Raw genomic sequence first — 144,179 nt, forward strand, 5'->3', positions numbered from 1 at the left:
TTAAAAGCTGGAGGTTACGCCATAATCTTGGTTCTTCATAAATAGTTCAATCTTATTTAATAAATTAGTAAAATTCATTCTGATTTAAAAATAAACGAACAAACACATTCATCGTCATGTACAAAAACGATGACAAGTCCAAATGTCAAAACTATAGTCATATAAGTTTGTTGAAGCGTGTTTATAAACTCCTTATGACTATTGTTAGTAACAGAATCAATTGACCTTTACTACTGTCTCCCTGATTCCCAAGCAGCTCACTAATTTGGAAGGGTCACAGTCGAACAATTAAACCAATTGGAAAATCAACCGAGTTTAACAAACCATTATACATTATTTCAATCCATTTTACAAAAGCCTTCGATAATATAAAATGATACAAACTTTGGTCAATTTTCAACAAAACCTCATTGAAGAAAAGCAGTGTTAATCTTCTAAAATCATTTTGCAACGCATCACAGATTTTATAAAAACTTACATTGAGTTTACCATCTCCGTAAACATCAGAATTGGCGTCAAGCAAGGGGATATGCTTCCGCAATCCTGGTCTGTGTTGCACTAGTTGCTATTACGCTTAAGATGGAAGAGACTTGCCAAAGCGTTTTTTCATAGAAACCTTCTCCAATCTACGCTAGTTGAACACATCAACTTATAGGTTTGTCAATACATCAGTAAAGAATGCGATTGAGATAGGATTAGAAAAAAATAGAGAAAACAGAATGTACGATTACAGCTAAATCACAACTTAACCTAAACATGACTATTCACCGTAAACCCTTCAATAGGTCATCCAATTTATTTATTTACGGCATTTATTGTGTTGCAATTTAAAACATTATCTTTCATCTAGCAATCAATGATATAGATATAAAATTTTCAATTATTTTGTAAGTGCAACAGAATGTACATTACATAAAATAAATGCAAGGTAATTTTTTGATTCAATCTAAATTAAATTTTTATACCTTACTTTGTAAAATTTATAAAGGTGCACTTTGAAGATAAATAAATTTCAAATTGAATCTTGTACCTTTATTTTTAAAGCCTATAGTACAAACATTTTGTTTAACAATCTCAATGCTTTGGGTGAAATGCTTTTCTAACTTGTATATATATATATATATACATATATATATATATATATATATATATGTATATATATACATATATATATACATCCAGTTGAACGAAGCTTCGAAGTCTGAGAAATGCCCACACATATGTACGGGTGAAATCGCGTTAAAACCAGACGTATTTTGGATGTATGTTATTTTTTTACTTTTACTTATTTGTGGTTTTGTCAATCTCCATTTCTCCGGGTTTCGCGACTTTATTTTATGTTGTTATCAAAGCAGCTTGATACTTGAATTCTTTTCCTGAATTTTCTTTTCTTTTAATTTATTTATAATTGTGTTTGGTTAGGCTCTGGGAGTCAGATTGGTGAGACATGACGCTTTTCACTGATAGATTCAGCCGCCCGAAAAAATCTTTTTGGGGGCATTTTTACATTGTTCCCCATATTTAATTTTGTTTTCGTAATATGCTCGATTGGTTTTTATTTCTGTTGACAATGATTTTTTTTAATTTTCTTCATGTGTGTTCAATTTTATTAACTTTTCCATGAGTGTTTTATAGTTATCTATTTTAGTGATGTCCTAAGGTTTTTAATTAGTTTTTGTCCAGTATTGCTAAATGTTTTTGTTCCCATATAACTTTCAACAATATTTCCAGATTTTGCTAATTCTAAATCCTCGATGTGTTTTGCATACATTATATTCATTTTCTTTCATTTATACATTGCAGATCCTTAAGAAGGAGAAGTGTTAATGGCAGTTTGCACATTTGATATTTTTTTACTTACTGTGTTATTTGCGTCACATTCACCACATTGCCCAAACACTTGGCGTCCCTTGAAATGTATTTGTGATGACCAAATTTTCAACATAAAAAACGTCGTGGGGGAGTTAGTATTAATAGCTCCACTATTATTGTGGAGTCAATCCGGATTTTTTCTGGTATTTATGGCTTATTAAAGGTGAGTATATACGTGTGTGTCTGATAGTATTTTTCTTATATTCCTTAAACCTTGATTTTTAATGATGTTATAATTTCTTTTGGTATTTCTGATAAAGCGCCCTGCTTCTTATAACGCCTTTTCATGTATTTAATCTAGACTATAAATACGTTTTGCATTTGAGCTCGTTGAATGTATTCATTCCTAGCAGGTTTTCTAAGTTTTTCTTCTTTTAAACTACCACGAGCAGATTTCCATTTTGAAGTTTTTTAAAAACATTTTTTGGTTTGATCCACTTAATCACTTTCTAATCAAAAAGGGGGATATTTTATTCACTTTAATTTCATCCGGTGACTCAATAAAAATAAAAAATTTTGGGAAGGCTAAATCGATTTTAGAATATGAATCAGATTAATATCTTTTGGAAGAGAAATTCATGATTGAGTTTTTGTTTTCATTGGTCCTATGCTGCATCGATCACCACTTATTCCAACTACGGTTGGGAATAAAAGAAGGAGGGTAATATGTTAGCTTTGACTGAGACATGGATAAATAGCAATATCCTTGTGCCATGAAAAATACCCGATCCTGCTAAATTCTGGGTCTTGTTTTGTTCATTAATCTCATAAGAGTTATAATGTTCCTAAAAAAAACAACAAAAAAATTGACACTCAATCCTCGTCTTCTAGCTAATATAATATAAAAGGTTGAAAAGTATTCCACAAGAGCAGATCCGGTAATAGTTTTGGGAGAAAAATAACAATATATGAGCTAGGGCATTCGGGACCAGCTCATTAATCGGATCGGGTCCCACCAGATCGCCCGTCTTACGAAATAACGGCCAAGGTTGTGTGTTGCAAACCTATGACTACGCTGTTGCAGGATCAATGTCTGCTCAACAACTTGAGTTCTGACCTGATGCCTACGGCTTGCCACCCGCGGCCAACAGCCAAAATGGAGGGAGGGCTTACTCTTGTACAGACGTGCAGTCTACGTATTCTTCAGCTCATGCAAACAGAGCGACAATAACGTATAACAAAATTATAAAATGCGTGAACGATAACTAAATTATTTTGTATAATAATAGCTCCCTTGAATTCCAAACATATTTACATTGTGATAATGTGAGGATAGAATTTGATTCCTTTACGTGGAGTTGAGAAAATCATTTATGTCAAAACACTTAAGGCAAACAATGGGTTGGAGTTTCATATAAATGTGTGAATGTCCAAGATTTTTTCGTTTTGATGCTGCTGCTGCTGTTGCTAATAATAATAATAATAATAATAATAATAATAATAATAATAATAATAATTAGAAGAAGAAGAAGAAGAAGGCACAAAAAAGTTTTCCTGTCTTTTTCTCTCTTACTTTCCCTCTCTGTACTACTCTAACCAAGTATGCCGACCTATTCCACAAATCCCCAAACCTCAACATGAAATATCTCCAGAATAAAAACTCGATTAAACCTAGAACCCCATCTTCCAACGTAGACCCCTACTACCAGGTCTCCTTCTCCAACATCAGAGGTCTACGTTCCAACCTTCCAGAGGTTGAAACCCAATTACAGGAGACGAAACCGGACATATTCTTTCTAAGTTAAACTGGAATAGGGCCGACCACTTCCCTAATGAGTTCATAATTAACGGATACTCAAATTTAACAGCTAAATCTGACCCCCAAGATCGCCATGGGCATGGAATATGTGCCTACATTAAGGATGGCTTCCCGTGTGACAGGGATATCTCTAGAGTAAATCCTAATTTACCCTATATGTGCTTCAGGGTTGCACTTGCTAACACCACTGCATTTATATTTGCCCTCTATAGGCCCCACAACAGCGGAGTTACTATCTTTAAGAGCATATCTGAGAAAATAGACCACATACTGTCTTCACATCCCTCGGCTAACATCCACATATGTGGTGACTTCAACGTCCATAACGTGGAATGACTGACCCATTCAAATAAGACAGATGATGAGGGGAGGTTTTGTCATGATTTTGCCATTGCTTATGATCTCACTCAGATTGTTCGCGAACCCACCCGTATGCCCGATACACCCGGTCAATATGCAAGGCTCTTAGACCTTTTTCTCTCAACTTCCCCTGAGCTATGTTCATATTCCGTTCATTCTCCTCTAGGATCCTCCGACCACTCCGACGTATCAGTTAAGATAAAAACGAAATGTAATAAGTCCTCAGACGTACCCCTCCACCGTACTGTATACCGATACTGTATGGCTGACTGGGATAGCTTCCGTACATTCATATCTGATTTACCTCTGCACTCCATGTTTAAAAAGGATGTGTCCTCTATAGTATCAGATCTGACCGAATGGTTAATTGCAGGCATAGACCAATTAATACCATCTAAAAATTCCAACAAAAACCTAACAGCCAGCCATGGTTCTCCCCAGAATGTGCTGCTGCTATCGCGCACAGAAATCACTTTTTCCATAGCTACCAACGTAATAGATGCACTGAGACTAAAGCTGCTTTTAGGTCTGCCAGCAACCACTGTAAAAGAGTAATAAAAATGCAAGAGAGATATATGCCCAGTCTGTTAAATCCAAGGTAGCTGATCAGCGGCTTGGATCCCACCAGTTTTGGCAAATAACAAATAGGATCCTGAACAGAAGTGTGCGTTCTATCCCAACCATTATCAATGGACCAGAGGTCATCTCGTCAACATCAGACAAGGCCAAACTATTTGCAAAGAACTTTGCAGCTAATTTTACCCTATGCGACGAAGGCCATCACCTCCCCATATTTCCTCCTATAACACAGAACAAGCTAGGTAACATACAAATATCCGTGCATGAGGTCGCAAAGCTAATAAAGAACCTAGATTCCAGTAAAGCAACTGGCCCTGATGGCATCCCAATTATAGTGTTAAAAAAGCTTCAACCAGAACTTGCTCCCATACTTACGAAACTATTTAAGCGCTGCCTTAAGGAGAAGTGCTTTCCGACTCCCTGGAAGACCTCATCAGTTTGCCCTTTATTTAAGAAGTCAGATGATAAGTCATCTCCCTCTCAATACAGACCTATAAGTCTCCTGTGTGTTATGAGTAAGTTGCTGGAATCCATATTAAATAGAGAAATAGTCAACCACCTCAGCAGGAATAACCTTCTTAGTGACACACAATATGGTTTCCGCTCTGCAAGATCTACCGCAGATGTGCTGACGGTTATATCCCACAGGATTAGTGAATCTCTGTTCATTATCCTAAAATGGATTTAATTGAAAGCAATTCATTTTATTGTAATATGTGATAATATAGACGGAAAGGTGCGACAAAAAACGAATCTTTTAATTAAAATATATATAAATTCATACATTATGTGGAATATGGAAGAGTTTACTGCCTTTTATAACTTTTTTCTTATTCTAATTGTGCTGCTCTTGTGTTCATTACGTCGTTTACTACTTTAAGTAATCCCTAAAATGCAAATTTCTTACTGTTTAAGCAAGGGTGAATAAGATTGCAAATTTCTCGGGGCATCATAAACGTGGAGTTGTGTGTCTGTTCGGATTACACTTAAATTTCTGCGTGTTCGTAAAGTGAGAGAAACTAGATAGGAACAATTAGATAATTTCTTAGTCAATCGATTCAAGGAAGACAATTGAAGAGTAGGAAACATTTTAAGGGATATGTAAAGTGAACTATTTGGATTTGTTTCGTGTTGGATTTCTCGGATCTTTTTATGTTCATGAGAAATAAGTGCAACAGATACATTTTGTTTAATTATTTGTAAAACAAACACAGAGAGGCAAAAATGCGACAATGGAACAAAGACATAGGTTTGACATATAGTGTTACACATAAAATCCATGTAAGCTATATGTACCTTCTTTAAGCAGTATGGAGTAATGCTTTGTGGTTGAGACAAAATGCGACAGCATTATTCATTTAATATTTCGTACCAGTATTTTAAACTGCAACAATTTATTTGTTTTGATCTTTGTGCTATGTCAGCATTTTACGGATTACGTTGAAAGAATAATATTATCATTTAGAAACACATTTTTTTACATGGCGGCTATGCATACGATTCTGTATTTCGATAATAAGTACATAAAACCAGACGCCATGAAAAATTAATTTTACATTGCAATTCTCTCTAAATAAAAATATGGTCCGTTAACAGCATAATTATTATTGTTGGTTTAAGGTTAGTATTTGTCATTTTATCATTAATTTTGTCTGGATTTCATTGCTTTATATGCATATATTAAGAAGTATGCCGATATGGATCACTACATTAAAGAATATTCTGGTTTGCTTTCACAATGATTATTGATTCTGCAACAAAATATGATATTACAGCAGTATTTTGTTTTATTTTGAAAAGTAATATACTACGTAAATGCAAATAAGAATCGTTCGCATTTCTATCATAGATATATACTTATTTCTGGGCATATCAACTCAGAAATGAACAAAACATTTTATACTTAAAAATGTACAAGTGAAAACTGTTACTTAAGAGTTTACATATATATATATAAATATAAATATATATATATATATATATATATGTATATATAGATATAGATATAGATATATATATATATATATATATGTATATATATAGATATATTAATTTGATACATGTGCCGACTTTCAACAAAAACATCTTTATTGACAGAAATTGTTTGGTTTAATCTTAAGTCGTGAATTTCCCATTGATAATATATTCAGAAGATGGTGATAGAGAAGAATAAATAAACTTTTTCCTCAAATAAAATTTTCCTAAAAAGACATAAAACGTATTAAACCACCTCTTTTCTTTTGTATACTATAACATCCTCTAATTACAGTTTTGTTTATGAATGAAACACATAATTGAACGTTAGAAAAGAATAAAATGAACTGTAACATTTTCCCTCATAATATAATACATAGTCCTTCTTTTAGAATAAGTCACTTAAAAAGCTTTACTTGAATGACAACTCCATGCAAAAATTTAATGTCCTATATACTCTAAATGTATTATTGGATTCTAACATTATATTAATCATAATATAAGAGTATATTATAGTTCTGTTCACGTAACTATAAGTAGCAATTGGAATTGTGAAAGTAAAAATATTCTGGAAACATGGTAAAAAAGACTCCTATTGGATTTGACTGAATGGGGTAAAACTGATTAGAAATAGAAACAGAGATAAATTTTCCATATTGAAAGAATGGAGATGATAGGGTGAGGTTATATTCTGTATAGGGTCTTAAACCAATTAATATGTGATCACCAGGTTATTTGTTATATTCTGTATAGGGTCTTAAAATAATAAATATGTGATCACCAGGTTATTTGTTAATGTTTAATAATGTTTGAAATGTACATTTGGCTTAACACGCAAACAACATTATTCAAATCTTAAAATAATACATTTATACATGAGTTTTCGTCTAGTTTTTTTCTATCCGTACACAACGTGTGAATGGAAAGAAACTTCCGGTTATTTTAGCTGTTAAAAATTATTTTAATGTGAAATGAAAAAGACAGACTGTTTTATATCAATAGCATAAACTTATATATTTTACCAACCCATGCCAGTGTTTTATAATTGAATACTATGATTATTATGTTAATATTTACTTTTTGTCTTGGTTGCGTAAATGCCCCAACTCTACGAGGTTTTTAATGGTTTCCTATAATGGTATATTCTAAATAGTAACTAAAGTGTATGTATTTCAACGTAAACGGGAAAATAGTTTCAAGCTAAGTATAGTATAGTACTGTATGTAGTATACGAATATATGTATATATATATATATATATCTTCTTTCTTCTATCTTCTATCTTCTATCTACCTTCTATCTATCTTCTTCTATCTATCTATCTTCTATCTTCTTTAATCTTCTATCTATCTATCAATCTTCTTCTATATTCTCTCTCTCTATCTCTTTATATATATATATATATATATATATATATATATATATGCAGTCCTGGTCAAAATCATAACACCACTTAAGAAAGTAAGCGTTTATTATCGAATTTTTTTATCAAACACATGGTTAAAACCATTTGCAAAAGGGAAAATATGATAGAAAAAAATGAAACCTGCTTCATTCGAAACCTTAACCCTGATCTAATAATTATTTAAAAAAAAAACATTTTCACCTAGTCAGAATCATAAGACCACTGATAATTTATCTAACAAAAGGCAATTATAAATTACTAAAAAGGATCTCAGTATTTAGTATAGCCTCCATTATTACGAATTATTTCAAAAATTCTGTTCGGTATGCTTGCTACTAAGTTTTGTATCAGTTGCGAAGGCATTTTATCCCATGTACTAAAAACTGAACACGAAAGTTCCTTTATCGAAACATACTGGGTTCCATCCATGAACACTTCTTTTGCCATACACCCCCAAAGATTTTCAATGAGATGGAGGTCCGCAGAACATGCTGGAGGATCTAAAAATTCTATATTATTTGAACAAAAGTATTCTCGTGCTTGTCGAGAAGTGTGTATCGCAGCGTTGTCTTGCTGGAAAATCCAATTTCTTCCGCACAGACGTAGACCTTCAGTCCTGATGGAAGCATTTTCAAGCATTGAAATGTACTTCAATGATGTTTGCCGGCCTTTCACTACTTGTAACTTTAGGGTCCCAGCTGACAAGAAAGCACCCCAGATCATTAAAGACCCTCCTCCACTATGCAAAATTGAAAAAGTCTCTTTGGGCAAATTTTTTATCATTCTAAGAGTGTTGAAATCCATCTGGACCATATAGATTAAACTTTTTCTCATCGGTGAAAATTACATTTTCCCACTTCTCTTCATCCCAAGTCTGGTATTTGGCGGCATATTTAAGTCGGTTAGTCTTGTGCTGTTCAAGAAGACGTGGTTTCTGCAGTCGCTTTAAATGATTGAAACCCTTCATTTTCAAATGCCTTTTGATGGTTTTAGGACTACATTCTGCTGTTGTTTGGTTTTTCAATCGACTTGAGCTCATACTGAATTTTTTAAAAACTTCTGATACATCGATCCAGTGATGGGGTTATTTTTTTTTGTCGACCTTGACACTTTTTGCGCCCATATTGATATGGATTTTTTTTAATTTGTTTTGACCGTTTTGCTACGATTCAACTCGTTTGCTATTGATCTATGGCAGAGTCCACCCTTATTAAGCTCAAAGATCCTTCCTCTCTCAAACTCTGATAATGGTTTCCCTTTTGCCATTTATAATTTAGTAAGATGTTTTTAGCCACCAACAAGTTGCTTTTAGTAACAGAAAGCTTTTCGTGTTCATTTTTTTCAAAACTAGCCGATTTTATTAAAGTGGTCTTATCATTTTGACCAGGTGAAAATGTTTGTTTTTTAAAAAAATAATTATTACAGCAGGGTTAAGGATTCGAATAGAACAGATTTCATTTTTTTCCCATCATATTTTCTCTTTTGGCAATAGTTTCAACCATTTGTTTGATTACAAATTCGATATTATGCGTAAACGCTTACTTTCTTAAGTGGTCTTATGATTTTGAACAGGACTGTATATATATATATATATATATATATATATATATATATATATATAATGAACTCATTTTTTCCACTCCGACTTTGACCTTAATAGGATTAAAAATAATGACATTACATGCAAATGTAATGCGTACAGACTGTAGCATATTATCTGAGGTTTGCTATAGGCCTTTAACCTGTACAGTTTCTCGACAATGGAACATTCCGATATTTTTCCGGTGATAGTCCACTGCCAAAATCGCTTAGTTTCAATGGAAGTTGCAACATCTTTTCTCTCTATTAGATTCCTCATTTCCCCTGTCCCCATTTTTTTACAAGGTGGTCACCACTTATCAATGCCGGGAAGCCACTCAGGGATAAGTGTCATTGCATGTACAGTACATTAGTGTGGAGATTTAATAAAGTATCTACTAAAGAGGGCGGTGCATAAGGAATTTGTTTGCGTTGGGCTTGAATACATCCAGGTTGTAGTCCGGAGGGAAGCAGGCAGACGGAACAGAGTTCCACAGGCGTACAGTTCTAAGAAAGAAGCTTTATTCATGGAATCTACGTTTTGATTTAGGCACAGATAAAGAGTGGGTAAAAATGTTGACAGTAGTTTCAGTTAGACGGGTGTTTTTTTTGTAAAGATTGACGGGGGGGGCGGACCAGAAAATTGTGCTCAGACGAGCACCTGCCATGGAAATAACGATAAAACAAAGCTCGCAATGTCTCTTCTGTGGGCGAGAGGTTGCAGGGACGAGAAAAGGGCATCCCCCACTAAGCCACAAAGTATTTTGTACTCTGTCAAGGCAGGATAGGCTGTTTTTAGCAGCTCCTGCCTAAATATGGCAGCAGTATTCCATCCTTGGACGTACTCGGCTTTTATATAAATAGAGAATTGCATCAGTAATGATATATCTTATGGGGTGGTAGAAGGATCCCACCATCTTTCCAGCAACCTTGGCAACAGACTTGATGTACGTATCCATTTCAGATCAGGAGTAAAGGTCAAGTCCAGAAGCTTGTCAAAAGCTTCTCTTAGACGAGAGGCATCCATTACAATTGATGCCCTATCGGGATCAGAGCATTTATGATGTAAAGATAGGAGTTTGGTTTAAGATGCATTAAAGGTAACCAGCCACGTCTATCCCCACTGAATCACCCGCTCGAGATCAGAGGAGAGAGAATCATAGAGCACTTTGTCATTTACAGCCTTTGATGTGTTGCCGTAGATAGTCGTGTCATCAGTATAGATCTCAACGAATGATTAAAGTATGTGTTTATGGATATCATTGATGTAGATCAGGAAGAGAGTTGGGCCCAGGATGGACCATTTACACCGCAGCGGATACGTTCACAACACTACGAGGAAACACACCGGTTTGGAATCGTACAAGGTTACTTATGCCGTTTCCTTTTTTAAATCTTTTTTCCCTGATTTATGCTTTCTGTTTTTTCCATAATAACATAGAAATATTTTTATTTAAATACGCGAAAACGCGATTACTATTATTGTTTTCTTTTTGCTTTTTTTTTCGTTAGTGTAAGACGCAATCTGCGGGACTAACCGGATTTTACTTTCGGCTTTAACAACTCCAGCCCTGAAATCTAACTATGACCTTTATTTATTAGTACTTTCAACTCAAGATTTATTTTTACACAAAGATTACAACGCAACAATATCGTGATTTTAATGGCATTACACTTAAATTAAAATTTAAACAAATAAATTCATTTAGAATTTGAGTGTGATGTGACTACTGAAACTAAACCAAAACAATCTTTACTGCGGAATTAATATTTGACCTAATTCACTTTTTAGCTTATTCATCTGGATTTGGGGGGGGGTACTTTCGCCTCAATTATTCGAGTTCGAACCCCCCTTAATACTTTTGGGGGATTTTTCAAACACACGTATTGCATCACGTTCATTTACAAAAAAATTACACGATTTTTTTAAATAGTTTTAACATTGTTTTTAATAATATTTAAACAGGGTTTTTACTTCGCTTTGTTCTAATTCTACCATCCCCCAACCACACACGCTTCTAAAACCAGGAAAACGCCGGGTACCCCCCGCTAGTATATATATATATATATATATATATGTATATATATATATATATATATATATAATTAGTAGTAAGGCACCTACAATGTGGGGCTAATGATACCCCTTAAGACAATTTGCGCTGAAAGCAGCATTTGCACTAAAGCACTTTAAATTATTCTAAGCAAAAAGTGAAACGAAAGAATATATGTGTGGTAATAAAAAAGACATAAAGAACAGAAAAAATAAAATAAAATAAGAATAAATGAGACATCGAATAAAAAAGAAAAGCGAAAAAGTTAAAGAAGATAATCAAGAATATAAGACAGAAAAGTGTCATATTAAAGAATGGTGGGGGAGATTAAGAGTAAATAAGTTTCCAACACACATTTTAACCGACCACATATGTGTTTGTCAATAGCATTAATACTTAAATACATGAAATTCAAGAGACAATTGTAAAAATAATAAAGAATTAAGTATCAGTGTTTTTATTTGTTCAAACGTCATTATAGGTTTTCAAGCATTCGACATTCTAGACGACTTTTCGTCTAGACGATAATCATGAGTACATAAGATGTATTTTCTTTCATCTGTCAGACAAAAAAGACAAAACTACAAATACTCGACATAAAAGTTGTTAAATTTTTTCTCATCTTATTCACTCGAAATAAATGTAAATTTTACAGAAGAAATGTAGATCTTGAAGTTGCGTCGATTGCAACTGCGCGTTTTAGAATAGAATAGCTTACTTCAAACTGAAACATTACCAAAACGCAAAGAAGTTAAAATCTAAATTACTGTTTATATACAAAGTAAAATAAACACCCCACAATGTTCTTTCAACCTTTAGCAAGATAGACCGACCTAAATACTATTTCAAATGTATCCATGACAGGGCGACCCTTGCAAATTTAAGCACTGTGTATTTCAAAATTTAACATGAGAGAAACTTTCTATAAAAGTATAACGAAAATATTATTTCAAATTTAAGCATAGGCTACTCTTATAGGGACTTACCCCCTTTCCCATAATTCACTCTTGTAACTATTATAAAAAAAATCAACAGTAAATACTCTGGGGAGGATATTAGGACCTAATGTGAAAATACTGGCTGTCTTAGTTTACAGTGGAACATATTGACAAGCTTTCTTTGTTTTCATTTTTTCGTACAATATATGCTTTATACCTAAACCTGTTCGTCGCGTTTTCGTTTATGACAATTATCCAGTGCAATAACAGATATCAAGAGAAACGCTCTTTAAAACTTAAGAATGGAAAATGTTACTTTACACTTAAACATAAGAGACGAAATGAATTGTAACTTAAAACGTAAGCATAAAATTGCGACGATATTACTGCTTAAGTTTTACAATTATCGACCAAAAATGTTATTTAAAAGTTAATGCCAGCCACAAAAATGATATTTAAAACGTAAGCGAGAAACAACAAAGAAATAACAAAATTAAACAAGTAAGACAGGCAGACTACTGGCAAGACTGCGGAGAAATTATCTCTAAAATATGTGGCGATGCGTCTAAATATATCGAAGACATAAGTAATTTTTAAATGGTCTCGAATAATTAGCTTAGATTGTGTTTAGATTTTAAGACTTTTAGTCTGTTTAAAATTATTAATGTTTGTCGGGTAAAATTAATTTTTCTCCATAGTGTTAATCTGTTTTTCCAAAACATATTGTAACAAAGGTATCTGATAAAGTACTATATTCTTAGCAGCTAAATCATATTTTTATTTATTTTGCTATATTAAATTTAGTAAATAATGGCAGTATTACCGTGTTTCTGAGATAAAATTTTAAATGCGAAAATAATATCTAGCATTATTTTTCAGGAAGAAATATATAGAGTCCATCCCATTAAATCAAAGAGAGGTAGGCAAAAGAAAGAATAGGCCTTTGCAAGGATACTAATTTTTATATCTGTAAATGTTTACATTTAGGCACAACTCTATTTAATATTTCCACAGAATAGGTGAATAATTGAACTTGTTCTAAGACCTTTCCTAAAATGGGAAATTGATTAAACAAATTCAAATTCAGTTTTTAAGATTTTTCCAGCTTTATAATTTTTCTTTATTAGTCGAACCGAATTCGTGAACTAAAACGGTGTATTTTTGTAAAAACGAACTATGCGATTTATTGAACATAAATAATCAAGGAATTGTAAATAAGCTGGGAGAATTAGTTATGATTCTGCTTAGTCTTACTTACATCCATGCTAACTTCTTAAATACATAGTGTTTAAGATGCTCAGTTCAATCTATAAAAAATCCGTCAAGATGCTGTACGCATCTTTCCCATTTTCTCTTCATTACAACCACTTTCTCAAAGAGGAAACATTGCGAGCCGATCTGATTTATCGTTATTTGCATGGTAACAGCTCGTCTGAGTTTTAATCTATGATCCTACCTTGTCAAACTTTTACAACACTCATCTAGCTACAACCATCATCGACAAGCCCCCCACTCAATATCTGAGATTAAATCTGTACGCAAATTCTACGAACTAAATTGCTTTCCTATAACTGGTAGTCTGTCGAACTCCGTTCTGCTGGCCTGCTTTCCAACTGACTAAAACGTGGTAGTTTTCAAGTCCAATGTGGACAATTTCTGTTGAGCCGATCCTTTGATAATATAGTTATATTGATTTTCCATTCCTTTCGATATGTACGCCGCTGTCTCTGACTTCTGTACACCCATTAACGTTTATCCTCGAGTGGGGCCCGGCCTTGATATATAGTGACTACCGAATAAGATTAAAAAGTAACTTCACAGCTTCTGGCGACGAGAATTCCAAGGTAATTTGTAAGCAGCTTCAGTGGTTTACATCTTGTGCGTTAGTCTAGTCTCGCCAGCTTCCGACCGGATGCAACATCTTCCTGCGGTTAGACGGAATACATTTCCCAATCTCTTATTTATATTATTAATACTCTCTATACTCCATGTTCTCAATGTAATATTCTCAATCATTATCCTCTGTCTATATGATTTGCTTTTAAATCCTCTTAATTTTATATCCCTCCATTTTTCCATGTTCATTTGACTAATTTACTGAATTCTATGTACTTAGCCAGTAGACGATCCACTTTTGCGTCGACAGATAGACGACGCTAAATCGATTAGGCGATCAGCTGTCAGAAAATGAGTTCAATCAAAAAATAACATTTATTAAATAAAGAAAAATAAATAAAACCGAAAATAACTATCAACACTCTACATCAACGTGACCCGCTTTATTTATATGAAGAAATACTTTCTAAATAGAAACCTATTTTAAACATGATGAAGGAAGACATCGATGTTTAATTAATCGTCTAGCAGTTTTTGCTTATGCATCTTCCGGCTGCTTACGTAACCCATCGTAAGATGGCGAAGATTTGATCATAAACAGGAAAAGTGCCCATTTCCCTTCATCCTGTTCTCTCCCCTGATGCTAGTCCATCGGTTTACTCTTCATTTTTAATAGTCATCTGCTTTCCATTTTCCGCTTTCTTGCTGTTTTTCTCTTAAGACGACGCTTCTCTAACCAATTATATCTATTCTTCCTCTCCTCTTGCTTTCTTTCTATTTCTCTTTATTCGTCTCACCTTCTATTTTCCTTTCATGATATGCCCTTTTCGCTCTATATCCATATTAGTTCTATTGCTTATCCTCTTTAATAGTGATATCGTCTCGGTCTCTTCCTCTATGTTTAGATGTATTTCTTTTCTATGCTACCTTTCCATTCTCTCTCTATATATATATATATATCATTCTATACGTCTACATCAAGTCACTTTATTCTATAATCTTCCTCTTGCGCTCAATGATGCTTTGCCATATTTCTTTTTCGTTTTCTATCAAGTATTTGCACCCACACCTTCGATTTTCCTGATTTCCTTGATAGTTTAATATGAAGAATCAAAATCAATAATCACAAAAATGGATCGCCATTCGTAGCGTTATCAATTGACATGCTACACTGCTTTTCAGAATATTTTTCTTCACTGATAAAATCAATGTCTCTTAGATTGTTTTAAATTCAGTAAACCACACGAAATATTTTTCTTATTTAATACGATTATATTTCAAGACTAGAAGTATACCCGTCCCAGGACGAGCAAAGCAATCCCCCTCCAAGCATAACATTTTCGCGCACTGTTATGTCTCATTACGAATGATAAAATCAATTGTAATTATACAGAACTTCATGTCTATAAGACTTAATCATATTTTCATAAAAACCCATTACACTCTTTTTATTCTAATAACAGGAGGCTTAAATTACTTCAGATAAAGTATTCAATTCAAATTCGAAATACTTAATTTTTTCAATCAAAATTCTTTCTAAATTATTCCTGATAAACCTGTAAACAAGTTATAGTAATATAAATACTCGACACGTTCCCACTGTACGTCTTCTTAGTATTGTTGAGTTGGCACAAAAAACGGAGAAATCTAAATTTTTATTAAGAATTCTACAACCTGTTATAAAAATTCTATTTAATTAATCATCTTACACATTCGAACGCATTACTCTTATTAGATGTGTTCCAAAATAGATAATCGTTTAATTAGTTATAGTCGAATCTTGTACATGTAAACAACTATATAGTCATACTTAATCAATATACACGTACATATAAAGTTTGTTTTTTATCGCTCTGACATTCTCATTAAAAGCACATTTATTGTTATTTAAAAATCATTTAAAAAACCCTTTTTAACATACGATTGCATAAGGTTCACAATCTGCATATTCATTTGAAAAACTCGCATTAATTATTCATTTTGATTGTTTTCTCATTGGATAATTGGTTTCAATGCACTATTACGCTGAGTTTTACAATGTATATTTTACAGTCTGCATAATTGCATAGACTTTAAGATGAAAACGCTCTAGCATGCATAAATATCTATCTAATATTGTATTTAGACCCGCAGCACACATTCTGTTTAGATCTAGCCAGTAAAATAGCAGCTAAGGAATCAAAATTCCAAAAAAAAAAAAAATGAACGTTGACTCTGGCCTGTCGTAAATCGAATATACACGTTTTTTTTCTGTGCATGCGCTAACTGAAAATTATAAGTTAAACAACCTTATGTTTGCGGTTTTTGTATACGTATGAGTTTAGGTCATACATGAAAGGATAAGACTAGAGACGTGTGCTTCGATTTTTATTCTAGTTGATAGAACGCAAACATTTTTTATATTTTTAAAATCACTTAAATATTTTAGGTACAATATAATGCCCTACAGAGCATTGCCTCTATAATAAATACCAAGTTCTCATGGATCAAAATATATTATTTAAGCGTATTTTGCGAGGATAGGCGACTTGCTAATTTTATATGAATACAAATGTTAATTGATCTAGCATGAATTTTTAAATACATTTGTAATACACTTTTGTAATACATTTTAAATGCATATTGATATCGGTATTTGTTGTCAAGATAGGTGCCGTATTGAACAGTTTATGGTAATGTCAAGAGGTTCCTGGAAGTGTATGATATTCCGAGTTTGGATTCGCCTGCAAAATTTCCAGACCTCAATTCTATCGAAAACGTATGGCATTAAATCAAGCATCAGCTACACAATGATAAAATTTCAAATTTGAAAGAACTTTGGACAAAAATTAAAGAAAAGTGGGATGCCCTTTCCCCGGAGTATTGCTGCAGTCTGATTCAAGGAATTCCCAAAATATTGCAGGCTGTCAAATTGCAGAAGAGCTATGCCAATAAATATTAACTAGTTCATTGTGTGCCATGTTGTATCTGTGTTGCATTAATGTCCTAAAGTAACATTTAAATAACAATTTTCCATTGTGCGGACTTTCTTTTTGCCTCCTCAATTTGAAGTTATTTTTTTAATTGACCTGAACACTAGAATATTTCAATCAAAAGTCAAATATAGACAGGTAAAATTATAGAGGAATAAATGCTATTCAAATTAGGTATATATTGATTAAACAGTTACATTAAATTGAGCTTAAATTTGCAGTTTTTGAAAAAATTATAAGTGCGGACTGTCTTTTTGCTGGCACTGTATGTGCAGAAAACCATGACAGTAATTCTCATCCTTGCCCAAGTTTATATAATATACGCTTTACTGTATTCCACTCTTGAAATTCAACGGTTTTAAGATGAGGTATAATACATGATGATTTTTTAAATATATTTGTTTGTTTGTTTTTTTGTTGTTGTTGTTTTTTTTTACAAAGGAATCTATACCATCCTCAACCATTGATAATGTGAAACAAGGCGTCGATCGAGACTGGACGATTTTAAATTTTATTCTGACCCAAAATAGTCTTTTTATTCATACATAACTTGTCTAACTTTAAATTCCTATTATGAGGTATACGAACATACTTCCGACTGATTTCACGCCATAATTATGTAGTGGAAACCTAGAATAGGATCAACTATATATATATAATATTATGTAAGAATGCATTGCTGATATTTTAAAATAATTATCTACATTTTACCTTAAACCTGAGGAATATTTTAACTTCTTACCCATATTTATTCTTAACTTAATTAGTAATTTCACGTTGCCCGGGGTCAGGGACCACAAAATAGAAACATTAGAAAGTAAGTACAATATGTTTTTTTCTCTCTCTGGATTTTTTCTATCCGCTCCCTTTTTTTCCTACTTCCTCCCAAAGTCGTCCGATCCCTTCCCTCTCTCTCTCCCTCTCTCTCTCTCTCTCTCTCTCCTATCTACACTGGTTAACTATTCACCTCTCTTGTTTACCCTTTATATCTACCGCCTCCATTCTCTATCATGCCACTACTTGTTTTCTCTAACTGCAGCAGACCAGAAACGGATGACTACGCAATAATAATCTAAATCCTTAATGATGTTGGTTTATTCTTTGAATAGTTCTGTTGCTAATGACCCACACACGAATGCATATTATATAAGAAATGATTATATTTTTCCCCGAATGAAATGCTGGAAAAAATGCATCAGCTTTGTGAAGTGAATTACTTTAAGACAAACAAAAACAGACACGCAAACGAACAACTATCTTTTATAAAATAGTTTAGGACTACCCGAAGTTCCCGGGACACAAAACAAGTAGATAATGTTAAAAAGCTTGTGTAAGATCTTTATATTAAAACTTTTTTTTACGCTAGCCGTTTCTTTATGATTTTTTTCTATTTCCCACTCCACTTCTAGCTTCGTCCGTATCCCCAACCCTATCTTTCATCTCCGTCCAACCCATTCTCTCTTTTTACATTATAAAAAAGTAACGTAATTCATCTACGATAGGTATCGCCTTTAATTGCAACACTATAATATTACCTTTAGTGCTCCTGGACGAGAAAGAGTATAACAAATTGCAATGACATTGTCCAGTCAATGAGGATGTCCAGTTTCTTCCATTACCCCGTTTTAATAGAAAGAATGTCTGCAATAAAAAAAAACGTCCCAAGAGATTTAAATGCAACAGCGTTTTTTATTTCTCGTGGAAAACATGAACTAGAACAACAGTTTTGATTACACCACAATACACCAAAACATAACACAGGTGTGTTAAATGTGACAATTGTACTGTACAATGCCGAGCAAAACAAAGGTTTTTGTTACCTCTACCCTCGTCTCACTGATGAAATATAATACTGCAATGTTTATTAGGAGGCCTTCACAGCGCTGCAAAAAAAAATAACGGTTTTACATATGCGGGAAATATATATGAGCTTAGTGAATTTGTTTCTTTTAGCATAACAAACACACAGAAACACTCAGACAGCTGTAGAATAAATGGATCACTGTGCTCTATTCTTGAAAAAAGGTCAATGTCAGATATTTATGTTTAAATTATATATTTGCATTGAACCATCGATTTGAACTATTTATGTAACATCATGTTTGTACAAATCATCGAAGACGTTTTCATGGATTTCTGTAAATAAGGTCAACATTAGATTAAATGTCAGAAGACATTGATAAATTTATACATTATTATTATACTTTATTTAAAACCACAAAGCCGACCGAATTTTTTTGAACTCCAGTTGATGTAAATTATCTACGACATGGTAATCTGTATGCTGGGAATAGCAACAATCAACGATTAAATGGAAGACATCAGTGATGTTTTAAAAACCTATTTATTAATCAGAAACCTTACAACTGACCGAGTATTTAATCTTTTACTTCCGGTTTCCTCTATATCAGGCAAATTTTCGTTTCAGCAAATAAAAAAGTAAAATGCTATGTTTAATTCGGAATTAATGTATACATACATTAATACAATCTTTATTTTATTTTAGCAGCGAATGAACTCAAAACGCGAGTTCTTCTGCAATAGTTGCTAATAATAAGGGCAGGAATTAATGGCATTAATAGATATCATGAAAATACTAAATATGTAAATTAGGTCCCATATAAAACTGATTGTTTATTGTGTTTTTCAAACTAATGATTAACTTTTAAAAAATCTAATATTTTAAAACTGATACATTTGTTTGAAAATATTATTAGAGCAAAATTCCTTCAACTATTTGTATTAATAAAGATTCATGTTTGACTACTGTCTTTTTAACGATGAACAACGCCATAGAAGATTAAAACAATGGATAAAAAGGCCTGAATTTGATTATCTAAAGGGATCGCTTCATAAGTATTTGTTAAGCTTGGATATGTAAACAGTCGCATTGGAGTGATTTGGGAAGCATACTTTGTCATATAGATGGCATGATCAAGGAAATAGAATTTGTTGGTGTCTACGAATTTTAATCGGAAATTTGAATTCCACGCAACATAATAATACATGTTTATTAGAACATTATTTGTTGCTGTTGATGTGATTGTGATTGCTATCGTCATCTAAATATTAGTTTATTGTCCGACATTCATAATATGTCACAAAAAAACATCATCATTGCAAACATTAATTAATGAGAACGAATTACCCCTTTATAGTCGCCTTTTATCAGTTGAAAATCATTAAAAATCATTTCTAATCCCAAACTTTCAAAACAAATACACATGTTTAAACACCCCTTAAAGAGAAAATGAAATATGCCATATTGTCTCGACCGTTACAATGCTGAAATCTCTTAGGATAAAAATGGAATATTCCAAAAATTGGTAATAAACAATTGTTTTACATTGGGTAAGTTAGTGATCTCCAGCTGTTGATTGGCCGGTTCAGATAACTACCACAACCTACACACCACCACTACCATAGCCGACAGCGCTACAACAACCATCACTACTACAAACTGTAAATAACATAAAATTAACGCATTTCGGATGAGAATATTATTTCATACTTATGCTTCATGTCGTAATTAGTATAGACTCCAACGCATTTAAGATGATAAAATTATTACATCTTTAAGTGCATTGTGAAAATAAGTAAATTCATAGGTTGTTGGTACATATCATGGATCTTTGAAACCAACACATTTCAGTTGAAAACATCATTACATACTGACCACAACCACATTACCTTAACTACTACACCAGATCCACTTTTCAACGCATTTGATTTGATAACATTATTACCTACTTAAATGCAATGTCAAAACAAGTCAAATAATAGGGTGCTGGTGTAGATAAAGGATATTTTATACCAACACATTTCAGATGAAAACATTATTACGTATGCATGATATTAAAATTATTACAAATTCCAACGCATTTCAGTTGATAACATTATTACCTTCTAAAGTGTAATATGGAAACAAGTAAAATGATAGGGTGCTGGTGTAGATTATGGATCTTTTATACCAACACATTTCAGACAAAAACATTATTACGTACTTACGCATGATATTAAAATTATTACAAATTCCAACGCATTTCAGTTGATAACATTATTACCTTCTAAAGTGTAATATGGAAACAAGTAAAATGAGAGAGTTTTTGTGTAGGATATCGGTCTTTCAAACAAACGCATTTCATGTGAATACATTGTTACGTACTAACGTATTAGGTTGAAATTAGTACAAATTCTAAAAATGATTGAAAATGAATCATTAGATAACATTTATAGGAAAGACATAAAGTGCTCACTCGCGATGATTACGGCCCATGTCGTCTCTTAACTGCTTGACTTCCTTTTGGCGAGATTATTCTTGACACTTCCGGTTGATATATAACCCAAGGGATCAGCAGCATTACTCCTGCTTCCACGTAATCGGATTTCAATTTATTACGCAACAGTTATTGTATTTTCACTTTTTGTCACAATATTAACGTTAACGTTCCATACCCGAAAAATTTGATTCGTTGTATAAATTCTATTGGAAGCTTTTGGATTGTCTACACAGAAATAGTCTTCATAATGTATATTATTCATTTTTAAATCAGGGAATTCTAAATACCTTAAATATTTAGAGGATATATATCCTTCTACCACACCGGTAACGCATTTCCTACCGATTTATTCTATTTTTTCCACTATGAAAAAGTGGCAAAAAGTTCACATGTAATATGTTTCTATCAAATCTTATTACTTAGATCAGATTATTTACAAAAGATATGACATAATACTGACGGATTTATAAGTCGTTTTGATTAAAGTAAATCGCTAGAAAAATGTAATGTCTCATTATAGTTCTATTTCTTGTATCTTAAGTAGTTCTCCATATTTATCTACAAAACAAATATTTTTTAATTCACTGTCTGACCGAAACTAATATTGCACTTATTATTCTATTGAAAAACCATTCTATTGTTTGATTATGTGACGATGTTTTAAAGTACCGTTGAATTTTCACCAGTTCTGATATTTATTATTATTATTATTATTATTATTATTATTATTATTATTATTATTAGTCAAATTAATTAATAATAATATTAATAATAATGCGCCTTACAAATAATAATAATAATAATAATAATAATAATAATAATAATAATAATAATAATAATAATAATAATATCCAAATAGAATTTGGAATGGTAAAGTGCGCACTACTAGTTTTAAGAAAGTGAAAACTGGAAAGGACAGAAGGCATGGAAGTACCAAACTAAACGGAGATGAAGACACTAGAGGAACCAGACGACTATATATACTTGAGAATTCTGGAAGCGGACACAATCAAAGCAACAGAAATGAAATAGAGAATTGAAAAGGAATATCTCAGGAGAATAAGAAAACGAAACCTAATAAAAGATATAAATGCATGGGCAGTATCATTAGTAAGATACTCTGGACTGTTTAAAGGGATGACAAAAGATGAACTGAGACAGCTCGATCAGAAGACCAGGAAACTCATGCGCATGCACAATGCACTGCACCCAAAAGATGGTATTGACAGACTCTACGTGAAAAGGAAATACGGTAGGTGGTAGGGCATAGAAGACTCTGTGAATGACACAAAAAAGAACTAGAAAAATACATAATACAAAATACTGAAAAGATAATTATGGCGGCGAGAGACACCGACAAAATAATAAAAAAAACAGACAGACAAATGACAAAACAATAAAAGGGAAAAAGATGAGAATAACCAAAACACTTGGACATGGATGCGAAAAGGATATGTAAACTGAGAAACTGAATCCCTAACTGAAGCACAAGATAACTCGCTAAAAAAAAACAACCATATCAAAGCAAAAATCGATAAAACACAAGAGAACAGCAAATGCAAACTCTGTGGACAAAGAGACGAAAATTATGTAGGAGTCAAGTATGGCATCGATTTGGGAATGTAAATATTATTGAATATTATTTAATGGTTGATTTGGATTTGTCAAGCTATTATACTACTTCTATAAGGTGAAACGATAAGAGTGTCCACCTCGGAAAGACGAAATGATTCCATTTTCATTTGATGAAAACCGGTTTCTTTTGTGTTGCAGACCATCTACTAGTTGGTCAGATGTGTACAAATGTAAAGAGCGATAGGAGCCTTCTATCTTCTTTAAAAGTGACATAATGTTCAGCGAGCGAGATTGGAGATGCGCCGTCGTACAACTAATACTCTTTACCGATCCAAATTATGACCATTGCCAACACGCTTAAATGCATCGCTGGATTGTCATAACGTGTCTGAGGTTATGGTTTTTGGTATGGTTTCAAGTGAGGGCCACATAATTCCACCCCACATCTTCGAAGACAGCTTGAAATTGAACACTAAAGTATACCTGAAAGTGCTGCAGAATATGGGGATACTTTGCCGCAATTAAGTGGTCGCTGACAAACCCTGAGTACTGGATTATGCAGGTCATTCCCAATAATCGTAGGAATTCAAGTTACCTGAGCGTTTTTCAATATTTAGGTTAAATGTGCAGCTCTAAACTTTGCGAATCACGATACTTTTACATTGATTTTTAATTACTTATTGTCGTTATTTTCACGCTTCTTTTCTGTGTTTATTAATGATTTTATCATTTGGTTTAATTTTAGTGGATGCGAAATAAAGTTAACACTATAATGTATATAATATATAATTTATATAATCATCTTTAATAAATTTTGAATATTGATATAGTTTATTATATATATATATATATACATATATATATACATATATATATATGCATAGATCATCGTATAACGATTAGATCACTCCCTGACTGACGTAAATGAACATTTAAAATTAACATGTTTAAATTCGACGTTATTTCACGCGGTTAATGGCAGCCAAATTGATTAGGTCTTCGCTAAATCGAGCCAGAGATGTCTCGTGATGCGGGGTTCGAATCGTTCGACTGGTGTTAATCGTGACACCCTGCACTGAAGATTCCCGAAAGGATGACACACTAGTGTCTGTAGGTATTTAATAATTATCATAGTAAAAAATAATTATGTATATATATATATATATATATATATATATATACAGATGTACACATATATAATAATGTTATATTTTTAATTGGATTTTGATTTATATATTACTAGCGGTGGTACACGGCGTTGCCCGTGTGTTTAGAGGTGTGTGTGCTCGGGCGGGGGTTAGGGGTGTTAATCAAAACATAACAATAAGCGCAGTAAATATATCGAAAGAAAATACAAAAAATCTAACGTAAGGCAAACAAACGATGTTAAATGTAAAAATTGGAAAAACTAAAAAAGAAAACGCGAAACAGAAAAACGAACGTTAAAACTTCGTAAAAAAATCTGAAAAATACCCCCCCCCAAAAAAAAGTACGTGAAAAATAGCTTAAATAACACTGTTTCAATATTAAAATTTAAAAAAAAAGACCACGATTCGAACCCAGAATCTTTAGATAATGAGGCCCCGCACTAAGCAACTGAGCTAAGACAACGTTCACGAAATTAGATCGTTTTTCTTAAATTTAAACTAAATCATGTTCCGACGTCGTATGACGCATGCGTAGAAGCGAACTTGTCATGAGAGGACGGTTTTTGCTGACCCCTCCCTGTTGAAAACTGATCATTTTAGGGTGAAGAAATTAATGCTTTTAGCCAATTTTTCGATATCTGTCGGGGTAAGGTTCGAGCTTTAAAATGATACTGATCTCGAGAAAATCCGTGACTCGTGTCGAAAGTTTTTTCGTGACATACAAACACACATACATACAAACATACATACATACATTTTCGCTTTTATATATATAGATTAATTTTTTATTCTTTGTCGTGTATTTTTTATTTTATATTGATTTGTTTCTTTAGATTTCATTTTTTTACTTACGCATTTTATATAATGCTAAGAGCAGTTGTACTTTTTTATTAATCGTTTCTAATATTACGTTAGTTATTTGTGGTCTTAGCTCATATTTTATTTTATTTTAATATGAAAAGCATATTTATATTGTATCAAATATTGTAATATTTTTTAGTTAATTCATATATTTTTATACTAGTCTGGGTGGCCGGTGTTTCCCGGGTGTTTGGAGGTGTGTGTTGAGCGAAAATAAAGTGGTAGTAGGCAAGCAGGCTCGAATCCTTACCGCAAATGGTGAAAGAACGTAAAAGAAAAAACGTGACCTCTTTTCCGTTGCATTCATCGCCAAATCGGAAGCGGCGAAGGTTTAAACTAAGGCTAGTCAATCGAAAAGTGGCGAGTACTTTCGAAAATATCGGCGAAAAATACAGCCCTCCCTGTAGATAAGTGCCCAGTTGAGGTTGAAGGAATTACATTTTTTAGCATATTGTTCGATATTTGTTGTCCGAAGGATCGAGCATCAAAACGGTACCAATCTAGTGAAAATCTGTCGCCTCTGTCGAAAGTTTTAGGCAGACATACAAACATACTTACTTTCATACATGCATACATACATTTAAACGTACATGTGAGATTTATATTATAGCTGGTAATTCTATGCATTAAAAAAATTAATTGAATTATTGACTTTATTAATGTTCTCATTATATTGGATTGGAATCTAATAAATATTGTCATAATATGCCAATGTTACATTTATTGTTTTTCGTGCAAATCTCTCTCTCTTCCTTTCTCTCGCTCTCTATACACGCATACACAATACACAATCACACACACAAGCACACACACACACCCATATATATATATATATATATATATATATATATATATATACAGTATAACTCCTATAATTTAAACATCCGCTTCGTTCAAATTAGAGGCTGATGTTCAAGTTTCGTAATAAAAATATGTGCAGCAGTCATCTTTAATTTTCTAAGAATTAAGAAATATTAAATTATATTCATTGCTATATGATACTTCAAGTATATATTAAGTTGAGTTTACGATCTATTTCAAGTAAGAATTTTTAAATATCATTACCAGGAACAAAAACATTGAAGACAAATTAAATCTACTCTTACTTTTTAGGTATTTATTACCTAAGTTATCATCTACAGAAATCATACATTCACGTAAAATACAGTTTTTTTTTAATTTATTCATCGAATGAGTCTCATTGCTGTTTCGATATTCATCGAGTGAGCTCTCGGACACTGCCAGTGTATTCCGTAAGCGATCACGAAAATCTACAATTTCTTGGTTCTGTAGCTTCTTTATGACTACATCTCTTCGGAGTGACATTGCTTTCAAAACATAGTTTCCACTAAAGTAAGGACTTTTTTCTAGAAATTTTATAACCGTCTCCATAGACTTTTCTGCATCATCCCATGATATTGCTTCATCAGAGTGTTCTTGGTTATTTACATTAGGGTTAAGAGAATGGGAGCTGTCGCTATTTTTATCATTATTACTGCCTTCATGTAGTTTCCTCATCTTTTTGCACCCACATTTCAACATAAGAACAGCGTGGTTGGTCGGTAACCGTTTGGTTTCAAGATTTTTTTCTAGACCAGTTGCAAGCCATTGTGGTGGGTTGTTTTACACTATTTTAAATACAACGATGTAAAAAAAATCACAGTTAGTGTAAATTAATTATTAATAGCTACTCTACATTAATTACATAGTACAAATATTAATATTTCTGCGCAATATCTGACTAAACCATATAAACAGTTTTACTGTAACGCCGCATCAAATATGCTAATACAATTTCAATGACGAGACAGTTCAAGTTTAGAGAAAGTCCAGGTTTAGCAGAAGTCCAAATGAGAGGAATCTAACTTTAGAGGAATTTCAAATTAAAGGAGTTTTACTGTATATATAATCTTTACTATGTATTACGTCCTGGTACACTTACTATTATAGCTATTATGCATACATTCGAAACCATAGATTTACATTAAGAAATATATCATGATGAGTTTTACATATGTAATACGTTTTGAAAAAGAGACTGGATTGCGTAGCTATAATATAAGGGACTAGGGAGAGGTAGTGTAAAGAATGTAGGTTTAAGGAGTGATTAAAGGCACATGTATATAATTAAATAATAACACGTTTTGGAGGTCATGAGGAAATGATTATATAATGAAAATGCGATAAGTGTAAGTTACTAAGAGACTAGATTATCAGATTAGATTACGTCAGCGACAATACAATTTATGGAAAAGGAGTAAATAATCATATAAAAATTAGTAAGATTGGTATATGTATACACTATACAATATAAAATATACACTCTTATTGAAAAAATGAGTATACCTATATAATAAATGCATTAAAAATAATAAAAAATCAAAATTATATATAAACAAGGATCAATTACATACGAAAATATAAAAAGACGATTAATGATGAAAATACTAACCCTGTTTGTATTATATACATTACATACACAAAAGTAAAATAAAATCAAATTAAATAATGGAATATAAAATATTAAGAAAAACAAGAAAGGAAAAAATACAAAAAAAGACAAAATAATAAAATATATACCACAAAACTTAATAAAAAGATGTATATAATTAAACATCAGTTTTCATAAACAAACTATATAAATCAACACTATTTTAAAGTAAATGATATAAAGTATGTAGCGATCTTGCATAAAAACGCCTTTGCTAATTAGACTCATTCGCATTGTTTTCGGAAAGATACGTGAGGTATTTTCATGATTAAATTAATAAAAGGAAAATATAAATAAATATAAATAAATTAAAATTAGTTAAATAAGGTAATATATATATATATATATGTATATATATATATATATATATATATATATATATAATCAGATGTAATTTGCAACACACAGACAAACACTGAATACAAAGATCGGAATAAATTTCATATGAGATTTGAATTTTACACTTTTACCGCTGTTTCCACGACGACACAGGTAGATTTAACAAGCGCCGTGCACGTTGCAAGGTTCCGCTGAAATTAAAATACTAATTGATGTTCTTATTCACTAAAATTAAACCTATTAATAAATTTATACATAAACAGATAATTTTTATTTATAAATTTATAAATAAAAAGAGAAGTGAAAACAGCGATAATAATATTGATAATAATAAATGAGAAAACATTGTGCATCAATATATAGAAATAACAATAATTATAATACCAAAATAATTAGGCTTTTGAAATAAGTTCTATTTATTCTCTGATTGACTGCTCAAATAATTCCACTTCCTGTTTAGGTTTTCAAATATTTTCATATTTACGAAATTTATGTGTTGTTCGTTTTAATAGATATTATACTAGAAATATTTACGACTTCCATCATCCAAATTATTTCTAACAGTAAGTCCAGATTTACTTATTAATATTTGAGATAGTTTTTAAAACATAAATAGCTATACGGAGATACAAAAATACGGAAATCCTTCAATTGTTTGTTTATTTTTGTCCACAAGTCACCTCACTTAAACATCAGTTTTTCTGCATTGATTTAGCCTTCTTACACTCTTCAATATTTTTCAGCAATACTTCTAGCTAATTAGCATTACTTTGTATATATATATATATATATATATATATATATATATATATATATATATATACACTAAGCTTAATGCGTTAGAGGAAAAGAGATACTTAAATTCCACAAGAAGAGACTTATCTGGATAATGTCAAGCTCAACAATTATCATTGGAGCTTATACAATAGAACAACAGGAGTATAAAATGAAGTCACAAAACTATATCGGTGGGTATAGATTGGTTCATTTATTGAGTAATGGAATACAAGCAATTATTTTGGGTATATATATATATATATATATATATATATATATATATATATATATATATATATGGGTGGCTTGTAAAGAATGTTAAACATTGTGTTTAGTAGGAATGTGTAGTAAACCGTGTTTGACAGGTGTGACAATGCTGCTCAGTAGAAGAGACATCGTTAGATACTGGATAAATAAAAGCATAATAAATTGGAATGTTTGAAGATTTCAATGTTTTCAGGAAATCATTCAAATCCTTCAACATTCTCATTTATTCTGTTTTATTTGTTTCGTATCCTGTGGTGTCTTTCTTTAAAAGTGCACTGTTACAGTTATAACCCCAACATATATATATATAAATACACACACACAGGCACACACACACACACACACACACACACACATATATATATATATATATATATATATATATATATATATATAGAGAGAGAGAGAGAGAGAGAGAGAGAGAGATATGACAAATACAGTTCCGATGAAATCACTGTTAGATACGAAGCAAGGTAAACATAACAAAGTATCATGTTAAAGTTTTAAATTTTTTATCGAGAATTATTGAAATCTTTTTATATTGGCAAACATTTTTTCTATTTCGTATATACACACACACAATATAAATGAAATAATGAAGTATCGACGGATTACAGATACTATAAATTTAAAGTTTAAATAGTTATTATTATCAATATTTTTAAGACAATCCAGAGTAGATAAAGAAAGCTCAATATGCGGCATAGCGCAATAAATGAAAATTCTAAATTAAGTTATGTTGAATTACAATACAATTTATTGTTTGACAAAGGAGTACAATTAATTTTTCAAGTTCCTTCTTTACTCCATGGATTTTTAATGAATATCTTATTGTATATAAGGAAATGTACTGTTCTAAATACATATGGATAATTATAAATGTTATCTTATTATCACATAACTTGTGAATTAAATTTGAAAAAAATCGAGTAAAATGATACTCTCGTGTATATTCCAAAATAAATTGCGGGTTTTTAAAGCATATTCCACGCTCGAATATAGAATTCATTAAGATCCTGGACATGCAGATGTGGTTATCAGTTATTCTTCACTAACAATTCAGCCCGGATTTACTCGGACCCTATGTACAGTTCATAACCTTATGTGCATATGCATATATATATATATATATATATTAAAAAATTGACTCAAAGCCAGATAACGAATATCTAAGATTTCTAGTGTTTAGACCCAAAATGTGCGAAGGAGTTTTGTAGAGTCTACAAAGGTCAACTCTTTCAACCTTGGCCTTTTCTAAGCGAGAGTTTCGCCCCAAAACTGATCATAAAACTTGTTGCATGTCTGAGTTCCCTTTATGTAAAATTTCAAATGTCTGGATCTAAAATTAGCTGAATAGTTTGCTAGAGACCGCAATGGTAAACTACTTTTTACTTTGATCGCTTGGCTACCAAATTGTCGGTGAAAACCAGATTAAAAATCTTGCTCTAAGTCTGAATACACTTTATATAACATTTCAAAGGTTTATACCAAAAGTTGGCTGAGTAATTTGATATAGACTGCAGATGTAAATCTTTTGTTTACTTTGACCCCCAACTTTCTACCCTTTAACTTATATACTTTAATCTACATCTAAAATTTCAAGTGTTTAGATCAAATGTGGCGGAGGAGTTTGATAGAGTTTTCAAAAGGCAAATCGTTGAACGTTGATCTCTTGGCAGCAACATTTCTGGCCGAAAACTGATTAAAAGGATTTTTCCAAATCTCAATACCCCTTATGGCAAATCTCAACTCTGTAAACTGCAAATTGACATAGTAGGTTCGTAGGGAAATATACATACACACATACAATTTCACTTTTATAGATAAATCGATGTGCTAGAATGCTTTGAAAAGTCCTTTAAATAACCTGATATTAATCCATGCGACATATGAAATAATGAAGTAAATGAAAACCTGTTTGTATTTTCATGAGGAATGTCTTCTATATCATTTTTTAAATAATATATGTTTTCTCTTATATTAAAGTTGTTAAAAGTGTTTAAAGTATAATATAATGTCGAATAAAATACAACAGAGGAAGAAATGCTCATATGCTTTCACTCGGCGATTCATTTACAAATGTAATCTAATTTTCTCAAAGTAAATCAACTTGAAGTTAGGGTTTGCATTGAAGTGGGAGATATGAAGATAAGAACAGAGGATGGGAAGGTTAACACTTTCTTGTACAGGAGTTAGAAGCTGAAGCGGAAAATTAGCATTTGCTATGATTAAAGGAGGATATAAATCAGATGAATTAAAGTGGTGGGTACGTATATAGTCGTATAGACTGAAGTTTGGAAAAGCTTATGGAGGGACTGCGTATGCGCGTCTAAATAGTATTGGCATTTACAAGTTCTAAACTTCGTAAACAGATATGTGGAATTTTTCATTAGAGATGTTCGCATTAAAAATAATTTAAAATGCTCAAGCATGTTGTTCATTTAACCTACGCTGTTTAATTTAAATTTTGATGTCTCAAAATTAAATAACTAACGCTTATATTAAAATAGCATTACTAATTTTAATTATCGTATTTTAAATTAAATTACAAATTGGATTTAATGATTTTAATTAAGATCGAATATTGTTTGGCTTACATATGTTTATACATAGGCTATATTTTATAATAATATTTAGATTCAAAAGTGTTATTGGTATGGAATGACAATTTAATTGGATTATTTCTACATATCTAGTCTTAAATATGATAAGTATGATGTTTTATAGCCATCCGCGGGTTTTAAGTTATTTATTGTTTAGATAAATCAATAGAAAAAAAAATGACGCGCAGAAAAATATTACAATATTAATGACGGTAATAATAATGAAATCATGCATGGTGTTGATGCTGTTAAATTACAAGTATATTATAAAAGATGATAGTATCTGAAACCCAATTCGTAGGACTCGGAATTTACTACGACGTTTTTTTTTACACAGTAATCACCACTTATCAAGGCCCGGAAGCCACTCAGGGATAAGGGTTATTGCAAGTACATTACGTTAGTGTGGAGATTTGATGAAGTGTTTACTTAAGGGCGCGGTTCATTAGGAATTGGTTAACGTTGGACTTGAAGACATCCAAGTTGTAGTCCGGTGGGAAGCAGACAGACGGAACATAGTTCCACAGGCGTGCAGTTCTAAGAAAGAAGCTTTGTTCATGGAATCCGCGTTTTGATTTCGGCACAGATATAGAGTGGGGGAAATTTTTCACAGTGGATTCAGCTAGACGGGTGTTCTTCGTGAAAGATTGGCGAAGGGGGAACCAGAGATTGGAGTTCAGACGAGCACCTGCCATGGAAATAACGATAAAACAAGGATAGGCTCGCAACGTCTCTTCTGTGGGAGAGAGGTTGCAGGGTAGAGAAAAGGGCATCCCCCACTAAGCCACGAAGTCTATTTTGTACTCTGTCAAGGCAGGATAGGCTGTTTTTAGCAGCTCCTGCCCAGATATGGCAACAATATTCCATCCTTGGACGTACTGTGCTTTTATATATCAGTTATTATATACCATATTAATTAGTGCATTAATGGGGTTCTATGACAGGGGTTTGAAAGAATAAACACATATCGAGAGAGTTTCGAGATCCAACCGGATATTGTTAATATTACAGTAATAAGTGTGACACTAATCAACATTACAGTATGTGAGGGGTTGGTGAAAAATAATTTTACAATGGTAAAAATCATCTGAAAAGCTATTGATGTTGGTATTTTAAATGGAAGAAAGGGGATGAAAACAGATCAGTATTTAAAATGCAAGGTTTAAGAACCTATAACATTTGGATAATGAAATAGTTTTATTCAATTTTAAATCAGAAGAACAAGAGATATATGGAACATATTATTATACATATAATTATATCGTACGAATAATTATAATGCGAATTAGACCTAAGTTATTTCAAGTTAGCTGTATTTTAATTTCCTCACATATCTGCACCAGAAAAGTATTTCATCTTTGAATTCATTACATTTTCACCTCGAAACGTCGGGTGATTATAACTTTTTCAGAGATGCAAAGATTACGGGGTTTTGAGTCTGGGTTGTACGACTTTGATATTTTTTCCGTATAGCCTATTTTATTGAGAAAGATACAATTTTGGAATTTAGTTTTCTGATTAAGATTCTAAGAGAAAAAATATTATTAGTGTTTTTATTATTAGAAGATTGGATATGGGTAGAGAGTTTTACTTTTATTAATGTAGATGTAGCGCCAGTATGTGTGGGATTTGAATGCGCCTGAGCCTTATTGATATGTTGGGAAGCTTTATCAAGGTTAGAAGAGGAATGGCTATGTTAGATTTTGATTGGTATTTTCTAAAGTACTATGTCTAAACCTACACAGATAGGGGTTGGATGTATGCCATCGCAAATCACCGTTATTAGACTTATTAGATCAATTAGTAATATTGTTAGTTGAATTATTTGGTTGATTTCGTGTAGGTAAGTTATTAATGTTACGAGTGTTATGATCATTGTACAGGAATATGTAACATCTTAAAGGATGCAATGATTTTTAGTGGACAGTATGCCTATTTTAGCAGTTACAATTTGTTTTTAGAGGTAAATTAACTAAAGATGCTTGAGCAGCTTTGATGTTTTATTATTCTATGTAATAATTGCCTGTGCACAATTAAACATGGTTGAATAGGATATTTAAATCTAATTTTTATTTAGAGAAGTGCTATATTTAAGTAGATATTTGAAAATGTTTACCACAATCTAAAAAAATTCTTTAGGTGTGTTAGTTTTAGCATTAAACCTAATGATTATGAGTGATGAATATCTTTCAGTTAACGTGGTTACATGCTTTTGATATACTTGAATAACCTTGAAGTTTTGGTTTATGTTGTTTTGGATGCGAATAATTTTTGTTCTATCAATGGTAGTTGCATATTTAATTTATTTTTAGTCATATTGTGATTAATTGCAGATTTTAATTTATTTATATTAGATTTTCTCTTTCTGTATTCTATTTCTACTGTATATCCTTAGTTTCTTAAGGCATCATTATAGTTGTGATCAACGATCTAATTGTTTCTTGATTAAGTAAAGTTTTGCTCAGTTTTGCATTCAATATAAATCTTTATTTTCCCATGGCCGTGCACCAAACTCATACGATAAGACTTAGTTCGTTATATGCAATTTTAATAAAGGTATTCATAAAATTACAGTTATACTTGCTTGGGAGTTGACGAGAAAATATGGAACTTAAATATTTATCAATACTAATCCTCCATATATTTCCAAACTCAGCATCAGATGTATACCAAAAGGCTTTGTCTGCAGTAACAACTTATAATAACAAATGTCCATACAAAATTTCACATATATTTCACTTGTAGTTTCCGATATTAAGTGTACGGAGCAGACAGACAAACAACATAAAAAGAAAGAATAATATAGACATAATTATTTGGTATATTTTATTTTCTTTACCCACATTCATAAATTTTCATTTTTTTTTACATAGGAGTCGCCACTTACTAAGGCCCGGATGCCACTCCAGGATAAAGGTTAATGAGTATACGTTAGTCAATAGGAGATATTGTAGTAATCGTACGTAGTGGAGAGGCAGGCAAATGGAAAAGTTCCCCCGACGTGCAGTTCTAAGAAAGAAGATTTGTTTATGGAATCTACGTTTTGGTTTAGGCAATGAAAGAACGTTACTAACAATGGTTTCAGAAAAATGTGTGTTTTTCTGTGAAAGTTTAGCAAGGGGGTCATATATTGAAGTTCATACGAGAACTTGCCATGTAAAGACCGATAGAGAAGCGACAGGGTCGCAACGTCTTTTCTGTGGAAAAAAAAGATTGAAGAGAAAAGAAACGGGCATCCCTTCTATACTACGAATTCTATTTGAAACCCTGTCAAGGCAGCATATAGTCTTTCCAACAGCTACTTCCCAGCTGTGGCAACAGTACTCCATCTTTGGACTATCCGGCTCTTATATAGGTGGAGAATTGCATCAGCAGTAATATGTCTACTGGAGTAGTAAGATAATCTCACCATTTTCCAGCGACCTCATCAACGGGTTAGATGTATGTGTTCCATTTCAGATCAGGAGTAAAGGTCACACCAAGAAGCTTGTCAAAACATGGAGCCTCCCCAAGACGAGAGACATTCATTTCAATTGATGTCAGACGGGGAGCGGAGCGTTGGTGATATAAAGAGATAAGCTTGGTTTTAGATACCTTAAAATTAACCAGCTAGCTCACTCCACATTGTACCATGTGCTAAAAGTCTGAGGCGATAGAATCAGAGAGAATGCGGTCATTTACGGCCTTTGATGTGTTACCATAGATGGTAGCATCGTGAGCATAAATGTTTACGAATGATCTTGAGATACCTTAAAACAGTTGTTGTTTTTACGACGTTTCGACTAATTAATCCTCTCGCCTTCGTGATGTTAACTGCGACGGTGTAGGAATGTCGAATCCGCCACCTACATCCAACGCAATTACTGCTTTCAGTAGTTGTTGTTATCTCACGACACTTTGGTCAACCTATTATCTGACCGAACCGTCGTAAAAAACAACAACTAGAAGACTAGGATAATAGTCCAAATAATTACATAAAACATTATACAAATTTAGTCATCTCCAGAATAATTCCAAATTAATTCAATAACCCTTAAACAGCCTTGTAAATATGAGAGTTAATTCTGGTTGCACCTTTTTCAGCACTATAATAGGAATGCGGTCAGGGGCAGTTGTTTCATTGGAATCAAGATTTTGATTAGCTTTGCAACATTACGCACAGATATTTGTATGTCATATGACGTGTTTTTAGATACAGGATGAAATACGGGGGGTGGCGGCCTTGATCGCATAGAATTAGCTGCAATATTCTTGGCAAAGTGTTTGGCTTATTCTGATACTGCTACGATTACCTCATATCCTTTGGTGATGGTTTGAATAAACACACAATTCTATCTAGGGACCTATTTGATATCTTCTAAAATTGGTGGGAATCAAGCAGCTGCTCAACTACTTAGGACGACCAACTTAGCATACGACTTTTTTGCGTTCATTATTGCTCTTTTACATTTAGTGCTGGCAGTCTTCAAAGCGGATTAAGTCTCAGTACATCTATTACGCTGTAAGCAATGGAAAAAGTAATTTCTGTGCATAATGGCAGCAACACATTCTGGAGATAACTATGACTGGCTGTTGAATTTTAGCTGAGATTTTAAAGATAGAATGAAGTGGTCTGTACATACAAGTAGCCATTCCTAAGGTCTGATACTATAGAGGACACATCCATTTAAAACTTGGAACGTAAAGGTAAATATTATAAAATGTACGGAAGCTATCCTAGTCAGCCATAAAATGTACAATGCAGAGGTATGTCCAAGGACTTATATTTCGTTTTCATCTTAACTAACACAATTCAGTGGCCGAATGATCCCAGTGGTAAAAGATGAACATAGCACAGGGCATGTTGTTAGAAAAAAGATCTATGAGACGTGCATACTGACCATCAGCGTCAGGCACATAAGTGGGTTCGTGAACAATCTGTTAGGTCATAAGCAATTGAGAAATCTCGATAGAACCCCCCCTCATAATTTGTCTTGTTTGAATAGGCTAATCATTCCACATTGTAAACATTAGAGTCACCACTGACGTGAATCTTAACTGAAGGATGAACAGACAAGATGTAGTCGATTTTCTCAGATATGCTCTTAAAGATATTAACTCTGCTGTTGTGGGGGTGATAGAGAACAAATAGAAACCTAGTAGTGTGAGCAAGTGCAACCCGGATACACGCATAGAGCAATTTAGGGTCTTCTTTGGAGATGTCCTTATCACATGGAAAGCCATCTCTACTCTAACGTAGACTAATTTTCCATGCCACTGGCGATCTTGGGGGTCTGATTTGAATGTTATGTTAGAGTACACTTGACTTACGACCTTATCTAGGGAAACAGTCGGTCCAATTCAAATTTTGCTTAGGAATGGTAGGGCTGATTTAGTCTCTTGTAATTGGGTTTTAACCTCTGGAAGGTTGGAACGTAAACCTCTTATATTGGGGAAGAGGACATTGTAGTAGAGGTCTACGTTGGTAGTTGGAGTTTTAGGTTTAATCGCGTATGTTTTAGGACTTTTCATGATGGAGTTTTGCGGTTTGTGGAATAGGTTAGAGCTGGACACTGAGGGGCAGTTAGAGAGAAAATGAACCGAAAAATATTTTTGTACCATATGATAAAGTAAAGCAGTAATAGTTACCCACTAATATGGCAGCGAGAAGCCCCCCCCCCCGAAGCTACTGCATGGTCCACAATCCTTCAACAAATGGAAATATAACTGCTCTAGTACTTTGCATATGCTGCTAGACAAGCGTCTTTTGTGGCTAAATCAAGGTTCGGGTACCTAACTATCACGCAAATAACGTTAGCCCAGTTTAAACCTTTGCATCTACCACGCTTATTAATGACTTGGTAACAAAAAATTCCCGACATCTAGGCGAATGTTCATGCAGAGATATTCCTGACCTTAAATGCAGCTTTTTCTTTTCTTTTTGTCAGAAAAATTACTCATTCGAAATGCGGACTAAGGGACAAATTAGAACCGAAAGTTACGAGGGTTGCCGATAACGCATCCACAATGCATTGCTTACTCTCTATTAAATAATAATAATAATAATAATAATAATAATAATAATAATAATAATAATAATAATTATTATTATTATTATTATTATTATTATTATTATTACTATTATTGTTACTTTATATAAGTTTAATTGGTATATTTATGGGAAATATGGCGATAGGCTCCCCTCTCACTAACTGAAATATATAAAGTTTACGTATATTATTCTTGCGGTAACTCGGTCGTTTTCCTCAAGTCATTCCGACTTGAAGTGACATTTTCTACTCTTTTCGCACTCATACTAGATGGCGCTTTATTAGTAAGACTATTTAAATAATTGATTAAAGAATAACATGGACCGTTTTTCTTTTTTACAAAATTTGAGAATGCGTTTATTTTTAGGAAACTAACAAGCGAATCACAAACCGCAAATTAACAATAAATTCCAATAATAAATTTTAACAGTAGTATTATACATTTTAAATACAATGAAATAATAATATAACTTAATAAGTTAAATACATATAATTAATATAAACATTTTAATCTAATAAAACACATAGATATATCGCAAATGTACGAATTATCTGCTAAAAGCGTCCATCCTCAATGCATAACTATTAAAGCTTGTTTTACTTAAATAAAGCTCTGCGTTAAAAAAAAAAACGATTACAAAAACGTCGTAAGGTGGCATTATTCGGCAGTTGGACTAGTGTGTCGTTTTAAGGGATACACGTTTCAGGATGAGAAGAAAATAGAATTATCAGGTCTACTTATACTATATTTAAAAGCAACTTGCCAGAAAAAAGAGTACATTCTTAGACCAGAAAAAAATTTTACATTTAGAAAAACAATCAATTAAAAAATATGACTTAAAAACTGAAATAAATTTGCTTAATATTAACACTTGCGTCTAACAGAAAAATTTGCTTAATATTAACACTTGCGTCTAACAGAATATATATATATATATATATATATATGTATATATATATGATTTTCAGAATGTGATAGATTGTATATAATAAATTCCACAGCAAAACAGGGTCACAACCCACAAGAGCAATGACAGTAAACGAATAAAATGTTTTTTTGTGCGGAGCGTTTGCTCAGTTGGTAGAGTGCTTGCCTCGCATGCAAGAGGCTCGGTTTCGAATCCTGACTTCGTTGATTGTCATGGTTCTTGTGGGCTGCGACGTTGTTTGGCTATATATATATATCACAACTTCACAAATACTATGATATAAGTAAATTTTATGCCTCATTTTATAATAAACTCTCAGTTCTTTTAAAACGGTGCATGATTTTGTATCAAATGAGCAAGATACTGTTCCCTTCTACTCCAAACGAATATTCTTAACCATTCACACGACTGATTTATTTATGGTCGCGTCTGAATCAGAAATGCAGCGCTTCTATAAATAGACCAGAATGCGAATCCAGTGAAGCCAATCGCATTATCGATTTGTCGACATGATTTTGAACGATATATCGGCGATTGTATCACCCGATACATTATTCAGAATGAGGAGCGAGAGGAGGCGACATATTTGGATATAAGTTGCTTGTTGCTAGTTTTTGATAAAACTCTTGATACCTTAGAAGTTAGATCGAAACAACTACAGGAAATAAATAAATAGAAACAATGGATATATTTCCCAATTCGAATTACGTAAATGAGACAATTTCCTCGTATTATATTTGTATTTATTTTTAATTATACACACTAAGCATTACAATATTCTCACTGCATTTTTTTAAATAACAAGCTTATAAATCATAATTAACATGATGACTATTGACAACATGCCTACGATGCAGATTACGCCACAATACGCTGAATTATTTTGGGGTTTTATATTGGCTTTATTCATTTTGTAAATTTCGTATTTTGTTTTATTTTGTAATATCTGCTTAATATCTTTATATTAATCCGTAATGTTAATGGCATGCGAATCTATATACTAATATAAAATAAAAATGATTATGATAAAAATTAGATACTCATTGGATAATTTTTATATAATAAAGATTTTTAAAAAGTTTTGATAGAAAAAAACGCTTATTATTATTATTATTATTATTATTATTATTATTATTATTATTATTATTATTATTATTATTATTAAGTATTTTCTTTAAATAAATTAGTAAATTTGGCAATTCAAAACAGAAATTTCTATTACTATATTGGCAAAAATGTTTATGTATAACGTATTTTACGTTACGTAACATTTATTTTTAAATCATATTTACATTATGTAAAAGTAAAAAAACATTAAAACATGAATTAAAATAATAAGGTAATGTTGTTTGCTTGATAAATTATTTTAAAATGTATATAAAGTACTTTAATGAGACTATCGCAATGAAAGCAATAGAAATAAGTCGATCCTAAGAGAAAAGCAACACCAAAATCTGGTGCGAGTTTTAGTTGATTTGAACGACTTCCGAGTTTATGAAGACATCGTTTCAGCAAATATATCATCAGATACTGAAACACATACTAGATTATAATGTAAAAGTTAAGTTTACATCACGTACGTTTTACTAGGACAGTTATTTTTAATTATTTCATTTTTACTTTCTTTTTTACTTTTGAATTATGATAACCTTATATTACCTTTGAATATACTGGTATGTTATTCTAAGGCAACATCGGTTGGCATTGCTGATAGTCGATTTAGAACCTCGACCATTATTTTTACAAACGTAAGATGACGAACATTATTATTGTTTTGTTAATGTTATGTAAAAAATATGCAGAGAAAATGTTATTAAAACAGATGAATGTTTAGTAAAATATTCGGGTTAGTAAAGAGAGAATGTGGTGGACATAAGTAGCGTGAGTTTCCAAACGTAGAAATAAAAATAATAAAATTGGTCAGGAAACTGGTACTTCGTGTGGTCGGGTATTAAACACAAAGGAATTGTTAAATATATACAATAAAGTTGAAAGTTTGATTGACACAGACCTAGAGATAGATATATATATATATATATCTATACTGATGAAGAGTGTTGGAGACAGAGACTGTACTTACCTTAAACGAAGGTGTAGCAGAGGCTAAAACCAGCGTGCAATCTTTCAGCAAGGAAACAGTGAAATAAACGCTGTTTGATATATAATCGGAGATTCCTAGTTGTGTTTTGGAAGAAATGTTAATTTATGCTTTTGGAAGATTTATCAACCAAGACCCTAGATAAATTAAGGGAATGTTTTCCTGTTTCGCAAGATATAATTCACACAGATGTTCCGTCCCGTTGTTGCTAAGAAAGTGTTTTTATTAGGTGTTATATGCCTTGTGGAACTGTATATATATATATATATATATATATATATATATATATATATATATATATATATATATACTAGCAAAAGTACCCGTCGTCTACTGGGTTCAAAAACAGTCTACAGAAAATGGGCTCTGATTTATTAAAGTATGATAGGTTATGAAAAGGATGGGTTGTAAACAGATAGCTTCGAATTTGGGGGTATCAAAACCAAAGCAAAATATGATAAAAGTAAAAATAAAATAGATAAACCCCATAGATTTATTATGCCATACCTGTTCACAATGAAACACTTATCACAATATTCTGTGGATATATTAAAAAACCTTGTTAAACTTTGTGACATATATCCATTCTATGGAGTTCAGGCGCGAACGAAAACCCCATAAATTTATTTTACCATATCTCTTCAAACTGAAACATAATTATCAAAGTATACTAACCAGATAGATATGAAAAGTCTTTATTAAAGTTCGTGCTTATTTCCATTCTATGGCGACCAGGCGCGAACGCAGACTCCACAATTTTATTATACCATCCCTACTTAATTTAAAACATACATATCAAAGTATTCTTATGTACATCTATATCGAAAACACTTGTAAACGTCTTCTTTTTTTTTTTATTTCTATACTTTGTGGACCAGGCGCGTACGCAAGATCCCACAGTTTTAATGACTAATCATTATGCCAGATCAAACATACCCATTCCTGTGTCTCGATGCATCTTCTATCATTATATGTGATCTGTTTTCTATAATAGTCAACCATTTAGGAGCCTATTCGTGACTAGACACACACATACGTTCAGCTTTATTATATATATATATATATATATATATATATATATCTATATATATATATATATATACAATTATTTTTTTACTATAATAATGAAATACCTACAAACACTAGTGTTTCATCCTTTCGGGAAACTTCAGTGCAGGGTGTTACGATTAACACCAGTCGAACGATTCGAACCCAGCAACACGAACCATCTGGCTCGATTAGCAGTGACCATTAACCGCGTGAAAATATCGTTGAATTTAAACATTTTAATTTTAACTGTGCTTTACGTCAGTCAGACAGTGATATAATCGTTATACGATGATCTATGCATGAGAGCTAAATTGACCGACTTTAATTCAACTGAAAGTGCTCAACGATAGGAAACGAGTTTCTTAAAGGGGCTGCCATATATATATATATATATATACATATATATATATATATATATGTGTGTGTGTGTGTGTGTGTGTGTGTGTGTGTGTGTGTGTGTGTGTGTGTGTGTGTGTGTGTGTATATATTGTTGACGATAGACGATGAAGAACTGCGCCTGAAGTTTGTTATGTTTCGTGGTGGCAGCTGTTGGAGCGGCAGATTTTGTTGTACTTCCCGCAGGGGTAGCCATCGTCAGGCTCTGCCGATGCTGCCCTCTTTTGAGTGCTTCTCCTCTCTCCCACTATTCATTTCTTCTTGACTCGCTCAACCAGACACACTTCTTCATTTTCACCCTGCAGGAGTCGGTGTGTTGTGAAAGCCGAGAGAAGAATAGGATAAGGGCCGTAGAAAACTGTATGGACATTTTTGATAAATGCTTATATTTAAAAAAAAAAAAGTGAATGGTAGGAATGTTATGTTATGCTGTGACAGCACTGGGTGACTTTACTGATAGTCAATTTAAACATCGACCATTATTATTACAAAAGTAAAGCGTTGGATAATGAACAATATTATTGTTTTATAACTGTTCTGTATTAAAACATTATGCGTAGAAAATATTATTGAAACAGGGGAATGTCTAGTAAAGCATTCAGGTTAACTTAAAAACAAAAACTTGGAAATAATGCAATGGCCATATGTAAAGTGTTTCTAAAGATAAAAAAATCAACAATAAAATTAGTCAGAAAACGTGTCCGAAGTCACGTGCTAAGTCTTCATATTGTCGAGTGACGTAAGTACAAAAACTTATTACATATATACTATAGATTAATATATAGAGCTAGATTTAGACAGAGTTCGGGAGAGGTCTAAGGGGACGACGAGTGTTGGAGGCAGACGATAAATTGTATGAATTACTAAATTCTATATTATTTGGAATTTTTCGGATTACTGTTTTTAGGTTTTAACCTCATACCTGAAAGGAGATACGTAGTAGCCTATCGTTTGTAACTCAATCTCAAATGATTTAAGATTGTAAAGAGTTACTATGATTGTATTTTTATTTATAGAGGACATGTTATGTGTTGATTAAGTAGAATGGTGTTTGTTTACCTTTCTGCATTTTAGTAAAATCTTGAAATCTAGGGCCAGGGGAAATTCTTAAAGGCAAGATCGAGTAAATGAACTATTATAATATAACTGTTTAGGCCTTCAAAAACGTTAATAATGAATTGGTAGAATGTTTGTGCTAGCCGGGGTTTTTTTTTCAAAGATATTTATGCTGTAGGTTCATCAGTAAATCAATAACGAACAGTTCCTTAGAGCAAGACATAAAAAATAGTAATCGAACGTAGCGACGATGGCGTCTGATAGACAGTTGGGGACATATTTGTTAAGAAAATCTTTTTTTATCATGTCTAAAAGTGGTTGCCCACCGATTAGAGCTGCCAACGCTTGCATGTGCTAATAGTGGCTTTATAGATTGATATGGTCCTCTCAAGAGTAAAAATTCTACTAGCCGATAAAGGAAGCCTCATTTCCATTGTAGCAGACTTGGTAGTATTTTTTTTTATTACATATAGGAATTCTTGTTCCCAGTGAACTTATGTTTTATTTTTTAGTTCTCGGAAAGTACACTATAAGTCCTTGCAATCATTGGTTTTAAATGTTTATTATAATTGTTGAATTAAAGAAATGATGGCTTTTTAGCAATATATGTAATAATTTAGTATTCGTGCTAGTTTATTTTCTTTGATATCCATGTGTTCGCTTTGAATAGAGCGTGATATCAAATACACATATTTCACATGTGATTGAGCAAGGCATGTGGTTCATGAAGTAAATGTCTTAGGACCAACTCCTACGCAGCACTCTCATTACCTTGATGCAGTTAAAAACACTGCTATCGACAAAGGTCTGTATCTATTTTTTCATCTAAGAAATATCTGATTATAATACGTATCAATAAGGTAAAATGGTACAATATAAGAACATATTCATATAATACGTTGGCAAAAACCTTGAACATACAAAGTGCTACCGCTATAGCTTAATCTGTTTTATAAAGTGTGTTCTCTATGCACTTTGAGATGAACGTTATGATATCCGCATTAGAATGAGATTGCCTAAATCCATATTATTTGTCAATAATTTAGCATTTCCATGCGTGAGATTATTGTTTCATTGATTAATAATGCTAATATATGAGCGAAGAAGAGACTTATGAGAAAATAATATCAGGATTCAAGTTGAATTAATTGTATCGGTTTATCCCATATTTTTTTTACATGTCGGTCACCACTTACCAAGGCCAAGAGGCAACTCCAGGACAAGGGTTATTGCGTGTACAGAAATCAATGAGATAGTATTGTAGTAATCATAAGTATTGGAGATTTTATAGAGTGTCTTACTTAAAGGGGCGGTTTGTCAGGAATTTTTTTATGTTGGACTTGAAAACATCCAAGTTGTAGTAAGGTGGGAAACAGGCGAACGGAAGAGAGTTCCACAATCGTGCACTTCTGAGAAAGAAGCTCTGCTCATGGAATCTACGTTTGGATTTTGGCACAGATAAAGAGTGGGGAAAATTATTGACAGTAGTTTCAGCCAGACGGGTGTTTCTTGTGAAAGATTGGCGAGGGGGGGACGAGAGATTGTAGCTCAGACGAGTACTTGCCATGGAAATAACAATAAAACAAAGACAGGCTCGCACATCTCTTCTGTGGGAGAGAGGCTGCAGGAAAAAGGACATCCCCCACTAAACCACGAAGTCTATTTTGTACTCTGTCAAGGCAGGATAGGCTGTTTTTAGCAGCTCCTGCCCAGATGTGGCAGCAGTACTCCATCCTTGGACGTACTTGGATTTTATACAGATAGAGAATTGCATCAGTAGTGAGATATCTTCTGGAGCGGTAGAAAGATCTCACAATTTTTCCAGCGTCCCTGGCAACAGATTTGATGTACGTGTTCCATTTCAGATCAGGAGCGAAGGTCAAACCCGGAAGTTGTCAAAACATGGAGCCTCCCCAAGACAAAAGCCATCCATTTCAATTGATGCCAGATGGGGATCAGAGCGTTGATGATGTTGAGATAAAAGCTTGGTTTTGCATGCATAAAAAGTGGCCAGCCACCTCTTCCTCCATTGTACCACACGCTCAAGATCAGAGGAGAGAAAATTAGAGAGAACATTGTCATTTACGGCCTTTGATGTGTTGCCATAGATGGTCGTGTCATCAGCATAGATGTCAACGACGGACTTAAGTCTGGGTTTTGGTCGATCATTGATCTAGATCAGGAAGAGAGTTGGTCCCAGGATGGACCCCTGGGGGACTCCAGCATAATACTGTGGGCCTCTGATTTCTGTCCATCAACCACTACTCTTATGAACCTATCAGAGAGAAATGAGTTAATGGTGGAGAAAACATTACCAGTAATACCGTAGCTGGAAATCTTGTGAAATAGGCCCTTATTCCATACCTTATCGAAGGCCTTCGATATGTCAAGAGCAATTGCCCTGGAAAGAAAACCTTTGTCGAGAGATTCACCAATCCTATGAGATATAACCGTTAGCACATCTACTGTAGATCTTGCAGAGCGGAAATCATATTGCATGTCACTAAGAAGGTTGTTTCTGTTGAGGTGGTTGACTACTTCTTTATTTAATATGGATTCTAACAACTTACTCATGGCACACTGGAGACTCATGACACACAGGAGAATTTATGGAATTGTGTAACTTTTTTCTGATTCTTATATTACTGTGACGTAATTCCCCATTAGGGAGCTTTAGAACAACGCTGAGGTAGCTAAGTATTCCCGAGTGACGCCAGATAAGCCGATGATTTAAAAATGGATAATATAAATATATATTTTTTATTTCATGTCAAAATAGATATTGTTTGAAACCAGAGAAATATATTTTGCAGTTAAGTTGATGACAGAAACTTGAAGCATAGCATTGTCTAGCATTGGGGAACTCAACGTCGGATGTCAGAACTGACATCTGACCTTGAAGGTCCTGAGAATTAGTAATTCAGATCCCAGATTCGTGAATTGCACACACACAAAACCTGGTGCCTTTCGATTTCGTGGCGAAATCTTATTGGCTGGGAAAATTTCCACCCCATCCACATACCTTATTATATATACGAATGTCGTTCGAAAATTAGTCAGAAGAAGAGAAGAACTGACCGTATGGGGACGTGACCCCTCTACATTCTCATCCACCCGTCTGTCGCTGTCTGTGAAGAGATTTGAGACTTTGAAAAAACTTACTAAGAACTGAATGATATCTGTAAAAACGATTGTACTGATCAAGGGAGCACCCATCAGTACAAACCAAATGGTAAGCCTAGATGTGGTTATCCTGTTCACTAACGTCCCAACTAGTGAGGCACTAGCAGTAATTCAAGACAAACTAGCTGCGGACCTCTCCATAGAAGAGCTCACATGTGTACAATTGCCAAACTTAATGGAAATGCTGACATTCTGCATAGAAACAACCTACTTCAGAATGGGTACTGGCCTATATCGACAAGAGGAGGGACTAGCTATGGGCTCGCCATTATCACCAGTGATGGCGAACATATACATGGAATTCTTCGAAGACATGGTCTTAGGTTCAGCTCCCTTAAAGCCCACCATGTGGCTAAGATGCGTTGATGACACCTTCATACTCTGGCCCCATCAGGAAGACATCCAGGCTCTCCTAGACCATGTGAACTCAATAAGACCATCGATACAGTTCACAATGGAGAAAGAAAAAGATAACCAACTGGCCTTCCTTGACATACTCATATCACGCTGAGAGCATGGGTTTAAGACATCCGTATGTCGCAAGCCTACCTTCACCGGGCAATACCGTAACTTCAACTCCCATCACCCATACAGTACCAAACATGGAATCGCACGCTGCTTACAACATCGAGCAGAGACAATAAGTAGCGACACCATTACATACCACCAAGAAATGGTCAGGTTGAAGAATACCCTCCGTCGTAACAACTACCCCGATAGCATACTATCCACCAGCCGTGTTAATAGTATAAGAGAAAAGAATGAAACCCAAACACCGCCACCGGTCTGCCTACCATACATAAGAGGCGTCTCCGAAAAGATTCAGACAATATGTGCCCCCTACAACATCAGGACGGTATTCAAGAGCGAGTCAACACTTAGACGACACCTGGTACGAGTAAAGCCCAGCATGGAGGAGAACATGACCAAAAACTGCATATACTCCATCCCATGCAGTTGCAGAAAGGTTTACAAGGGTGAAACATGCAGCCCCCTATAAGTAAGGGTGGAAGAACACCGAAAAGCGGTAACTAAAGGGGAGACGGAAAAATCGGGTATAGCCAACCATGTCTGGATAGAGAGGGGGGACCATCACCCCCTATGAGATAAAGTAAAAATAATAAATAGAGAGACCCACTGGAAAGTGAGAAAACTTAAAGAAACAGCTCACATGCTCGGACATAACAACCTACTGAGCAAACCAAGTATAGAGCTGAATGCAATTTGGACACCTCTGATAGAGAGAGAAAACCTTGAATAACAGCATAGGTTTAACATTAACAAAAAAACAATTAAGAGTTGTCCAAGTGGAATATGGCCGAGTGGTCCTAGACGTTGTATCAAAGTTTACAGTTACCCAAAGGTGCTGAGTTCAATCCTGAACGAAGGCAGTTAAAAAGTAAGATTCAAAACAGAGAATCAGCAACTATGTCCCAGAGCCAAGCTGGAGTCCGAACACGGTACCCCCGTAATAATAATAAAGGGTTGGGTTCGAGACTTCTAACAAACGGTTCCCCAGTTCGATACAAAACACCTGATGAAGGCCGGAGGGCAAAACGGCCGAGACGTTGTGACGTTAACAAACAAGATGAGGAAGTCAGTCCGACAATCTCAATCAATGAAAACACCTCATCTCAAAAATACAGAAATTACGAACACTTAGTTATTCACAAAATCCAACCTACTAAATTATCATTGCTGTATTAATTTAACCTCCTTCTCTAAGATTATAAAATATGCTATAAATTGAAAGGAAGATTTTATTTAAGTATTAAATTAAGTTTATTAAAGTATAAGCCTATGGTAAGGATGAAATCAGTCAGGTGTATAGTTATTTCTCCACCAGGAACATGTTTAAATATCACTAAACCATGTGAACTCAAACAATCCTTCTATAGGGTTTAGGCTGGCAAGAACTCACAACAAATTATCGTTTCAGGATGTGCTGATCGACTTGGTGATGGATCTATGTCATCTGTATATCAAAGCCAACTTTCATTGGACAGTACCGAAACTTCAAGTCCTACCATCCATATAATATAAAGAAAAAAAGTGACAATTGTCTAAAACACTGTGCAAAAGCAACATGTAGTAAAACAACGGATATGAAGAGAAGACCGAAACAACCCGGATTGCACTAGTTCACACTACCGCATTTATATTTACTCTCTAAGTTCTATCAGTTTATCCTTCAGCTAAAATTCATGTATGTGGAGATTTCCAATGTTCATAATGTGGAATGGTTGCCCCACTCAAACAAGACCGATGATGAGGGAGGGTTCTGTCATGATTTATCCATTGCTTATGCCCTCACTCAGATTGTTCAGGAACCCACCCGTGTGCCCGTCAATGACGGCCAGTATGCGAGTCTTCTAGACATTTTTCTCACAACGTGCCCTTAACTATGTTCAGTTTACGTTCTGTCTCCTCTTGGATCTTCCGACCACTCCTTTGTATCAATTAAGTTAAAAATGGAATGTAATATGTCCCAAGACGTACCTCTCCATCGTACAGTATATCGATACACTAAGGGTGACTGGGATAGCTTCCGTACATTTATATCGGATCTTCCTCTGCGTTCCATGTTTAAAAAGAATGTGTCGTCTAGAGTATCAGACCTGACGGAATGGTTAATTGTAGGTATAGAACATTTCATACCCTCGAAATTTCCAGCAAAAACTTAACAGCCAGCCATGTTTTTCTCCAGAATATGCAGCTGCTATTGCGTACAGAAATGACTTTTTCCACTGCTTCCAACGTAATAGATGTATGGAAACTAAAGTCGCTTTCAGGACTGCCAGCAACCATTGTAAGAAAGTAATAAAGAATGCAAGAGAGTAATATGCTCAGTCCATCAAGTCCAAAGTAGCCGAGCAGCGGATCGGTTCCCACCAGTTTTGGCAAATAGCAAACAATCCTGAACAGAAGCGTGTGCTCTATCCCAACTATCAATTATGGACCTGAGTTAATCTCGTCAACATCAGACAAAGCGAAACTCTTTTCCAAGAACTTTGCAGCTAATTCTACCCTTTGCGACCAAGGCCGCCAACACCCAATATTTCCTCCTGTATCAGAAAACACGCTATGTGATATACAAATATGTGTACGTGATGTTGCCAAGCTAATCGAAAACCTTGATTCCAGTAAAGCAACCGTCCATGACGGTATTCAAATTACAGTACTCAAAAAACTTCAACCAGAACTAGCGCCCATACTTACAAAACTGTTTAAAGGTTTTCTTAAGGAGAATTGCTTCTCATCACCCTGGGAAATCTCATCAGTATGCCCTGTATTTAAGAATTCAGATGATCGTTCATGCCCCTCTCAGTACAGGCCAATAAGTCTCCTGTCCGTTATGAGTAAGTTGCTGGAATGTGTGTTAAATAGAGAAGTAGTCAACCATCTTAACAAAAATAACCTTCTTAGTGACACAATATGGTTTCCGTTTTGCTAGATCTACAGCAGATGTTCTTACAGTTATATCTCATAGGATCAGCGAATAGCTCGACAGAGGCAACCTTTCTAAGGAAATTGCTCTTGACATATCTAAGGCCTTTGATAGGGTATGGCATAAAGGTTTACTTCACAAGATCTACAGCAATGATAAAGCTGGAAATATTTTCTCAGTTATTAAATAATTTCTCTCTGATAGGTTCATAAGAGTAATAGTTGAGGGGCAGAAATCAGAAGCTCACAGTATTAATGCTGGAGTCCCTCAGGGGTCCATCCTGGACCCAACTCTTTTCCTGATCTACATTAATGATCTTCCAAATCACATCCTTACATCATTTGTAGACATTTTTGCTGACGACACTATCATCTCTGGTAGCACATCTAAGACAGTGAACGACCAAGTTCTCTCCGATTCCCTCTCCTCTGATCTTGATCACGTTGTACAATAGGGAAAGGAGTGGCTGGTTACTTTTAATGCATCTAAAACCAAGCTTCTATCTTTACATCATCGACGTTCTGATCCCCATCTGGCATCAATTAAAATGAATGGCTCTCGTCTTGGGGAGGCCTCAAGTATTGGCAGGCTTCTGGGCTTGACCTTTACTCCTGATCTTAAATGGAATACGTACATGAAATCTGTTGCCAAGACCGCTGGAAAAATGGTCGGATCCTTCTATCGATCCAGTAGATATCTCACTGCTGATGTAATTCTCTCTCTATATATAAGAGACAGATACGTCCAATGATGGAATACTGTTGCCACATATGGGCAGGAGCTGCTAGAAAAGACTTGCCCTGCCTTGATAGGGTTCAAAATAGACTTCGTTGCCTGGTGGGAGATATCCTTTTCTCTTTGCTACAACCTCTATCTCACAGAAGAGATGTTGCGAGTTTGTCTCTGCTTTATCGTTATTTTCATGGAAAGTGTTCGATTGAGCTTCAATCTATAGTCCCCCTCGCCAAACTTTCACAAGAAACACTCGTCTAGCTCAAAACACTATCAATAATTCCCCCCACTCTTTATCTGTGTCTACACCTTAAACATAGATTCCATGATCAAAGCTTCTTTCTTAGAACTGCACGCTTGTGGAATTTTCTTCTGTGTTTCTGCTTTCCAGCTGTTTATAATATGGTTGTCTTCAAGTCCAACGTGAACAAGTTTTTGATGAGCTGTTCCACTTAAGTTAACAAATTTACCGAACTTCTATTACAATCGATTACTATATTGTCCTTTTGACTACTGTACACTCTTTAACCATTATCCTTGACTGGCCTATCGGCCTTGATAAGCGGTGACGCCTTTGTAAAAAAACAATAAAAAAACATGACATCAGCTCAAAGTACCTTGACAAGACCCCAAATGATACTAGCTGAAAACTCAGCACAGTTTGAATAACGTACAAGAAAGGTTTGACGAAAAATTCAAAAGCTATGTAATTCATTAAAGAAGGATTCGACTCTCTAGCAACATATTATGAAAGTCAGCCTGAGACTACCGAAATATAAGCATTGTTAACTGAAAAATTACGTCAATCAACGAAGACCGTTAAAAAAAAAGTAACCCAAGTTGATTAATGCTGAAACTGAACTTTATGAAATATAAAATAAAAATGATATCTATATAAAATTACGTAAGTTTGAATGAAGATACTGATAAGAGTGAATTATGAATTGAGGGAACAAATAAACAATAAAAAAAAATTATTACACACAATAAATACTAATCGAAATGAAACCAAACGATAACTAATTTTAAAATGAAAAGAAACAGTCAATTATTTTAAAAATGATTACACACAATAAATAATTTTAAAAATAAAAACGAACAATGATTTTAAATGAAAACGACCAATAAATAGTTTCGAAAATCAAAACAAAAAATAAAATACAATAATTGAAAATGTAACAAATCAAGCAAACAAGGTAAATACAAGCAAACAACAAAAGTGCTGACTTATTCTTTTTAAATCGGATTTATAGAAAATAATTTTGATAATGGAACTATATATAATGTTTCGAAATTTTTGCAATATTCAGAATAATGTCATACAACGAAATTATATTATAGTGAATCATCTTATAAATGTTCTTTCGTGCTTATTTACTTAGCTTTCAGTCAAATATTGCTTCAAAGTGATCTATTTGAAACTTGCTAGATAATATATTAATAGCCTGTTCAATTCTTTAATGAACTATTTATTTTGATTTTATTATATTTTATTTGCTTATCAGTTTGTTCAAGTTTGAGATACCGGATGCCAAACATTCACCCGCTAACTCAGATATTAAGATTTTTGAAGATTCTAACTGACCCTTAAAGTTCAATAGTTTGACTATCTTTTGTACTTGGTTCACCATATATATTTGCTATGCAATTTTGGAAGTTGTATTTCCTGAGTCACGTTGCTTTTATAATAACTGGAATTATAGAGATCTTATTATGATGCTAGTTTCTATTCATATCATACAGAAGGCTTTGATATTTTTTTAATCTTTTTCCTCTCAGTTCTGTTTTATCCGGCAGCATTGGAGATACAGACTTTTATTAGGGTCGATTCTATCTATTTTTTGTCTCTTACCACTATGTCAGCTTTTACAGTCTCATTTTCTAGGTACGTAACTGTAGGAATGAGATAACCATAGTTGATAATGTATGACTTATTTCCGATTGGCCTTTCTTGTATATGTCCACAGTATTTGCTGCTGTGTTTGATATTCAACTTTTTACAGCCCCCCTGCGTGGGGTCGTACAGAACCCCCCAAAAGAACTTTACAACGAGATGTCAGGTTGCCCACACTCTTTACTTCTGTGTAGTAGAAACTGCACTTGCTGTCATTGCTTAGACCACTCATTTATTAAAATTATTGGTCTTGACCTTGGACAATTATTCTAATTCTTTCCTGAGAGTAGTGAAGTGTCTCATTTTTTTAACCAGTCTTATCCATATAGTCCTGCGTGAAACCATTCAGGAAATTTTGCCACGCTGTTAGTTGGTCCATTCTTTCAGATTTTTGCAGTAAAAGTTTCTTGTCTATTTTTAGGGCTCTTTTCTGCTATTTCATTAGCACACCTGTTTTCTGATTTTGTCTCATGTGTAAGACAGTCTTGTCCAAAACTTTTGGCCAGTTTCCTTATGGACGTATTTTTTGCAGGCTCTTTTTTATTGTGTTTCTGCATCATTTTGATGTTTTGGGTTTTGGGATAAGATATTGTCCGGTGCTCACGATAGTTGCACTATGTTGATGGCCAATCTCTGAGAGACCCCAACTCCTTGCTCATTTGAGCTAATACGGACAAGGTTGACACTAGTTTCACAGTCATTGCTAGTTGGTTAATGGCAGTGATCTTGTTTTTGTTTGTAAGTTCACTTTTATAAATGTTACTTACACGACGTGTTTATTCTCTGCTAATGGGGCATTTCAATTATTATCACTGCATGATCATCGTTCCCGAGTGGGCTGTGGGCCTTCCTTATGCAGTCATCGGGAACTATGGTCAAAAACAGATCTAGAAGTGATGCGTGTTGTTCTTCCTGGTCAGGGAAACGATTGGAAACGTAACAATTTGTGATAGGGAGTGAGATATAGAGAAGCTATGAGCTGCGCTGCCCGCTGCATCTGTGTCAGTAGAGAATCCAAGCCAGTTTTTGTGGAGGACATTAAATCACCAAATACATGTATTTGTGCGCTAGTGTCGAGGGACAGTGCCGTGTCTATGCTGTCAGAGACTTTGTTTATTATGGTGCAGTCCTGAGTCGAGGGAGAGCGTTAGAGAAAATAAAAGTAGCTAATATTGTGTTGCATGATTAGTCTAAAGCACATAAAGGCTTGATCATCTGTTTCTAGGTTTGTTTCTCTAGTCAGGAGGAGGGTATTACGAATGTAAACTCCAAGTCCGTACATGTGTCTGTCAGAGTCCTTACGGTAGAGTGGGAGATATCCAGGCATGTTAAAGTGGTTAGAGGGGATGGAGGAGTGTAGGTTAGTCTCACTTAGTACTAAGATATCCGGGGTATTTGTTAAGAGAAATGTTTCCACATCAGCTAAATTAGTTCTAAGCCCACGGATATCTGTGAATGCAAGCCTCAAGGGAAGAAGCAAGTTGAATTTGTTTGTCCCTAAGCCTGGATAAACTTATTTTAAGATTGTACATGGTTACGCTCGCTGGCACATACAATGTATGTATGTATGTGTGCATGTATGTATGCATGCATGCATGTATGTATGTATGTATGTAAAACCTTCGACAGATGCGACGGATTTTCATGAGATTGGTATCATTTTGAAGTCCGAGCCTTCGGACAACAAATATCGAAAAATTGGCTAAAAAAATATTAATATCTTCACCTTCATTTTGTACAAGGGGGTGACGATATTTTCGCTGATAATTTCGAAATTCATCCCCTCTTTTCTAGCCTTAATTTAAACTTTGCCACTTCCGGTTTGGGGATGGACGAAACGGCGAGGCGTCATAGTGTTTACACATTCTTTTTCTCCTTCACGGTACGAGCCTGCTTGCCTACTACCACCATTTTGATTCATTTATTATTAGGTTTTTGCTTAAAACACAAGTCCAAACACCCGAGAATTTGCCGGAACCCTAGGCTCGTTTATAATATACATCCTATCTGTCTGTTTAAATGTATATATGTATGTATGTATGTTTATATGTCTGACTAAACATTCGAGAGAGGCGACGAATTTCCACGAGATCGGTATCGCTAAAAACATTAATACCTTTACACAGAACTAGGCACTTTTTTCAGGGAAGGAGTCGCTTTTTTGCCAATATTTTCGAAAGTAATCCCCTTTCGATTGACTAGCCTTAATTTAAACCAACGCCACTTCCAGTTTGGCGATGGACGCAGCGGCAAATACGTCAAATTTTTTCTCACGTTCTTTTCCTCCTTCACGGTACGGCTTCAAACCTGCCTTCCTACTACAACCTTTTTATTTATATATTTTCTTTCATTTTTTGCTCAACACACACCTCAAAACACCCGGGACAACGCCGGACACCCAGGCTAGTTGATTATAAAATACAAAGTAGCTTCGATTTTAACGTACATTATGAACTGAACTATTATTGTTTTATGAAGTGTCTACAAATGAAATTGTTCATCCTTATTGCTCTTAATTTATGTCGAAGCTGACAGTGCATTGCTTAATTTTATTCAAAAAGAACAATTTGTGAATCAGAAGTAATTTCTGAAACATAAAAATATAATAAATACTTCCACCAAGTGTGGCGTTGTATATACCGACGTTAATTACATAAATAACATCGAAATATTTCAATTTCTCGTCAAATGCATATCGAATAATGTGTTCTTAATTGAATTAACTTCACGCATAATGTAAATTGACTATTGCATCATTTACCTGAAGATTTAAACTAATAATTAAGTGCATCGTCTCTAGTTAATATCTTCCAGAGGTAAAGCAGCGTTAAAAGAAGAAAATAGTTTGTAGTAATGTATTGTTTTTTTTTTATCAGAGAATATGAATGACATCAGAATACAACAGTGTAGTCATTTTGGAAAAAATTGTCATGCACAATAACCTTCTCATAGAGTGAATTAATTTACAAACATTCTTGAGGTTCCGTTCGCGACAGATATCTTAAAAAAACAAAATATGTGTAAATTCGATACGCACTCGTACCAGCGCGTGTATAACATTATTTTATGCAAGCCCGTTCACCATCTTATTGGTAATATCGTTATCATCAGAATCACTTGGGACAGAGTTCCAGCTAGGAACACAAGTTAATTTTTGTCCATCAATACAAAAATCCCGATATTTGCCGTTTATAAAAGGTTTATTAAAAGACAACAAGTATTGCTGGAGGTGAAATAAGCGTAATCATATTTTCTAAATACTGTATATACATATACACATTGATAAAATTTAATACAAGGTTTTAGAACATTTTTTTGTAAATTTTTACACAAATCTTAAAATAATTGTGAAAAATTTTTGTCTTCTTTTTTTCAATTCTTTTTCTTGAAACTGACATCAATAAATGGTTTACTCATATTAACGCCTTGCAGCTGTGTTCTTCAATTTATAATTACCAGTTAAGTAAATTATGATAGAATCATTTGCATATAATATATAAAAATGTATACTGCCAACTTCATATAAGCAGATACAAGAGAATTATACAAACGCTACAGATTGAATCCATATAAATAGTTCCGTGTGAGTGTATCCTAGTTGCAAGCGCACTCATTATTTATCTGCTTAAAATGCTAACACGAACGTATGCTAACATGAAAGAGATTGCGATCGATATCTTGAGTATACAAGATGGCGAATAAATCGAAGCAACGTGCGATCAATCGTTAGAACAAAGGAAGAACTTTGACCTGCAGAATTCTTTGAACAAGAGTGAAACCTATATATAGACATTGATTACATATATCTCATAAGAAATCAATAATACAATATGTGCATATTGGCTTGTCTACCTGGTGATAAGAACTTGGGTGCGTACAGTGTGTACAGAAAATTCTTATTGTTTTCACCTAGACTAGGTGATTGATCTACCATTTATTCGCTCATTATCATTATATACGATTGCCGTTCTGTGATATTATGTAACTCGATAAATATTAATATAGTGCATGACTTGATTGGATGTAGGGGCAAGTTTCCATAGGATCTTAAACATAAGAAGTGGTTTAGCAAGAAAAAATGTATGCATATTCAATGCACTCGTTTGCCCTTAATTAATATTTGGTGTGGAAAGGCGTAATTACCTGAATATTGCCATAGAATTTTTGAGACATTTTATAAATCATAATTGCGCGGGTTTCTCACAAATATTATATCTTCTAGCATTTATCTGCGTTTGCCAGTCCTTTTTTATTAGATAAATTGTCATGGAAAAGACAATTCTGTTGCTTGTCATCTACTTATTTGCATAACTTCTTTACGACAATTATAGTTTAGTTTTAATCAGTTTAAATAATCTTACAATTTGAGAATTAGGTTTTGCTAGTATTACGTATTTGTGATAATTATGCTTTTATCCAAACGAACTCTGATTGATTTATTTAATGGACAAAACGTATTATTATGTTTTTACTATGATTTATTTAATTATTTGATTAGATTTAAGTTAGTCCTTTTATTCATTTAGTCATGTGTATGAGCGTAAACTATATTTAGTAATGAATCACAGTTTTGTTGTTTCGATGAATGTGAATTGTGGAGTGACAATGCCACTGATTTGATTGAAATGCCGTTTCATTTTTGCTAATGTGGGCATTTAATCGGAATAGTCAATAAGTTAAGGAAAAGGACTAACGAAAAAATGTTAAAAATTATGTAGTAGAATATAATAATTGGTATGTAATCTGGAGTTTTTGTGGGCAACAACTTAAGCCATATATGACAGCATCAATAAAGTAATTATTAAATCGAAACCCTTCTCCAATATAAACTAACAGTAGTTATGAATCCAATACTTTGAAAAGTAATGTACAACTTCCACGTGTTTGTAAATGTTACGAATAAATTAATGTCGAAACGAAAGCGCATCCAAATGTAATCCATCTTCCTGTGTCGAATATATGAATCTTTAATGTAATGAGGATTTCAGTGAAAATAGTATCGATTGAAATGAATAAACCAGAGAAAGTTAACATGAGGACCATGATTTAAAAGAATATTTTACATATAGACAAATAATTTGTTTTAGTAAAAAACACATTTCCATATTAATTAAGCTAGTACTGACCTTCCATAAAGTTTTCGTACCCAACGATCCAAATTCGTTTAAATCTAGATAATTATGAGTGTTAGAGAATGGAGAGAGAGAGAGAGAGAGAGAGAGAAAGAGAGAGAGAGGGGGGATGTGTGAGTTGTATTGAAACACGTTGATCGGAAGTCAAGACCAGCTGATTGGATTGCGTGTGAGTCATGTGATCAGGTTAATGTTTACTTTTTTAATTTCAATGACATTATTTCATATTTCAGAAAAGTATATAAATAATTAAATTAGCAGGAAATTTAAAAACATGATTTCTTGTTGTAATTTTACGTAATTTCCAGCAAGCATTTTTATATACGTTTTTGTGCTCATGTTAGAGAGTAAACGTTTTGCTCGGAATAAGATCTGTTTGCATACTATCATGTTGGCAAGAACATTCTTGCAGATTTTAACTTTCAAATTCAGATGAACATATCTCAGTTCAAACAAATGTTATTGATCGTAATAAGCACCAACAAACTCAAAACAAGTGTATTTATGTCGATAACCTGCAAATCTTGCTAAAAAATTCCTGAAAACGTTTTTGATATAGCTTAGGTTTTGAAGCATTTCTCACACAGAAAGTTGACGAGATGCTTAAAAAATGATAGCCAGTAGTTGAGACGTCCGTAAATATGACGGATTAAGCAGAGTTTCATAGCTTGCTAATTCAACTTCTGCAGAGTCGGTTTAGCAAAGTGCGGTCAACCCTTGTCGTAGAGAAGAATTGGACCTTTTGTGTTGATTAATGCTTGGTTTTTTAGTCGAAGTTTCTAGTGAATTTCATCCATTTGTTGACAGTACTTCGCCGCAATGGGTTTGCCTGCATTCCAAAAATAATAATAGTGACAGTTTCAGACTCTTAAACAGTCAGTATGGCCTACTTTTGATGCAACTCTAGCTTCGGTAAGTGTTCTGGAGCTTCGTCGGCATTTAACCACTGAGCTGGGCGTCGCCATTTGTCAGAAAATCCATTTTCATCGCAAGTTACAAGCTGGTCGAGAAACAAGTATATTCTTGTTACATAAAAGACGGGAAGATGACACTTCATAACGGTGCTTCTTTTTGTCGTCGTTATATTCGTGAGACATCCATTTATCATTTTTTTTTTTACTTTCGAATCTCTCGCAACTAATTACGTTTAATTTAGAAACAAGTTCTTGAAGGTGTGCGTGGATTGGCTTCGACTAAGGTTCTTAATTGATCGTTGTCAACATCCGATGCAAGAGCACTACGCTCATCATCTCCAAGACTCTCGTCGCCGCCACGAAATTTCTTAAACTGCCATTGTGTTCAGTAGTGGTTACTGAGCCAAATACTTCGTGGATATTGCGAACTGTTTTAGCATTTTTCGGATTAGCTTGAATTGAAATTAGAATATTGTGAGACTTTTTTTGTATGGTGTACTCACTGTTCTAAAAAGCAGCTATAATTATTGCAAAATGATTGCAAATCAAACAGTTAAACGCTCTATAAAATAATGTATAAAGTAAAGGTATTATAATGAAAACTTATTTGAAAATTCATTATTAAAAATCAAAAGTAAAAAAAAAAATCCGCAAAAACGTTCTAATTAACCTAACAGTAAATGTAACTCTTATAAAAATAGACGCTTTCAAGGTACCGTCTTTTGTATTAGCTCATTCTTGTTTTTCAATTTAAAAGAGTTTACTGAAAAGGATTTTAACTGAAAACAATTGTTGGTGTTCTCTGTTGTTTAGGTGACAAAAATTCTCCACAATTCTTTCATACTCTCAACCGCTTTCGGTAATTTGTGAAAATAAATTTGCATGATCGTAACACTTGCTTGCAGTTGATATCTGGCTGGCAATGGCCATTGAGCATCACTTGAACTTTTGTGGTAATAAGCAACCCCAAGTCATATTCCTTTTTTGTGGTTATGCGGTGGAGGTCCAGTGAGTAATTTCCACCATCAGACTTTTCATACTCGTCGATTCAGCTATTTGGTGTTGTACAGTGGGTGCGGATATTAAAATTTCTTGGATGGGGGTTTACTTATAATTTGCAAGTTTCATATTTCACATTCACATGTAGTGTTCCTCCATTTTTTCATCTAATGCTGTTGCGATTCCACATGGCTGGCCCTAGTTTGCAGCTCATGTTAGCTAGTTCCGACATTCAAAGGTTGACCGTTTTCATTATTGCTATTTCTTGTATCTTCTCTATATTCATCTATCCCAAATTTCTCTCATTTTTATTTTGAAGTTTTTTTTTCAAAATCGTTATTAGTACTCCTACGATTATTAGTCTAATCTTCAATGTTGTCATGATCCATATCCCTTTCAGTCCTCTCCCTTCCCTAAATAGTCCTATCTATTTTGATATTAATTGTTTTTGCTGTGTTGATGTATTCAATAATTATGTGGTTTATCTTTACGTCTCTTTGTCTCAGCGTCCTCATTTGTTGTTTTCTTGTTCGTGTCGAGTTTAGCTTTGATTTCGTTGGTTCTAATCACATATTGTGTGATTGTTTAAATATTCTTTTTGTAGCTATTTCCATGTATTTTCTGTAAATCTCATCTCTTATCCTTATGGATCGCCAGTAACGCTGTTTCTGTTGGCATTTTTCTTTTCTCACTCTATACATTGCTTTTCTGCTCCCTCTTGTTTATTTGTACGGTTTATTTAGTTGTGGTGATTAGTCTTCCCGTGTTTTGCTTTCTGCAAAAATCCAATTAGATCTCTGAGCCATTCACGGTTTTTATATAACCAACTCTCTTCCTTCTTCTGACCATTTTACGATGAATCGGTTAGCATTGTTCTTTTAGTGTATTGCATTGTGCATGGCCATAAGTCTTCATAGTATATTGTCAAAGTCATATCGATAATAACGAATAATAGGGGTGATAAAGAATCCTCTTGGTACAAGTCACTTTGTATTTTCATCTCAGTTATATATTATATTCTAGCTGTCAGTTCAAGTCTCCATAATTTCCTTACCTTTCCAACTAAACCGATGATCTTATCTAGTATTTTGTACATTTTTAAGTAATCGGGCTTGACAGATTCTCTCGTGCACATTTTAGTAGTTGGTCTATGCCATACCTATATTCTACTTTTTTACTTCCGAATTTTCGTCTATGTATATCGTTCATGAATGCCTCTTTTCGGTTTTCAGCATGCTTTCAGTTTAGAGAAGTATCCACGATTATTTAGGGATAGTAGGTCTGTTCTCGCAAATGTGAGTTTAATATTATTCACAGGGGTTATAAGCAAGTTATTGGCCTCTACTCGCTTAGGATGGGTTAAAATTTCGCTATTTTCATTAATGTATTTCTAAATTTGACTATCTATTCCGGCACATTTAGAAGACACATTTCTTCAGATTTTGAATTATCCTTACATGTAGTGTAATGAATTTTTAAAACTAGTATATGTGTATTCCATCTTTACTCAAGGCTTTTCTTTTTGTCACTTTGTTTCTCGAGTAATATTGAGTATTTCTTTGCCAATTTAGTTTTCTGCCTTTCTTTGAAATGCTGTAATTCTTCTCTCATGTCTTTCATCCATTATGCATTTTTATTATGTTCTTGTCGCTCTTCCCATATCTTGCCCCAGTATAGTAGTATTTCTCTTACGTTTGGTTGTTCTATTTTTGTTCGTCAACCGTTTACATTTTGTTAAAATTAACCGCTATTGTTTTTTAACGTCCTGTGTAGCTTTTGCAGTTCATATTTGAGCTCTGTAATCAGAATCTTTTTTTTTGCTACTATATTTTTTCTTTCATCTCCGATGTTGCTTGTTTAGCCGCACTTGTTTTGTTATATTTCACATTTTTGTATTTTTTCCTTCTCGTTGATTGTTTACCGTTTTAGCTTCTTTATAAGCTGATTAATGTTTCTATCCTGAGTTCCCATAAATGCCAGTCCATTTTTCCTGCTTTGTTTCCCTTTTAATTGTCGTACTTACAGGCTCACGTGTATAAACTGAATTGTTTACTTTAGTGATACTCTCTCTTGAGATGTAAGCGAGGTATTCGTTAATCTCTTCTGCTCTTTTTTAACTTAGGAGTTTTGCCATATTTTCTTCATAATCTTCTGCGGTTTTCTATTACAGCTTTTTCATTCTAATTTATGTTGCTTCATAGTTCTCATTCTCAACATGTACAGTGTTTATGTTTTGCAGATCTTCTACACATGTTGCTTCTGCATGTATGGTTCCACTGAGACGTTTTTCCTAGTCTATTCTATAATTGTTTCTCCGTTTTATTTTAATTAGTTTTAGATTTGAAAGCAAGCTTTTCTTGATAATAAGTTTCACTTGTTCTACAATTTTGTTCAATTTGATTATTTTATAACTCTTTCATGCGTTTATTTTTCGGGCGACCTCTGTTAATAATACTTCATAAAAATACTTTCTATTTTGTTGTTCCTTTTCTACTCCCTGTTTTTCGCTTGTTAAATTAAATAGTTTTACTATCCTATGTTTGATCTGTATTATTGTGGTTTATGTTTGGTGTTTGGGATATACATTTTTTCTGAAATACAGGCAGTCTATATTCAACGGATGACAATTGCCATTCACTTTTAAGTAGCATCTGGGCCAAGTTGTTCGTCCTTTGATTTTTACATTTGCTCAGCTGAGGCAAGACTAAAAAGGAGAGTTTTAGTAGTGCGTAGAAGAAATATAACAAAACAAAATAAGTACATAAAATAATACATGGATTAAAAAATAAATGAAGGTACTTGAATAAAATGTTAAGAAATTATATTTTAACAGATGAATACGTAACAATACTTTTTCACATATAACATCCGAATTCATTTGTTTAACAGCGACTGATGGGATTGGAAAAAGTTCAGATGTCCATTTACTGCCATAAAAACATGTTGATAAATTTATATGCAAATAGAAAAAATTAAAATTTTCAAAAAATTAAAATATCTTGCTTCAAACAGCAGACGAATTTGAGACTAAAATTAATTCCCGACACGAATGATATTATTATTATTATTAATTCACTAAGTGTTTTCACGCTGGCTATCATCATATAATTATCTCTGAGAACAACTTGTGGTGTTCTCTGGAGTATGAGTGACAAAAAGTCTTCCCCGATTCCCAATATGCTCAACCTCTAATAATAAAATAAATTTGCGCTATCGCAACAGCTGTTTACTATTGATTTCTCGTTGCTAGCAGCCGTAAGTCTTGGCGTGGCAATAAGTCTACCTAAGGTCTCAATCCTCTTCGCACTGATCCAGTGGAAGTATGTGTTTTCTTTCCTCAGTCTTTCCACATTTTTAGTACTTTCTCTCCTCTGTCCTTCAGTATTTCATGAGTTCTCTGACTATTCGATGCTATGTCCGTCGTGCTGACGCCAGCTTTTGTTGGAGGAAGGAAATGGAGAACGGGAAAAGGAAAGGAAACTGACGGGAGAGGAAGTAAAAGAGGAAAGGAATATGCACCAGTGCTCTTGGTTTCACCTTTTTGTTTCACATTTTTTGCAGATTATATATGCCCGGTTAGAATTTGTCGCTAATGTGGACTAGATTCCGCACTCAAGGGGTTTCACTTGGGATATCAGCTGGCTTCAGCATTACCGTTCGTTGCATAATCTCGATTTCTCCGTCAATTCCGATTTCTATTTTCCAAGGTTTGGGGGATTTTCCTAATGCTCATACAATTATTAGTATTATGATTTTCTTCAAGTTCCATATTCATTTAATTTCTCTTTCAAGTTCCGCATATTTATTTCGATTTTATGTCTTAGCTAACATTTCGCAGTTTCTTTCCTGCTTGTTAATTATCATTTAATTTTTTACAGTAGTCTAAACTTTTCGATGTGTTAATTGAATATTTTCCTTGAATATCTACTTTAAAAATGTCGCATTTCCTAACAGGCAAACATTTTGCAAAATTGAGAAGAATTGTCTTGTAGATTTGATAAAATATATGTTGTATTATTATTATTATTATTGTTATTATTATTATTATTATTATTATTATTATTATATAATAATAATAATAATAATAATAATAATAATAATAATAATAATAATAATAATAATAGTTGCTGCAGAATACCGGATTTGTGGTATGACCTCAGAGTCAATTGTGAACCTTGCAGCAGGGAACTGGCCCCGAGAGAGTGCCGCAAAAGACACGATCGAATGGGACTCCGGATATATTGGGATGTGTGTAAGAAGGTTGGAGTTTAGTGTGCTGGAAAATTGTTTGAGGAGGTGGCTGATGAAGTGAGAACAAGTGAGGATGGCAAGGTAGAGGTATGGTCGGACAAAAGTGTTATAACGACCAAGAAACTGGAACATAATCCTCCGGATTTGGTTGTCATAGACAAAGTTTAAAAAAAACTGGCAGATTGTAGACTTTTCAGTACCCTGGGACAGGAATGTGAGAGAGAAGGAGAATGAGAAGTGGAACAATTATGCTCCATTGGCCTTGGAGATAAGGCGTATACACGGGGTTAAAACACAAATAATCTCGGTCGTAGTTGGTACACTAAGAGTAGTATCAAGTCGTCTGGAAGGACAAATGAAAAAAACTACAAATCCCCGATGTTTTGGGTGGCCTTCAGATCTCTGCTATTGTAGGTACCACCAACATCCATAGAAAAATCCTTGATCTTTGAAGCTCCTGGTTTGGAGCCGGAATTGAGGGAAATCCTCTGGAAATTAATCCCATCCCTTTCCAGAGGGATGTTGATTCAGAATTATTATTATTATTATTATTATTATTATTATTATTATTATTATTATTATTATTATTATTATCGACTCACAAAGAGCTTTCATACATGGCATCATAGATTTCTCCTTGAATACAACCTGTGGTATTCCCTGGAAGTTGAGTGACAACTAGTTTCCACAGGTTTCCAGTACTCGCCACACCTTTCGATAACATTTGCAAAGAAATTTGCATTATAGCAACAGCTGCTTGTCATTGATTTTTCATTGGCAGCGGCTATTGGTCTTCACTGGAATTTGAGTAGCAATAAGCCTCCTCAAGGTCCCTAGTCCTCTTCGCACTTATACGGCGGAGGTCTTGTCAGTTACTCGGTATTTCCTTCCTACTCGACTCTACTTGATTATTTAGTCTCAATCTTTTTATTTTTGGAAGGGGGCAGTGATGTGCAAAGGGAGGTTTGGGGTGGGGTTGGTTGGGCTTAAAGAACTTATAGATAAAAGTCGCTGATGAATTTGCGCTGACTCTATCCAACCTCTTATGGTTGACTCAACGCAATGAAACCACTGGTGTGCCTTTAAAATATGTATATGTAGTGTTGAAATAAATATTGTATGTATATATATATATATATATATATATATATATATATATATATATATGTGTGTGTGTGTGTGTGTGTGTGTGTGGATAGAGTCAGCGCAAATTCACCTGCGACTTTGAAAATAAGTCACTTTTTCAAAGTCGCTGATGACTTAGCGCTGACTCTATCCAACCTCTTATAGTTTATTCAACGCAAGGAAACCATTGGTATGCTTTTGAAATATGTATATATGGTGTTTAAATAAATATTGTATTCTTCTGCTCTCACATCCATGATCGAGCACTTTATTGGATGTTTTCATCGCCTTCTGATACGCTATATATATATATATATATATATATATATATATATATATATATATATGCATAGATATATATTTAACAAGTCGTATCTATGTGTCATGTGTGTTGATTTTATCTTCATATGTTTCTATGTTTCATATTAATGTAAGTTTTTCAAATGTATAATTCATTGTGCTTATTTTAATCGATGATATTTCTTTTTAAAACTGGTTTCTCTAGGTTGTTTGTAACATTAAATCAACTTTTAGGTGATATTTAATGTCTAAATACATCGCATTTCATTATAGATTAACTGTTCATGAGTAATTCACTAAAATTCGTCAGTATAACAATAACAACCAGTACATTGTTGCATCTATCAATAATTTACATGTATATATTAGAAGTATTATTATATCAAAAAAGATTAACACATTCCAAAATGATATTAATAAGCAGGTATAGCACCTTCACTTGGGAAAATATTTTACTTTTTTTTATACTAAAATTTGAGCGGTATTTAGTCCCTCGTTAATGTTTTTCTTTTGGTTTTTCCGTTATACATTTATCCTAATAATCAGTGTTTGTGTTTATGTTCAATTTACATTACACATATGATGTTATTAATGTAAAAATGTGTCACTGAAATCTTTTCGTTAAAACATTAGAGACATAATATTTCTAAGTTGGATAAGTTTGTCATCATCTTCGTTCACATAAAAATCTAAGACGATTGTAGAGTTCGAAAATATGCCAGGCTCGTCTCTTTGAATAGAGATTTCTGCACAGGTGGCTAAGGAAATACGACGTCTCGTCCCGAAGACGTGGAAGTCCGTACCGTTCATAAATCGCCAGAAAAATCTGGGTCGAAATTTTTCTGACAAACAATATATCAAGGACTACCCTAATGCGAATATACGTGAAAAATTAAATAGATCGAAATTATTCTATAGCAAGAGGGTACTTTGATTTATCAATTAAATAATATACCGATCACGTTTTAAATTTTAAAACAGAAATATTTAATTGTATATGCTTAGTGGAAGATTAATCACTTATCTATATCATGGAGGTGACCGTGGATATATTTCCTAATGGCATTAGAGCATAATTAAATACGGCATGCACTCAGTATGAAAACGCCCGTATTTTCCGACAGTATCTATTACGCTTATTGCAAATTAATAAAAACAGAGAAAAATATAAAAATAAATAAAATATCTAGTCAGAATACAAGTTAAAATATCGATCTTACATGGTAAAATAATTGCAAAATTATAGTTCACTACTCTTCTCCCATTCATTATTAACAACTCGAGAGCTAACGTCATTAACGCCCCGTAGATTTACTCTCTGAATATATATATATATATATATATATATGCATTCATTTAGATGCATGAAGAGGTGGTATGACGCCCACGTGTTGCGCAGGTGAAGCTCGGATATGTCGAAATATCTGAGTTTCTCAAGAGTGGGCGTCTCCAATTCGTGAGCAGAAAAACAAACGACAGAAGATAGAAAATACGAAAGGAATATTGATGAGAAAATTATATAAAACGATACAGAAAAACGAAAAGTACAGCCATGCTTGTTTATTGCTGGATAACGTAGCTAGTAGAGGATAGAAACAACCGTTAGAGAGAGCGTCGCTATGTGTCTAAGATAAAATGCCAATGAGAGCAGGTAATATATATATATATATATATATATTTCTCTCGTTCTAACACTCTTGATTGTCTAATGTCTGCACTCAAATGAAGTTATTCCTTCCTTCATTCTCGTATCACTTGTTTACTGACCCGAAGTTAAAGGCTTAGTAAATAGTATCAAAAGTTGCTTCGTAGCTGCTTTCGAATCTCCCAACGAGTAGAAATTATCATCGTACATGTTTGTTGCATAAGCATAACATACTAATATCTATAGTTATAAACAGAATAGTTATCATTTACTTATAATTACATATAAAGAAAGAAAGATATAAAGAGAAAAAATATTTATATTAAACGGAAATGGTACTATAATGCTGTTTTGTTATATATGCTATAATTTACGCAAGTATTATGAATAAACGATTAATTTAGAAGGGGCGGATAAATAAAGCGTCATGAAAACATTTTAAAAAATTCACTTTGACTGATCCAGATATTTAAATATCAATGACGCAATCATTATCTAAGTACGTGGTGTTACAACACACAAACACACACACACACACACACACACATATATATATATATATATATATATATATATATTACATTAACAAGAAGGTGCTTGCAGACTTTTTTAGTTTTGATTTCAAATAATATATTTTTAAATAAGTTTTCGTTATAATACCTTTATTTTATATATAATTTTAAAAGGCATTTTTCGCACTATCTAACTGCGTAAATTACAATCATTGTAACCACTTAATTTTTCTTTTTAGAACATTGAATACAAGATAAAACAAGCAATTCGGACAATTTTCTTATTTTAATTCAAGCTAGGGTGAAAAGCTACTGAATTAGTTCGCGATATTAACGAAGCGTTTGGCCCAGGTACCATTACTGAACAAATTAGTTGTTTAAAAAATTCATGGTACCTAAAACCGCCTTGAAGATGATAAGCGTAGTGGTCTGCTATCGGATTTTAACAACGATTATTTAAAAGCATTGGTGGAAGCCAATCCAAGCACAACTGTTCGAGAATTTGCTACTTAATTACACTAACGTATACGACGATTTTTAACCATTTGAGAGTGATTGGAAAGAAAAAAAAACTTTTAAATGGGTGTCTCGCGTATTGAACAAAAAAAAAAACGCCGTTATGAAGTGTCGTCTTCCCTTCTTTTACACAACGAGAACGCCCTGTTTCTCAACTGGCTTGTAACTTGCGCTGAATACTGTTTTTTCCGGCAAATAGCGACGATTACTTCAGTCGCTAGACGCCGACGAAGTTGCACAACATTTCCCGAAGCCAGAGTTGCACAAGTAGAAGGTCATGCTGACTATTTGGGCATCTGCAACTGGTCTCATCCATTAGAGTATTTTGAATTCAGTCGAAACCATTACGACGGAGACGTATTGTCAACAAATGTACCAAACGCATATTTCGACAACAACATCAGCATTAGTCAACAGAAGAGGCCCGCTTTTCCGCCACGACAATGTCCGACCGCACGTTGCTTAACCGACCCTAAACAAATTGTGCTACGAAAATCCGATTCATCCACCATACTCGCCAGACCTCTCACCTACTGACTACGATTTCAAGCATCTGAAAATTTTCTGCGTGAGAAATGCTTCAAAAACTTAGGCGATATCAAAAACGCTTACAGCGATATCATCGCCACTAATACGCAAAATTTGATTACTATCATAAATACACTTGTTTTGCGTTCGCAAAAGTATGTTGACTCTGGTGATGCTTGATTTGATCAATACATTTTTATTTGAGCTGAGATATGTTTATCTGAATTTAAAAGTTAATGTTCTTTCCCACCTGATATATATACAAGAATAAAAAAGCATTGGAAATGCAAAAGGATATAGGGATGGTATGCCAAAAAGTATACAAACGAGATAGCTATGAATGGCTAGGCACATGGAAATAGAATTGCATCCAAAGTATAGCCCTATAGCTTTTCTCCAATCTTCATTCCGTGCCATAATTACGGTTGTAAAAAGCTATAGGGCTACACTTTGGATGCAGTTCTATTTACATGTGCCTAGCCATTCATAGCTATCTTATTTGTATACTTTTTGGCATACCATCCCTATATCCTTTTGCATTTCCAATGCTTTTTTATTCTTGTTAATTAGTATTTTTACTTACAGTCTTATTTTTAAACTTACATTCATGATAGTATTGTCTTTTTTAGGAGGCGGCTCATTGCCGCCTCCATAAGTAGCAGCTTCCTGCTGGGTTTTAGGTCTTTTTATAATAGTTTGTGCATGAGGCAGCTTTTTCCCCCTTGGGATCCCTGTTATACCGTGCTTTTGAGTCAGCACGTGAGGCAGCCTTCTTTTTTCTGGTTCTTTGTTATAAAGAGCACGTGAGGCAGTCTTCTTTTTTTCTGGTTCTTTGTTATAAAGAGCACGTGAGACAGTTTTTTTCCCCTCGGGATCCCTGTTATACCGTGCTTTTGAGTCAGCACGTGAGGCAGCCTTCTTTGCCTCAGGATTTGCATGATACTTAATTTTTATTATTTCAGCATTTTTCTGATAGTATTCTTTTTGCTCAGAATAATACCTTGACTTTGTTTTTTCATAGTCTATATTTCTCTGAGCTTTTTTACTACGTGCTGACTTTGGCATTTTTTATTAAATGTAAACATATAACACTTATGTGTATCTTACTATAATATCACTTATCTTATAGCAAGACAACTCTCGTAGAATTGAGATACTGCCCCGTCACCAATAGTTAAAGTGTGGAACGGTATATACACCAATAGTGTAGTTGTTATCTTTATATGAAGTCCTAATCAGTGACAGTGTGAGGTTACTTGGTTAATTTATTGTAGTTTATTTTAGAAAACTTACTTGTTTTTATTAGTAGATTGTGTATAGTAGCCACAATATCTAGTTATTTTTGTGGCTAGGGCTTGGATTTTGATTCTTTTTGGTCAACTTCCAGTGAGTTCTTAGAAGATGACTTTCTTGCAGTTTCTTTTGCGGTTAATTTAACTTATTTCCTTTGGCGTTTGGTGAGTTCTTAGAAGAACTGGTCTGATCTACTTTTCTTAGCGAGCGAAGAGATTCAGCTGCATTTAACAATGGTTGCTATAGTGTATTTTTGCGCATGCGCGAGAATTTCAAGTTTCCTCCTTATTTTTCAATAGTTTGACAGTAGTCATGTGTCTTTCTGCCAAGAGCGACAGACGTCAGTGTTAGCCGTGATCGTCTAGAGGTTAGGACCCCCACGTTGTGGCCGTGCTAACCTAGGTTCGAATCCTGGTCACAGCATTGACATTTTGTACATATTTTACAGTCCAAAATCTGAAGAATTATTTGTTTTTATAACATTGTTTTTTGACGTCGTACTTGCTGATAGGTTACTCTTATAACAAGTTTGATCAACTGAGATAAAGATGTTGTGGTTTCATTAACGCTGGTGGGCTACTGTTTAAAGAAAAAACCTTAACGTTCACCTCAAATATTCAGCGTCCAAGAAATATAGGCCACTGGCAAAATGGAACGTCTGTGAGCATCCGGTGTATTATTTGGAGCTGTCCCTTTTGAGAGAAGTTCCGTGTTCGAAGTGGTCTGTCTACATTGGGTATATAGTGTTTAAAACTTGTTATTACACGTAATCTTATTTAATTATGGAGTTAGCTAAAAAGCGATGGGTCACTGCACTTCTCCGTGTAAAGAGCAGTCGATTGATGCTTGAACTGTTGTCAGAGACCGCTCGTACACCGAGATACATCGTCTCAAAAGAAAGAAGAAAGAAGAAGAAAGAAGAAAGAAGAACAATTGGCCATTTCTGTACCCTTTATTTTTGCTCTCTTTTGACATTTTAACCGACGTTCTGACACTCGCTGGATTCGTAAGACGCTTTTCTGTAAGAATGTGTGCTTTTTGAAACTTATAAGTTGATTTTAGTTGAGATTTGGATAGTTTTGTTTTGTAGGCATATATAGGCGTGTACGGGCCATCCCTATATAGAGAGTGCTACCACCTCTCTGATATATATATATATATATATATATATATATATATATATATATATATATATATATATATATATATTGATACGAACCAGTGTTTGTCTTCTAGTATTGTAACATACTGGCATATCACGAAAAATGTCAATATCAGCATTCAACAGGCACTGCACTTATATGCATAAGTAAGACGAGGAAGGCGAAAATGTTATATGCTAGAAATTTTGCTCTGTAAAACGATATTCACTGCTATTTGGAATCAATAAATAATAAACAAAATCGTATATAATTAACAATATGCCAATCTGCCTTGCTCATTCATACAATAAACGATAAATATGTGTTACGTCTGTAATTGACCGTACTTGAACAAGTATCGTTTACAGGACTTAATATTATGTCCTTGAAACTATATTATTTATATTACAATGGTGCCTAACTATTATTAACTGATCTTAGAATCAATACTTAAGTCTGATACAAAACATTATTTCTTTAATGAAAAATATTTTTATTTTATTCAAGAAATTTAGTATTTAAATCGCATAGGAAATCGTATACTGTATGCTGCATGCTGTTTACATTGTTTTCTCGAAAGGTTTCTGATCTTCATGTGAAATAACGACTAAAATTTAAGGTTTTGTTTGGTACTAACATTGAAGTAAAAAAAATTTGATCAAACTATTTTATTTATTGCAGAAGTAAATTTGTGTTCCGTATTAAGTTATGCCTTCCATCTTATTTGCATCTTTCACAGATCAGGGGTTTATATTTTTCACGGATCGTTTTCTCTGAAAGTTCGTATATGTAATTAATATAACAACGACACTTTAACGGTTTATGTAATGGCAGGTTTTAGGTCATTAATCACTTAATCTACATGTTTACGGTTGTATTGACATAAGTACACGTTTCAAATAAATATATGGATTGTATCTTATCGTTTTTATCTATCTTAATGTCTGTATAAGGTGTTTATATACTCTCCAGATTGATGAAAAAGGCACATAATATGAATAAATTAATTACTGTATGGTGGATTGATAAATTTGCAGCAGATATCTTAATAAATTTTTTGTAATAGACTCTTAGAAAATCCAGTATGTAAGTTTAATACATGTCATGAAATGACTGGTCCATGTTTTTATGATTTCAAATTCAAATGACCAGCTACAGAAGGAATTTGAATACCCCCTACTAAAGCCTGATTGTCACAGCTAACGAATTTCCAAAATACAATCTGAATGTGAAGATACTTCAGATAAACGATTTGCAATTACATTTTTCTAAATTTGGAAATATGCCGCAGAAATGCATGGAATGCTTCACACCGCTTTTTGACCCTGATGCCTGAATAGAGCATAATCTTTTGAGTTGCATGAGAGATTCAAAGAAGACAGGAGGACTGTGAGAGGCGTGGGAGGAGTACGAAAGAACACTAGAGTTGATTGACCGAATAAAGAATACATGGATAAGGACAACCGTGTATCTATAGACACAATAAGTGCACAAGCTAATGTCAGTGTTGAAACTGTACACACTTTTTTGCGACGTATTGTAGATGCTAAAGATTTGCATGAAGATTTTCCCAAAGGCGCTCAGGGAAAATCAGTAAGAAAGATGTTGTCATGACAGCAGGGAGATATTCGAGCTGATCAATTCAGAACCCGTGGTCCTTGATGCTCTGGTAAAATACACTGAAAACTGTATCCACTGTTATAACCTAGAGATCAAAAAAAGTTCCCAGTGAAGCATGCTTGCTCTCCCAAATCCAAGAAGATCATACTAAGAGAATCTACCCAGAAACCTATGATGATCCATTTTTTGACACCACAAGCATGACTTACATGCACTGGGTTCGCACTACGCAGACAGTTTACAAATATTAATTTGTTAAGGTTTGAAAAGATTCAGCAAGAGATTGCGTTAGAAAAGGCCAGTACTCTTCAAATCGGCTCAGTGCAATTCCACCGGGACAATGCACTAATCCACAAATTCATTCTTGTCACAGAATATTTGACAAAGATGAGTATCAAGATAGTTCCGCACTCTCATAATAATTCAGACCTGGCCCCTGTAACGTTTTGTTATTTCCTAAGCTCATATAAACCCTTAGAGGTTGTCGTTATGATGAGACTATTGACGGGATGAAAGACGATGTAATGAGGGTCTTTGCCACACTCACACAAGAAAACATCCATGGGGTCCTACAGATGTTGTTGGAACAGTATAACAAATGTATTGCATCCGGAGTAGATTACTTTGAAGGGGAATAGAGTTTCATGTGTGTACTATCAATAAATATGCTTACAGGAAAAATATCTGTAAACGTATGTAAGGCGATTCGTACCAAACCAGAATTAATTGTTTAGCTTCTTAGTGTGTTTTATTGTAGATTGTAGTTTTATTTATATTGGCTATTTAAGTGCAATATATTCCACCTATTTGTTTTTTGTCTGATAAATTATTACTGTATTTAAATATCAATTTCAAATAAAAACGAGATTGAGTTTTGGATAAAAAATATGTTATTATAAGCTCTTCACTCAGGTGATGAATATTTATAATTGCGTTGTTGAACTTTATTTAATAATCTTTAGTTCAATAATAAACTTTAAATTCTATCGATCCTGGATATGACCGTAAACTATACACGATGGTGTGACTCTAACTTGTGGGCTTTGGGGATTATGGATTCACCCTTTAATTGCCATTTCTCTCAGGTCCACTCTGACCCAGAGTGGTAGTACATGTTACGGTCACAACTATGGGTTAAATAGAAACCGACTTGGAAAAAAATTCTATTAAAAAGATTTTCTTCAAAATAACTGGATTCGGTAGTAAATAACCTGAAACAAAAACAACCAACCAACTTAAAACAAAAACAACCAACCAACTTAAATTCTATCATCTTAATTGTTAGACTGAACATTTCCTAATCGGATTAATACAAATACGTGTATAATATGTAATACTGTCAAAAGGAAATATCTAATGTGAATCAGAGAATATACATCACACTGTTCAAGAGACGTATTAGTAACGAAGTGCAGAGACGAAATAAATAGTTAAAATGTTTGTGCATAATTTCTTCATTAGGCTATCGGCTTAAATAGTACCACCTAACGCACGGTACAGACAAGCTATTCAATCTATATTAACACGCCACCGTCCTGATGTTTATGCTAAATTTAATACATCTTGCCTTTCAGTGACAAATATATGGCGCTTTAGTTTTCATTGTAATTTATTTGAATAGAATTAGAAAAATCATCCAAGAATGAATTTGAAAGCTATTGTTAAACGTTGTTTTTTAGCTGCAAAATATTAAATAATCTGATATGTTAGAATTCACCAGATTATTTTTATTAGTTTATTATGACCATTATGCTAACTGATGAAGCGGCATTATTCACATCTATGGGGTAACATGATAACATTAATGGATCAACTGAATTAGAATTCGGAAATTGTTTAACGACACGGAGTATGTGGTCTTTTGCCTCACAGATCTTGATGTTAATAAATGCAGAAATCAGTGTTCGCCCCAAAACTCTAATTGTGATTAGAACAATCAATAAATGCGATAGTTTAAGCATTATATCTGCAAATGTCATCTCTTCCCCTGTATTCCTCCTGCTCGTAGTCGAGTGAATATATATTTTACATGTATAACTCCTCTATTTCATTAACTGCCGTATAACTTGCAGCTCGTACTAATATTATCTAATGCGACAGTGTATAATGTATTTTGCATGCACAGTAGACAAGCTAGTATGTTGCATTGTCAGCTCTATACAGTAATTACTGTGTGCGATTCAGTGATCTGGTTGTGATTCTAACCGGAATCCGCGTATGAAGAGACGTTATCTCTTTTGCTATGCATAATAGCTGCAAGCTGGTTTGGCACTAACTATAATACACAGTTACGCTTAATATGAACAACGTTTCTTTATTCATGTAGCAAACAAATACTTCCTGAGAAAGCAGTAATTTGCATAATATGTTAGGCACTTTCCATTAACATATCAATTTCTAGAATGAGCAAGTTTAATCCCAACATCAATCATTACTTCTCAGCATGAACACGTCTGGCAGCGTATCTGTTTAGTATGCTGTATTATTTATTAAATTGTGTCATGCCGGATTAGGCTATTACGGACTTCGAATGGTTTTGATTAAAAGGACGAGGAACATATCAAACAGGAATTTCTCTCAAGCGTTGGGTAACCTTATCCATAAAACTTACAAAATGAAAGAACAGCAAACAAGAAAACAAGAACATATGGATATATCGCAAATTTAGCGGGAGCAATTAAATAACATGTGAATTTAACTTTCTATTCAATTGGCATGAAAATTATTCTTCCGAGAACAAAATTAGCAACAATATATACAAAGCAAAACTCCAATCATTGAAGATGTATAATATTTGTTGTTTTGTGTTTAGTTTTTTCAAGAAATACCGACAACATTCATATTTATCATTTAAAGTCATTGAAAATAAATAAAACTAGACAGAAGTGAAGCAAGACTACGATATAGGCGGCTTTACGTTCTATTTTATCCTTGAGTACGGTATGATATACGATACCCGTTATACAATGACATTTGCAATAGTAAAATAATAATTTTAGTTTATGACTATAAATAGAGTGCCATCATTTTATTATAGAGAATATGTTTACAAAACATTTGTATAAACTTTGTGTAGAATCAGAATACACGGACAATAAGTTTTCGCCACATGCCTATTTTATTTTTTTCATTACTTGTTTGTTTCTGGTAGTTTTAAATAGATTACTTTACTGGTATTCTTTTTATAGAGGTAATTTGGTGTTTAACCGACGACTTACTACTAAAGCGTCACATTTAGAAAATTAATACGAGTATTAGATACAGAAATTAAAGACGCATTTGTGCTTCTTGTGCTCCAAAATAGAATACTCTCTATTACATTCAGATCTATTGAAGAATTTGTAAATAAGAATACTTTATTCTAGACATATGGCACTTCTAAAGACAAACATCCGACTACAGTTTTTCGACTAAATGTTTAATAAATAATAGCATTTACTAAATGCTAAATGTAATGAATATATCGTCAAATGCAAAATATAAAAATAATGTGATCATTATTTAATTTTAATCGTTTGTAATATATAGGAAAATGTATACAGGATACTTTGGAACTACTCACAGATCTCAAATAAATATAAAGCAATTATGTGTATGTGGTATAATCTGTCTAAAGTAGCTTATTTTATAAATGATCATCTTAGTTTCATCGGGTTCATTTCATTTAGATGTACTTTTGTAATTTCAAGTAGAAAGTTCAAGAAATCAGTAGATTTATTATTAGTGCAATAATTGAATCCGATTCAATATGACTATTTATTGAATGCCATAGTAAATTTACACGTAACGTTTATCGTCTTTTTTGTTTTATTATCAAGTATATAATACCATGTGTATTTAATTTTCATTGCCATACATACAAATCTTGCCGGATAGGAAAAAGAATGCAGCACATATAATTATGAAAACCGTGCCGTCCAATCCCTCTGCAGTAAAACCCGTGATAATCATGTATGTATATATATATATATATATATATATATAATTTAAAGGAGATTAGAATAATAGTCTAAAGAGCTAAGTGTATTTTAATGTAATAGTGAAATTACTAGTTTAATTAAAATACAGGAAATGCTCGTTGTAATTTAGATATATAATAAGCTCGATAGTTAAATGTCCTAGAGCTAATTCAATATTAAGTAATGTGATTTATAATTTAAAAATTTAAAACATTTTTTAAATTTAAAAATCAAAATTTAATTAAATTAAAAATCAGTTTCATAAGAAGGAACAACAACAAAGTCAATTATCTGTACGATCGTTTCGGAAATCCGTGCTTTTTATTTGTGGTATACATGAAGTCACGTAGAACAATTATACATAGTTTTTTTTGGTAAGCACTGTCTCCTCATCAGCAAATTTAGGACGATTTCTATTGAATTGAAAAGACACCAAAAATAAACCTAGCATTAAAAGTAAGGCAGATGAATCTGAAAAATTGAAGTAAAAGGTTTGGATTTAAAATTTATAAGAAAATTAATAAGAAAATTGGTATAGGTTAGAGATAGAAATGAGTAGAAAAAAATATATTTTTTTTGAATTTACATAATAAATTTGATTTAAAAATATATAGATATATAGTTACCTTTTAGTTTTTCTTTTTTTGAAATCAGGAACTGTATTTAAAGTAGTCATTTAGATGTTTGCTATAGCTTTTTATTTTATTGAAGGATGAATTTTAAAAGGGCGACGCTCGTGCAGTAAATTGTTTCCGTTAGCGTATTTTGATTTAAAGACGCTACAGTTAATATCTATAGAGAGAGAGTATTTATTTTGCAAGTTTTTAAGGGGAGATAATTGTCATGGCTTTATTTATTATTTGATTTACGAGTCTAAGGGCGGTAATTGGTTTAACTTAATTTATTAAAAAAAAAAAGTAATCTATTTTTATTAATGAGTAATTTTTAATGATTTAAGGTGGTTTATATTTACTAAATTTAAACCAACGTTTATGATTACATGATAGAAGTTCGTGTCTTGAATTTATTAGTTTGGCTGTGCTTTTTATATCTTCATATTTTAAAATTTTTAGGGTTTCTTTTGTACATAATGTACAAAATTTATCTCCTGGTTTATATGATTTGCAAGTCTCAATTATTTGCCATTTTAAGTTGAAAGAAATATTGCTATTTTTTAGTTGCCAAATATAGTTGGATAGAGTAGTTTGGTTTGATAGAGAGTTATTTTTAAAAGGTAACTATATATCTATATATTTTTAAATCAAATTTATTATGTAAATTCAAAAAAAATATATATTTTTTCTACTCATTTCTATCTCTAACCTATACCAATTTTCTTATTAATTTTCTTATAAATTTTAAATCCAAACCTTTTACTTCAATTTTTCAGATTCATCTGCCTTACTTTTAATGCTAGGTTTATTTTTGGTGTCTTTTCAATTCAATAGAAATCGTCCTAAATTTGCTGATGAGGAGACCGTGCTTACCAAAAAAAAACTATGTATAATTGTTCTACGTGACTTCATGTATACCACAAATAAAAAGCACGGATTTCCGAAACGATCGTACAGATAATTGACTTTGTTGTTGTTCCTTCTTATGAAACTGATTTTTAATTTAATTAAATTTTGATTTTTAAATTTTAAAAATTTAAAAAAATTTTAAATTATAAATCACATTACTTATATATATATATATATATATATATATATATATATATATATATATATATATATATTTAGGCAGACTGTGTTCATTTAGACATTTAGACAGATATTTAATATTGTGGTTAAAACGTGCTAGTTCTTAGATATCGCGCAGGGGTCCACAAGAATGGGAATAACAAGCACACATAATTTTTTTTTTAATCAGCTATTCGGCCTTTTGTTTTGTGTTTTTTTTTGTTTGGCCCAAACGTTTTCATCGTAAGAACCTTTCTTTCCTACTTGTTTGTTAGAATCATAGGCTATTAGGTGTGTTGTCAAAAAACTAAATAAATAAAAATTAAAATTAAAAAATAAATAATAAAAATAAATAAAAAATAACAAAATTAAAATATAAAAAATGGAATACATTCCTTTTTATATGTTCGTACCAATTATTATTGTCGTAAACCTTCTCACTCATTTGTTTATCCTATATTTTTTTCTTTCATTCACTCGTCTTGGCTTCGGAGTGTCTTACCATTTCTACTTCTTTCGTCTCTTTGCTTTTAGCAGCGATTTTGTTTAAATACTGTAGTCATTTTTTGGTTCACCCTAGAACATTACAACAGTTAATTTAATTTAATTTTTTATTCTAATTTTATTTACTTGTATGTTTGCACTTCGTTTTTAATTTTTATTCGCACATTACATATAATTGTCACTTATATATAGTTATTTTATTCTTTAATTAACTTCGTCATTCAGCTGTAATTATTTATTAAATGTAAACCTTTTCATTTATTTGTTCATCCGATAATTTTATTCTTATCTCATTCGTTCGCTTTAGTCCAAGAGTTTTTACCAGTTCTACCTTTTTCGTCCTTTTACTTTTCGCAGCGTTTTTGTTTAAATATTTTAAAGATTTTTTGTAGTTTACTCTAGAATATTTTGATAGTTAATTCATTTTTTTTTGTTTTTTATTCTACTTGTATTTAGTCGCATATTTACACTTCGCTTTTTACCTTTATTCGCGCATTATATATATTTTTCAGTTGTATATAGTTTTTTTATTTTTTAAATTGACTTTAATTATTTATAAAATTATCATTCATGTGGTAAAGTTCCAAGGTTTAGCTTAAAGACATTTAAAAAAAAATGATTTGCATATGTTTGTCTGTGCATGTGTGGTTGGTTCTATGCATGCATATATCCACATCTATTATTATTGCGAAGGATTCGGTTTATTTGTGATTAATTCTTCTTCTTGGGTGATCTTAAGGTTTTTATTCCGTTTTTTTATTGCTATCATATTATTCGTATACTAAAACACGCGCCATTAGTATTCAGCCAATCCGAGAATCAGGATGATTTTGTGTGGAGTGTAGCTGCAATTTAAACAGTGTCTGAAAACGCACTCATGGAGAGAGGACTAGAGACCGATAACTTCTGGTCGGGTCTGCGCGGGAAGGAATGTCTGATGTTGAAAGACCCAAAACATTCTCTGATCCGCGCCGAAACATCACTGACGACACTCTCCAGCGTTTCATTATGGAACATATAATTGAACAATATATATATATATATATATATATATATATATATATATATATATATATATATATATATTTATATACTACAGCAAAATATATAAAAACTACAGCATAAAGAAGGAATACATTCTCTGTATAAAACGACTATTGCAACTACTTGCTGTATCTTAAACTTATAAAGTTTATGTCCATACCGATAGAAAACCGGAATTATGAAACACCTTATTAACCGAGCCAAATTGATCTCCTCAGATAAAAATATTCTACAGTGAATTAAAGAAATATAAAACAGGTTTTAATTAATTACGAATTTCCGAAGTTCTTAGTCGATAAACAAATTACACCAATAGTTAAAATCCTAGATCAAACTAATAATAACCAAGTTAACAATCTCCACATCATTACTTTATTCTATCTAAACCAGCTACACAACAACTTTAAATAAGATAGAAAGGTACTAAGCAATAAAATACTTCGATATATATCCCCAGTCAATTATAATAAGATCAAATTTATTATATACTACCACAAATTAACAACTGCTAGCCTTATAATTAAAAACAACAGAATCAGTCGACGAAACCAATGTGCCCGATTTTAATGCCCTTTGGGAGAATACATCCCCAACATTAGAAACACAAATACCTACATTGGACACACTCCCAACACATTGTCCAGACGATTAAACCTACACACTTCAGACACAAGCTCGATTTGCCAACACCTAAAACAACATGTTTGCCCTTATTATTAATTTAGAAAAATCATAGTTGAAAACATAAAAATCATTCATATGGATCCAAACGTAAAACGATTAAAATACTGGAAGCACTCTATATAAGAGCTAAATAGCCAAAAATTAACAATATAAATTTGGGAAATAGTAATAACATCTGAAAGTGTTGGAACGTAACCATGCAGTGTGTGCATATATATATATATATATATATATATATATATATATATATATATATATATATATATATATATATGGTGTAATGGAAATTTATAAATTAATTAAATTAAAAAAACTGTTGTTTATATAACATTATGTAAATCACACATTTAAACCATTGTTTCTTTATATATTAAAACATACTTTTTTACACTTTTACTTTTCATACTCTCCTAAACAGGACCGGGTACGTCTATACATATTATTACTATATTGACCTGACACGAATATTTGCTGAATTGCACACTCATACATTTAGAACTACCAGTACACTTCGCTATTCAGAAATACTGATTTCTCCCCCATAACACTCTGGCTATTGTCATTGGCTGTAACGATGGCATTTTATTATTCTTGATTATACACAAACATACAAAAAACGAACACCGCAGCCCTAATTCACTATGGCTGTTCCATCGCCACACATTGTTATACAACATTTATTCCATTTAAAATTACACATGCTATCACGCATTGCTGTAAATCATTTTATCACTTTTAAGTTACACATTCCATTAACCATTACTTGCATTACCATTATTTTTATATTGTTAGATTTAAAACAATTACGCCGCAACTCTCTATGCATTATATCTGGTTTCGTGTTCTATATTTAGCTCAATTACCTTTAAACCAACTAGAATACATAAAAAAATAATTAACGGCATATAATATTCTTCACATTTCTTGTATTTTCAGCTTTATTATGTATTTTTTCTTACATCTGAGAGGGAGAGTGGAAGGTGGGGTTCAATATTTATTAATGTACGCTAACGTGTTTTCTTCTTTTTTGTTCATAAAGTTTCGAATTCTGATTAAAACAGTTACATTTGTTTTGTTTTTTTATTTGGGCTTTTTATTTGTCTTTTTTGGGGGGAATATCACAGAGTTCTTTACATTATATCAGGTTTTACCGTCCTACATTTAACTCAAACATTTAAACCAACTAGAAAACTTTTAAAATATACTTTACAACACAAATTATATTATCCAGATTTCTTGTATATTTCGTTTTTTTTTCTGGGGGTGGGGGTCAATATTTATAAATGTTCGCTATATTCTGTTTTTAAAAACACACCGAATTCAGCAAGGGTCACAAAAATCGTTCTTTCGCTAACCACGCAAACACATCTTACGTTCTTTCTTGATTTAGTTTTAATAAATAAAAAAAAACGTTATTTTAATTTCGCCACTATGGACCAGTAGATAAAGAGCAGAGTCGAAATATAGGTGTTTCAGCTTCACGCCTATGTGACGTATTTTATTGTGGTGGAGGAGTTTTTTACTGGAAAACGTTTATTTATGTTTTTTTGCTTTTTTTTTTTACATTTTGCTATTTTTATTTTTCAAAATGAAACGAAAAAACTTCATTTGGTTTTCGGTTGTTTTCTTTGCCCACCCATTCTGGACATTCCATAAGGAGTTGGAGATGTCTATTCCAAAAGCCGCTCGTAACATGAGGAGGTTAGAAATAGGGCTGGAACAACAAAAAAACAACAACAACAACAACAGCAGCAGCAGCAACAACAGCAGCCGTACTTTAACTTTTAGAAGCGAGGGCGCACGCTTCCACCGAGCAACGCCGGTTAACGGTTACTGCTAGCATAAAATAACTTTTAAATAATTTCCGATTACATATTTCACAATACTGTATATTTAAATTCCATATCAATATATAAGTATCACTACTCATAAAACAATCCCAACCAAATAAAAAGATGTCAATATAAGAGGTAGAGCAAAAGTATAACTAAACATTTCGAATTAAATTCGCCAGATTAATAACTGTAAAAAACTTATTATTTGACAAGTAATTAAAAGATTTACAGTGTTTTTCATATTCCATGGAGTTCCAAGAAAGCCGCATAAAATCAGAGGGAATATAGTTAGCAAAATAATAGGTAAAAGTTTTATATATATATATATATATATATATATATATATGTCAACAAACATGTATATATATATATATATATATATATATATATATATATATATATATATATATATATATATATATATGATATCAACGTTATGCTACTGACGAAATTTGGAATGATATATAAAATGTAGCATTTATATATGTGCGCCATTGATCTTAGCCCCGGATCCACTGTATAGCAATGGTTATTCTAAAACTCGGATGAGGATTCTAGCATTACTAAGGAATTCATCGATTTTGACAGAATTGACTCCAACGCCCTATCTCTCGCATGTTAGAAAGAAACTATGAAATATTATTATGCAAAATGCAATGAACACCATTTCCAAATTGTTAATTTCAGCTACTAAACGTTTTTCATTCGTAATCCTTCACACACACGTTCGTCATGTTATGTAATATTTTTACTTTTAACTAAAAGCGGATCGAATTTTAGATTTGAACGATTTGGCTTTGTATGGTCTAATTTTTCAGTTTGTAGGAATTGGATTAATTAAAGTTCACATTTAAATGCTTTATATTAAGAAACGACTTCAAACAAGGCGGCATTCACACTCGGAAGATCGAGTTGGTTTTCTCCGATGTAGCATTTTTCTAGGGAATATCGACATCATGACGACCCCCGTAGGGTGTTTATCTTGGTAAGTTGAGGTTACAATGTTAGGGGTTTGCAATTCTTGTAGAGAAATGTCGAATTCCCTCTACATACAACGCCTGCTATTTCCAAATATTAACCCGCCGGAACCTGAACAGGCTCAACGTTGCTTAACTTTGATGATCTAATAAAAATCGGTGCGTGACCAGGATTACGTCGTATAGCCACGACTTCAACACAAAATCATGCGTAAAAATCGCACAACTACGCTAATATTATATAGTGTTTTTCATTGTTTCTTAAGCATTGGAGAATACAATTGTTTGAAAATATGTAAGAAACAGATATTGAATATTACATGAATCGATTCCACAGCTTTATTTCAAACAATTTATGTTCGGAATCATTTCAATTTTTTTTTATTTCTCTTTCTTAGACAAGCCATGCGAGCTGTATTCGTTTTTCTGCGCCGATAAGTCCGATACGAATCTACTGCACAGCTCGATTCAACCGATCAACCATTGGATATAAAAAAAATTTCCAAGTCGATGTGCTTATCTATAATCGATTATCAAGAGTGGCGACCGATTTCTTATTTCGCGTTATTTTCACTGACGTCGAAACGAAAAGATTGCTCGCTCTCTTCCCTTTATTATAAACAGATATCAATAGTCAGCAAAATGGAGAAACGACATTTTGTGCGCCGATTCCATTTAATGAACATAATCTTTATTCTGTGCAATTACATTGTAGAAAATGCTAATCAGACCTTAAAAGCGTCATTGTACTACATAGTATGCTATCATATACAATTAAATATGGAGAAATCAAGAGATTATCAAAATGTTAAACAATATAATTTATCATTCCATAGTCGATATACATATGTATATTTGATCAGTTCATTTGTGTGCTAAGAAGTTTGGAGACTTGATCAGCAGTGTCAAAAAAGTTTCTATGAGGATACACGTTCTTATATCTCTCCATGTAGCAGAATAGCTATCCTTACCTAAGAAATAATGTAGTTCATATAAGTTAATAAGTAAGGAAATTATATTTAAGTATGTTTTAGTATGAAAGTATAAAATGAAAACATGTATCTTTAAGTATGATTTCATGAAGAGAACAGAAAATGGAATATGTGTATGCTTTCAACTACCTCCAAAATATACTTCCATTATTTTGTATGTATCTGTTTCGGAATCTAAAACGTATCTTAGGATAATATTTGAGTTGGAAGTACTATTTATAAGTTACTATCCTACAGCAGCTACATGATTTGTCCTTAGCGATTTCCATAAATAAGAAAGTGTCGTAGAAGATTCTTTACTCGTACATTATTATAATTCAGACTCTTGCCCAGACTAAGTATTTAAGCACCAGCGTGATTGGACAATATAATTTTCTTTCATTCTATCTTACGAATTTTGCAGTATGAACACATTTAGTTCTGTAATTTATAAAATCATAATTATTATTATTGTTATACCGGCCTTCCTTGAACAGAGGAGTTTACAGCGATTACCACTATAAATAGCGCTAGTAATTCCAACACCGGTGAGAAAGATGCGACTGCACTTCAACTGCTAGCCGAGTGCCCAGCAGATACACCCCCTTTCCTATTTTGCAGATTAACATTAATACACTTGTTCCTTAACCGAACCTTGACTTGATTGTTCTTATTTTCACTGTTGTTCCACGACACAACAATTATTATTATTATTATTATTATTATTATTATTATTATTATTATTATTATTATTATTATTATTGGCTCATATTGAGCTTTCACAAAAGTCAACAAACGATCTGATTGGGAACCTGAGATCTTCTCTGGAGGTTGAGTGACAACAAGTCTCCCCAGACGTCCAGTTCTCTCCACCTCCTTCTATAGCATTTGCAAATGAATTTGTATCATCGCAACAGCCACTTACCATTGATTGTCGCCGACAGTGGCCATTGGTTTATACTGGAATTTGAATGGGACTAAGTCTCCCAAAGTCCCAGTTCTCTTTGCGCTTGTTCAACCGAGGCCTGGCTGGCGCCTCTCATCGGTGTTTCAGTCCTTCTTGACCCTTCTTGGCTCTTTGGTGTTAATTCTTTATTGGGAGGAGCGGTGGTGAAACTATGGGGGTGATGCATGATAGGGGTGTAGAACTTGTAGTTATACAGTTTTGGTGTTCTTCATTCCCTGTAACGCTTATTCGTTATATTGTTCTTGTATTATTCTCCGCGTTCAAGGGTTTTCCTTAATATTTCAGTCGTTTTCATTATCGTTAGTTGTTGTACTTTTGCGGTTATTCCTCTGATTCAAACTTCTGACATTCTTTTTTCGAAGTTTTTCGGAATTGTTCCTAGTGCTGCTACTATTATCGTAACTATTTTGATTTTCTTCATCATCCAAATCCCTTTTAACTCTCTGGCTAGCTCAGTGTATTTGCTTCGTTCTCCTTTTCTGTTATACTCACCCTGTGGTCAGCTGGGACAGCAAAGTCTACGATTTGACAGGATTTTTCTTTCTTATTAATTATTACGACATCTAGTCTTCTTGCTTGGATGGGTTTGTCCGTCTGTATGTCCATGTTCCATAGGATTTTGTGGTTCTCGTTTTCGAGTGCTGTTGCGGGTTTATGCTTGTACCATTTGTCTGTACGCTCAAAATGCAAATGTTTGCACAATTCTCAGTGCACCGCCCTCACCACTTGGCCAGTCCTGTTTTTGTATTCTTTTGGGCAAGTTTGCTACATTCACTTACTATATGGATTATCGTTTCGTCGCTTTGTCCACATTGACTGAATTTGCTGTTTTCTTGTGTTTTATCGATTCTTGCTTTGATATGGTTGGTTCTGATCGAGTTATCTTGCGCTGCAATAATTAGAGATTCAGTTTCTCGGTTTATATATCCTTTTCGCATGCCCAGGTGTTTTCGTTATTCTCATCTTTTGTCATTCTTATGAATCTTCCATGGAGTTGTTTCTCTTCCCACTTTTCTTTTCTCGTTTTGGCATTTGTCTCTCTGTTTTCTGTTTTGTTGTTTTTTTCTCTGTCTCTTGCTGCCATAATTATCCTTTCAGTGTTTTGCATTATGTATTTTTCTAGTTCTTTTTTCGTGTCCTTCACACAGTCTTCTATACAGATCAGTCCTCTCCCGCCGCCTTTCCTTTTCACGTAGAGACTGTCAATATCGTCCTTTGGGTGTAGTTCATTATGCATAATCATGATGTTCCTGGTTTTCTGGTCGAGTTGTGTCAGTTCTTCTTTAGTCCACCCTATAAACGATTCAGAGTATCTTACTAGTGATACTGCCCATGCATTTATACCTTTTATTAGGTTCATGCTATATAATTTCATTTCCAGGAGTTTTCTTGTTCTCCTGAGGTATTCATTTCCAATTTTCTCTTTCATTTCTGTTGCTCTGATGGTGTCCGCTTCCAGAATTCCCAAGTATTTATAGTCGTCTTCTTCCCCTAGTGCCGTCATTTCTGTTTGGTTGGGTAGTTTCATGTCTTCTGTCTTCCAGTTTTCCCTTTCGTACAACTGGTTGTGCGCACTTTTCCATTCCAAATTCCATTTGGATATCTTAGCCGAAGACCCTGGTAGTGTTGATTAGTGTCTCTAGCTCCTTTTCGGTCTTTGTAAAACGTTTCAGATCGTCCATGTACATCAGGTGGTTCATTTATCCCTCTGTATTGGAGAACTTGTATCCCGCTTGGCACGTTCTCAGAATACAGTTCAAGGGCATCATGGCTATGATGAATAGTAGTGGTGATAGTGAGTCTCCTATGAAGAATCCTCTTTGTGTGTTAATTTCTGTTATGTATTATTATTATTATTATTATTATTATTATTATTATTATTATTATTATTATTATTATTATTATTATTATTATTAATGTTCCTCATGAGGAGTTTTCACACAGGCAATTATTTTTCTTCGGGATATATATATATATATATATATATATACATATTCATATACATATATATATATATGTGTGTGTGTGTGTGTGTGTGCATTTAGAATTCATGTGCAAGTTATGAATCGGTATATAGTGTTACACATTTAATGTTTAAAGCCATATTATGATGATTTTAGATTTTACCCAATAATATTAACTAATAATCCATTGTATTTTGGTTAGATAACATTACTAAGTTAAAAAATAAAAACATAAAAATTCCACTGTTAGTTATTGAAACATTTCCTACGTTGATACCTTTAATGTCATATAACTTCTGAAACGTATGTAATCACAGAATATTAACAGATTATGAACAGTTTTGTCAAATTTCTAAAAGAATTTATAAAAGAAAACCTTACGTTTTTTAAAATAAAATTTGAACGGAAATGTTGCAATCTTTTCAAATTTATTGCCAAAATACGAATTCCTATTCAATAATACTTTGCAGCTTATTATAAACATCTGATGTTAGATTTGTAAGTACTAGTAAGTACATTTCAGCAACTCTATATGTCTTCAACAGATCACAACTTCTAGTAAATGTCTTTAAATCGAATAAATATCTCTATTTAAAATACTCTCAAAATTATACAAACCATAGCTTATTGAAGGTGAGTCTATGAGAAAATCTTCTACAAAACTGTGTTTTTTCAACCTGGATATAGTAAAGTCAATGCTTGACTTGGTGCGTTGTGTTACACATACACACAGTCACACGTGTGTGTGTATGTTTATATGCATATATATGTATATATTTATGTATATATATGCATATATGTATATATATATATATATCTTATTTATAGTATTCCGAATTTTATTGGGTATAAATAATTGAAAATTCAGTAATCGTTCACATACCAATAATTTTAAGCCAAAAAGAGATTACCTGAACTGTAAGCCACAAAATTATATTTCATAATTCAGCATTCATATATTGTTTTAACAAAAACGAATACATCAAGGAATGGATTGAAAGCAACAAATAGTGTATTTAATCGTTAGTTACAATTGTTTCAAGACTATTCGAACAAATTCAAACATTATGTCATCTGAAAATTTTCACAAAAACAGCCTTTCGTCAGATGTATTGAATAAAAAAACAGTTTAACCATAAAATATTATGAAAATCATTTCCCTTAAAAGGAAAAGAAAACAAGCGAAAATATTTTACCTATATCTCATCCTTGCAAAACGATCCTTTAAAGATCTTTAACAATACTTTGCATGATGAGGTATAGGTAAAATAGTTTCGCATTTTTCCTTATAAGGGCAATGGTTTCCATAATGTTTTATTGTTTTCGATTTTACTAATATATATATCTATATATATATATATATATATATATATATATATATATATATATATATATATTAGATCTACGCTTGGCTAAAACTGGTTATCAAGTTATTCAAAGAAATATTGAACTAGAAAATGGCAGTAACTTCTACAATTTATTTAAACTTCGTATTTCACCTAAACTGAATTCACGAGCACATTTATTATAATACTAGCGTTTATCATAATCTTACCGCTGTTTGGTTGGCGTTTAAACAACTTTTGGAATTTGTTACTCGCTAACCCTATCCTCAAACGCATCGAAGGTGATTCCTGAATAATCTATAAATAGCACTTAAGTGATCTCTGTTTTCACATATATGTTTGCGCACTGCATTATTCTTTTCTCGTGTTATTTGTTTTGTTTTATGGGTTTTTACTCAAAATCCTATATCAACACACTTGATACCATATGATCTCCAACACCCACAAATAGGAACGCACTTAACGCATTTGCGTTTCATATTAATTATCGTTGGATAGATGATAAATCTCACTTTGTTAAATTCATGAATTCAATCGGATATTTTTTCATTGGTTAACTTCTAATTTGATTGTTCGAGTATTCATGTCTAAATCTATCGAAATCTGAAGCGAAAATTTTCCTTTGATAATTTCTTTAATTATATAGTTCTTTTTCATTCATTGTTATTTTTCTCAGCTTTGATATAAAATTATAGTTTTTCGTAAATAATCTATTGGCACTACAAATTGCTATAATTACAAAAAATACTATACATCAACCTGAAATTATATATTAACATTAACTGCTTTAATACTTAATCGCAATATATAATAGTACACATTCTGTCATACAATAACACATATCTGTGAATTTTACATAAAACATCAAACAAAACATCATTTGCATATAATCTCTAGACACAGTTTGCACGTATAAGTGTGTAGAAAAATGTGTATATATGAAATCTGATTATTCATTTCTATATAATTAAATGTATTTTTACACAGATACGTCCTTCAAAGAAAACGTTGCAAAAATATGCATCGAGGTATTTGTCACGTTTGCTGTATATGTAGAAATAATATTTACGGTAATAAGATGGCTAAGATGTTTTCTATATATATATTTCGATGACATACGGCATAGAAAAGTGCTCAGATTACCAACGGTATCCTCAGTATAATGAGATAACTTCAAATTTATATGCCCATTTACGTACATATATAAATATATATTTATATACATATACACACATGCACATGTAGGTGTGTTCATATCTATATGTTGTGTTCGTGTTTATACGCGCAGTTACATTTGTTCAAATAGGTAGAGCTGAAGGGCAAATATGTTTTCGTAGCATATTTGCAATAGGACACTTTCTATACTACTATTACATCCATCTTATCGTATTCCCCATCTGAAATTCAATATTGAACGGACGTACACACATACACTATATATATATATATATATATATATATATATATATGAATATTATCAGATAAAAATATGTGAATAATATCATAAAATCATCTAAGAATGAAATAACACCAAAAACCGAAATGCACGATCAAACCAGACAACCATTTTAAGAAAAACCAATTAGGCTCCTCTCCATAGGTTTGCATTCACAAATATCCATGGGCTTAGGAATAAACTAGGTGACGTAGAATCTCATCTCTTATTAAACTCCCCGGATATCTTTAACATTAAGTGAAAGTAACCTATACAACCACCTTAAGCTTATTTACTATGACAGGATAACTCTCTCTCTCCCTTTCTATCGCGAGGACTCGGACTGATATATGCACAAACTTAGAGCCTATATTCGTAGCAGCCTCCTCTATACAAAAGTGCAACGTCTGAGATCAAATATCCATGTGCTGTTTACTAGCCTATCCGCACTTGTTATCCCTATCTATATTTTCTCTACCGTTCTCCTTCAAGTCAGAACTGTACCCGAATTGACGATGTTTCTGATGGTATAGATGCAACACTTTCTTTATATACTAACACACATGCGTATGTGTTTGGAGACTTTAATATCTACCTAAACATTTGATTTGTTCCTCAAGTTACACACACGCAAATGGGCAAAGTACTCATAGTTTCTTTATAGCTCATTCCCTTACACTGATAGCCATGTTCCCAACCGGCATTTCAGACCGTGAAGACGAGCTAGCATTACATCTAGACGTATTCCTTATAACAGTACCCGAGGATTGTGTGACTAATGCAAATAGTCCACGGAGAAACGCAGACAACCATGTGGTATTGTAGACCCTTTAATCCCAACAATAAGATGATGAGCCGTTCCTGAAAGCGACAAAGTATTATAAAAAGAATGATCTGATTACATCAGATATACCCCATTCTTCAGTATATGTTCTATTCCTGCTGAACAATGTTCGAATGAGACAAACGAGTTGTGCAAATCGGGCAATTAAACACATGTTCCGACACAGCCACTATAGTAAGCTCCCATTATTGCAAGCTCCTACTATAGCAAGCTCTACTCTCCCCTATAGTACACTTCAAATCGTGCAGCTGCCATTTTCCAAAGACAGCATGCATTCTGTCGGCCTGTCTGTAATAAGCCAAGTGCAAATAAGAAAAAAAATTATAGGTGCCAAAAATCATTGTAAGATTCAAATAGCCATAGCCAAATGTAGGTATCTTGAAATAACCAGAAAACGTAGCCAATCGCAGAAGATAGGAACTTGTGAATTCCAGAAGGTTTATAATAGAGTAGTGAATAAGAGAAAATCAGTAATTCCTTCACTATCAAACAACAGAATATTGCATGCGCTAGCCCCGAGAAGATGATCTGCATATAACTCTACCTGAGACAAAATAAACAACTGCCTCCCAAATTTCCTTATACAGATTAAAGCCACAGGTGATGATTGGAAAATAATCCTTTCTCATGTCTAAGATAGCATAAAAATTCTAGTGCGTGTTGAGCTGCTATATTTATTGAAACATTTCCAGCTAAATAACTGAATAATAGCCTATATGGTACAAGAATTCAGAGGACAGAACTGCCCCTTTCAGTACACTTCAACTTCCTCCGTCTCGTCGCTAAAATCATTAAAAGTCATTAATCAATCAAGCATTAGCCCAGATCCTCTCAAAAGCTAATCTTCTTCTTGACCGACAGTATGTATTTAGGCAATGCTGCTGTACTGCAGATATTTTAACGATTATCTTTGAACTCATATACCGTGTGCTGGATAAGGCGAAGGAAACCACATCTAATGGATTTGACAAAGTTTTGGCTTGATAGACTCATGATGTAAATTTAATCATACATTATAAATAGACGAATATTAAATATAATTATATCCTTTTTAGATAAAAGAACAATATAGGTTCTACTTGACTGACGTACATCCAAACAGCATAATATTAATGGGAGAGAGGTATAACCTGAAAAGATGGTTATTCCAAAAAAAGTTATATCAAGTCTGGTGCTATTAACTGAGGTTAATCCCGGCATATGAGTTCAACTGTTATTCTATTCACTCAGAAAAACTTTCCCAACATGTCAGTTTGGTCTAATTATCAACAAGGGGAGAGAGTTTCACGAAAAATTCTGTTTATTCTATTTCAACAATTAAAGGCCACCGATCCAGGGAGACAGGTGCGGCCCAGGCCACGTTGTGATTATTACCAATGTTTATCCGCAAGCCACAGCCTTCTTTTTGGCGTCGAGGTAGGCACTCCTCTCCTGATTGATGGTTCCTGAAAAATAACTCTTTGACGTCTTGTCGGGTAGCAATGCAAACTCCTTCGCAAAAGCAATAATGATATGCCCGGTTCTTGTTTTTTTTTTTTTATTAAAAAAATATATTAAAATAAATTATATAACTAAGAAGTTTTAATATAATACCACTCTGTAAAAGTAAAGTTATGGGTAGTTGAAATTAAATTACTTCAGAGTCCGCAGTCAACACATTTCCCATTCTGCGACTGATCACACTTGTTCTAATATAGTACAACTCTGAAAGATAATTTTATAGGTAGTTCAAATTAAATAACTGCAGAGTCAACAGTTCAGCAGGTGTCGGTCCTCTGCAACCGACAGCACTTTCACCCGAAATTCCGAATTCATTTCCGTGTATCGCAAATGTCAATAGATGAAAAACTTAAGGCCACAATTACATGAATATGACTTCTTCCTTCTTTCCTTCATATGAAGTCACCAACAGTCTGCAGATGCGAATGGGGCGAAAACCTATGTCGCGGTGACGAGTATCAGAAGTAAGCGTTATTGCCAACAGAAATCTATTTTAGTTTGTGCAAAATACGATATGCAACGAAAATAGTATTAAACCTGAGATATATATATAGAGAGAGACAGTGAGAGAGATAGACAGAGAGAGAGAGACAGAGAGACAGAGAGAGATTGTCAGCGGTATTTCAAATCGGCGGATTTTCTCAGGGACCAGGGGTTGCTTGTTAAATGCTCCCTAAAAACCGCTCGTGCATAAGTTTATATATTAAGGGGTATAGGTGGAGAGGGAAACCTTCCAAGACCAAACCAGCGATTCAGGGTCTGTTACATCTCGCCTTCTCTACTGATTAGCCTCTTGCAGAATCGCGTATCGAAGTAAATTTCTATGAAATTTGCTCCCACGCCGATCGTCTTTAGAAGTTGACCTCAGCATCAAATAGTGCTCCTGAATTTTGTCCAAACACGTTTCATACTTCTCTCTTGAAATCATTTTTTCTGTGCAAAACAATGTTATTATGAAATATTAGTATTAATCCTGCTACTCTTCTTCAGTTTGATTACATGATTGACTAAATAAATGGAGTCAGCGAAGAATTGAGTGCCACTCAGGCTTTTCCTAAATGAAAAGTTTTAATTCAACTCTTTATAATCGTTATTAATGTAAAATTCGACCATCATAGGTGGTTGTGTGCCAGAGCTTAAGAAGCCGGGTTTTAGATCACAACTATTCCTGATATTCATAAACAACCTCCTTGATAACATCGTGTCCGAGATGGGTATATTTGGCACATTACAACGCCTTATAACAGGCACGAGAGCAAAACATATGTGCACATATCAAAGAATGGCAGGGTCCTTCGAAATTGAATTCCAGAACGTAGTGAAATGAAACCGAAAATTGGTAAGAGGTAATGCTATTAAGACTAAGCTGCTTTTTTAAAATAATTACAAGAAGTTTTTCTTATTCAGCAATAACTATGCCTTATAACACCCTATTTAAGAGTGTTTCCTTCAAACCCTGATGAGCCGCAGTTGATATAAACTTGAACAAATACATTGTGAACATTTTGAATAGTTGTTGCAAAGAAAATGGATTCCTTTTTTCAAGCGAGAAGATTACTCCTACTTGGCAGTAACCTATACCTCTACATGACCGTCATTCGCCTTTGCATGTTGTACTGTTGCAAAGTCTGTGCTGGTGCATATACCGTTGTGTTTTGCCTCTTGCGTGGGGCCCAAAGAAGAGTATCCTACATAATAGGTTTAGTACTGTCACATTTACTCCGACCCCTCTTTCATCGCTCCAATATTACATCTCTGTGCTGGTTTCAAAATATTTTAATTGAATGTGCCTTAATGAACTCATTGGATTTGTAGTCTCTCGACAAACTCGCGTAACCGCAAAATCGCACCCTTCACTGTCGATGTCCATAAATGCCGGATAGCTTTTTATCTAATAGTTTCATCGCTCGGACTACTAGACTATGCAATTCTCTTCCTATTACAGGCGTCTTTGACTGTACTGACATGCAGAAGTTTAAATGCAATGTAAGCCGCCATGTCGCTCATTTCTCATTAATATGGCCCCAGTAGTAGCCTCGTACGTCCAAGTAGCGATGTTTTGTTTAGGGTGAATATGAATAAAAAATATTGTTTTCAATATATGTACATAAAAACAGTAATATGTACGACTGTTTCTCTTTATATATATGCGTGTAAACAGAGCAGAACTGGTTGGTTAAATCGCTTGGAAGACTGATAGTTTTGATTAGTGTTAGTTATACGATCTCACTAAGTTGTTTATCTCTTCGAGACAGTTCTAATGTTTTAAATGTGAAATGATAAACAACAGAAAATAACCTTTAAATTTGCTGATTAGGCGTTCACATGTTTTCCATCCGCCATTTTTTAAAAATAAATAAAACGAAAAATCACAAAGCTGTAAAACAAAAGCGTGCAATCAGCATACAAGTCACGTGGGTTATAGTTTGTTTGTTTGTTTGTTTTTTATCACGTTTATAAAGTTCATTATTTGGTGAAATATTCAAAAGTGATGTGCTTTTTGAAACGCAAATTATGTAAAATGACTTGAAGACATCGATCGCATTACGCTATTACTACAGTTATTCATAGACGTAGAATATTACACTGTGGTAACAAGCGACAACCGCTATATTTAAATTATATCGGAGGAATTGCTACAGGAGTTTAACTGTCAAGGTTAAACTTATTTATCACTGATTGCATCGAATATTCAAATCCTATCCATGCGATGAGAGGAAATTGTTGCGTTCACCCATGTAAAGTAATCAATTAGTAACCGATATATACGTGTCGTAAAACTACACTAAAAAAAGAATTTGCTTGCCTTGTGTTCTATGAGAAAATATAAATCGTGAAATTAAAAAGTGAGCAAATGATTGTATCCAGTGATAAGGTTCATGTGTTCAGTAGCTTATATATTAAAAAATATCCAAACAAGATACGTTGAAATACTAAAGCGCATATCATTAGCGAAATAGAAGATTGCCTACGCACAAACACACAAACATATACGTGTATAATATATATGTATATATATGTGTATATATATATATATTTGCATATATATATATATATATATAAGAATTAAACTAATTATATGTGTATACATACACACTACATATATCTATAATATAAAGCTGAATGATTGTGGGGGGTGTCTGGTCAAGGATAGGCTCCTATATGGTTGACTATTTTAAAAAACTGATTAAATATAATGATAGAAGATGTATCGAGACACAGGAATGGGTATGTCTAATCCAGCAGAATTATGGTTCATTAAAATTGTGGGGTCTGCCTTCGCGCCTGATCCACAAAGTATGGAAATAAAAAAATTAAAAAAACAAAAAAAAACGTTTACAAGTGTTTTTGATATAGATGTACATAATAATGATTTGGTAAGTATGTTTTAACTTAAATAGGGATGGTATAATAAAATTGTGGGGTCTGCGTTCGCGCCTGGCCTCCATAGAATGGAAATAGGCACACACTTTAATAAAGACTTTTCATATCTACCTGCGTAAGTATACTTTGAGAATTATATTTCAGTTTGAAGAAATATGTTATAATAAAATTATGGGGTGTTTGTTCGCATCTGACCTCCATAGAATGGGAATATATCGCAAAGTTTAACAAGTTTTTTTTTTAATATAGATCCACATAATATTGTGATAAGTGTTTTAGTGTGGACAGGTATGATATAATAAATTATAGGGTTTATCTATTTTATGTTTACTTTCATCATATTCTGCTTTGGTTTTAGTACACCTGAATTCGAAGTTATCTCTTTACAACCCTTCCTTTTCATAACCTATCATACTTTAATAAACCATAGTCCATTTTATGTAGGTTGTTTTTGAACCCAGTCAACGCCGGGTACTTTTGCTAGTATATATATATATATATATATATATATATATATATATATATATATATATATATATATGTATAGATATATGCATATATATGTACATATATACATATATATGTATATTTATACATATATATATTTATGTATATATAGGTATATATTTGTATATATTTTCATATATATGTATATATACACATATATATATATCTACATATACATTTATATTCATATAATACTCTCAGACACACACATATATAGGTATATATATATATATGTATAAATATATGCACACGCATATGTACATATATATAGATATCTGTATATATATATGTATATATTTTACATATATATCTACACATACATATATATACATATACATACTCACACACATACACACATATAAATGTACATATATATATATATATATATATATATATATATATATATATATATATATACTAGCAGTTCCGCCCGGCTTTGCTCGGGCCCTATGTACTGTTCATAAGGTAATGTGCATATGTATATATCAAAAGTGTGAATATATAAATAATGACTTTCTGTATAATAGTCTTCCTTTACTACCATAGAGAAAAGACACACAAACATTTTCACTTTTATAGATATATAGATAGATAGATAGATTGGATGCAATATATAATTATGATTTAAAAAGTATAAAAAAAGACTCATGCGCCACAACCGAGAATTGAAACCAAAACGTTCCGCACACAATTTATTTTGCTTCTCCCGTCCATGACTTGGCTATGAAAACGTGTTTACTGCACGGCTAAAAATTAAAACATGAACTAATAGCTACTATGTTATGCATTCGTAATTCCGGCTTTCAATTTTCGCCCGGCAAATTTCATTTTTTTAGTTTTCACACTTTCGCGGGGATTTTTCCGGGATAAAACCCAAATATAAAGTTTTGCATGGGTTCAAATATCTTATATATGAAGTTTCATGTCTAGACCAAAAACTCTAGGAGGGGTTGGTGGAAAAATTAGTTAAACAAAAATATATATGTATAAATAAATATACATGGAAACAATTTTGTGTTTACTATAAACTTTTTACGCAAATATTATGCAAGTATAAATCATGTAAAATATCTACATGAATATAATTGCACGTAATAGTTTATTAAAGATGATTATCCTATTAAAAAAACGAAGCAACTACTAGGGAAATAATTAAAATGAATGTTTAAAAGAATATGCAAATTAGCTAGATCTTTAGCTAGTGAATGCAATTCCACAGCCCTTATATAAGGAAATGGTATTTTCTTTTCACAAAAAAAGAAAAGAGGGTTTTTAATATGAATATCAGTACACACAAAAGAAAAAAGAAACGAGTTCATATATATATATATATATATATATATATATATATATATATATATATATTAGAAGCGTTGTTTTGTGATATATAAATGTAATTTCCAACAGAAGGAATTACAAGAATGGTATAACGGATTTACAAAGTTTATAGCAAATAAAACATAACGGTGTAAGAAGCTAAACTGATTAACTTTTATTTTAAAAAAATAGATATATTTTCTATATTTAATATTGTACACATCAATAGATTAAAAAGCGAGAATTCGATTTTCACAGCTGATTGTCAATTCTTGACATGTCTCCCTTTAATTATTGTAGATTGTTTATCAATTTCCATGTAAATTTTTATCATATTTTTTAAAATTTTTATTTTATTCTTATATAATTTTTATTTGCTTAAACATTTTGGAATTTTATTATTTTTAATTTAATTTTATTTTAAACATTATACACACATGCAGGAGGAGATGTGGTCAAGATGCAGTTCCTATCTTTAGTGGTAACGAAGGTGACACTTCGGACGAGCTCTGCTCTTACACAGTGTTTTGTAGAGGTCACACTTATGTTGAAATTGAGGAACGCCAACGAAGGCTACTTTACTGTGGACAATCAGCTGACGCTTCAGACCACCTTTTGATTCGTAGTCCATAAAGCAAATAGTATAATTGTGATCTGAAGTCTTTTCCCAGTCCAAGAAAAACTAATTTCCATGTGATCCTTATGAATAACTAGACCGGCTCCAAAGTAAGTCATTTTACCGCATAAACCTAGAACCCCATGCTCCAACGAATACCCCTACTACCAGGTCTCCTTCTCCAACATCAGGGGGTCTACGTTCCAACCTTCCAGAGGTTGAAACACAATTACAGGAGACGACACCGGACATGTTCTTTCTATGTGAAACTGCCATAGGGCCAACCACTTCTCTAGACGAACTCATAATTAAAGGATACTCCAACTTAACATCTAAATCTGACCCCCCCCAAGATCGCCATAGGCATGGAATATATGCCTACATTAAAGATGACTTTTTATGTGGTAGGGATATCTCCAGAGAAGACCCTAATTTACCTTACATGTGCTTTCGGGTTGCACTAGCTTACACCACTGCATTTATATTTGCCCTCTATCGCCCCCGCAACAGTGGGGTTACTATCTTTAAGAGCATATCTTAGAAAATTGACCACATCGTGTCTGCTCATCCTTCGGCTTACATTCACATTTGCGGTGACTTCAATGTCCATAACGTGGAATGGCTGACTTCTGTCATGACTTTGCCATTGCCTATGACCTCACTTAGATTGTTCACGAACCCACCCGTGTGCCCGATACACCCGGTCAATATGCAAGCCTTTAAGACCTTTTCCTCACAACATCCCCTGGGCTGTGTTCATGTTCCTTTCTATTTTCTCTGAGATCCTCTGACCACTCCGTTGTAACAGTTAAGATAAAAATGAAATGTTATAAGTCTTCAGACGTACCTCTTCACCGTATTGTATATCGATACTCTATGGCTGACTGGGACAGCTTCCGTACATTCATATCTGACCTACCTCGACATTCCATGTTTAAAAAGGATGTGTCCTCTATAGTATCAGACCTGACCGAATGGTTAATTGTAGGCATAGATAGATTCATACTGTCCAAAAAATTCCAACAAAAACCTAACAGCCAGCCATGGTTCTACCCCGAATGTGCTGCTGCCATCGCGCACAGAAATCACGTTTTCCATAGCTACCAACGTAATAGATGTACTGAGACTAAAGCTGCTTTCAGGACTGCCAGCAACCACCGTAAAAGAGTAATAAAACATGCAAGAGATATATATGCTCAGTCTGTTAAATCTAAAGTAGCTGAGCAGCGGCTTGGTTCCTACCAGTTATAGCAAATAGATAACAGGATCTTGAACAGAAGCGTGCGTTCTATCCCAACTATCATCAATGGACCTGAGATCGTCTCGTCAGCATCAAACAAGGCCAAACTATTTGCCAAGAACTTTGCAGCAAATTCTACCCTATGCGACAATGACCGTCAACTCCCTGTATTTCCTCCTATAACAGACAACACTCTATGCAACATACAAATACCTGTGCGTGAGGTCGCCAAGCTAATAAAGAACCTTGATTCCAGTAATGCAACTGGCCCTGACGGTATTCCAATTATAGTATTAAAACGCTACAACCAGAAATTGCGCCCATACTTACAAAACTGTTTAAATGTTGCCTTAAGGAGAAGTTCTTTCCAACACCCTGGAAAACCTCATCAGTATACCCTGTATTTAAGAATTCAGGTGAAAAGTCATCTCCCTCTCAGTACAGACCAATAAGTCTCTTGTGTGTCATGAGTAAGTTGTTGGAATCCATATTAAATAAAGAAGTAGAAAACCACCTCAACAGAAACAACCTTCTTAGTGACATGCAATATGGTTTCCGCTCTGCAAGATCTACAGCAGATGTGCTAACGGTTATATCACATAGGATTGGTGAATCTCTTGACAAAGGTTTCCTTTCCAGGACAATTGCTCTTGACATATCGAAGGCCTTCGATAAGGTATGTCAAACGGGCCTAATTCACAAGATTTCACGCAACGGTATTAGTGGAAATGTTTTCTCAATCATTAAATCATTTCTCTCTGATAGGTTCATAAGAGTAGTGGATGATGGGCAGAAATCAGAGGCCCACAGTATTAATGCTGGAGTTCCTCAGGGGGACATCCTAGTGCCCAGCTCTCTTCCTGATCTACATCAATGATCTCCCAAAACACATACTTAAATCATCCGTTGACATCTATGCTGATGACACGACCATCTATGGCAACACATCAAAGGCCGTAAATGACAAAGTTCTCTCTAATTCTCTCTCCTCTTATCTTGAGTGAGTTGTACAATTGGGGAAGAGGTGGCTGGTCACTTTTAATGCATCCAAATCCAAGCTTCTATCTTTACATTATCAACGCTCTGATCCCCATCTGGCATCAATTGAAATGAATGGCTCTGGTCTTAGGGAGGGTTCATGTTTTGAAAAGTTTCTGGGTTTGACCTTTACTCCCGATCTGAAATGGAACACGTACATCAAATCTGTTGCCAGGGACGCTGGGAAAATGGTGGGATCATTCTACCGCTCCAGAAGATATCTCACTACTGATGCAATTCTCTATCTGTATAAAATCCAAGTACGTCTAAGAATGGAGTACTGCTGCCATATCTCGGCAGAAGCTGCTAAAATAGACTTCGTGGTTTAGCGGGGAATGCCCTTTTCTCTTCCCTGCAACCTCTCTCCACCAGAAGAGACGTTGCGAGCCTGTCTTTGTTTTATTGTTATTTCCATGGCAGGTGCTCATCTGAGCTCCAATCCCTGGCCCCCTCGCCAATCTTTGACAGGAAACACCCGTCTGGCTGAAACTACTGTCAGTAATTTTCCCCACTCTTTATCTGTGCCTTAATTCAAACGTAGATTCCATGAGCAAAGCTTCTTTCTTAGAACTGCACGCCAGTCGAACCCTCTGCCGCTTGCCTGTTTCCCACCTGACTACAACTTGGACGTCTTCAAGTCCAACATAAACAAATTCCTGACAAACCGCCCCCTTAAGTAAGACACTCTATCAAAACCCCTAATACTAATGATTACTACAATACTATCTCATTGATTACTGTATACGCAATAACCCTTATCCCTGAGTGGCCTTCGGGCCTTGATAAATGTTGACCCCATGTAAAAAAAAAAAAAAATAACGCATAAATCATAAACGTGGTTCAACACAAAAGCCTCGGACAGATAGATATTCCGTGTAGCTCGCTAAATTTTCGCATAATCATATTATTTCTTCTCGTGATAAGCCATAGAGTGCTACTTTTGACGATCATTGAAAGCACTCCCCAAGCTGGACACATCAATACTGAGAGATTTTAGATTACCCTTAATGTTATCCTGTAAACGCTTCTTTGCTTTGTGTATAGGACGCTTTCTTTGTATAATTTTGCCATAAAACAGACGCTTGGGTAATCTCATTATCCAACCATTGTTAGATGTTCATCTAACCGTATCTGATAACGTATAATCAATTTTGCAAGACACGGTACGCTAGTTCGCATGAGGACATCCGTATCAGGCGTAAAAGTGTTCACCTTGATGTCAATAACGTGTCTTAGAAAATTCTGGTGTACTCTCTCCATGACCTTATTTTGACTACCATAAGTTGTCCAGGCTTCAGAAGAGTAAAGTAAAGATGGTAAAATACAAAATTGATAGGCAATAATATTTATACGTCTGTCTAAGATACCAAAAGCCTGTCGCACGCCGTACCATGTAGATGACCTCAAAATCCAGTGCTCCGTCTGTGGCAAAAGTTTTATCAAAATGCACGAATGTGTTAACCATAGCAAGCTTCTGGCGGTTGACAAAAATATTTGGTTCCACATAAAATCAAGCGGATGGAGATGTAAACATGGCCTTAATATTTTTAAGGCTAATAGTAAGCCGAAAAGATGTACAGAGCTGTGAAAACAAATATATGATACCCTGCATATTTTCCTAGCTATCAGCTACATAAGCAGCATCATCTGCATAGAACAATTCACGAGGCAGGTACTGCAATACCCTTGTAGAAGCATGAAAACGATGAAGACTTTACCTGTTGTTCTGAAACGTAAAAATACACAAAGAAAACACTTTTTAAAGGCATAAGAAAATCATAGTTACAAAACAAATAGCAATAAAATTAAATGTTTATATATCACCTGCTTTACGCCATTGTTAACTGAGATGAGTAGTAATTGACATCCATTGAAATTTAGGCCATCATTTATATTAGTGTGGAGCTCCCTGAGTAACTGTTGAAATTGAGGTGAGTATCCAACATTCATAGAAGTGTCCACATAGCATTCCTGTTCACCGTATTAAATGCCTAGGTCAGATGAATAAAAAAACCCTGATAAAGCGGAAGACAGTATTAAGTACATTTCTTCTGCAGCTGCCGAGCAGAGAATATCGTGTTTATGTTTCTCTACACGAATGGAAGCCAGTGACTTTCTGGAATGAGAGGCAGACAAATATACTTTAGCAAGTATTGAGTAGAACTTTTGAAAATACTTTACCTACTGCTTCGAAACAATTATCTCACGATAACTCCCACAGTATATCTTAGGCTCCTTTCCCTTGTAAAATGGTATACGAATTGCACCAACACAGTCCTGATGGACGAGAACACCATTCCAGATATCTGTAATAAGATAAATAATTTTACAAACAATTTTATCACTATATGTAAGAGGACTCTCAGAGAAATGTCCTCAAGCCCTGACACCTTCCTAATATTTACTTCCTTGATTGCATCTCTATATTCGTTCTCAGACTGAAACTCAGACATTTCATGAATACGCTGCTGTTGTGATAAAAAAAAACAATTGATGACATGTTCCTCAACATAAAAGGTGTTGTCAAAGAGATTAGAGTAATATTTAGTCCAACGAAATAGAATCTTTTTAAGATTCTTTATGAGAAAAAAAAAACATCATTCGAGAGTAGGGAAGTACTGTCAATTTTGAAAACTAAATGTTTTGTAAAGCAAATAATGCATGAACTTACAATCGAAAGACATCTGAATTTGATTGGAGAGTTTAGCCCATCACGATTGTTTATTTGTCAGAGTCGCCTTTGAAGAACACATTTGTTTGCTTTAAGTGACTGTTGGAGGGGTTCCCGATTTTCCCGAGAGCCAGAAGACAGTTTATGATGCAACTCGCATTTAACACTAACGAGTGGAGTTATTCCAGAATTATTATTACCAAACCAATCCTGATGTTAAGATTTGCGGAAGCCAATAAGATCAATATTTATATCATAATCTATTTATAATGCACTGACGATCTATCGAAAACAGTAGATTAAACTACGGATCAAAAATTTTCACGTACACTTGAATCATCTAGTTTAGATACATCAACCAGCCTGGGAAACTTAACACTACCTCCTAATAAAGATTTTCAGCTTCCCACGTACCAAAAAGTGATTAGTGCTTAATTGAGCTCCACGCATGGCACGCTCACAACAAACACCTTGCAAGTCTGCCATTCTGGAAATAATATAATCAATCAAGTAATCTTGTTTTTAATGGGGTAGGTCCAAGTAACTTATGGACTTCTATTGTGGATGAAGAAAGTATTACAGATAGCAAAGCCAACCTGAGTACAGAGAGAGAGAGAGAGAGAGAGAGAGAGAGAGAGAGAGAAGATGCAGACCATTACTTTTTACCTTGCCCACACATCACTGATCGAGGGTGTCACAGGTTGGTAATATTTACCCACTCTTGCATTTAAATCACGCATGAGTAATATCTTGTCAGATAAGAGAATAGAAGAAACAGTACGGCTGAGATCTTGGTAAAACGCTGTGATGGTGTCTTCGTCATAACCTATGGTAGGAGCATATGCAGATAAAATCGTTATATAGCTACCGTGTGCAAGTGGGAGGCGCATATAATGATATATATATATATATATATATATATATATATAATTATAAAACTCAAATAATCTTGTAACGGGTGTTGGAACCCCACATTCGGTTTTAGACTTCCAGTTGCGCATGCGTACATAGACATAAACCCATAACAACGTAAGGAAATAATCACTAATAGCTACTTTTGCAGAATGTGACCTGCGCACTGAACTATTAACGTTATTATTTAGAAATTATTATTTAACATGGGAAGGTTTTGCAACTATTCTTTATTACAACTATAATGTCGAAATTTTCTTACAAATAAATCATGTTTGACGCGTTGACCACCATAAGAACAATTTACAACAGCGATTTACCCAACGCCTTTCTTTTTGTTTTAATTTATTCTCCATTTTTAATACACCTTTCTTTAAAACATTAGTACATTTTCCTCTACACTACCAACATAAATAAATAGCTCCGTAAATATGTTTTTTCTTAATTTGCGTTACAAATATATAATCAACGTGACAATAAAACGTATTGTTCTACTGCGTGAGTTGTCAGCGTCCCAATTGTTTTTTTTTCATGTTTAATTCATCCAAATAAACAATTGTTAATACTTTCTGCTTTTTGAACATCGTTCATTTCCGTATAACGATTAAGTTACTTTAACGCGATTTTCTTACAAATAAATCTACTTTAACCCGTTTACAAACATAAGATCATTTTACCACAGCGAATTTACCCACCGCCTTCCTTTTTTAATTTATTCTCCATTTTTTAATGTACCTTTCCTAAAAAAGATTCATACATTTTCTTCTACGCTACCAATATAAATAAATAACCTCGAAAAAAAAAATTTAATTTGCATTCCAAATAAAAAAATCAACGCTACATAAAACGCATTGTTTTACTGTGTAGGTTTTCAGGGTCCCAATTATTTTTTTAAAATTATCAAAATAAACAATTGTTAATACTTTCTGCTTTTTTACATCCTTCATTTTCGTAATACATTAAAGTTATTTAAACGCAATTTACTAAAAAATAATTCTCCTTTAACCAGCTTACAACCATAAGATTATTTTCCAACGGCAATTTACCCACCGCCTTCATTTTTTATTCTCTGTTTTTTTTTTAATACACTTAGAACCTATTTATTTTATCTACACTCTTTACATAAATAAATAAATAAATCTGAAAACATTTTAAAAATGTTTCGTTACAAATACAAAAAATCGCTTCGCCCATAAAACTTTCATTAAAATTCAATATCATAATACATTTCTAGCGCCCCAAATCGGTACAATAACTGCATAAACACACGTTCTTTCCATCAATACTTTTTTATAATTGTTTATTTTTTAAACATAATCTCCACTCTTGCCACAAAACTGTAAGAGAATCATTTTTCATGTAACAACACCCAAAATTTGCACACAAAAAAATAATTAGCCAATTCGACAGAGGTATCCCCCTCCTGTATTTTATCTGTACCCACCAAACCTAAATCCGGATCAGTAAATACACACGTCCCCATTACGTTAAATAGTGTTTTCTCGTGTTGTTTTTTAACAGCAAATACTTTAATCTGGTCGGTCGTATTTCTTACGCATATAAAATCCATTTTTTCTTAACAAATTTAATATTTTAAATTCTGCATAAGTTGTTACACAAAACTATACAAATTATTTTGATTCATTGTAGAACATTTTTCTTGGGTTTATACTTCACTAATATGGCACACAGCCAAGTGAAAAGTAAAAGACCAAAAATCAACGATGAAAACAATGTGGATCAGCAACATACATTAATTCCATAGCTAATATAACATACTGCCCCAACGGGTCACGGGTAGTCTAGTATATATATATATATATATATATATATATATATATATATATATATATATATATATATATGTGGTAGATAAGTAATATAATATGGCGTCCAATGGTTGTTGTTCAGCCATATTTCCTAGCGCTTTACAAGTACTTCCTATCGTACTCAGGAGTGGATGTTCTTATTTATCGAGGCTTTGATGCATTCATAGTAAATTCTATTTTATTTTATTTTATTATTGTTATATATGTAGGTGTATGATGGATAGGTGTGCATTATTGATTTGTAATTTTGATTTTCTCATTTTATTTATATTTTGTATTATATTTATTATTAATTATTGAATGCGGTTTGTATATTTGTTCGTATATTAAACGCGATTCGGTTAATAAGACGTTGTAGTTTTTTTTAATTAGTATAGCTTTTAGTAATTTAAATCTTCGTGTGCTACTGTTAAGATATCTAATACTTGAATTGTTAATTAAAATATTTCGGATTTCGGATGATAGTAAGTTTTAGTTGCGAAATATTAGGTGTCGTTTGGTGGCGCTATTATCTGCAATGTGGTAAGGTAATCATCGGGATAGTGTTGTCGTAGTGTGGACAATGTATGCATTATAATAACTTGTAGAGTGTGTTCGGGGACATTTTCGGGAGAGCATGTAAATTCATATACTACATTCGTTTTGTTGCATGTGGTTTTAATAGTATTATTATTGTTTTTAATTATAATATTGGAGGTTTGAAATTTAGTATAATATATTATTATTATTTTAATCTTTTGTTCTGTTCGATGTGTTTGATGTACCTTTTAATTAGGTTTGTCATTATTTTTTCGTCTCTTTTGTAGTTAACATGTAGTTGTTGTTTATATTATACCTTGATGGTGTCGTTTTTTGTTAGAATTAGCTTTTATGGTTTTATAACGATAGAGTTTAAATAGAGTTTTATGAGTTTGTCTACGATTTTGTAAGGGAAAGTATTGTTTATTTAGGTTAGTTTAATGTTAGTTGTTCTTTGTAAAATATTTGTCGAGTTTATTCTATATTATATCAATGGTAAATCAGAGGTCTTATAAGGCAGTTTTGTATTTTTGTGGGCATTCGCTGTGGTAATTAAAGAGCATTGAATTGTTATTAATTTTGGTATATGTTGAGTCTATGTATTTAATAAAGTTGTTAGAGTCTACTAATACATCGTGAAAAGGGGTTTTATTAATTAATTTTAGTTCGTCTGTTAATTTTAGAACGTAGTGTATTTCGAGGTTTAGTTTGAATTTATTAATGTCTTGAACGGATTCTGTCGCTATTAATATGTCATCTACATATCGAGCATAAATGTTGGGTTCATTGTTTGAATCTAAGAGGATCTTGTTTTCAAGGTTGGTCTTGTAGTATTCGGCGAATGTGGGTCCTTGGGGTGATTCTATTGAAAAGTCATCTATTTGGATTTCCCAGTAGGTTCGGTGAAGAAAACTTGAGTGGTGCGTTTTAGTAATACTTTTACAAGGTTTGGGTTTTTATGGCCGGAAGGGGTATCGTGTTGTGGTTGTATACTTGGTTAAGAATTACATTTTGTATCCTTAATAAGGATGCTTGTGAAGAAGTTTTCAGTGATAAGGAAGGCATTTATGTATTTGGGGGTATTTTTGATGGCTTATGAACTTGGTGGAACATTTTGTGCTGTATGATAATGTTATTAATATGAACTTGGTGGAACATTTTGTGCTGTTGGATAATGTTATTAATATTTTGGGGAGATTATGGGTCTTAGAGAGTATCCTATTTTTATTTTTACATATATGTAACCAGGCTTTTAGTCTATTATTATTTTACTTGAAGAATGTTACGTACTTATGGAATCTATATTTAAATTAGCATTGTGTCGATCCCAAGTAAAAATTACTATTAATAACCTCATTCATAGACTATTTATGAAGTTAGGAATTTCCTTGCAAGTGGAAATTAATCTTGGTTTCTGCAATCGCAGCTATTTTCACTATATTCTTCCTGGGTTTTTATTAATCTTATTTAATTTACTTCATCAATTTTATTTTCACTATATCTTATTTATTGTATGTTATTATCAATTAAAATTGCTCGGTATAAAGAATACAATATATTTGTAATGTATTTGGTGATCTGTCTACGTGTAAACATTTCCTTTATCTGTATATGCGCTACTTATTTAGTCTAGGGCAGATCACTCTAATTTACTTTTCCTAATATATAGTTTGATTAGTGATTTCTCATTGCTTATTTTTTTTTATATTAGCATTTGCTGGCTAATTTGTGAATTGTTTTTATGTTAATATATTTATGCATTTTTTACGATTGCATTTATATAGTATATACTTAAATGTCTATTTTATTACATTATCTATTATTGTAATCTATCTTACTTCCAAGTTGTGTAATTTCATATTTATGTTGCGTTCCTAAAGCATATAGATTTAAGGAATCTATTTTAATTATTCCTTTAGTGTCTCTACTTAATAGCTTACCATAATCCTCTTTAACTGTTACTAAATTTTTTAAATTAAACCTTATATGTTTGGTATGTCTCATTATTTGCTTCAAGAATAGGTTCCCCTATATTTAATATTTAATTTATATTTTTATATTAAGTATAAGTTATACTATAATCTCCTTTTCCCTCTCCCTTATGCATATTTATATATTTCCCTTTTTGTTATTCATTGAATGTTGTCTGGTCTAAGGCCGTATAACAGGAATTTATTCCTATGCAGACATTATTGCAGTGCATCAAGGCGCTTATTTAATAAATTTTCCTTAGATGTTGATATGTGATATGACTCAAGGATACAAAAGCTACAGCTGTTCTGACTTATTTATTTTATACTTATTAGCTTTCCGTACTATCAACCATTTTCAGTAATACTCAGTTTTATTTCTACAGATTTACGTAAACAACTCACTTAGTGCTGTGTTCATTAGATTCTTACTTTTTATGAATCCATCATTTATTACGTTATTAATACTATCGACGTTATTTTATTATTCTCATTGTTATTGCTGTTTATTAAATTATTTATCTTTCACTAGAAGTACGTAAAATGCTTATGGAATCTATCTTAGAATTAGCATTCTGTCGATCCCAAGTATAAATTACTGTTGTTTTCATTTATGACCTCATTCATAGAAATTTTATGAAGTTAGCCGAAATTCATCTTGGTTTCAGTAGTTGCAGCTATTTTCACTATATTGTTTTTATATAGGAATCACGACTCATCAAGGTCCGGTGGCCACACGGGGATAAGGGTTACAGAGCGTAGAGTAGTCAATGGGATAATATTGTAATCGCTAGTAATGGGAATTTGGTAAATTGGATTACTTAAGGAGGCGGTTCATCAAGTAATTGTTTATGTTGTGGCCAGCTGGGAAGCAGGCAAATAGAAGAGAGTTCCACAAGCGTGCAGTTCTAAGAAATAAGCTTTGTTCATGGAATCTACTTTTTGATTTAGGCAAAGATAAAGAGTGGACAAATTATTGGCAGTGGTTTCAGCTATACGGGTGCTTTTGTGAAAGATTAGCAAGGAGGATCAGAGATCGGAGCTCAGACGAGCATGGAAATATCGATAAAATAGTCAGGAGCATGGAAATATCGATAAAATAGTCAGGATCGCAACGTCACTTCTGTGGGAGAGAGGTTGCAAGGAATATAAAAAGGCACCCCCCACTAAGCTACGAATATATTTCGAACTCTGTCCAGGCAGGATGAGCTGCTTCTAACAGCCCCTGCCCAGATGTGGCAACAGTACTCCAATCATTGGATGTACTTGGCTTTTATATAGACTGAGAATTGCATCAACAGTGAGATATCTACTGGAGCGGTAGAATGATCCCACCATTTTTCCAGCGACTTTAACAACAGATTTGGCGTGCGTGTTCCATTTCAGATCATGAGGAAAGATCAATCCCAGAAGCTTGTCAAAACATGGAACCTCCCTAAGACAAGCGTCATCCATTTCAATTGGTGCCAAATGGGGATCAGAGCGTTGATGATGGAAATACAGAAGCTTGGTTTTAGATGCATTAAAGTAACTAGCCACCTCTTCTCCCATTGTACCACGCGCTCAAGATCCGAGGAGAGGGAATCAGAGAGAACTTGACCATTTACGGCCTTTGATGTGTTGTCATAGATGGTCGTGTCATCAGCATAAATGTCAACGAACGATCTGTGTTTGTGATGTAGCTCAGGAAAAGAGTTGGGCTCAGGATTGACCTCTGAGGAATTCCAGCATTAATACTGTGCGCTCTGATTTCTGCCCATCAACCACTACTACTGCGAGACTCAGAAAAAATGATTTAATAATTGAGAAGATATTTCCAACTATACCGTAGCTGGAAATCCTGTGAAGTACGCCTTTATGCCATACCCTATCAAATGTCTTTGATATGTCAAGAGCAATTGCTCTAGACAGGAAGCCTCCATCTAGAGATTCAGTAATCCAATGAGATATAACTGGTATCCCATCTGCATTAAATCTAGCAGAACTGAAACCATATTGCATGTCACTAAGAAGCTTATTTCTGCTGAGGTGGTTGACTACTTCTATATTTAATATGGATTCCAGCAACTTACTCATGTCGCACAGGAGACTTATTGGACTGTACTCAGAGTGAGATGATCTATCCTGAGTTCTTAAATACAGGGCATACTGATGAGGTTTTCAGGATGTGGGGAAGCATTTCTCCTTAAGACGACGCTTAAACAGCTTTTTATGTATAGGAGCAAGTTCATGTTGAAGCGTTTTTAACAGTATAATTGGAATGCCGTCAAGGCCAGTTGATTTACTGAAATCAAGGTTCTTGAATAGGTTGGCGACATCACGCACAGATATTATATGCCGTATATCGTGCTGTCTCTCACATAGGAGAGAATTAGGTGCAAAGTTCTTGGCAAATAGTTTGGCTTTGTCTGATGCTGACGAGATGACCTCAGGTCCATTGATGATGGTTGGGAAAGAACACATGCTTCTGTTCAGGATTCTGTTTGCTATTGTCCAAAACTGGGGTTCCCTATTCCTATATTTTCTTATGTTGTTAAATTTGGTATTGTTTGGAACTTATTATATTTTTCGTAAACTTAAAAGATATGGTGAAATAAAAGTTAACTGTATTTTTATTAATTATTTTGCTAAGTTGAGATTCTGGGAGGGAGTGTTCATCAATCATTTAGAAATTTATTTTCGGAATGTGATTTTTGATGTGGTCAGTGTAGGGCGGATTAACCAGATCTGGTTCATTTGTCTATTTGCCCCCCCCCCTAATTTCTCTATTAAGGTCGATGATCCTGTCTCATCATTACTCGTAGCATTTTTACAAATTGATTTCTTCTTTTACTTTTTCCTTTGCTAGTTTTATTCTTAGCCATATTATATGACATTACATTTGACGGTTGATGATTTTTTTCCTGCTTTTGTTTTTACTCTGAATGTTTTTTGCCTGTAGTATCCGGGTCTTACTAATTCTTGTTTGAAGTACGCCTTATTGTTATTAAAGACTTGCTTGCTTTTCTATTGCTTAGTAATTATTTTAAGATGCTAGGGACGGTGACTTTTTCATGGCTATGGATGATTTGATTTGTAGTCTACATAGTATAGAGTTTCGTTCTGTTTATGATAATGGTTCGTATGAAACATTTTCAAAGTTTAATGTTACATTTAGGAAGTTTACTATTTTGTGGTGAATATCTATCGTTAATTTTAGTTTTTATTCAATAAATAACTGCTTAATTTTTTAATTAGATTTCTAAAATCTTCTATTAATAGAATTCACGAAAAATAGTGAATCATCTCTACACGAACCTCCATTTAGGTTTGAAATTTTATTATTTAGTTTCCTCAAAATGTATTGCCCCACCAAATCAATTACCTGGGCAGCGTTCCAAGATTCATCGTTATATCAAAGTTAAATTTCTATTTGTTCTTGTATATCGCTTATTGTTTTATCTTATAAGGGCTCTCTTTGTTCGCTATACTACATCTATATCTTATGCAGTTATATATCCTATTACTTTATTGCAAGTTCTAATGCTTTTTTTTCGATTAACTAGAGGAAATTAATGAGTAATATAAGACTATGTTAAACATTATAAATGTTCTGCCCCTTTCTTGGGGTTATCTACTAAACCAGCCGATAACGCCTAAAGGATGTCACAAGGTTATGTGTCTTCGTGTTTTTTTAATGTTGGCATTATATATTCTAATATTTTATTAAGTGTACAACCTAAATCATATTTGCGCGGTAATATTACTCTAATTGACTAGTTATTCTTAAAATCTAATTCATGATCTTTTAAATTAAAACGTGGACTAAATGGTGTATATACGTCTATTTTATCATGAATGTTCATTTTTTTTCACAGATCCCAAATGATGATGAATCGATATCATGTTCTGCATTTCCTTATGAAATTGTATAGTTATTTTTACTTTATTATTAGCATGTTATATGTTTCGATGTCTATATATATATATATATATATATATATATATATATATATATATATATATATATATATATATATATATATTCATTGTTTTACATGCCGGGACTATCAGATTAGTGCTGTTCTTAATCTTTCTGAAGGTGCCATTTTTTTATTGTTGGATACGTGTATTTTTGCTTATTTTTCACGCAAAGATTCTTAGCGAGTTTCAGCATGACCAGTTCAAATGTTTCCAGGGCCGGTATTATGGATTTGATCATATAATTTTCGTAAATGATATTTCGATGCCTTTATGTTCTTCTTTTAGATTAGTTGTGGGTGCATTAGTTTATTTTTATTATCTTTCTGAATTTTCTTCCATAAACTTATAGCGGTAAACTCTTCAACGTATCATCTTAATAGTTGAAGTGTTGACTGACTGTACCATGTCCAGCCCGTATGTTTTGTGTTTCGGAATTTCTATCTTTTTTTGGAGTAAAATGCATTTCTTCTATGGAAAAAATTTTGATTATACTAGCTAGTAGTTCAATCCAAAGCGGGCAGCAATAATACTTTTATGTGTTTCTTGTAAATATTCAAACAGTAATGTTTTTCCAGTTATAGCAAGTCAATCATATAATATAAATTGTGCAATACCAAATGTATTGCATTTGTCTGATGCCCAATGATATTATGAGCATATATATATATATATATATATATATATATATATTTTATATACATATATATATATATATATTAAAGTTACATTCACAATTACTTATAAAAATATTATATTTTCAGATAAGAGAATGTTACAGATCTGAATCGTTAGCAATCTTCAAGAAACAGTAAAAATATGTTGTTACTGTAGTTGTGAATGTAGACAGCTCTTCAGAAAAGTTTATGTAACTCCCGTTGGTTGTCAAGTCTTAGTCGGTTGAATTATTTATGCGTTTATTTGTCCCTTCAGCCGTACTTTCGCATCTATAATTATTCCTTGTTTTTCTTTTATTTACTACTAGCGGGGGTACCCGGCGTTTCCCGAGTGTTTGTTTCCGGGACGGGGGGAGTTTTAAAAAATGTTATGGTAGGTAAGTAGGAAGGATCAAACCCGGAGTCATGAGTAAAAGTAGGAAAATAAAGTGTGAAAAAAAAACATCTGCAACGTTAAAATATAATGTGAATTGTTCAGCACGCTAACCACTACGCCACAGAGCACTGCAGCTTAGTTTAGTGATTTTAAATAACTTCACATGAAAGAACTACGAAGCTAAACCGGTGTTCTCTTCTCAACTGTTCCTTGTGAACGATCCCCAAACGGTGTTAAGTGGTGGCAGGGGCAGGAGGAATTTATTAGAGAGAAAATATTTTACCACTTCCATTGATCTTAACCGATTTTGGCCGTGACTTCTCAGCAGAAAAAGTATAGAAATCTAAGATTATCGAGGAATTTGAGAAATAATAAGCCTATAACACACCTCAGATATTGTTCTGCCGTTTGTGCATATTATATTAGCATGAAATATCTTGATTTTTAATCCTATTAATGTCAAAATCAGACGGGAAAAATGAGTTCATTTTATGTATATAATGTTTCTTTATTTATTAATGATTATATATTATTTTTAATTTAAATCATTTTTTTAATAAATATAGAATGTATTTTATAATTGTTTGTCTGCACTTTCGGATTCATAATTATTCTTTTCATTCATTTTATTGATTTACTTCTTAAAATGTATTTCCCATTAATTCTTATTGTAATATATTATTAACTAAAACTGATCTGCATTAAAACTACAATATTTTGGAAATGTATTCGTTTTTCTGCTTATGAGTAAACATTCGGTTTTGTCATTATTTCGCTAGTAATTTAATCTAGGGGAGATCACTCTAATTAACTCGTCCTAATATCTCTTTTCTTTAGTAATTTTCCTTTAGTTTTTTCTAATATATTTCCATTTTCACGCTAATTTTTGGATTGATTTTATGTACATCCATTTTTTCTTTACTTTTTGTTGAAAGGAAACAGATCTGTAACATATACTTATATGAGAAAATAAAAAGCCCAGGTGTTTTAAAAAATTCGGAATTGTAACTTAAAAAATATGTATACACCTGCATATATATATTACGTATATACACATATTTATATACATACATTATGTACATATATATATACATACATTATGTACATATATATATATATATATATATATACATTATGTAAATATATATACATATATATACATTACGTATATACACACATATATATATACATACATTATGTACATATATATTATGAATGATTATTGCTTTTTTAACAGAAGATTGCTATCTCTTCAGTATAGTATTGTGCAGCTGTGTACATGTAGGTGACTTTTAAATCCAGCATTAGTCCTATATAAATATGCACATTCCTGACATAAAAACATTTTTTACTTATCAAGGTGTTTGCATGATAATATTATGAATATTCAAATGTCGTGTCAGGCCATTTCTAGATTTGCAGATTCCAAATTCCACAAGTATTACATTAGCTCTCCCGGGTGTACTGTTATAGCCTCTCTTTATTATTTTCATTGTGGAATTTCAGATAATGTACAAAACCAGCTTTAGATGACAGTTCACTGCCAGCTCCAATGAATTTCAGGTCCTGTTTCTCTGACATTATATTTTTCTTGCTTTCTTAAAACATGTTTTAAGAAAGCAAACGCTACACGTCATTCTACTTTCTCTGATGTTTTCTTCTCCACAGTGATCGACAATTTGCTTGGGATTTCCATTTATATACATACATATCCAGTATTTTAAAGTTGCTTCTCAGAAAATCTTTAAAACTTTTAATTTGTTTATGTTGTGGTCTTTTACCCCTATTTATCTTGCCATAAAACAGTGGTTTAGGAAGTTTTTTGTCTTTAATCTTAACCAAGTGCCCATTTTTTATGTTATATTATTGTAGATCTTATCACCCATTTTAAACGAGATCTAGGAAGAATTTTTAAGTTTAAAATTTTAAATGCTTTAAAACGTGTTTTTAAATAGAGCGAGATCATGTTATGCTTAATATACTTAAATATAAAAACGCAAATTTTGACACCGTTTAGACCTATTTCAATCTAAGATTTATTACCGTTTTATAAAACGAAATTACATAATTTTTAAATAACGTTTTAAATAATTTTAAACGTGAAACGAGACTTAAATATAAACATATGCCATATTTTTACACAATTTAAGTCTATTTTAACTAAATATTATTACCGTAATTAAAACGAAACTAGAGATTATTTTAAAATAAATCTTAAACGTTTTTAAACGCAAAGCGATACTTAAATATTAGTATATACCATCCCCTGGGCACTTCCTAGGTCTATTTCAATCTAAATTTACTTACCATATTTTTAAACGAGATTAGACATAACTTCAAAATGAAATTTTTAAACGCTTTTAAACGAGATTTAAACTGAATGATAGGGGGGATGCTTAAAGAAAAATAATAATATAGAAGGCATCATCCCATACTTTTAATTTATTGCTTCAAATGTATTACCTTATTAAAGTAGCATACAAAAAAAATAAATGAAGGATAAAATAAATAAATAAATAAAAATTATGGTGTGCATATATAGAGTTCCGGTTCCGGTTAAAGATAGATGAGAGTCGGCTGAAGAGAGCCTGAGGCGGACATTAAGAGCAGTCCTCAATTACCGGGCTTGAAACCGTCGGTACCGACTACCGATATAAATGTAAATTCCTGTATATATTATACAATATATATATATATATATATATATATATATATATATATATATATATATATATATAATCGTACATGTTTTGTTTGCGTGTGTGGTTAATTCTATACTAGTTGAAGTACGTCCCCAGATCAGAAATATGATGGCGTATTGAGTTCTATATTACTTAGGAAAAGGCATATTTCTATGGCAATATAAAAGACAAACGAATTGGTAGAATTGCCTGAAAATTACAAATTTTATGTTTTGCATCTTAGGATTAAAAACGTATTATTTTATGTTGATGGTTTAATGATAATTGATATATTTTAAAATCTTAAGAAACAACATAACTCTGGGTTTAGACTTGATTTTTATATGAGTAAATAGCTTCCCTTCAACAGTTCGAAAGAAAATTACAATCGACCATGTGTGATAATGTGTGCACACTTGGCTAATTCTATACTACATGACAAGTTCGGATACAAATTAAAACCCTAAAAAATATAAATTTGACCAATCAAAAACAAAATAAAATCCTTATTAAGCCGCAAATAGTGAGTTAATGCTATGTGCACTAATGTATTTCTCGATAAAAATCAAGTGATTCGAACAGATAAATATACAACGCAACGCGAAACATGTTAGCTGGCTTACAGATTTACTTCTTTTAGCAGAAAGATTAGCGTATTCGCAGTATTAATCCTGACGTAATAGATTTTATCATTTAAGTTTACTAGTGTATCGATTTCAATTAAGAGGAGCTAGGTCTGGGTGATATAATATTGACAGATAATTAATTTTAGGGAAGTTGACTAGACTACATTCATTAGTGTGCACCTTCGCAAAGAAACTGGAATCCAACTTTATTTCAATTATTTCCGACGTTTTTTATATTATTGAATCATTAAAGATAAAGATGGCAAGGAAATGGTAAATGATTTTTGATGTTCACACCAGGACAACAGCTTAAGATTGGAGACAATTTTATTCCACAGACAGGTAATTCTTAGATAAAAATATCTACGCATTGAAGTTCGTTTATTTCCAAATACACAGAACAGGAACGTGAATTATTCCCTATAGTTGTATCCAGGCAAGTGTGTTTTGTTTTGTTTTACATATATTGGAAGATGAGGTACATATTATTGCGCAATGGAGCACATATTTTCCTTTAAACATGGGCACTTCAGAAGATAGCATACCATTCTGCACTGAGTTTATATTTTATTTCCTTTTCAGTCAAGGTATAAAAAATGCTCTGTGTGACACGTTTAATATCGTGCAACAATACTCCATCTTAAAACGTATAAATGTAGATGATTGCATAAGTAATGATATACGTTATTTTGATATTAAAGCAACTTTAGAACACAGGAAATGAGGTTCGTTTTATTATAAAGAGTTACCCAGCCACTTTTCTCGCGTATAACGATGTGATCCAGGTCAGATCAAAGAGAATCACAACGCACTTCATCATTAATTCTGGTCGAAGAGATGAAAAAATAGTTGTACCATCCGCAAAAAACTTAATGAATCCCAAGAATAAGGCTTGGATTAGAATGATGTTTGAGTAATGACGGCGTTAATAAAATGTGCTCAGCTTTCTTGCTATCAACGATTTATTTGATTAACCTATGCGGGGGAAAAGTTTGATAGTTCCAAATACATTTCCTTTGATTTGTAAAGAGCTGTTGCTTTAAAAGCTAAAACCTCGTCAATAGATTATCTGATTTTATGTGTTATTACACTCGATATAACAGCTGTCAATTTGTAAGAACGACATCCATATTATTTGTCATTGATTGAATGCTTATACTTAAATCGTAAAGATCTTATATTTCCAACAAATACATACGCTTTTGTAATTATAAAAAATTACTTTTATGCGAATTGCATACCTTCTTAAGGTAACCTTTTTATCGATACCTTTTCAATGTAACATTATTGATAGCAAATTTTTACGTAGGCCACACATATGCGCATGTGGAGAAATGAGAATTTTTTTTTTATTACATTTTCACCCCAAACAAGGCAAATTGCCACTTTGGTGTAGGGGGCTACTATCAGGGGGAACAACTACTGGGGTACTATGTAGGGATTTGGACAGCCAATGTCGGTTCACGTTACACTTGAACTTCTGCACGTCAGTACTGTTGGGGAAGCAGGGACCTTGAATGGAATTCCAGAGTCTAGCGGTTCTGGGGAAGAAACTATTGGAGTAAAAAGATCTTTTACATCTAGGGATCTCTACAGTGTGGGGGTGGGATTTAGCAGCCTGTCGGGTTTGTCGAGGGTGCACACGTCGTGGGGGCACAAGTGATTGCAGTTCGTCAGAGCATTCACCACTAAAATACTTGTAGAAAAGGCAGAGGGATGCAACATTTCGTCGATGGGACAGAGGCTGAAGCTTAGATGCCAGTTCAGGGCCTATCAGGTTTGCGACTCTCTTTTGAACCTTGTCAAGGAGCGAGAGACTAGTAGCAGATGCACCAGCCCAGATGTGGCAGCAATACTCCATACATGGGCGAATGGTGGCCTTATAGAGGTACAGGATACTTTCGGGTGTAACCATGAACTTAATTCTGTGGGACTAAATATTCAAGATTGATTAGAGTTTATCCGGATTATTTTTTTCTTGAAACAGGACATTTTTCTAAACAGAAGAGTCCATGTTGTAATAGAATGAGGTGCGAGTATATTAGAAAATATTTTCATGGCAAGCCTTAAATAATATTTTTCTATATTACTCATGTATAAGTCTTTTCCCACCTAATGTTTAAGTTTGGCTTGATTCGTTGTCCAGTTTACTTTATTTGTATTTCATTAATTATTTTTAAGCACATAACTAATCTGAATGCATTTACCTCTTTAATCTGCGACGAGCTCGTAATCAGACATTAGATCAATACTGGCCAGCAATTCCAATGTGTTGGCTGTTGATCAAACCGTGGAAATTTGCTTAAGTGTACCATACGATGATCGTTTATCACGCGACTACAGCCATTGTACCTTGAGTTATGATGGTCATCACCGACCGGTGGACCTACTTTACTATTCCGTTAACTTTCGCAATAGAGTCTGCATTGATTTTATTTAAATTTTGTTTTGGACATTGAAAAAAGCACTACTGTAGCCTAAGCATGTTTAAATATAATTACGCAATAAAATATATTTAACTCATTTTCTTTCCACTTTTAGTCGTTACAGATATTATATGTCCTTGGTAATAACAACATAAACGTTCTAATTTGTCCAGTCATGCATTTTTCTCTATATCATTACCAATATGTACGCGGAACGTATACTAAAGTGGTGGATAAAACACATTATTTTTTGCATGTGCACTTGTCTACATATAAAGTACTCGACATAATTGAAACAAATAAAGTTGGATTCATCTTCCAAATAGCAAGTATATAGTTACTATGATATCTTATTAAGACAAGTGACTCTACTCTTCAACTAAATTTAAACCTTTATATGCAAAGTACACCAAAATAAATAAGTGTTTACTTAGACAACATCGTGCGGCATTCTACCAAATATGGGATGATACACACGGCATATGCCCGATGTATTATATCAATATAAACACTAGACTACACCCCACTACTTATACAACTAGTAATAAAACAATTACCCTTTTACTACTGTTTAACAGTTACGTAAATACTAATAATAAGAATAATTCATAATTATTTGAAATAACTGTGATGCATATAACATCGGAAACTGTTTATATGCGGGAGAACAGATTGGATCAACATTATACTTTTAATATTTGCATAAATCTTTATAACTGTTAGACTATAAAACTATTGAAAATGATTTCAAAAATAATAAAATTTTAAATATGTAAAAAAAAAACGCAATGTATGTGTGCATGTGTTCCTTGAGTAAAAGAGTAGGAGAATCTACATAAAATCCCAGATAAAGCAAGTAGTTCAAAATGTAGAGTTGCTTAGTATAAATTGCTTCTCTGTCTTTTATTAACTCGTTGTTGTTCGACGGTCATAATAGAAATAATACAGTATTATATTTGGTAGATAATAGATCATATCTGGAAGTTTACCTGGCATTTCTCAGGAGAAATCAATATTCTAGATACATCACGTCTACATTCGGTAGGGGTTGGTAACTGCCGTTTTTCCCGGTAGAAATATTACTAGGATATTTATTATGATATTGTCTATCAGAAAAAAGTATTTGCATTGCTTCGTAGTCAGCGTTCAATGTCCTACATGAAATATGCACATTTTTTTTATTGTAAGATACTGGATTAAAATAAGGGAAAACTAAGAACCTAGCTTTGCCCAGGAATAAACTTAAATTATTAGAAGTGTGGTCCTAATATGGAAAAGAGACACCATAATATATCAAGCATTCATAAATTCAAATTAAAAACAAATATAGATTTGATTATATTTTTGAGAAAGTTGTAATGTAAGAAATTTGATTTTGCATAGATGCAATAACATTAAAATGGAAAACTCAGATTAATGACAAATCTTTTTATAATTTTATGGTAAAATGATGGAAAAAATGAATGCTGCTAAGACAAAGCTTCGTTTTTTTAATAATTACATAAATGTTCTAAACCACTGATAGCCATGGATAATTATCTTCATTCCCAACATTTTTCGGTTTAACATTCACAGGGAACATTAATTAAAAAATATATCGAAGGTATTACCAAGACTGCTTAGAGAAGACCGGCTCTTCCCACCGTAATAGAAAGTTACCTAGGCCCAATAGTATCCTGTACATCCCCAAGGCTGCCATTCATTTTTGTATGAAGAATTATTGCCACATTTGGTTGGTTAATCTGCTGCTATTATTTCCTTTTTAAACAGTGTTAAAAACGAATGGCTAACCGGATAGGCCCCGCACTATCAACTGAACTCTAGCCTCTGTCTAATAGACGAAATGTTGCATTACTCTGCCTGTTTAACAAACAATTTATGGGAAACTGATTCAACAAACTCCAAGCTCGTCTACACCCTTGGGGTAAATAACCTCAACCAACGCGACAAGCAGCAAAATATCACATTTACGCTGTGGAGATCTCTAGAAAAGCGGTTAAAAATCTACTCAAATACTTTCCTCCTCTCGAACTGCTAGACTTCGGAATCTTCTAACGGCTCTCTGCTTCTCCGACTGTACTGACGTGTAGAAGTTCAAGTGCACTGTGAATAAAACACATGCTGCTCAAGACTCAATATAGTATTCCTTTAGATGTTGTCCCAAATAGAAGCCCCTTACAGTACAATGGCCTTGTACCCTGTAAGGGATGAAAAAGCAATAATATATATATATATTTTATTACATTTTCACCCCAAACAAGGCACATTGCCACTTTGGTGTAGGGGGCTACTATCAGGGGCAACAACTACTGGTGTACTATGTAGGGATTTGGACAGCCAATGTCGGTTCACGTTGCACTTGAACTTCTGCACATCAGTACAGTTGGGGAAGAAGGAACCTGGACTGAAATTCCAAAGTCTAGCGGTTCTGAGGAAGAAACTAATGGATTAGAAATATCTTTTACATCTAGGGATCTCTACAGTGTGGGGGTGGGATTTAGCAGCCTGTCAGGTTTGTCGAGGGTGTTCACGTCATAAGGGTACAAGTGTTTGCAGTTCATCAGAGCATTTACCATTAACATACTTGTAGAACAGGCAGAGGGATGCAACATGTCGTCGATGGGACACATGCTGAAGCTGAGATGCCAGTTCAGGGCCTATCAGATTTGTGACTCTATTTTGAACCTTGTCAAGGAGCGAGAGACTAGTAGCAGATGCACCAGTCCAAATATGACAGCAATACTCCATACATGGGCGAATGGTGGCCTTATAAAGTTACAGGATAATTTGGGTGTTAGTAGTTTTCTAGCACGATAGAAACCGCCCACCTTCCTTGCAGCGGCCCTGGCAGTACCTTCAATGTAATTGTTCCAACTAATGTTTCCTGTGAACGTTAGGCCAAGGAGTTTAAAAGATGTACTCTTATATAAAAAGTCGTTGGGCATTGCTATAGATAGTAGAGAAGGTTTCTTGTAATTATTGAATGAAACTAGTTTAGTCTTGGCGGCATTGAACGTGGCCATCCATTTTTGTCCCCATTCCACTACAGATTAGAGGTCATCCTCTAGTGTTTCTGCTATTTCTTTAGATATGTGTTCATTTGTTTTTCTGTCGTGCCTGTTATAGAGTGTGGCATCATCAGCATATATACCCATCTCAGAGGCAATTTTGTCGGGGAGGTCATTTATGAATATCAGGAACAGTAGAGGTCCAAACATAGACCAATGGGGCACTCCCGCATTTATATCATATCGTTTAGATGTACGACCGTCGAGGACAACCTGGATTTATCTCTTATCTAAGAAGGATTTTATCATGTTAAGTATTCTACCAGTGATACCGTATGATTTAATTTTCCTGGGGAGACCCTCATGCCATACCCTGTCAAAAGCCTTAGATATATCTAGAGCTACCGCTCTGCCCTTCCCCGCTTTGACCAGTGGATGGTATATACGTTCAGAGATTACAGTAAGGATGTCTGCTGTGGAACGGGCTTGTCTAAATCCATATTGTTAGTCAGTCAGAAGTTTAGCATCTGTAAGGTGATGGACTAGAGCATGGTTAATTAAGGTCTCAAATATTTTGCCAAAAAGTGGGAGGATGCTAATGGGGCGATAATTTACTGGGTCAATTCTTTCGCCAGAATTCTTGAATACTGGTACCACAGAAGCAGCTTTCCAATAGCCCGGAAAGCAATTTTCATTAAGGCATTTGTTGTAGAGTTTGGAGGGAACTGGAGCTACTTAGGCGGAGCACTTTTTTAATAGCACAGCTGGGAGTATATAGGGTCCACATGCTTTTGAAGTGTCAAGGTTTTTTATGATAGCATTCACCTAAGCAGCGGTGATTTTCAGATCATCTAGCGTGGGGTCTGTTCGCATAGGAAATTAACGTAGGGGGTGGTTTGAGGCTAACCGACTGGCAAACATAGCCTTCTCGGTTGATGAGCAAACAACCTTGTGATTCTTGGTTAGTAGGGGAATTGTTTATTGCCCATTATTTACTACACTGTTGCAGATTTTCCAGGAGTCACAAGTTCTTAGTTTTTGTGCTGCGATGTGTTTTTTAGTGGTTTCCGTAAATTCTCTCTTAGCTGTCGCTATTTCTTTCTTAATGTTACTTCTAGATTCTATGTCTGTTTGAACTGGACTTATGTCGGTTAAATCTGCGGTATGAATGCTGCCTTTGAGCAATGGCAGTTGGGTAAGTTGAAGTAAACCATTGGGGAGAGTGGGGCTTGCTATAAAATTTCCACATGGAACATGTGCTTCGATTGCAGTTTTGAACCATTCAGTGGTTTCGTTTGCGCACTGTTCAGCAGGAAGAGAAAAATATTTCCCCATGGGGCATCTTTGATAAGAAATCTGATGGCTTCCCAGTCTTCCTTTTTATAATATCTCATTGTTTTTAGCACTGGCTCTTCAGTTTTGGCTCTAGAGTTTAGGGGGGTTTCAACCATTATCACTGCATGATCAGCGTTCCCAAGTGGGCTGTCGACATTCGTTATATAATCATCGGGAACTGTGGTCAAAAACAGATCTAGAAGTGATGCATGTGTTTATTCCCGGTCATGGAAACTGGTTGGAAATGTAACAATTTGTGATAGGGAGTGAGATATAGAGAAGCTATGAGTTGTGCTGCCCGCTGCATCTGTGTTTTTGTGGTGGATATTAAAGTCACCAAATACAATGTACTCATGCGCTAGTGTCGAGGGAGAGTGCTGTGTCTATGCTGTCAGAGACTTTGCTTATTATGGTGTAGTCCTGGGTTGAGGGGAGCGGTAGAGAAAGTAAAAGTAGCTAATGTCTCACAAGTAGGGATGTTGAACTCGAATGGACGACGCCATCTAGCAGAGCTAACCTAACGGGTCATTTTTCTCATAGAATTTTAAGAATGTGAGAGATTATGTATACTTATTTCCACAGCCCAAAGAACGCCGCAGCCAACAAGAGCGACGCCAGCCTATAAACTGGAAGTCTAAGACTCGAGTGTCGCCCTAATTTGGGCTAATCAGTCAGACATATCCGCATTCTGGATTTGAAACATTGGCTTGGGGGCCAGCTGGTTGGATGACCACGCCCCTGTCGAGATGAAGTAGGTCTATTCAACAGCTTGATTTCGTCGCGGTTTGCTTGATCTGTGTTGGTTAATAGGATTTCTTGTGTGGGGAGCGTTTGCTCAGTTGGTAGAGTGCTTGCCTCGCATGCAGGATGATCGGATTTCAAATGCCGGGTTCGGATATGTCTGACTGATGTATTTGCTTTGTTTAATCATAGTTAAGTATCACCAATGATATTGTCACACAGACGCTAGATGTAATAGTGTGTAATATGTATTATATTTAATGGAATTTAGTTTTAACAAACTCAAAGGCTTTGAAATCCGATGTTCTTTGTTCGTTTGAAACAATAGGCATTATACATCAAATAATAAATTTCCATACATTTCAAAGTATTCAAAATGTTTCAAAGAAGTTCTATGAAGAATTATAAATACAATAAAAAATTGAATATGAAATCTTTCCGATTCGTATTTAATCTTAGTCATCTTTATTATACAAAAATCAAACATAACATCGTGTATTTCAATTCTCTCATAGCTAACTTAGCATAAAGCTATTAATTGTAAGCATATTGCTTAATCAAAATCAAATTTGGCTTTAAATTAGAATATACAAAACTGTATTATACAAAAGAAAATTTTACTCATGTTAGGGCAGGTATTCTATTACGATGCACACACATACACAAATGCATATATATCCATATATATATATATATATATATATATATATATATATATATATATATACATCCATATATATATATATATTGCTATTTATAAAGATGTAATTAAAACTGTAGCACACACAAGCCGATCTATCATATATCTATCTGTATTTAATAAACACTAAGATCTCATCAGGCGAAACGCATGTTATGCCTTTTTAGATGTTCATAAAATTAAAAAAGAAAGAATATATATATATATATATATATATATATATATATATATGCGTGAACGTGTGACAATGTACGTTCATTATTTTTCTTCCTTTTTCCTTCCGCTTATCTGGGTCCTGGATATAACCTAAAACTATATCCGATGGTGAGGCCCCAGCTTGCGGGTCTTGGGGAGTGTGGAGTCACCCTTTAATTGCCATTGCTCCCAGGCCCACTCTGACCCGGAATGGTAGTACTTGTCAGGGTCCCAACTATGGGTTAAATAGAATCCGACTTAAAAAAACAAATATACCCATTAAAAATCGTTCCTCAAAATAACTGTATTCGGCATTAAATAACCTGAAAAAGGTTGATATGCCGTAAAACAAAAACAACAACAACAACAACATCCGCTTATATGTTTTATACTTACCATTTTTCTAACTGGATATTTATATGGGGCTCTATTTTGCCCTTGTCAAAATCGTCTAGATTAAATCACGCTGACCTAATATTGTTCAGTCCAAGAAAGAAGTATTTCCTTCTTTTATCACTTTCCATGTAATCTCATGCTTCATTTCATCTAACCTGATTGATTAATTGTATGTTGACCACTGTTGTGTACTGTTACAGTTAGCTTAAACAGGCGACCTACTTTGCCCGCGGAATCATACATATGCATAATTCTTCATGCGTCGATATAATTATTTTTCCTTTCCTATGTTCATGCTTCGAAATCATTGCTTATCGCACCGTATTCTTCACATTTATTCTTGGAAGTTGGAATATATTAGCAATTTCTTAGCTTTATCTTTCTAGTGAACAAAGCCGGCATTTTTCGTTTTCTTTTTTGTCGCATTATTCCGAACATTTTGCTAATGTGTTTCGTAACAGGTTTCTGAGAAGATAAATAATGAACGGCAGAACAGCTGACTTATTTAGTATTTTTTTTATATTAGCAATGATACACGATCAGATGAAGCATGCGTTTTCTTATATATCACTACTCCCGTAATAAAAAAGCATGTAATGCATAAGAGGATGTTAGAATGACGAACACACAGATATTACATTACTTCCACCTAAGGAGGATAAAAGCGTGGCGAATTGTGGCATGGCAATTAAACATACACTACGGTATATCTACTCATATTTTACCTGGGCGGATTGTATTATGACCACAGACCAGATATTACAGTATGGCTAAGTAACCGAAATGATAATAATATTTGTGAGGATGGTCTAGTTACGAAGGAACATAAGGAGAAATGGGTGGTTTAATAGTTTGATTAAATGTATGGTGTCCTCAAAGATTTGACGTCATTTTAAATGCGAATATCTGAGAAACTACTCAGTGTATCTTAATGGAACTGTATACACTCTATGTTGAATATCATAAGTTTTATTAGTTAAAAATTCAAAGAAATAAACAAAGTTCGTAGATTCTATTAGCGATTTCATAATTTTCATAAATGTTCAATATGAGCGCAGCCTGTGATTCAGCACACATCAAGTCGGTAAGCAGACTCATGATAACCACGCTGCAGCATGTCTTTGGTAACATTATCCACGGATTCTCTAATTGAGTTCTTCAAAGTTAACAGGAAGGGGGGGACATTGACAAGTCCTTTCACATATTTTCAGAGGAAGAAAAATCACACAGTCTTAGATCAGGTGATTGTAGTGGCAATTTTAGCAGCAAATTATCTTCCTCAACATAACGCCCGATCTATCTCTCTGGCAGGTTTTTATAGAAGCTGTAAAAATTGATGTCATTTCAACGAAAATTGCAAAAATTGTTAGCCTACGAAATGAGGGAAACATTTTTAGAACACTCAGTAAATGATCTTTCATGAATTTAGTATAGCTCGTAGGTTATATGGAAAAATAACAACTGAATTAAGCATTAAAAGATAGTACAATAGTAGTAATAGTAAGAAGGATATAGACTGGTCCAATAAAGAGCGGATACTAGTTACCCAGAATAGGAGCATTAGACTATCGAGATTGTGATAATTCTTCTTTTATTTATTGAAAGAAAAAATGAGTACTATTTCATTTTTGATTGAACATTTTTTGGGGAGTAACTTTTATAATGTGTTGAGAAAATAGCTTGTATAATGTGCTGAAAAAGGACATGTTACTTTTATGAATTTTTAATTAAAAAATATATATAACTTTTATAATTCATTTGGAAAAATATATATAACTTTTATAATTCATTTGGAAAAAATATATATAACATTTATAATTTATTTGGAAAAATATATATAACTTTAATAATTCATTTCGGAAAATATGTATACAGTAACTTTTGTAATTCATTTGGAAAAAATATACATATAATAACTTTTATAATGAGTTGGAAAAATAAAAGCATGTGACTCTTAAAATTTCGTGAAAAAAAAATTCGAGTAACTTTAAAATTGTGTTGAAAAAAAAGAGATAATAATTTAATAATCTTGAAAAAAGGGGAATAATGAGATTTTGACAATCTTGAATTTTTGAACGTTAAGAACCCTGAAAGGGAATAGCTCGAGTGACGAGATGATGTGTAGACCCATCACCTCTGGGTGGGTGTTGTTGAACTTGAGTTCAAAATATGTGTTCTTTTTCCTAACAGGTGAACCAATAATGGAAAAAAAAGGCCAATTGAACAAGCTGGTATTGAGTGCGGCAAGACGTTGTCGGGACAGGGATTAGTAAGGGGAGATGTGACGTGACCGTTCCAGGAGGGCGATTAGGCTCCCCACGGGGTGGAGGTCAAGACTCCCGTAATGGCGAAATGTGAGATAGGAAATATTTATTATTTTTGAATCAGGAAGTGGAAAGATCATGGTGTGTCTATGAGTACATGATACAGATAATAAGGGTGAAATCCCATACATGTCGAAAATGCAGGAATCTTCTCGGTGATGAGTTGGACCGGTAGCAGGACTTGGTATTTAGATGGAAAAATAGAAACTACTTCCTCAAAATACGGTTGCGATTAGGATGATGTTGTATATAGGATGAAATATAGGATTTTATTGTAACGACTAAATATGTCTACAAATGCGTTCTAAAGTTGCATAAGAAAATGAAAAGTAGTGTAGATATAATAAGTTTTTTTATGTTGCAAACTCGCGCACTTTGGTCCAGGCAGGAATTTCTGCAATCAAAATATTATATAGGAGAGTTATTCTGATTGGTTTCATAAATTAATTTGCATCATTTCAAAATATATCGACAAATATTAAAATATATAAAGTGAATACAATATTGAAATTGTCACTGTCAGCGAACATTCTCACAATAAAATTATAGACACGGTTTTAAAAATTTTACAAAAAAAAAACACAATTTAAAAATATAAACATCCAATTCTATTTAAAATGTAATGTCACTACGTTTCTTAGGTTCCAGGATTAATTAAAAAAAATGTACACCAAATATTAATAAAAGTAAAAAATAGAATCATTTGTGTGTTCTAAAAATGCTACAAGCAGGTTCCTACGTATGGTATGATTCTACCGAAAGATTTGCAAAATTAGTTTTATCGTTATCTAAACGAGAGGGATTGGTACCTAAATGATGTAAGTTCTTTAACTAAAAAGAACCAACGACATCACAGTTTAGATATTTCATATTTGATCGTAAACTGTTTAGAGCATATTTGTCAGTATTGTACTTTCGCCACCTTATCGCAGGCCGTCATGTATTACTTCTGACTGACCACAAACCAATATACGATGCATTTCATTATATAAAGCCGAATAAGTCAGACAAAAAGCAAACACAGCTATCAATTATTACAGATTTAATTTAAAACATAACCCATGTGAAGGTAAAAATATAGTTGCAAGTTGCTTGTCTCGCTCAACATTTTCTGTGACATGCACGATATACCAGCACTCACAAAACACAAAATTAGACACCAAAATAAGTCCTTCTCAGAATCATAGAAATGCACATTATCTGAAAAAGACCAGTTTGTGTTATATGAGATATTAACCTCGCATTCAAGGCGTAGAGTGCTATGTACACTATGCAAATCTACCTTTGACAGCTTACATTCTGTACACAGCCTGTAATAAAAGCCTCAATAACAAAAATTAAGGCTAGAATTTATAGGCCACATATGAACAAAACAATTTAAGAATTGTGTATCTTGCTGAGATGAAAATATACAGAAATACTAAATCGTCAGTGCAGACGTTGGAAATAAGCTATCAACCGACCTGTACATATTAATATAATTAAAGCACCACCTCCATCAAAATGCTCCAAAAATACTTGCATGTCTATGTCGGTATTATATAACATATATAATACGAGTCAGTTACTGTATAGAAGTACAAATATTACGGCGCTACCCTTACCAGAAGTTGTTGTAAATACTTTTATGACTCGCTTTGCTGTTTTAACAAGCTATCAGACAAAGGCACACAATTTGAAAGCGAAGTATTCCTTGAATTATCTAAGAGTATTGGATTCTATAGACTACTAACAATACCCTACCACTTACAATGCAACGGGCCAATAGAGAAAGTACACAGAACTATTAAAGCAATTATTACGTCTTTAAAGCTATCCTGTAATTCAGCCCTACCAATAATTTTCTTGTAAATTGAAAGTATTGCTAACTGCGTGATTTTTTCTCCATTTTATGCTATTACAATTGCATAAATATTGTAAAAAAACAACAACAAAAATAAAACAATTGCATATGGTTTTACAGGATGGTTACTAAAACCTATAGAAAAAATTATGTTCCAGAAAGTAGCCCCTTATATTAGTACGGCAATCTGCCTTGTTTGGGGTAAGAATGTAATAAAAAAGTTATTATTTTTATATTTCGTATATGTTCATCAAGCTCTTTTATTTTATAATTAATTGTGAAATTTTGCTAAGATATATCTGATAGAATATGGTGCATGAAATTGTATATACACCTGCTCTCTGTTAACAGCACATTATAGACAAATTACCGTGCATAATATTAATATTAAAAACAAATATTAATTCCACTCCATAGGTGTTTCATATATTGTGAATGCAAGCATACATGTTTCGTTAAAAAAAGAATTCTTTCATGATCATAGTAACATCTAGTATTCATAAATACTCAATTGTAATTTAGAAGCAAGTTTTCGAACTATTGTACGTGAATTGGCTTCGACTAAGGTTCTTAACTGATCAATGTCAACAGCCGACGGCTGCCCACTACATTAATTACCTTCATGACTCCGGTCGCTGACACGACATTTCTTTAACGACTAATGTACAATGCGTTCAGTTGTGGTTTCAGGGCCAAACGCTTCATTGCTATCACGAGGTGTTTCAGCAGCTTTACGGCCTTTTTAAGATGGAAATACAAAATTGTGCGAATTTTCTTTTCTTTTGAAGATTGAAAACATAATTGTATTAAAACGATTGTAAGTGAAAGATTAGATAGAGCAAAAAACGTTCTTACAAATGATATATAAGGTAAAGGTATTATAACGGAAACTTATTTGAAAATATATCATTTTAAAACCAAACTTATTTGTCAACCTAATATTTAAAAAAAAAACAACCTGAATAACGCTCGCAATATGCGTAGCATCTTTGTTCACTGATAATATGTTGTGTTTCCTCATATTATGTGTCTTCTGTTCTCAGTCAACACAAGAGTACTGAATTTTAGACTGCGGCAATTGTTATGTTTGTGCCCCTAGAATAATTAAGTTGAATATTAACAATCAGCATATTGTCTCGATCTGTCTTTATTCGAAAAATACTTAGAGTGAATACGTATCTGGCAGAGGAATATTTAGCCGTACTCTAATTAATTTGTGTGAGTAGTTAATTTGTTGTATTTTAGATGTATTGTTAATTCTGTTGGAACACATTCCGTTACATGTGAGCAAAATATATTAATTAACTTTCCATGATAGCAAACATAGTTGTGTGATCTCATTGTCATTCTGTCAGGAACGATAAAACTCAAGCGAGGGAGAGAGAGAGATAGAGAGAGAGAGAGGGGGTAAATCTGTGCAAGATGATGTAATTATCCCCGAAAAAGATAACCCAGTGAAACCGAACATGTAGATAACCTTATTTTAGCATGAATACCGTCAATCGCATTTTTATTGAGATGATCACAGAGAAAAAAATATTAAAAAATATATATACAACATAATATCCTCCCATTCTAAGACAAGATACTAATTAACCAAACATGCTTTTTATTGAGAGAATTAGCAAAATAATCACTTAATAAGAAGTATTTTCTCTTATTAAGAGACCCTTTTAGGGAATAGGTAATCGAGTCCACATTTTTCCTTCTAGGAAAATATATAGACTATAAGAACAAATATATCGACGATAATAAAATTATATCGAGGATATATATATATATATATATATATATATATATATATATATATATATATAAATATATCGACGATATATACAAAAATATATCGACAATATATATAAAAAAATATATCGACGATGTATATAAAAAATATATCGACGATATATATGAAAAATATATAGACTATAAGAACAAATAAATCGACGATATATATAAAAAATATATCGACGATGTATATAAAAAATATATCGACGATATATATGAAAAATATATAGACTATAAGAACAAATAAATCGACGATATATATAAAAAATATATCGATGATGAGAATAGTCAAACTTTATATTTGTGAATTTTTGAGCAGATGTTGTCTAAACGAATTCGATTGATAGAAATTTTTTCTGATAAAAGTCACCGATATCTCGGTTAACTGAGCAGGTGTTAAGTATGGTGTTGTATTAAGGTTGCCTTATTCAGAAATGACATTTCTTTTATCTTTTAGCTTCGGCCACTAGAGAAATATATCGGTCTTTAAAGAAATGTAACACACATGGATATCGATAACACGTTCGTCTCCATATTTTTCACAGATACTAACTTACACACACACACACACACACACACACACACACACACATATATATATATATATATATATATATATATATAAGGAAAGACTTTTGCAAATTGCAAAGCTCTTCTGCTAAATTATGCTTTCTTATTTTTGTTAAAGTTACTAATGAGGATAATGTGTTAAAAATAATTATCTATTTATTATATATCACACGTTTACGATTCTTCTTCAAATTATTTGATGTTATGATGCAAATGAACTAAACAGCTGGAGAATATAACAGCATTTCAATAAATAATTGAGAAAGTTAGCGACAGAATGTGCGTTTTCAACACCTGGCTAATTTAAATTTGAGATAGCACAGTAAACTTTACAAAATAAAATTGTATTATCTTAACCATTTAAATGCTATTATTGGCGTTATACATAGGCACGTAGACACATATGTGTGTGTATAAAAAGGGGAAGTAAATAACTTAGATTTTTTTTTTACAGTGTGACGTATGAGGGGATATGAAACTGAACATTTTTATATTAGAGTATAGTATAAATATACAGTCAAGATAAAATAAAATAATACTTGTATACTTTTTTATTCGTCAGTAAAAACTTGTATACTTGCTTATTCGTCAGTAAAAAACGGAAAACTATATATAAAAAAGATATAGAAGCTCGTTATGCAATGACCTTTCGACCACCAATGCTTTTGTCACAAAATGTCAAAAGCGATATTTATATCTTTGAGATGCCAAATACATTTTATTAATGTTGTTTGGTTGCTTAAGGATTTTTTAACATAACATGGAAAATACTAGGATCTTTTAAAACATATATACCCGGTGACAAGTTCCGCACTCTTTGTAGATTTGAATCCTTTGCGATATTAAAATTAAATAACAACATGTAAATATGCTTAAACCGAAAAGATGAAATATTATCGGAATGCATACAAAGAAGATCGATGAAGTTTTATAAATTTAAACCTCCATAAAGAAATAATATTAAAGGGATCAGTATCGTTAAAATCATTATTATTATTATTATTAGTAGTAGTAGTAGTTGTAGTAGTATGATTATTTTACTTATTTTGCTAGTATTATTATTATTATTATTATTATTATTATTATTATTATTGTTGTTGGATCACATAGAGCTTTTACACAAGCCATCGAAGATCTGATTGGAAATATGTTGTGAGTTGTATAAGCTGAGTGACAACAAGTTTCCCAGACGTTCAGCTCTCTCCAACACCTTCGATAGCATTTGACAATTAAATTTGCGTCATCGCAACATCCTCTTACCATTGATTTCTCGCTGGCAGTGGCTATTGGTCTATACTTGAATCTAAGTGACACCAAGCCTCACCAAGGTCCCAGTTCCTTGCACGCTTGCCAAGCGGAGTTCTGGTCAGCGCTCTATCCTCAGTCTTTCCATCCTTCTTGGCCCTTGTCTGAGCGTTGGTATCACTTTGGGGGTGGGGAAAACGGTGATGAGACAATGGGAGGGGATGAGTGATCGGGGTGAAGAACTCAGTGTTCTTCATTCCCTGGAACACTTCTTCCTTATAGTGTATACTTGTATTATTCTCCGCATTCAAGGGTTTCCATATATTTCAACCGTTTTTATTATCGTTAGTCGTTGTTTTTTGCAACCATTCCTCTGATTCTAATTCCTGCCATTCTTTTTTCAAAGATTTTCGGAATTGTTCCTAGTGCTCCTACTATTATAGGTATTAGTTTGATTTTCTTCATAATAACTATCTCTTTTAACTCTCTGGTTAGCTCTGTGTATTTGTCCGTTTCTCCTTTTCTTTCATACACACACTGTGGTCAGCTGGGACAGCAAATCTACGATTTGACAAGATTTTTCTTTCTCGCTAATTATTATGACATCTGGTCTTCTTTATTGGATGGGTTTTTACGTCTGTATGTCCACGTTCAATAGGATTTTGTGGTTCTCATGTTCGAGTACTGTTGCGCGTTTATGCTTGTACCCTTTGTCTGTACGTTCAAAATGCAGTCGTTTGCACAATTCTCAGTGCATCGCCTTCCCCACTTGGTAGTGTCTGTTTTTGTATTCCTTTTTGGCCAGTTTGCTACATTCACTTTCTATATGGTTTATCGTTTCGTCCCTTTGTCCACAGAGTCTGCATTTGCTGTTTTCTTGTGTTTTATCGATCTTTGCTTTGATATGGTTGGTTCTTACCGAGTTATCTTGTGCTGTAGTTATTACAAATTCAGTTTCTCGGGTTATATGTCCTTTTTGCATCCATGTCCAGGTGTTTTCGTTATTCTCATCTTTTGTAATTATTATGAATCCTCCGTGGAGTTGCTTGTCTTCCCATCTTTCTTTTCTCGTTTTGTCATTAGTCTCTCTGTTTTCTGTTTTGTTGGTTTGTTCAGTATCTCTCCCTGTCATAATTATCTATTCGGTATTTTGCATTATGTATTTTTCTAGCAAATAACTACCCTGTGTGTGTGTCTGGTCACGAACGTGACATGGCCTTCGGGCCAGGATCAAAGTGCAGTATCTGTTCCGGCAGATACTGCAAGCTATGACTAGCTATGACTAGCTATGACTAGCAAAGACCAGATGTGGGGGCAACCCCACATGCCTGACCTTTAACCAGCTCCCATTTCCCACCTCTCGGGAGCTGGTCCCCTTTTTCCCTTCCCCCTCCCTTCACTCCTCACATTAAAAATTGGCCTTGTGCCTAATTTGCTCGGTGGGGGAGAAAATAAATACCATCTGTTCCCGCGGATACTGCAAGCAAAGACCATATGTGGGGGTAACTCCACATATCAGACCTTGGTCAATGTAGGGGCAACCCTTCATACCAATTGTCACTATCCAGCTCCCATTTCCCACCCATCGGGAGCTGGTCCCCTTTTTTCCCTTCCCCCTCCCTCTCTCTCCACATTAAAAAACGGCCTTGTGCCTAATTTGCTCAGTGGGGAAGCAAATAAATACAATCTGTTCTGGCAGATACTGCAAGCAAATACCCTATGTGGGGGCGACCCCACAGATAAGACCTTGGTCAATGTAGGGGCAACCCTTCATACCAATTGTCACTATCCAGCTCCCCTACTCCCCGGTGAGTTTGTCCCCATTTCCCATTTACTCCTCACATAAAAAATCGGCCTTGTGCCTAATTTACTCGGTGGGGGAACAAATAAATACCTGGTCACGTATAGGCTCCCATATGGTTGCCTATTATAGAAAACTGACCACATATAATGATAGAAGATATATCGAGACAAAGAAATTGGTATATTTGATCTGGCATAATGATGATTCATTAAAATTGTGGGGTCCGCGTACGCGCCTAGTCAACAAAGTATGGAAATCAAAAATGTAAAAATTAAAAGAAAAAACGTTTACAAGTGTTTTTGATATAGATGTAAATAATAATACTTTGATAAGTATGTTTTAACTTAAATAGGGATGGTATAATAAAATTGTGTGGTCTACGTTCGCACCGGGGCTCCATAGAATGGAAATAGCCACAAACTTTAATAAAGACTTTTAATATCTATCTGCATAAATATACTTTGATAATTATGTTTCAGTTTGAAGAAATATCGTATAATAAAATTATGGTGTATTCTTTCGCGGATGACCTCCATAGAATGGAAATATGTCACAAAGTTTAACAAGGGTTTTTAATATAGATCCACAGAATATTATTACAAGTGTTTCAGTGTGAACTGGTATGGTATAATAAATTATGGAGTTTATCTATTTTTACTTTTATCATATTTTGCTTTGGTTTTGATACCTCTAAATTCGGAGTTATCTCTTTACAACCCTTCCTTTTTATAAACTATCATACTTTAATAAATCAGAGTCCATTTTCTGTTGTACCCAGTCAACGACGGGCACTTTTGCTAGTATATATATATATATATATATATATATATATATATATATATATATATAAATTAGCGCATACATGTATAATCAAACGTCTGTGTAATTCGTTTTTTTTTTCTTTTTGATAAAGCTCTTTATCCATTAAAATCAAATTTGTAAATACGTGTCCTGGTGTAAGAAAAATTAGACAGAGGTGTACACTTTTTATTACAAAGTATTTTATTCATAAGTAACTTCTTAATACTCATAGTAAAAATTTTGCACAGCCACAGACACTCATTCACACACACAATATATATATATATATATATATATATATATGTGTGTGTGTGTGTATGTGTGTGTGTATGTGTGTATGTATATTTATGTATATCTATACATCTATATATGCACATTATATATCATTACTTATCCTACGTATCTATAAATATATATAAACAGACGTGCAATACATATATATGTCTTTTACAGATTGTTTAAATCATACGTAAATATATTCAGAAGCATAATCCATCGCGTCTTTTAGATGTGAAGTATCCCAGTGTTTTGAGCAACAAACCTGTTTGCATGTTGGATTTTCAAGCTTTTCTAGGCCCAGGGTATACCTTTAAAATTTTCTATACCACAGACACGTCCATATTTTATTGTTTAGATTATTTACAAGAAGCTGCCGCGAACTTCACAGATGCAAACCGTTGTTATCTCTCAAGGTAAGAGACATTACTTTTCATTTTCATTTTTTAAGCTGATACCACAGCATTTGCTAATTACAAGCAACAAAGAAAAAAGAATATTTTATCACACTGTTGGTTTCTTTTGTTTGAACAGATTACATCGATAATAAATTTTAGATAATTTTAAGAAATTAAATCATAGTTAACGGTTTACACCATATTTTCCAAAAACACACCCACACACAAAGTTGTTGGTATATTAGTTTAGGGGATACATATTAATAAATCTAACTTAACTAATATTAAGAAAAATATAATCTCAACCAAATAATATTTTGGTCCTGAAATTAACCATAATATGTTATAGATATGTCACATAGTCATATGACTAATACATCGGTTAGTGTTTGATATGTGTTTGTAGTATTCTTTCAACTACTCACCTTCCATAGTTTCGTCTACAGACACCACCAACAACACATATATGTATTTTAATTTAACGCATGAATGAAGAGTACAAGGATACATAAACTGAACTCACTAAACACAAATTAAATGTTATACTTAAATGAATCCTACGCAACATGTTTACTTGAATGTTAGAATAGGTGTGTGATATATTCTTCATACATCTACGTTACTTCACTTCTGATCAGTATTATTGCTCTACACGGTGAAGTATCTCTTTTGTGAAGTAGACGAACATATTTATCGAGTAGTATATCATAACTCAAACTATAAAATATATACGCTTCTGTTTATATACTAACACTGAACCGCATAAGTCATTTGTTCCAGAAAACCCACTAACAACTTCCTACACACGCTCCATAAACGGCTATCCCAATTCTACCTTATCCTCACTAAAATAAAATGCCAACGCCAAGCTCTCTCAAATACCTGTTTCCTCAAGCTCCCCTTTCTTCAATGTAGAATCTCCTCTGCTATCCGCACGAGAAGCTAGACATAAAACTTATCCACACCGGCACCACCTTAAGACAGCACCTAACCCGAAAACATACACCACATACACCAGACGCTTGCTCCCTATCTAATTGTCCCATCAGGGATACAGGCATATATTTGTGCACCCATGTGGTTTATGACCTGCAATGCACTAAATGCAACAAATCATACATAATCAGTACCACTAGACCACTACACCAACGCTTTAAAGAACACATAAACACCAGAATTTCCTCATTCCATAAACATATAATCTCATGCAACAGCACAAAACGTAATATTCGCGTTTATATCCTTGCATCAGTCAGAAAAGTTGGAAATCTTAGAATTACTGAATCACTATTCGTCTAGAAACACAAACCTATATACATATAAATTAAAAGTATATGTAATCCTAGAAAAAAATGCATGCAGCAAATTTGAAAAAATAAATAGAAACATGTAAAATAAAGTAAATACCCATACATAAAGTGTGAAATAATATTGTAGCCACTAAGGATATATATATATATATATATATATATATATATATATATATATATATATATATATATATATATAACATATGCAGGCCAGGAAAATAAAACATATTTATAGCAAGTCAATACAACTTCCTAAAGAGAAAAAATAAAATTAAAAGAAAGTAAAAGAAATTATGTTCGACAGAGTTATCTCCCTTACGCTATAAGTCACTGAATATAGAATACATATGGTATGTACCTGTGGTATACGTACATTTATGTGTGTATGTATATTTATGTACGGGCGTTTGTGCATGTGTAGTAGGTATATATGGTATGTATATATTTACTAAATTTTAGGAAGATAAAAAAAGAAAAGAAAAGATACAAATAATAAAGTTAAACAGAATTATCTCCCTTAAACTATAATATACCCGATACTGCATATTTCAATAAAAATATATAAATAAGTGGCTATATACGTAAACAAAAACAGAGTATTATAGCTACAAAATAAAACAAATAAAAAACATTAATGCATAAAAGAATAAGTCCGAATTACCTTCTTAACACACGAACACAGATACATAAAAGATAAAACAAAACAAAAACAAACAAACTATAAACAAACGAACACAAAATAAAAACATCAACAACGGCATCGAAAAATATATGTAATATTTAATACAAAATAGTATAAAACATATATCTCTGTATATATATAATAATAATAATAATAATAATAATAATAATAATAATAATAATAATACATTAAAAAGATATAAAATAAGGCCTTACACTGTAATCTTCTCCCCCTCACACAATAGGTCACGTGAATCTTCACCGCGATAGTAAATTGTAAAGAATGAAATCTCTTGTCAGCATAATAATAATAATAACAATAATAATAATAATACTGATAACAATAACAATAACAATAATAATAATGATAATAATAATAATAATAATAATAATAATAAATTATACAATATTATATAAAATAAAAGAAAAAATAATATCATCGTATAACGATTTGATCACTGTCTGTCTGACGTAATGAACATTTAAATTAAAATGTTTAAAATTCAACGCTATTTTACACGATTAATGGTAGCCGAATGGATACGGCCTCCGCTAATCGAGCCAGAGATGTCTCGTGTCGCGGGGTTCGAATCGTTCGACTGGTAGTAATCGTGACACCCTGCACTGAAGAATCCCGAAAGGTTGAAACACTAGTGTCTGTAGGTATTCAATTATTATAGTAAAAAAATAATTATGACAGCCCCTTTAAGAAATACATTTCTTATCGTTGAGCACTTTCTGTTGAATTAAAAAGTCGGTCAATTTAGCTCTTATGCGTAGATCATCGTATAACGATTTGATCACTGTCTGTCTGACGTAATGAACATTTAAATTAAAATGTTTAAAATTCAACGCTATTTCACACGATTAATGGTAGCCGAATGGATACGGCCTCCGCTAATCGAGCCAGAGATGTCTCGTGTCGCGGGGTTCGAATCGTTCGACTGGTAGTAATCGTGACACCCTACACTGAAGAATCCCGAAAGGATGAAACACTAGTGTCTGTAGGTATTTAATTATTATAGTAAAAAAATAATTATATATATATATATATATATATATATATATATATATATATATATATATATAACCAAAGCTTATTACAGAAATAATAAAAAAATAAATAAGTAAAATAAAATTACCCCGAACTGACCCTGACCGTTTTCTGCAGTCATGTCACATTCTCTTCCGCCATCTTGAATCTACTTTTGTCTTCTATTTTAAAAAAGAGAGGCCCCTTTCTCTCGAAATTAATCAAAGTTCCATACCGCCCACGGACTTAACATACACCGGACATACCAGCAACTTGGTTATAAATAATTATACATTGAAGTCAAGAATGATAAACGAATAAACGGCTAGTCACTCCTCTACTCAAGCATACCCGTCTACATTTGTGTGTTTTTCAATTCTTTACTTTCATGATTCCGGTCTTTCTCCGCATTGTTTTTGGCTTTAAAAAAATTCTATATATTTCTTTACCAACAATGCTTCAAGCAAACTACTACCTTATATATATATATATATATATATATATATATATATATATATATATATATCTGTGTGTGTGTTTGTGTGTGTACATGTTAGCTGCATGCTATTGATCAAAGGAAAGACCAGTTAAAATTCATAATTTTATGTATTCAATTTTTTTTAGTTCAACCAGTACGCGCATTTTTATCCCTTGACGACTCAATCGTTTTTAGCAGCCAATAAGATGCTCTTAAGGGACGTTAAAAATCATTATAAACAGACGAAGTATTTAAAACTGTAAAATAGGAACACGCTGCATGTCAGATGCTTGTCAGAGAAATGGAAAGCCATCAACATTTTTTTATTCTAATTTATTCAAGATCTATTTTTTCTCTTCCCACGTACTTATAATTCGCATTTAATTCAATTAGTCACATAATTATAATTTTATGTCTGTATATTGCAATTTCCGTAACTCAATATGCAAATAAAGATGCATGTAAACTATTTTCCTGAATAAATGTTACATTATATAGTTTACTTTTCAAAATTATTTTTCTTATGAAAGGAAATAATTTTTCTCGAACCTGTATCAAATGCTATGAAAAATATAATAGAATTTTGCTTAATTGATTTTTTTACGAATCAGTCACGTCTTATCTTGGTCCAGAGACTACTCAAGGATGAGGGTTTAATAGGGGACAGTAATCATTGGAAAAAAGCGTAGTAAGCGTTAGTAGTGCTAATTTAGAAAATTGGATTAATAAAGGGGACGACTAATCAAGAACTTGTTTAAGGCAACCATTGTTTTGTTAGCTGGAAAGCAGGCAAATTGCATAGTGTCTCACGGGTAGTTCTAATAAAGAAGATTTGTTCATGAAATCCACGTTGTGGTTTAGGCCCAGATAAAGAGTGGGTAGAAATAATTGATAGTGATTTCAGTTAGACGAGCGTTTTGCAAGAGGAGACCGCTGATTGGAGCTCAGACGGGCATTTACTGTGAAAATAACAATAGAGCAGAGACAGGCTAGCGACATCTCTTCTGTGGGAAATAGGTTGTAGATAGAAAAAAAAGCGTATCCTACTGACCTACAAAGTCATTAAGAACTCTGTCAAGGTAAAGATAGGATTCTTCGAGCAGCTCTCTCTCAGATGTAACAACGGTATTCCATCCTAGGACTACTTGGCTTTTATATAAATAGATAGAATATTACATTAACAGTAAGATATTCACTGTAGCGGTAGGATCTTCAAACCAGTTCTCCAGCGACCTTGGCCACAGATTTGATGTACCCATTCCGGTTAAGATCAGGAATAAATTGTAGATCTAACAGAACGGAAACTATATAGCATGCCTTTGAAGCGGTTATTTAAGCTGAGGTGTGAGATTACTTATCTATTTAACACAAATTTCAGGAACTTACACATGACGCAAAATAAGCCTGATTAGTTTGTACTGAGAGGGAGATGATCGATCATGTGAATTTTTATATTCTGGGCATAATGATGAGATTTTCCGCGAGGTGTTAGGAAACATTTCTCCCTAATAAAACATTTAAACAGCTTTGTAAGTACAGGAGCCAGTCCTGGATGAAGCTTTTTGAGCACAATAATTTTAATGCCATTAGGTACAGTTGCTTTACTGATATCATAGTTTTTGCTTAGCTTGGCAACATCACACACAAATATTTATATGTTGCATAACGTGTTTTTAAACACAGAAGAAAATACGACGGGGAAGGTAGCCCTGATCGCATAGGGGGAGAATTAGCAGCAAAGTTTCTGGCAAAAAGTTTGGCTCCGTCTGATGCTGAGGAGATAAACTCCATTGATTATGGTTGAAATAGAGCGCACACTTCGGTTCAGGACAACTGGTCTACTACTTCGGTTCAGGATAACTGGTCAACTACGTCCGTTCAGGATACTGGTCAACTACTTTGGATCAATTCAACTGACCAACTACGTAGGTTCAGGACAACTGGTCAACTACTTCGGTTCAAGAAAGCTGGTCAACTACGTCGGTTCAAGAAAACTGGTCAACTACTTCGGCGCAGGATAGCTGGTCACCTATCTCGATTCAGAAGAATAGATCAACTACTTTGGTTCAAGAGAACTGGCCAACTGCGCCGATTCAAGACAACTGGTCAAGTACTTCAGTTCAAGACAACTGATCAACTACGTCGGTTCAAGACAGCTGGTAAGCTACTTCGATTCAAGACAGTTGGTGAACTACGCCGGTTCAAGACAACTGGTCAACTACTTCGGTTCAAGACAACTGGCCAACTATTTCGGTTCAGGACAACTGGTCAACTACTTCGGTTCAGGACAACTGGTCGACTACTTCGGTTAAGGAAAACTGGTCAAATACGTCGGTTCAAGACAACTGGCCAACTACGTCGGTTCAAGACAACTGGTCAACTACGTCGGTTTAGAACAACTGGCCAACTACTTCGGTTCAGGACAACTGGTCGACTACTTTTGTTCAGGACAGCTTGTCAACTACTTCGGTTCAAGACAACTGATCAACTATGTCTGTTCAAGACAACTTGACAACTATGTCGGTTCAAGACAACTGGTCAACTACTTCGGTTCAAGACAACAGGTCAACTACGTCGGTTCAAGCCAACTGATCAACTACTTCGTTTTAAGACAACTGGTCAACTACTTCGGTTCAAGACAACTGGTAAACTACTTTGGAGTTAGTAGAATACTTTTAATGTAGTAAATAAAGCCAATCAATTATTTATGATACATTAAGATTAAAACAGTATTACAACAGCTTTTACAAAAACGATGAATCACGGTCTGATACTCATCAGGATATAACATATAAAGCAGCAGATGCTTAAACCGAATCGATACTTACGCATTAGTAATTACAAGCTTATGGTATAGTTTTTCCTTTATGGCTATATGTTAAATGAAATAGTATAATCTCAAATAGAATATTGAATTTTGTATATATTTGTAAAATTTAAAAATATTTTATCATATATTAAATAGTATACAATTTCTTTTTTCTGATATAAGTCTTCTTTTCAGCACTTTCTATAATAACTAGCGTGCTGCCCGGCGTTGTCCAATCGTAAAATATGGTGTAATATGATATTATCTTAAAAGAAGATTTTGTAATTATAATAATAGCAGAGCCTGTTTTAGATTAATTATTATATTGTGCTTAATATATTGTAGTGGTTTCGAATATTAAACGAAAAATTACTAATGTTTAATCAGCTAAAATCTAAAGAACATCATTTAGTGATACATCTTTAGTTGTAACCGTTTGCGTTTTGTTTGAATGATCAGTAGTAGTTAAAATAAATATACTTTAACGTATAAACGTATATTATTGTATATTTAAAAAAAAAATTAGAGAAAGTAATAATTTGTTATATATTTTGATACATTTCAAACAAAATATACGTGACGTGTGGAATTGTCGGGTATTTGGAACCAATTGCTACCAATGGGGCAAAATTGGATATTGGGTCGGGGACGGTTCCGGAAATAAAAAAGAAGACGAGACATAACCGCCACGAATAAGTAAATGCGGCACTCCCGGTGATTATCGTGTACGTTGATGTTATGCAGTGTTCTGTCTTACTCGACACAAGATGCTTACATACAATAAAAGCTGCGAATCGATGGCGACTGAGAAAGAAGAGTGGATCTGAGGCACGTGTAGCGCACGCGCGGCAGAAAAGTAGTAACCATTTCCACAAATGAAAGCGACTATGTAAAGATCATCGTGCTGATAGTACGTGGTAGATCACTGAGATAGCTCTGTTGTTAGGGATTAATTCGATAAAGCATTGTCAGGCATAAATGTTAAACCAACAGGTACGGTTCGTATGGGCGACAGGAAAGGCCTCCATGTGTGCGGCCAACTCGATCGGAGAACTTGATTTTACTTCTACATTTGACCATTGTAAATGGGCGTGGACCCCGGCATGTAAAATGGGCATATAAGTGCGCACTAATGTACTACATAATAGAGTACCTCAATTTTGAGTAGATGCAGAAATCCGATCAGATTAAGGTTAACACAATCTAAGCATGGGTAGACAAAGTTTGGGTCGTGCCATACCCGGAACAATAACTAGGACATTTTGAGAGATTAATTTTGTTATGGCTCTGATGTAGCGGAATAAAGTTAATGTAAGGTAGTGATAGACTACCGCGAAATGAATAATGAATTGGATGTATTAACGGCTAACGTAGATGTTTGCGCTTCTAAGTTGCGCGAATGGCGGCGAAAAATGGCTAACGTATATGTTTAAATATCAGTTCACAAGACGCTGTGATCATACAAGATCGTGGAGATCGATGGGAAGCAATACTGTCTGACAAGTTCTGTGTTTTAATTGGCAAGTT

Source organism: Euprymna scolopes, chromosome 3 (assembly GCF_053919585.1).
Source record: "Euprymna scolopes isolate OS-2025 chromosome 3, ASM5391958v1, whole genome shotgun sequence".
In the NCBI taxonomy this organism is placed as follows: domain Eukaryota; kingdom Metazoa; phylum Mollusca; class Cephalopoda; order Sepiida; family Sepiolidae; genus Euprymna; species Euprymna scolopes.